The sequence below is a fragment of the Liolophura sinensis genome, chromosome 1 (genome assembly GCF_032854445.1).
Source record: "Liolophura sinensis isolate JHLJ2023 chromosome 1, CUHK_Ljap_v2, whole genome shotgun sequence".
In the NCBI taxonomy this organism is placed as follows: Eukaryota; Metazoa; Mollusca; class Polyplacophora; order Chitonida; family Chitonidae; genus Liolophura; species Liolophura sinensis.
In genome coordinates, this window is record NC_088295.1 from 78,826,500 (window position 1) to 78,970,678 (window position 144,179).

General features: G+C 38.6%; 6 protein-coding genes across 9 annotated transcripts; 3 read left to right on the forward strand and 3 right to left on the reverse strand.

Moving 5' to 3' along the window:
- Positions 1-5,748: 5,748 nt before the first annotated feature.
- Positions 5,749-20,671, reverse strand: LOC135474243 (uncharacterized). Of its 2 annotated transcripts, none has more exons than XM_064754164.1 (6): positions 20,547-20,671; positions 19,378-19,554; positions 17,188-17,276; positions 13,985-15,168; positions 8,442-8,561; positions 5,749-6,391 (listed from the first exon to the last, which is right to left on the reverse strand). In XM_064754164.1, exons 4-6 carry the CDS (start codon positions 15,137-15,139, stop codon positions 5,888-5,890), a joined length of 1,779 nt encoding a protein of 592 aa, XP_064610234.1. In that variant the 5' UTR covers positions 15,140-15,168; positions 17,188-17,276; positions 19,378-19,554; positions 20,547-20,671; the 3' UTR covers positions 5,749-5,887. The 2 variants fall into 2 exon arrangements, with proteins under 2 accessions (XP_064610234.1, XP_064610235.1); XM_064754165.1 differs by having other exon boundaries at positions 20,529-20,645.
- A 4,795-nt stretch (positions 20,672-25,466) lies between these two features.
- Positions 25,467-34,316, reverse strand: LOC135479864 (histone acetyltransferase type B catalytic subunit-like). 2 transcript variants are annotated; one of them, XM_064759772.1, is made up of 11 exons: positions 34,304-34,316; positions 32,097-32,168; positions 31,595-31,670; positions 31,087-31,210; positions 29,956-30,097; positions 29,458-29,611; positions 28,916-29,020; positions 27,906-28,012; positions 27,284-27,435; positions 26,347-26,463; positions 25,467-25,958 (listed from the first exon to the last, which is right to left on the reverse strand). In XM_064759772.1, the coding sequence occupies exons 1-11, from the start codon at positions 34,308-34,310 to the stop codon at positions 25,785-25,787; spliced, it is 1,230 nt and encodes a 409-aa protein (XP_064615842.1). In that variant the 5' UTR covers positions 34,311-34,316; the 3' UTR covers positions 25,467-25,784. The 2 variants fall into 2 exon arrangements, with proteins under 2 accessions (XP_064615842.1, XP_064615849.1); XM_064759779.1 differs by lacking the exon at positions 34,304-34,316 and adding an exon at positions 34,205-34,240.
- A 117-nt stretch (positions 34,317-34,433) lies between these two features.
- On the forward strand, positions 34,434-61,820 carry LOC135461644 (electrogenic aspartate/glutamate antiporter SLC25A13, mitochondrial-like). 2 transcript variants are annotated; one of them, XM_064738827.1, is made up of 19 exons: positions 34,434-34,475; positions 34,568-34,651; positions 35,795-35,848; positions 36,346-36,488; positions 37,063-37,178; positions 37,431-37,570; positions 38,085-38,231; positions 44,649-44,790; positions 45,799-45,892; positions 46,628-46,654; positions 48,121-48,205; positions 48,905-48,998; positions 50,121-50,329; positions 50,939-51,019; positions 52,232-52,372; positions 53,216-53,354; positions 53,821-53,979; positions 54,919-55,009; positions 57,870-61,820. In XM_064738827.1, exons 1-19 carry the CDS (start codon positions 34,455-34,457, stop codon positions 58,024-58,026), a joined length of 2,124 nt encoding a protein of 707 aa, XP_064594897.1. In that variant the 5' UTR covers positions 34,434-34,454; the 3' UTR covers positions 58,027-61,820. The 2 variants fall into 2 exon arrangements, with proteins under 2 accessions (XP_064594897.1, XP_064594898.1); XM_064738828.1 differs by lacking the exon at positions 46,628-46,654.
- Positions 61,821-63,063: 1,243 nt separating this feature from the next.
- On the forward strand, positions 63,064-69,083 carry LOC135461646 (uncharacterized). Its single transcript, XM_064738830.1, has 6 exons — positions 63,064-63,181; positions 64,345-64,525; positions 64,854-64,941; positions 65,371-65,517; positions 67,261-67,327; positions 67,696-69,083. Exons 2-6 carry the CDS (start codon positions 64,397-64,399, stop codon positions 67,826-67,828), a joined length of 564 nt encoding a protein of 187 aa, XP_064594900.1. The 5' UTR covers positions 63,064-63,181; positions 64,345-64,396; the 3' UTR covers positions 67,829-69,083.
- Positions 69,084-69,254: 171 nt separating this feature from the next.
- Positions 69,255-80,841, forward strand: LOC135461645 (uncharacterized). The gene is made up of 5 exons (XM_064738829.1): positions 69,255-76,633; positions 77,084-77,129; positions 78,212-78,378; positions 78,747-78,780; positions 79,174-80,841. Exons 1-5 carry the CDS (start codon positions 69,302-69,304, stop codon positions 79,632-79,634), a joined length of 8,040 nt encoding a protein of 2,679 aa, XP_064594899.1. The 5' UTR covers positions 69,255-69,301; the 3' UTR covers positions 79,635-80,841.
- Positions 80,842-83,732: 2,891 nt separating this feature from the next.
- LOC135462103 (uncharacterized) lies at positions 83,733-90,279 on the reverse strand. The gene is made up of 4 exons (XM_064739463.1): positions 90,037-90,279; positions 89,066-89,216; positions 84,888-85,005; positions 83,733-84,395 (listed from the first exon to the last, which is right to left on the reverse strand). The coding sequence occupies exons 2-4, from the start codon at positions 89,211-89,213 to the stop codon at positions 84,332-84,334; spliced, it is 330 nt and encodes a 109-aa protein (XP_064595533.1). The 5' UTR covers positions 89,214-89,216; positions 90,037-90,279; the 3' UTR covers positions 83,733-84,331.
- Positions 90,280-144,179: the final 53,900 nt, after the last annotated feature.

Here is a 144,179-nt window from a genome sequence, read left to right on the forward strand (position 1 = left end):
AGTAAATATCTGTGTCACATGTGAGGAAATCCTCGCCAGTCCGGCCAATCAGGTTTCCTTTGCCCATAAAACCGCGGTAACTATGTTGTGTAAACGTAAATAATACGGCGTTAAATCTGTTAATGGAAAGGGGCCGAAATCACAATACTGGTACTGATTTCTGATTCTCCAAGAATAAACAAAGCAAATATTCCTTAGCCGCTTGACCCTCATTATCGAACACTGATAGCTTATTTCCGAAACAACCAATTATAGGTTGCATTTTCACGAAATTTCTTGTGAATATTAATTGATTTACATGTATGTAGTTGTTGATATGTAATTAGCTTCAAGGTATCTACCGCTGGTCCGACGGATGGCCAGTATCATACAGCAACTGGGGGCGGGGCGAACCGAGTAGGTCAGTGGACGAGGGCTGTGTTGCATTGACCCCAGATGGCACGTGGAAGGATACAGTCTGTAATAACACCTACTCACATGTGTGCGAAATGACCTCAGGTGAGTGGAGAAGGTTTCAGGCGTGAAAGAGATGTTCGTGTGGGTGCACAAAAGAATTAATTTTTCTACTGGGAAATTCGTTTAATGTTACATTGCAACATTAACCATTCGTTCAGCTCTTCTGTGAGTTACAGCAAAATTACTGCAGTGTATCAAAGGTGGCGATGTCATTTATTATCTCCATTTGCCTCAGATAATAAAGAAAAAAATCCAAGCATTGTGAAAGTATTGATTTCGTAATACAAGCCCCCTCCCATTTCAAACCGTCTCAATAAAAGCTATGGGAAAGACCAAAAAAGGGCAAAAACGGTCATAATTGTGTCGAAAACAAGAACAAGACCGTCCTAAACTTGATCGCGCTTGATCTGTGACTTGTCACGCTGAAGCCATGTATAGGCGCCTGCATGCTCCTAGTTTCAACTTAAACCATTTTTTAACCATTTTAACCATTATAACAAACGTTTGGAAACTATTTATTTAGACGGACTGACAGATGGTCAGTAGTATGTACGAGTAATAGTATCATTCCGTCGATTCCCCACACAGTCAATCCTCCTCCATACACGACGCCAGTTCCCGGATACTGCCAAAATCCCACCTCGTCCCAGTTCGGGGGCTACTGTTACCAGGTCTCTACAGCGTATACCACATGGGCGGAATCTCACTTCATCTGCAGACAGATGGGCATGCGCCTGGCGACTGTTCACAACCAGAATGAGACGGATTTTATAATGAAACTGACCAGAGAGAAACGCCTCCGCTATGACGTTTGGATCGGGTTGGTAAATGCTCAGAAAGGTACAGGTCTATATGTCTTAACAAATAACAGCTGACAAAACACTGTCGCCGACACATCAGTGATACTGCACATAAACCCTACAGAGAAAATCGTCATTCCTTAGAATTCCATCATATTTTCTTATCCAATTCATAAGTGTACTGATCTGTATTTGGTAAATATATGGATTACATTCGTTTTTTCCATTAAAGTAATTGGCATTTTTTCGCATTCCAAGAATTTTTATGACAATGTATGGTTATAAACATCAACGTTTGCCTCAACCTTCATGTGCCTACAGATTTGCCACATAGGTACGTCGTGAGTGCGCACTATGAATGAATATGGCTAAAAGCCACTTCCGCAATTTTGCAACCATATTGTGTTGAAGCGCCTGATGATAAATTCCGTACAATACTCTCGTATAAATGAACATTATATCCAATTTCATCCCCATAGCAAACAGCACTTCATTAGCCTGCATGGCGTGGTCAGATTGCGAATATTGCCCGCCTAAAACAAGTTTGCCAAAACAGTGTACCGTTTTGTTCAGTTTCTTCATAGGCTACTTTGTAAATCAAAAGATCGAACTAGCTCACAAGCAATACAGTTGTGCACCCGGAACGGACTTGTTTAGGCGAAATATGTACTGTCCATTCTTGTGTATCTCTGCCCGTAAGCTTCATTGTTTCTACGACGAAGACACTTTTCTCCTTTTATGTCCTAAAACAGCCGGTTTCAAGTGGGATGACGGAACTCCGCTTAGTTACACGAATTGGGGCCACAATGAGCCGTCCAATCCTCGGAGTCGGACAGCCGAGGACTGTGTGCAGTTACTGAGGGCATCTGGACAGTGGGATGACCGGACCTGTTCTACCAGGCGGAACGCTGTCTGTATGACAGAGATGGGTAGGCTATATTCTTCTCTTTAGTTCGATATGACATCCCGGGGACTTTTTCTGTTCCCCTTTCCAACAGCGTCAGGAACATATAAAACGGCTGGCTGGTTTAACCGACTCCGATAAGATTTGATGTGAATATTAACGTCTTATGTAAGATGCGTTCGATACAAATATAGGCCTGTATTAGGCTAGATTTTTTTTTTTATGTAACAAAAGCTATATATCCTACCTGCTTGGATGCAAATTCACTTGTGTATTTCTTAGCCCAATAAAGAGAAGCATGTGTCTTGGATTCATTTTCACTGGTTTACCCGATAAGTACTTGCAGTGGTGCCAACAACATCGGTCGGTTCAACCACAGCAGGATTGACCACTCCTATGGCCACCACGGTAGTGTCATCTTTAGCATTTCTTACAACTGTTCAGACTACGGGATCCACAAGGAATAAAGGTACAACAACACCAACGGCAGTACGTGTACATCCCTCAACGACTTCTGCTGCCCCTTCCAAACCACCGACTATCGCAACAACTACGCCCTTGGCGGTGACAGCTCACACCATGTCGTCCAGTACACGAGGTGAAATCACCATACCAAACACTGTAACCCATGTGCTCATCACTACAAGTGCGTCAGGAGACTCGTCCTCTCGGTACCCTGATAAATCAGAGCTCAATCAGCCTCAGTCTCAAGGCGGTAAGGATCACCCACTTATGGAGACCACGACACCCAATAACCCAGTTACTCTATACAGAAGGTTTGGCACATTTTATATCGATTTTTCATTCCCCACATAATGCCCATGTAACAGCCGTTTAGACCCATTTCGTATTGATCACTTGGGTAATCTAAACATTTAACTCCACTTGGGCACAAGAACGAGGCTGTCCCAATGTTCTGACGAGACTCCCTTACAACTGGGGGTTGTGTCAGTCATGTACTTTAACGGTTGTTTACTGCAATATTTAAATATTACGCTAAGGACCCTTGTTTCTACAAAGCTTTTACTGAAAAGTCTGCAGAATTAAATGGTATTACTAACAAAACACACTTCTTCCGCAATGAGAGCCTTGAAATAAGGTACATTTTTCAGATTCTTCAGCGACACTTCAATAGCATCTTCCACATGTTGTCTCGATTCCAGGTGGCCTGGATGGAGGAGGTATAGCTGGCATTACTTTGGGTGTCATCCTGGCGATCTCCCTCACCGCTCTAATCGTTATATATTCAAGAAGAGGTCACTGCAAGACATTTCAAACTAGTCCCTCTTCTTTACGATTTGACAATGCCCTTTATGGCCTACCTGAAGAGGAGGGTCGAGTTCAGTAAGCCGGGACATCCCAGTTTAGCAGTCTGCCATTGCGACAAGAAGGGAGCAGTGGACGGAGCCTTCATAGGCTACTACGGTATCGCGTTCAAGAGCTCTGTGTGCTAAATGTTACTGATATCAAGAGTGTCTACGACCCAATAAATTCAAATGATATTCTGCTTTTGTGACTCAAGAAACGCATTAACATAAATGTGTTTAGCTCGGCTTTCAGAGAGGTTTGGTTTAAGTGAAACGTTGCGACATGCACGGTGCAATCAATGTTCTATATAAAATATACATACACTTCTGTAAATCAGATATCTCCACATGTGGGGTCCGTTCCATTCGCTCCCCGGTGGCCACTGTCGCCACCCAGTTATAGGTTGGTGGAGTCAGTGGCGTGTATTGTAGCGTCTTAACTCACGCGACTTCCGGAACATTGGGACGTCACGCTGTGTCTTCCGGCGGCCACTGAATGTGCCGATTGAAATACAATTATAGCCATGGCCAGACCTAGGGCATTGTCCAATGGGGGACCTGTCAGAGACAGGCAGCAGGACACTGACATAATTTCATTGACGTCAAATGTTCCTTTCCCCGCTGATCTTGACGCAACATTAAAGACAGTACGATGTTACAACAGAAACTGATACATCGTAACGGTGTTGACGTTACAATCTATTCTAGACGTAACAATGGCTCGAAGTTCTGCTTCACACCAGCCCGCCTCACGGGATTGAAAGATATGCCGCCTCCCCATTCAATTCCAGGAAAGCCACACAACTCCACATTTTCTACATCTCAAATCCTGTTTTCGCACGAAGACAAAGTAGCGTGCTTAAATGTGATGTTCACGCAAGTAGAAGTCTGATTTATTTATTTATCGGATTGGTGTTTTATGCCGTACTGACGTATATTTCACTCACACCACGGCGGCCAGCATTGTGGTGGGAGGAAATCGCGGACAGCCCGGGGTAAGAAGTCTGCTTGAAGTGAAAAAACAAAATGAGATTCAAGGTTTCAAAACCCCCCAATAATTACTTAGAAACATTTACAAGCTAGTAAGCGCTACTTCTGTAGTTGACATTTCGCCAAATAACTGGTGTCAAACAAGCTGCCACGCCCTGATGCGAAACACGAGGCTTTCTGCATGATTGCCATCCATGTTAATTATCATAATCTATTGTATCAACACCATTAAACAAGATTAAAAGTACTTCCATCACTCACTGAGTATTATGGATCCCTTAGAACGTTTCACATCACATCCTGTGATCCGGTAAACGAAACAAACAGCCACGAAGCACTTGGATAATTGGGAGTAAACAGAATGACCATGTCCTTTCACTTGTCAAAACACAAGCCTCGATTGTGCTGGGTAGAATCCCCTATTGGGAAAATCTCCTGCCTGAACAAGTTGGTTCCAAACTGTGTAACACATTTTCTGCTGTTAAGTTCTGCCCTTTCCTTCAACAGCACAATTGCTGACAGTGACCTATTACTGCACAGACCTAAAGACTATACTGCTTCCAGGCTTCTTCTAAGTGGGATATGTTCCCATTTCATGTCTGCCAGGCAAGATCTGGATTCAAATAACAATAACAAAGTAAAAAAACTTTCCAGGCCCCGGGATCACGATCTTGGACTAAAGTCATTGTTCGCTAAATCATGGTTCGCTTTCTTTGTTTTAGCTTACATTTGTTGTACAATAACTTACTCAGAATTTCCTTTGTCAATCAACATTAGACCCGGTTACATCCGAAATATCTATTTTAAAGTGATTTTAAATTTTGACTTAAAGTCAAGGGTCGCTCCGTGATCCCAGGGCCTCAAAGTGTATACCATGTATACTGGTAACATAGACAATTAGAATAACTGTTATATAATCTAACTGATCAACTTAATATTGTGTACTGAAAATAAGACAGACAAGTGCTGGTCTAGCAGATAATTATAGTCTGGTGTGGTTAATATGATTGACATCAGTATGCGATAGCAAACCACAATAATGAACTGCTGACGAACGATTTCAACGCCTGTTATGACAAACATGTTATACATTTAATTGTAACTGTTCAGTTCATGTACAGAACTAAAATCAAGGACTCTCAGAAAACTTTTCAAATTGACCACATATGTATTTATTCATTCACTATTATCTAGCACATTTCTACAAGTTCTCATATAAGACCAAAAAAAAAAAAAAAAAATTGTATAACAATTGTAAAGTGTAAATTTTGCAGTAGTTTCTACATGACCGACATACACACAAATACAGTATGTAATATGCACAGTAGACAAGTAGACATGGGACAGACATTCCATTGATAAAACTGCAAACTACAGCACGAGACCACTGACACAAACTTGAGAACGGACACTACAGTAAGGAGTGTGCCTCAGCACTCAGGCGGGGCCGGAGTGGGCGTAGGAGTGCTGGAGGAAGATGGATCGACGGGCGAAATAGCCGCCGAGGCAGGGGGACACGGGGACTTTGGTAAAAGGTATTGCCATACACCAATATCCTTCAGCTGCTGTTTGGCAATTTCATTCCAACCCTTGTTTGCTGCAGGGTTGATGGGACTGGGATGCATAATTGTCTCAATGCGAATCGTGCTCCACTCTTCTCCATTCAACACAGCTTTTGCACGTTCCTGTGCAAATTTCCCTACACCAACCAAAATCTTCACATCATACAAACGCATGGCTTCTTTCAAAGCCTGATCACAGGCTTCATTCAAAGCTTTCCTTACTCCAACAGGTAGCTTAGGTGGCGTGATATTCTTGCCAGTCACGGACATGAATGCCAGGGGACAGTGGTTATGGATAAAGCAGTGGTTGAAGAAATTTTCTGGCTCTCCGCAGATTTCCCTGAGCAGTCCCCAAAACCTGGCTCCACTAACCTACAACACAAAAACATTCAAAATGTCAAGTATAATACGCAGATACACACATTTTTTTTTGAAACACTGTCAATATTTTATTTGATACTTTATGCTTCACTAGACTGGTGTTTAACATACACTAAAGAATATTTCACTTAAAAGACAGTGGCCTGATAAATGACTTGGGGATACAACTGGCTATTCGTGTGCAAGATACCACATCTCCCTGGCTGGTTGACAAATCTCCTGACTTAAACCTGCGCTTAGACCACTGGTTGCGTCATCTTTTGGGACAACTGATCCATGGCTCCAAAAGCTAGGACTTTAATCAAATGCAGCTTTGTGGAATCAGGCCCAGGTCATGTAAGTATCCGAACATTCAACGTCATCACAACTGAGTCAGCAAATGTCCCAGATGCTGATTTATGATGGATTCTTGTGTAGGAGTTGACATTGTGTTAGTCAGCTTTGTCAGGAGTTTGTCCGAGTGAAAATCAGCCTATGCCCACGCTTCTCTAACAATGTGAAGAAAACCTATCAACAATGTCCTGCGGACAGAAAATCCAATATGTTCCTTCATGCAATATTTGCGTATATGTATGATTGTCCATGCCACAACATCACTCCCAAATTCTTCGCCAACATCAATGGAGACCAACATATTACACATTTGCGTATCAGAAAATATTGTATAATTTGCACACGAACTTCTGTAATTCCTTTGTTTTTTAGTTTCAAGAAAGTCAAGTGCATTATTTTACTGAACGTTAGAGAGACTACAAGAGATTGGTCGCCCATTGTTCTGTCAACTTGGTTCATCTTTTTAAAGAGTAGCAGTAACAACATTAAAGTACATGTATTTCATCTCTTTGACACACATATCATATGTTTATTATTTTTATTGATATATTCATGTAAATGTGACACTGACATAATGTGGTACCTTGAGCAACCAGCTGTCAAAACAAAATGGTGATACAAAATGTTCCTGACGAAGGAAGGCTGCCTTGGCTAGGCATTCAGTTATACGTAAGTATGCACCTGTAGAACATAAGCAGGCGCAAACACAGCAACCCTACAACACAGCTGTCTATGTATTACATAATAATTGACTTCCTAATATATCCTCTTATGCATCAAATCAGCTTTTTGGGCATGATAAACAAGAATTTACCCACATTTACCTTCATATAAAAGAAGTTAGACATGAATGTCACAAAAGTTATTTTCAATGTTATCTACATAAGGGTGAGACTTTCAGATTTCTACTGATACGTATCTTACTTTGGATGGTCAATCAAATGTTCAGTTTTATCCAGGGTTTAGGAACGACTATCAACTTGCTCAAGTTGCTATATTCGGAAACATGGAAAAAGACTGACTTTGATTAGGTTACCTCCCTTTGCAGTGTAAACAATGGGAGAGGTTCAGTGAACTTCAAATGTAGGTCATGGTATTGTATTGTAATTATGAACCCTACCATGTAACATCAGTTCTGCCATACAGATTGTTGGGAATTACAAATAATATCATATTGACAGAAAGCATGATCATACCAGGCTTACTAGGCTAACAATTCGCTTTCAATCTGTCATACTGTTTACATGTGCAATCCATTGCAGGAATCTTTGCACTGCCTCATTTGTCTGGCGGACAGTTTAAACCAGTAACAGATTTTCCTTCTAATTCTTTTAATTAATATTTTTCGGAAAATACAGGCCCAGGGCATTTAGTTGGGAGTCAAATGCAATTCACTTTTGTATTTAGCTGCACCAACTGAAGAATTCTGAACTTCTTTCAGCAATATATCACCTGTGGTTCACAAATGTAGATTTAAGTTGTTTCATTTAACCGTCACCGTGGTACAGTGTCACAGCCGTACAAGTATTCTGCTGTTATTGCCTCTCTAAAATTATCAATGAATGAATCCTTCACTGAAAAAAGTCATGACATTTATTTATTTGATTCTTTAACACCGTACTCAAACCGTCACATACATAAGTAAACAACTTGCACAAGCAGAACTGATGATACACTCATGCCAGAATTCAATGTGGTGGAGACTTACTTCACTTCTCTTGCATTCCATACCGAGCACAGGCCTCTGGGGATGTTCTCTGCGTGGCTTATACACATTACCACTGATTTTCAACCAGTCCTTCACAACTTCAACTTCTCCAAATGGAACCTGTGTACAATAGAACACACATTTAAAAGTGGTATTTAACATTTCAAAGTCACACGTCCTGGAAAATATATGCTTATATATTTGATTGTTGTGTAACGCCACACTCAAGAAATTTTCACTTTAAAACCATGGGGGGAGGGGGGGGGGGCGGCAGTTTTATATTTATTTATTTGATTGGTGTATTATGCCGTACTCAAGAATATTTCACTTATACTACGGCAGCATTATGATCGGAGAAAACTGGGCTCTCGGGAAACCCATGACCATTCACAGTTTGCTGGCAGAGCTTTTCATGTACAGTCAGAGAGGAAGCCAGCCTGGAATTGAACTCACAGCCACCACATTGGTTAGAGGCTCTCGGTTCATTGTGCCATACTGGCATGCTTATCACCTCAGCCCATTTGAAGTATAAAAAGCGAAAAGCCTGCTGCCCACATAAATCAATTAAAAGATAACTTAATTTTCATTCCAAACTATTATGTACAGGTTTAGTTCAATATCAGAAATAAACAAAATGGGCATGAAGGGAGACAAGGTTTGGTTGACTTGCAATCTTTAAATTTGACATCAGAAGTTGTTATAAATATAAATTTTACTTTCTTAACATTCTTCTGATTTCATGAAGATGTGAAGAGTTCACAAAAGATTTCAGCCAGAGTTATGCAGCAGGGCAAATAGGAGAGAAGCCAAACACTTGTTCCTTTACTGATTTGAATACCTAGGAAAAAGAGTGGGAGCTTTTGAAACCTCACCGTATAAAAACAAGAATTACATATTTTAATATTTCATTCTTGTTTCTTTAAAGCTAAACATAAAACAGAATATTCACAATTTTCCAATAAAAGTTCAAGGTGACCGAGGGTCAAAACATAAGGGTATCCAAATCTTGGGTATTCTAAGATAGACCAAGATACAAAATCAATACAAATATATATCTGCTTGATATGGTTTTGCATGCCCTGTGGTTAGGTTATCTTCTAGTACACTTACATATATGAACAGTACAGTTGCAACTCAATCTTGTTACACAATAGACTTACATGTACTACATGAAGTTCTAAAACAGTAGACATACTAGTTTGTAATGCTGGTGGCTGTCGCATAATTGAAATATTCCTCAATACAGGGTAAAACAATCTGATAAATTAAAAAAATTAAACTTTTCAATGGGCTTCCCTTTGGACCCAACAATGGGGTCAATTCAGGTCACTCACATCATTTTTTTGACGCCATAACATGAACTACTTACTGATTACCCTGGTAAAGATAGTTAAAAAAACATAAAACTGTGCTAACCAAAACTCCTCAGCTCAAACTAAAGATGAACTTATTACCCGAGAAGTGTAACAACATGAACAAACATCATACTCGCTGACCTCAATGTGACAAGATACAGGGCACCTACCTATGAATTCACATTTTGTTTATTTCACTGATTTTTAATCATATGCAAGAATCTTTCGTTTATATGATGGTGGGCAGCTCATGGGTGGAAAGAACTTGAAAGCGCCAGAAAACGAGAGTGGGGGAATCTAGAAAATGCTCTGCCTGTGAATGGGCAATACTGGCATGTTGTATGAACTAGCTTTCAAAGGACAAGCACCTTCCTGAGTCTGCCACAAAGATTTACTGCACTTCACTTAGGACATATGACAAATTACAAACAAAAAATGAACTCTGAGCAGAGAAAGTAGGTCCCATAAGTACATCGATGCGTGAAGTTTTTGGGGAAGCAAAGCCTCCTATGAGGGCATTTATGAGGTGGTGAAAATTCTCACCGCTTTACCGAAGTAGTTCCAGTTTATTAGTGTACTGTCACAGTGTATTTTAGTATCTCCGTTAAGTTTTCTTCTATTTGGGTATGTAAACTCGCATAGATCATTATTTTGAAGCACAATACTTAGTTTATAAAATATTGGCCCAATTATGCTTTTTTTTTCACAACAAAACTTTAGTGTTGCCTGTTTACATTCTTTAGCTGCATGATACAAACAGTTCAAATTTCCAGGGATTCGGCCAGGCCATAATTAAGAAAAATTTTTGTTGTGGGTAACATGACCGAATTGCTAATTTGGGAGGACTCAATTTTTTTTCGGAAATGTGAGAATTTCTACCCCTGGGAGGCAAACATTGCCGAACACAAACCACTACCGCTTCAATTTACCAAATTACGTTCAGTATTACAGGTTTGCTCTCGCCTGAGTCAGAAGAAAATTACCTACTACCTTATAATTCTGCAATTGCACGGCACAATAACCAGACTCATTTTAAACTCATGGGTTCTAGCTTCTTTGACAAGCCAAATATGAACTCTGAATTCAGAAAGCAGGTCAAAGGTCAGCAAAGCTGAGGGAGGAAGGATCTGTCCCAGATTTAATGGATGGAATTTCACTGCATATGGTTCATTAGTCTTGGAGATATGCTACAAAACAAATAAATAGTACAAATAAATAAATGTAGTACAAAGGTACTACATATTTTTATATATTTATTACATATTTAATTTTTTTAATTTTTTTTACATATTTATTTTTACAGAATAAAGTTATGCATGGACCTATTTTCCTAATTATTTTGAGTTATTCCCCTTACACTGGCACAGATAGGAATTTTTAAATTAAATAAATACTAAGTTTACACAACTTTTGGAATAAATTAGCTCAGATATATTGATGAAAACTCTTCTGTTAAGTTCAATTGTTATCAAAATACAAGAAGGCATAATTGTAAATGGAATTTTGTATATGTACTAGAAAATGTTATGGCAATTAGTGCAATACCAAACAGATAAAACCACTGTTTGGTTTGTTCATAATTTCTGCATTGAATTTTCTGCATACAATTCTATACGTACATTAATTTTCATCATACAAACTAGAACCATATTGCCTTGTGTCCATCATGATGCATGTACACAATCATGTTCAACCTACAGTTGCAGAATTAAAAAGTTCATTCTTCTAATTCTTGACTTTCCACACATGTATTCTAAATGTCTGAATTTACAGCAAGTTAACATCCACTGTGCACAAATTTGTTACGAACAATTATATTAGCACACGTTTCTCTCAGTGATCTGAGTGGCCAGTTTCAGAGGCTCATCCAGCTTCAATGTCTCAAGTTTTCAATCTCACAATCATATTAATTAGCTTTGAAACAAAATCCTTTTGTGATATGACTGATAAGGCTGAGATCATATACAAATATATGATGCTGAGACTGATGACATTTTATGGTACGAATTGGTTATACCTTGAACTTATTAAACTAAAAGGCAAACTGTGATTAAAAAAAAACATCCAAAAACTGAATATAACTTTGTTAGTAGTGAAAGTGTTACATAAAACGATACCAGTAACCAATACGATCAGTTCACCAACAGTACTGTATTAAGACAGAGAAAAACATTAACTGAAAACAACAATTTAAAGAAAAAAAAAAAAAAACACTGGAAATCTCATGTCCCCTTGGCTTCTGAACTGGCCTGGAAAACAAGGTTAACTCAACAACAGAGAAACAAGTGAACTCCTCCCACCCAACATAACTTACCAGTGTCTTATTTTCATCCCTGCAGAATTAATTTGCAGAAAGTCTGACATGTTTGTCTGAATTTAGGAAACCTAAGTCATTAGGGTTTTTTAAAATGAGTATGATCACCTGTGTATCATTCCAACTTGTCATCATTTTCTGTACCAACAGCCTCAGGTTAATCCAGTAATACATTATACTAAATGTATATGTACATGTAAGATCACCTTTCCATGTAATAAACCGTAAAGATGTAGGCAGAGATAACAGTTTCCAATCTCCATACTATTCAATCAAAAAAGTTGTTTCTGCTCAGAGCAATGTACAAAGTGATATATCAATGGGCACATTTCAATCAGGGATTCAGGTCATACACATGTAAAGAAAATATACCTTGTCACACACTTAGGCCACTGTCACCATAGGTATCTTGAATACACTGAGGAATTACTCTATTCACTTTCAACACACAATTTACACAGTATATGTGCAACTATTACTGCCATACAATTTATTGGGATGCAATCTGGATTCTACATGTATATATACTAGTATTCCATATCAGTGAAATTCTCCACCTTTTCGCATGTTTGCAAGGTTTTTTATTCAAGCATAATCTGAAAGAGTTTTATATGTTGAGTGTTAAAAATGTACTTTTTGTGAAGACCTGAAACTGGTCAACCAAAGCAACGTAGATTTGCCTCCAAAATCAAATTACAAATGCACATAAATTGCACTGAAAGTTGCTGTTTTATAAGCAAAAAGGTTGAGATATCAGGGTAATGAATAAGTGAATGATATTCTATCAAAGAAATCAAATATTCTTCCACTGCAATTTTATTTGTTTCTTGAGCTGATAAAACTGAAAACTATAATGAACCCCTCCAAATTAAAGCCAGGAGTGTGTTTTACCTTTTGTTATATACTTATTTCATTGCCTATGTTAGCGCTATTGATCACCTTATTTGCATTTTGCGAACATAAGGTCTGTTTTCGAAATTTTTTTCCCACATCATCTTGATGAAGTAAAATCATCCTGCCAAGTTACAAGAGTAACTTTCGCATCAGGCAAATTGTCCTTTTATTCAACATTGTGTCTGGACCTGGACTCCTGCACAGCGCATTAAGTTGAAAGTCTGTACTAGTGTTGGCATAGGCTTCCCATTCAAAAAAAAAAAAGTCTAGGAAAGGCATCAGGTTTGTGTGTGTTTGCATACGTATGTGTGTGTCAGAATTACTCCCCTTTACACCTGCGTCCCCATACATAGGTCTTTATACGGAAAAGTGGTACTAAAAGTAGTACCAGAGAGGAAGCCAGTCTGAGCTGGGGTAACTCACCTTGCATGCCACTTCACTTTTTGATTGATTAACTGCTTTGCTTGGAGTTTCTATTCGCAAGCTGTGAATTTTGTTGTGACTAGATGGTTGTCCAATTGACCAAAACATTTCTGACCAGATTAGCCACATTTGCAAAAAGGAAAAAAAAAAGGCTAAAGCTTTTGTGTATAATACATTTGTATTATTTAGTTATTTTCATGAATATTTCACTCCTAGGATTGAAGTCAGTTACGTGGACGACAAACCTACTGAAACAGTGGAATATGTACATATATGTATGTATGTATGTATGAGGTTTTGTGTCACACTTTTCTGATGTCGAGCCAGCTAGATATGGCTTTGAGCCTGTGATCTAATTTGTTGTGATAAAACTATGCTTAAGGTATATGATCCTGTGAAAAGTCGTGTAACATGTGCCCGGAACTGTGAATGCACTGTAGCATATATCAAAGCAGGTATACAGTGTACATGTAACTATAAGAACTTTGTGCAGGAGATCATTTTCTATTGCAGCTAAGGTGTTATTGCCAGCCTGGCAGTCATCAGAGAATACTTACTCCATTCTGAACCATTCCAAATGGCCCCGGGTTCATCCCCAGGAACATGACTGCTTTCCTGCCATTGTAGAACTTGCGCACATAATCAGCGTGCGGTTCAAATGCATGGTCGAGAGGGCAGTAGATGTGACTGACGGGCTCTGGGAAGAGCAGACTCCTCAGCCTGAAGCAGAGCTGCTGTTCTAACATGAGGTACTGGTCCGCCATCACGGGGGGATCACTACACACAAAGTTGTATATGGTTTTCCGGTCTGGGTTTTCATCATCATCCCCTTCCAACAAGCTGTGATAGACACAAGTTTCTGACATGTTGTTTGGGGATGGACTTGCATGAGGAGGTACCTGTCCATGGTGGTAGCCCATTGGCATCCGCTCCGTTTTTATGTTATGCATCTGCGGAGCCATGTGATACTGGTTCAACGGCGAATGCTGTGACATGGCATGCTGGGACATGGCATGTTGCGTAGGGCTGAAGGAAAATGATCCATTATCCTGAGGTCGGCCTCTGTCAGGCGGCATATTTGTACAATCTGATTCTCTCTTGATCATTTGGTCAAACATCGACCTTGCCACATATGGGTGACCAGTCTGTTGAAAATACATGTTCTGAGAGTCAGCATTAGGCATGTGCCCAATATTTCTGTAATCATACAGACTGTTTTGTCCATAGGCACATGCCACATTGCTTGTGTCACACCGCTGGGGGCCCCACTGCCCCCCGGCCCCATACATGGGCATACTGAACATTGGTGGGGAGTAGTTGGGGTCGCAGTAGCTTGTTCCGTTGAAGTTGTGCATGTTGTACATACACTGGTCGTAGGGCTTGGTCTCACTGGTGTTGGACAAAGGATTGACGAATGGCGTGCTGTGATGAGGTAACGGTGGGGTGTTCGCACTGGACAACACATTGCCCAAGTTATGATGAGGTAATGTAGTTGTTGAGGGACTGTTGGAGAACATGTTTGTCGGGGGTACAGGGGGAAACGGGACGTACTGTGGTGGGGCATCTGCAGGAAGCTCTGCGCCACTCCCCGGCCTCATCGGTAACCGCTCACCCTCATTCTGACCCAGCAGGTGGTTACTGGGTGGGCGTTCCCATTCATTTGTCGGTTCAATCTTACATCTTTTGGCATAGGGAAAATAGGTGTAATCCATGCTTCGTGTAAAAAGGGCCAAGGAAAAACCTGTAACATAAGACGAATATGTCAGATACATGTCATACTACTCAGTCATAGATGCTTTGGATAATATCTAATAATACCATATGGAGCTCAACATCATGCTTATATATACACTCCTGTGTAACTTCATGATGAATTATCTCCCTTGGGCCATGGTTTCCTAGCTCCAAACAAGGCTGAGAGTATAGCATGGTCATACCTGATATTTATTATTGCATGTACATGATGAACTTAACAAACCTAACATGTACATGGAGTCTGCTTTTTGTTTAACTCAATGAGTTACTAGAACATGTTTGTGTTCAAGGGATTTTAATCCTATGCACCCAACTTAAAAATTAAAATATTATATTTGAATGAGTTCTTCAAGTGGGTGATCTACTGCAGAATGGACAACAGAATTCAATAATATACCGAAAGGCAAACCATGACCAGATTCCACCTGATTTTTGCACATTTATGTTTTTTCTTAAAAGGACATACCGCCCAAAGAAAATCAGAACTTTTGAGTTGGTTCAGCTAAACACAAAAATTAGTTGCATTTGATTCCTAACTAAAGCTCCTGGCCTATATTTTCCAAAAAAATGTCAACTAAGACAATTATAGATAAAGGCGCAGACAATAGAGTGACGTCACAGCAAACGTTTAAGTATGGGAGAACAGAAGTTATATGGTCAGTCGCATAATTACAACACAATACCGTGTCTGGAATAGTCTGACATTTAAAGTTCATTGCACATCTACCATCATCTTGACACAGGGTGCTGGTGAATGGTTTCAACTAGGCCTGTACACTGTACCAACTATTTCTGATCTTCAAATACCAATGTTTTTAATTTTAAAAAACTGCGATACAATGTAAATGTGATCAAATATCTAATGAGTAGCCATTATCAATGGCCTGAAACTCACTAAAGCTCAAGGTAAATCAAACAGGTTGGGCCCAAATTATCAAAACAGGACACCAGGGGCTTGCACTATTGACAGGTAGAATGAACATTGGGGCAACTATGATGGACACAAACTTAGACCTGAACCAAACAAACAAGGAGGCGTCTACATTAGGATGTTATATACATGTATGAAGTTACTTCGAGAAATGATTAATCATTATGATAATATCACGTGTCTGAGAAGTTTTTTTTTTTCAAGAGAGAGAGGGGTAATGGGGGATTGCAAAGAGGCACCATCCTTTGTCTTTTCCTTTTTGTAAAATCAAAACATCTTTAACAAGAAGTAAGAGCATATTATTAAATAGGATCGAGAGAACTCTGTTCACTAAAATTGAGGCAATACCAGTAACCAAAATTGAGAGAATACTGTAAACCAAAAGTAAAAGAATACAGGTAATCACAAGTAAAAAGAATTCTTTTACTTAAAGAGGCCATGTTGAAGTTATTCAATTTCCCACATCATACACATATAATATTTCATGTGGTGTAGGTACATTTTATTTGGGTCAACAAAGCTTAGAGGATCGTGGGCAAAAGTATGCCCATGGTAAGTTCTTCTATACACAATAAATGCCATAAAAAATGATTTTTGGCGCAGAAACTTTTTTCCAGAACGGTATTATCCTATCTACGGAATACACCTTATAAAACTTTCTAATATCATTACAACTATCAGAATTCAGCAAAATAAGCAACTTGATATTCATGAGTGAACTTCCAGGCCATTAGAAGTTATCAACTTATACGTTGTTAAACGCCAAAGTGGTGGTTGTTGGTTTTATGGATAGAGGAAAGTGGAGAGCCCTGGGTAAACCACTGAGTTTTGGTAAGTTACTACGAGAAGTCCCAAACAGACCCACCACTGCAGATGTCTATTTATTACCACCAAACTTCCACTATCAATGAAAGGGAGAAATCGACAATTCTCAGTCCAAGGTCAGGATTGAACCTGCATCTCTTCTGCCAGCTGTCTGGAGTGACCATATAGCTCACACAATCTACTTGTTTAAGCATATTTGCATGTGATACCTAATTAAAGTGATTAGCCATGAACTGTGCAGTAACTTACCTCAGGTATCGTGCTGTTAAGATAAAAAAATTCTGTGCTTAATATTTGGCTTTGATGTCAGTAGATTATATGCAAGTGCTTCCAATACCCTGCAAAAAACAAAACCCATATAGTACACTTATTCATGAGGATAAGGTAACAATATCTCAAGGGTAAGAATAACAGTTATTTTAACTTGACCTCTTGTTACATTTCTTCATTCAACTGATAAAAGCATGACACATTTTTACATTAATAATAAAAAGTGGTTGGGTTTATCACCAGTGAATCCTTTGACATTAGGATTCTTCCAAATTGTTACGGATCTAATGGGCTGCAGCGAGAACACAAATGTTTCAGCCAAATAAGATCAGTATGTTAAAGGTTGGCCAAATTAAGACAAATCATATGCATAAAGAAATTTCATTATTCAAAATTCCACATGTTCATAAAGATATATGTCTTGACTGACAAAGGTGGACAAAAAAACTGTCTTTATCTCTTTGTCTTTAAACTGTTTTTTTTTTGTCTTTATCAAACAACAATTAACATACTCAACTTTATCCAAGCAGATAGTTCACTATTAAGAAATGAGCAACTTCAGCTGTACTAAATCAATCCCTTTCATTAACATAATAAGATAAACTGACTCAAGTACATGTGTGACTTTCTCTTATTTCCATGTAAATGTATTTCATGATTGTAACAGAGAGACATGTGAACATATCATAAATAATTGCCTATTCTAAGATGTGGACGTGGCATACTGAAAGGCGGTGAATTTTCTCAGAATTAACTACTTGTAATAACAATGTAATTAAGTCAACTGATGAGCAATCCAACTGGATCACAACTACCTTCTGGCATTGGAGTGAGTTAAATCGTTGCGCTTAATTTGGTGTGACCAGCATGAAATGCTTGGCCACCACCTGGATGAGAAACCCAATACATGTAGAGCTAATGTGACAGTGCCAACAAAGACAGGATAAATAAGAAAAGAAAAAAAAAAAAATACAATCCTGAGATTACTGAACATATAAGACTCCACTGGCAAACACAATGAATTTAGGCCAGGTTGTGATGCATTCCTCAGTTTCTACTATCTCTGAGTAGTGGCTGATTTGCAAATTTAGTCTTTCAATTTTGTTGGGAGATTTTGCTCAAAATTCCTGGTGTTTGATGCTTCAGAAAAACTTCTGAAACCAGAAGTTTCTGGTTTTATTTCAGGCCATTGCTGATATTACAGAACAGACAAGAATATGATGGCTAGCTGTTAGGATATTTTCATGTGCCGATAGCTTTTTGTAGCTCTAAGGTCTGGTCTGTATCTTGCTTTTGACTTTTTAAGACACCTATATTCCACACAATGATAGCGAGAATGCTTATTTTCATTTTTTACTACTTCCACATGTCCTGAACTATAGTATTAAAACACTACATTAAGAAACTGGCTTTCAGCAATATACAGATTTTCTCAGGACAGCACTTTATTACATAAACACACTGTTTCCAGTACATAGCTCCAGATTCCATAAAACCACATCTGTCCTGACATAAGGCCACATGAGGCACCGAACCAAGGAGAGCTGGATTTCTAAGTGGGATTTCACTTGCCAAGGCCTGTCGCCTACAATGAGTGCAACACCAATGAGCCTTCGCTCAACACAAAACATTACAAAAGAATCAAATTGTTGATCCCTTAAAAATTAAAACATAACATTCTAAATACTGGAAGTGTTGGAATGACCTAAAAAAATAAAAGAAATAATGGCACTGATTTGAGATGGTGCAAAGCCAAGTAATTTAGACAGTACCCAGCAGACGAGGCGATGTAAGACAATTTTGGGATGGGAAAAAAACTATAGATGATATTTTGAGAAACGGTATGCCTGATAATAACTGGAGGTTAATCTTGTATGATAGACAGAACATATTGCACAGAATATTTAAATTGTTAACATCGAGAAAGCATACCATAGTTTTGGTTTTGTACTCCAGTGAAGCTGAGATGTGTGACAACTTAAGTAATTTAGACAATACTTTCAAAAGCAGATGCCCGTCTGTCCAAAGTCACAAGTAACCTTATTTTATCTGCACTGAAGTCGATGCATACATCCTATTGACTACATAAATAGAAACATATTATTTGCTATACATGAAAACCTTATTCTTATCAATATAGTTGATAAAACTTGATCACAAAATACTCACCGTTTTACCAAAAATTCTGATATAATCCACTTGAAATTGCTTGAGGAATGCTTTCTAAAGCAAAGGAGTTGTTCTTTCAGAAATATATATAAAAAATTACTACAAAAAAAACACAACTACTATACAACATGAGATTCAACTCCACACACAAACAGCTGGGAATCTGTACAAGTCGATCTGAAAAACAAAAAAAAAAATTCATTTTCAGCAATTTTACCCTTTCCCTGCATGTATGTAAAATGTGAAAAAAAGGCACCAGCAAATAGTTATGAATGGCAATACCAGATCTATTTAAGAAGCTAAAAAGGACATAACTAAAGCAGAAACACATTAAATGGCAAAAACATACATTCCATATTTAAATATTCAAATATAAAATGAGAAAAGAAAATAATAAAAAAGAAAAATCTGCAACAAAGATAATAAAATAGGGTGAGAGGGTAAAATGTATGCTCAATAATCTATCCTTTTCGCATACACAGCACTTTTACACAAATGCAGACTTTGTTTTAATAATATTACATCAGTGTTGACGGTAAAATGTCTAAAACAGTGTAAAACAACGTTGTTTCACATAAAGAACAATGCCAGAGGCACGCCTGGCCTCCTTTAAAGCAAGGAGAATTGAGATGTGCAATGTTTGTTTAGTGGCAGTCGGGGATCAATTATCTCAACTTAGTTCGGTTTGGACCACAAACTACTCAAATACAAGATTTCTGTTTCAGAAGAGTGATCCTCGTCATGTTTTATGATAAAGCGCTCGCCAGAGGCAGCGGAAGAAGCAGAAACCTAAGTAAAGCCGAGAATCCGATCGGACATGAAAATCCCCAGGCAGTCGTCCCGCTTGGGGCGTCCATTTTATTAATCCATTAATAATCTCAAAAGATCCCCAAACCCTACTCTTCACATTTCACAAGAGTTTTGCCGAAAATACCATAGTGTTATAACACTTAGCATGGGTCTACACGATATAAAGTCTAACACGTGTTCCGCGAAGGCCCATTCCCAAAGCAATAAGTGAAAGTTCACAGATTGACAAAGCCGGAGCTCGGGGAATTTTATTTCAGTCAGTGGCCGATGCGGGACACGGGGAGTGCGCGCGCTTCAACACAAACAGAAATAAAACAAAATTCAAGCCACCAAAATATTACCACTGTTGACGTATTGACCTGGACAATCCTTTGAGACTACATTTATGCCGTCCATTCACCATCAGACCCGATTATGAGTGCATTTTTTTGCATCATGATTGGGCATTGTCGTCTGCCTTGCGCCCGCCATGTCTGTTTCATGTTTATGGTCACCTGCCACCATCTAGCGGGTGCAAAAGAAAGTAGGGGGAGGTAATCAAGAATTCCCACTTGACCACAGAGTTGCCCTCAGGGAATAAGCCTCTTGGGAATTTAATCTCCCTGGGTGGTGGATAAAAGCTATATTGTATAAATCTTTCAGCTCGTTTAGGAACGTGAAAGAGTCATCACTCTGTCCGTCCTCTCGAGTGGTCGAACAAAAGGTCTTAGGCAGTTACTTAGTTAGTAGGTTCATTAATTTTTTTCAACACATGCATGTTAGCATACAACGTGGGTGTTTTTCATACTGTACGAATGTGCAGCTATTGCTTCCCACAAAAATTAATTTAAATGATCTGCAAACAATAAATGCAAAATACAGAAAATTTGTTAAAATCATAGCTCTATCATATGGGCACATATCTTACCGGATACCAATTAGAGACACTCAAGTAGCCTAACCAAATTAAAAAGTCTCCAAGTTCATTTTCTCGTTACTATGGTTATGACGCCATAATTAATTTGGTCTAAGAGACAATTAAGGAAAACTATCATTAACGCGGAAGAGCCCCGTCCATACAGGTAAAGAAGGTCTACAATCTTCAAATGGGGTACTGGTATATACTAGTATACCGGGTCGTAACATGGACAAAATTGTTGGAAACTTGTCCTGTTGTACAGTTTTGCTAATGCTAGAAAAGGACTTGTTTCATGTTTAGAAGCAATTTTCACAGGATATTATACGTGGATGTATAACAGTTGAAAAAATTTCTTAGCTGAGCTGAACAATATATTAGTTCCAATACTGATCTTTATCCACCTTTTTCGTTGGTAGACTGCTATAGAACGTGTATATGTACTAGTACTTTAAAAGGGTTTGAATTCAAATATCTTACTTGGTATAGTGTATAGAGCGAAAATGCCGCGTGCGGAATTTTAATTGAGGAATGCTTCGACATTAGCATTAAAGCTAGTTCTCGGGGCACTTCAGGGGTGTTCACCGAGTTCCGAGCAAGATCAACGATGACATAATTTATATGTCTGAATAATTCCGACCGTTGACGGAAAATATGCATAATATAAAGGAGTAACTAACTAACTAACTAAGTTAGGTATAAAAAATAACCTGATTGTTTTTTAACAAAAATTCCGGGGAACAATTTTCTTTATTTGGCATAGAAACTATCTTTGTTTTAGAGTTCCTTTTCACGTATCATGTAAAGCCTCATCAACACATGCAAACGGGCCTATACATGCATTGGTTATAGGATTCTTTGGTTTGTGTTTTTCTTATTTTTGTTTCAGACTTCAAGTACGACGGAAGTTCATCGAAAGGGACCAAAAATTATGGAAAAGCACATGATCATAGGCAATATCATGGTCTCGAATATTCATGTATATCATTAAATTCAAAACGATGAAAAACATCTGGATGGAGCGTTTTGAATTGTATTAATCTGACTGACAGATTATTCAGTCTTTGAATAAGATTAATCCAAGTCATCCTTTATAGAAATATTATCTTATAGATATCCAATAACGCAACTGAATCTTCGTTCCCTGCGAATGACACAAATGAGAAATGCTGAGTTATAATCCCTGTGTAACTATACACTAACCATGCTCCATCTACGGGTGAAGTTGTAAAGAGCAAATCTGGTTTTTTTTTGTAGAAGACAGTCGAACGAGGTTCAGGAAACCAGAGGCCGCAGTCTGTTGAAACAGCTGTTGAAACAGATAGGGTGTATGTTTGGAAGTTTTTTCCTTTCAATCTGAAACTGAATTTTTTTTTGCAGACATTTTAAATAGGGTTATATTTTTTACCACCCTTTAGGAGGGATGATGGGGTCATTTTCAGTAGAAGCTACATGAAATAATATTTGTGGTAAAATTATTGAAGATGAGGTTTTGGTCTTTTTAAAATGTTGATACTTTTAAAACGTTTATAAGAACAAGAGGCAATATACCAATGTCACACTGTCGTTTCTGCCCTATAAGTCTTAATCCCCATGCTGTCGTCCTTTGTCTTGGTTCTGTGTTCTTCAAACGCACACAAACATCGCGAGTGTCGGTCCACCATGCATCCCACATATTTGTAATGTGGTTTATGCCATCCAGGACCAAGGTTTTTGTGCCAACAATAATGACAGGGTAGTCGCCTAGAACATTCACTGCGCCCTTCCATCATTAAAAACTGTTGACTGCTTCTCATGATTTCATCCTAATTTCATACTTCATTTACTTCATATAGTTCTTTGGTGGTATATGTTAAACATTCTTTTGGGAAATGGTCTTGCGATTATTAACTGGAACATTCATTTCGGTTGTCGGCGCATTGATTTTATTGAGCGACATATTCTCTTGTGACCAATTAGTATTTGCTCCAAGTAAAACCCCACGTTGATATACAATGATGTGTATATCGCTATGTTCATCATAAATAGTATAACACCCATGCTTGTATACACAGGAACTGATCAATATTCACTCTTAGTTAATATTAGTTAAAATGAGACTGATTTTTTCTCCAGACATCTTTTTCGCAGAAACACGTCAAGGATCAGCCCGTATCTTTATCAACTAAATACAGGCATGCATGCAATTTATGGTCATGCAGTGGTTTGTCCAGTTTTACGCATACATGTGTTAATTTAACAAGCGCACATTCGCCATAGCACGCTTATGACGCTATATGGACGTCCTGTTCCCAGTTAGTCATGGCATCCTTGGGAAATATATGATCAAAGTAATCCTAGAAGCGATCAATACATCAAGTGATTAATCGATACTATATTCAGTGTTATATATTTAGTCCTGCTCACAGGAGGTGTCTCGCGATCTGAGTATGCCACTGTATATATAGAGGCGATGGTGACGAGCCACACTACTGCTGACGATGCAGTGGTTTCTTCCACACTGACATCAAACATATCAAATTTAACAGCTACTAATGGGAAAGACGTCTCATGCAGTTTGTGGTAATATGTGTTAATTCTGTATTACGTTCCATTACCGGACATTCGGAGAACATTCATTATCCCCGTTTATAGCACTATGAGAGCACTTCACTGTGATCATTATAAAAATTTTGGTGACCAAGAAAAGACAACAAACTGATGTGGTTAAGTCACACTTAAAGTCCAAATGGGGAAGACAAGTCGCAAAACCCTTGGGAGAAAAAATTATCGATTGTTAAACTCGATAATTTTTGGGAAAAAAGTCCATTTTTTCAGCTGAACTTCATATATAACGTAACCATGTCTTTTTGGAGCCAATTAATAAGTGAGTTAATTCACAAGCTGTCGATCAATTGGTCATTAGACAGTACTGAACAAATAAACACGGAAACTTGGATATGGAGACACCACACATTGTACTCCTCGGCTTGTAGTGCGCAAACGTGTGCACTATCATATTTATACAGACATCTCGAGAAACAAAACGAAAAACAAAACATGGATCTTTGCTTTTCTCCTTGGGTGTGTTATCTTTGCGAAGAGGTCTCTGCTCCCTCGTGGGAGGTCACTCTGATACAACCGGTGCTTCCTGATGATCATTTATGTGTTCATATGCAATCACATGCAACATTATAATTTCATACGTTGTTTAGAACCAAACAATGCGACACCTTAAGTTATTTAAAATTTCACATTTATTATTAGTAAGCCAGCTTTCTTGGCAAACACTTAATTCTTGGTCACTCGTTCTTGATGAAGACAAGAATGCACTTTCTTGGTAAGTTGGACTACACTTTCTTGGTGACCCAAATTAGACTTCACAGCAACAGAGGTGTAATCCATGTTGCTCTGAAGTTTACTACATATATTCACCAATTTTAAGTGGGGACTGCTCGTTTACAGTAATTTACTATTGTGTCAGGTACAACACCAATGCTGCAGTTAAAAGTTCAAGCGGAACCTCCGTGGCTCAGTTGGTTAGAGCGCTAGAGCAGGGCAATAGCCCAGAAGCCTCTCACAGATGCAGTTCACTTTGAGTTCAAGTCCAGCTCTTGCTGGCTTCCTCTTTGGTACCTCTCTGGTAGTAAGTGGGGAAGGTCTGGCAGCAACCTGCAGATGGGTTTCCCCCGGGCTCTGCCCGATTTCCTCCTACCACAATGCTGGCCGCCGTCATAAAAGTGAAATATTCTTGAGTACAGCGTAAAACACCAACGAAATAAATAAAAAGTTCACCCCCAGCTTATATCCGTTAGAATCACATAAGAGCCAATAACAAGACGGTGCACAGTAATTAAACATACTTTAGTGTGTTGCGTTAAGAGGCATTTATAAATGGCAAGTAACACTGCCCAATTTTGCCAAAGAAAATATATCCTCTATTTCTTGTTTGCCCGGAGGAAATCACTGTGCCGTGACATAAAGCGACCTTTCCTGCCTAAATCAGCATTTGAGCCAACGGATGGGCTGCCTATGTAACTTAGAAAACTACCATTATTCTTCAACATTTTCTGCAACAAATACTTTGAAATACTCTGTATAAAGGGGCGTAGAGAAATAATTTACACAGTTTCACGAAGCCTGCTTCTTAAGTGATACAAACAAATCATTTTCATAAGAATTGCATGCATAAATTCCGGTGAAAAAAAGTGCTTTAGAGGTCAAAAAGGTTGACGATTTTGTGTACAATTTCTTGAGTCCTGTGACAACTCCAACAATGTACAGCAATAGGCCAACATTTACATATATACTCAATAATTAATTTGAGTTTTATTTGAGCATTTTTCATCTACATCGCTCTTTGTTGTGAAGCTCATTATTAGAAATAACTAATTATTTGCCGAAATTTTGAAACACTGTTTATTTTATAATAAATATGCATGTACATTTCAACTGTAGCACAATTACATGTACATTGTCAATGCTGAAACAGAAGCACTGACTGATCAGCACTTTCTCATATCATAGAAAACATGAAGTCAGTCTGTAGTTATGAAGATGGCGCAAATATCTGGAAAATCACTGACATGGTCATTTATCATAGTTCAGTCTCTACACAGATGGAGAATCCCTGACATGGTGGTTCATGCACTTTCAGCTGAATCTCTACAATAGTAACACAAGATTTCGAGTCTGATCCACTAGAGCATCCATCCCTGCCCCTCTATATGCTTGTGGCTGCTATTCTCTCCAGCACATGCCTGTACATGTCTATATGATCATTAAAGGTGTTTTCAAGGTAACCCAGTCTTTGTTCCCTTGTTAGGCTATTTACTGTGGCTGTGAGCTCGTCTGGCTGTAGAGCATTGTTTAACTTCTGAAAATCTCGGCCATTTTTCTGGAAACAAACAGAATAGATCTGATAAAAATTTGAATTCAATAACAGCATCAAAATCATAATAATGGTTTGCTGATTCTTGCGACAAGGAACTCAGGTGTAGAAGTAAATTTGCCATTGTAAATCCAGAGATCAACCATGTCAAGCATATTTTTACATAAAATCATTAAATTTGGCTGGCTACTATTATTAAATAGTGCCCCATATGAAGTATTTACCCCCCCCCCCCCAAAAAAAAAACCCACAGCTAAATTTCCAATTATTTCCACCAAAAAGTCGTAAATCACAGTTAATTAGGAAAAGCACATGTAACAACTCATACCAGGGTTCACCTAAAGCAATATGCATATGTTGAACAATCCACACCATGATTTCATAATACACAAACCTGAAATGGAGCATTCAGCCTCTTTTTAACATCAAGTCTGTATTTTTTGTATTCTTCCTTATTACTTGTATCTGTTGCTTTGAGTCGCAAGATTTCATACACCCGTCTGGCTTGTCTCTACAAAATAATTCCAGACAAAATCTTATTTTATTTGTATGTATGTATGCTTGGGGGTTTAACATCGTACTTAACAATTTTTCAGTCATGTGACGATGAGGAGTCATTACATACGTGCTAGTACATATATTGTGTCTTCTTGTGGCAGGTTGAGTCCATGCTGCCGCCACTGAAGTATCACGCCGAGGATACCAGATATGACACCTCACCCAGTCACATTCCTTGCACTAGCCTCTGAGTGTTCAGAGCTAAGCCAGGCAGCAGTAAGTAGCATTTTTAAAGTCTTTGGTATGACAACACTCGGATTTGATCCTGTGGCCTCCCAACTTTGAGGAGGCTGCTCTAACCACAATCACAAGTAAATACCACTGAAGTCTGTCTTACACTTACACGACAATGTGATATTAACACTGAAAATGCTTGAATCAATACTTTGACACATTTATCAGGTTACCATTACTTTTCAGATGACGCAGGTATAATAGTGGATATAAAAGCAACAGCTTACAAATGCATCCAAAACAAAACACAGATCTTTAGCTTATTTTTCTAATTTATGGGTCGCCTGCTCCGCTCATTTTAGCCAATATAAATGTATTTGCAACAGGAATATAGAGCTTCTGATTTCTCACATGGTTAGACCATCTATATGTAATGAACAACATACTCATGTCTTTACTTTTCCAAAAGGCAGGTAAAGAAATGTAATATTCTACTTTCAACATTAATGTCCCAAAAATTACAATTGCGGTACTTAAAAACCATACCAGCAAAATAACAACCCCTGACAGCAGTTTCTAACATTGCCCCATTGGAATACCTTTGTTAATTTTAATTTTTCTTGAGCTTCTTTTGCCATGCCATCACAGAATCCTCTCTGCACTGACTCTTTTTGAAAACTTTGTAATTTCAAACAATTTTTCACATCCACAAAATCCCTGAGCCTCTGGAAGTTTTCTGAGGGATCTTCCACTGAAAAAATAGACAGAGCAATTGATTAAAGCCAACATGGAGGGGGCATTTTGCATTAGATTGTAATATTATGTGTTGTCTTAACGCCAACCAAACTTGAAACAACTAGTCATTTTACAAAAAATGAATAAGAAAAACCAAAATTCCTAGTTATCTTAATGAAGTAGAGGGCAGTTCTTTTCCAGCATAAATATTTGACTATTTGAACAAGATAAACACACTGGCTGGTGTTTTAGATATATCCATGATTTCTCTCAAAGTCTTCACTAGCCATAGTAAAGGGGTTACCTTTCATTGTGCAATGGTAACTTTGCTCCAAGCTAATAAAGGTAGGAATAAAGAACAGGCTACACAGTTTAGGCAGGAAGGGTTCACCAGTGACCCCAGAATATACTGGAAACTCACAAGTGCTCATAGCAGAGTTGGCAGAATCTGGAGTGAAGTTCAACCTTTTAGACACAGTTAGTTACCTGTGATGTCCAACACTTCTTTCCTCTGGTAGCACTCATTGTAGAAAGTCTGTATTAGCTCAGCCCCATGACTTTGTCGTTGGAACGGAGGGAGGATCAGCACCTGACTGTTGTAATGAAAGGAGGACATTACAAGCTGTTATCAAGTATCATCAGGTTTTCTTACAGTGGACAATTGTCCACATGAGACAACACTCATGTCTTATATTGTTCGCTTTCACTGTTGGAATACATTTATCTTCTCATATTCGTCTGACTTGGAGTAGTGTAATATTTGTTGGGCTAGAAGGTTGGTGTGAATGATAGGAAGCCTAACAATCCCACTAAATCTGACCATTAACCAAACATTCGCTTCGTGTCAACATTTTCATTCTTTTCTTCTAGATCTAATTCATTTTGTAAAGTATTAAAATTCGTTTAGTAAATCCTACTTCACTGATAGCATCGCAAAGAACGGATTTCCTCAAAATAAGACCCATTTATGGAAGGCAGTACTTCACTAAAATCATTTTGAAAACACGGTAACAGGCAGATGGCTTAATTGATGGCAGTTAGCTATTTGTATTGGATCAAGGAAATACTGTTCCCATTGTGTAAGGTTTTCTGGTTAACAATTTTCAAATTTGGAGTGCTGACTGCACTATAAAGGTGGTGTTCCTAAGCTAAAGACAGCAGCCTTGTGACCTAGTTGGCCATCAGCTTTCCAGTTCTTATTCTGACATTACTCGTGTAACCTTTTCATCAGTGAACAATTGACTATGTTAGCCTTGCAAAAAGTCAACATTTATGCTGAAAATTTAACTCTTTTCCTGAAAAGTTGTGATTACATAAAAAGTTCATTATCAGCTCCATTTCGGATACAGTATTTATAATCCACTGTATCGTGTACTTTGTCTCCATGCCAAAAATCAAACACTAGAATATCTTCAGTTTGTTTACCCTGTTGTACATGGATCTACCGTATCATCATAATACATAAAGCCTCATTTTCACTTTGCTGAAGAGCGTACCTTATTCTTGGTCGGATTTTGGCTGGATATGCATAATATTCGTAAACTGTCATGTAGCCTGCTACAGCATACATGGGGTTACCATTCGTCAAGTACTTTTCATATCTGAAAGGAGATCATCAAAAAATGCATGCGTAACTTGGCAACACACTGTAAACTACACACATTATACAATATGAGAAGATGATACTTCATTAATAGATTAATACCACTTTGGTCATTGTTAATCATCGCTTTGAATATTATTCCAGCTGTATCTTGAAGGTGTTTCTTTGTAGTAAGCCAGTCACAATGCTGACATCTTTATAGTGCTACCTCACTGGAACGCTATGCCAAAGACATCATACAGAATAATCCAACCTAGCAACTTTCTACTACCAAATGGTCGGACAAGCCACAACAGTACAAAGAAAACTGATTTTTAAAGTCCTCGGTATAACCCAAACTGTTGACTTTGGTTTTAACACAGGTCTCCCATTGTGATCAGTCAATATAATTCATTGGTTGTCACGGCAGCTTTTATAACATTCTGAAATACTTACAGGACATAAAACTTCCACCTATCATCGTCGACATCTATGTAGGAAGCAGCATCAATGTAAAACAAGACGAATGTCTGCAGCCTTTCATGATACTCCAAAAACCCAGGTGTACTGATTTCTGCCTTGTATATTTCAAATACTCTGTTCTCACCACCTACAAAAAACAGTTCATTACAATATGTATTATAGTTAACTCAACATTCACTGCTAAATATAAAACACAGACAAAGAAACAAAATCAAATACCAGGGTTAACGGTGAGAGTATGTCGGAAGGCTAAAATTACTTCAGAAGACTGAATGATCATCAGCATTCCATGCATATGTAGGTAAAAGAAAATGCTTTCATAGAATACTTTTTCAAGTAGTAGATCACTTTTTTGGTGAAGTTTTCTTTTACAGCAAGTAATCATTATCAGTAACATCTGTAAGTTCTAAGGGCACATCAGAATCACACAACCACTAAAGTCACTTATGAGTGACCATACCTACAATTTACCTTTTGTGATGTCATATGAATGCAGCAGTTGTCCATGTGGTTTGAAGTTTGCTTCTTTGGGGAGTTTGGAGAGAAAATCATCCAGATTGGAAGTAAAATCTGATGGCATTTTGCTGGCTAAAACTTTGACAACATCATCAGGCTGTAATCAAATCAAAGCCCGCATGTTTGTTTGATCATGTTGCACAAATTCACTGTGATGGTGATAAACATAAATCAGGTTAAGTAGAGTAAGTGCTTGGGTTTTAATTTCATACGTAAGTCTTTTTTCAGTCATATGACGATGAAGGGATCCTTAGATTGCATGTTATGCGACTCCTTGTTGCAGGACGGATTTCCACCGCTCTTTTATCTAGGGCTGCTTCACTGAGACGGCTTATCGAAGGCAAGTAAGCCTTCCTCTTTTAAGGTCTTAGGTGTGACTCGAACCAGGATTGACCCTGATCTACCGCTCCCAAAGCGGACGCTCTACCAACTGTGCTATCCGGACCAGTTAATTTGAAGATTTGATCTTAGCATTCTTTTGTAAATCTGGTTATAAGACACATGAAAAGGTACCACAAAACAAAGAGTATGGTTTTATGGAACATGAAGAAATTTAAGCCAAAAAATGAGAATTTTTTTTTCATTTGATCTTGCCATTCTTTTCTATATCTGGCTAATCTGAAGATTTGATCTTGATGTTTTTCCCAACCCTGTTATTAAAACACCTAAGTTGAAAACAATATTATAAGGGGGCCTCCGTGGCTCAGTTGGTTAGCACGCTAGTGCAGTGTAATGATAGAGGAGTCTCTTATGAAATGCGGTCGCTGAGAGTTCAAGTCTAGCTCATGCTGGCTTCCTTTCCAGCAAGCTGTGGGAAGCTCTGCCAGCAACCTGCGGATGGTCGTGGGATTCCCCCATGCTCTACCCAGTTTCCTCCCCCCACAATGCTGGCTGCCTTCGTATAACTGAAATATTCTAAAGAATGGCGTAAAACACCAATCAAATAAATAAATAAATATTATAACCAATTTCCTGCGGGTTTACTAACACATACAAGTATTTATCAATGCAAAATATCCTTGAATTGAAATTTAAGTTTAGACAATTCATTATCAGCATAGATCAAATGGCAATAATCAATCATACCATAACACCATCAGTTGTGTCAGGCGATACTTTCTCAGAGTACTTCAACATGATATATGTTTCAAGTTTGGCTGCACTGTAGAACATCTGCACCTTCAGATCTTTAAAACCAAAAATGCTTTCACTGCAAAACCAAAAAATGAAAACATTTATTAATCCTTTCATTTATTTTACAGAAGCAACAGAAAAATGGCTGAAGAAACAGTATTGTTTCACACCAAACACTTCCAGTATTTAATTTTAACCTACCCGTAAAGACTGAGACGAGACAAAAAGTCTTTAGGCTGAAGTGTGACGCCAACAGCCCAATCAAGAAATGCCAGACGATCACATCTTAAATGTATTTTATTTCATCATCATCCATCCATCTTTCCAAATGAAACTGAACTAAGGCAAGTCAGTTTTAAGTCTTTAAAACTACGTTTGAACAAAAATCTCTACAGAAAATCACTCAGCAACAAGAAATCCATCACATCTTTTCGTTGTTAGCCTGCATAGTAATACTTACTTGTTACCAAACAATTGGTGGGTCATATCAGGTTTAAAACTTGTGTTCTCATCTTCAATGTCTGATTCCTGTCTCACTGCAAATACCATTATGGATCACAAATAAAAACTGACAAAATGTCAAGCATACCGTGAATGTAATCAATTTAAATATTCAACGAACCAGTTTAAATCTGAATGTGTTTTCTGTTGAAATGAAAAAACCTACATGTACTTTGAACTTTACTAAGCAGAAGGTTCTTACAGCTTTGATTAATGATCTAAGGTATCAACGGTTCAACATAAATATACTCACTGTGTATTGTTTACCATCTAACAATAAAATAATCTGTTTTGTTACATTATCAGTGGGAACAATAATATGTTACCAGTTAAAATATTATAATAAAAATTACCACTTTGTTTCTGCAGTCGTCTGTTATGTGACCATTATCGGCATATTAAAAAATCTGAGAACTTGATAAATCAAATGGCTGTAAGAGTGAGGGACTATGTCGTCTTACCAAGCTTGAACTCAATAGCTTCATTTGCACAGCACTTATATGCTTCCAGCTCATTCTTGATGATGGAACCACCTAAGAAGAAAATGCATAGTTATGACACTACACCCTCAAAACAAGACTAGATTATGTCTTTACATTCAACCTACATCTAGCCATACAATAAAAAACCATCAAAAATGTTCCCTTCATTTATGCAGTTCTCATACAATCACAAGTGCAGTTTTGCAAATTTTTGGTATGAACTGGCTCAAAATTGAGCTAAAAATAGTTAGTACAAAACTAGACACACTGTGCCATTAATAATGATTAACATCGTAAGTACTTAGCTTTAAAACCGTCCGATTTTCAAGAGAATCAATATCCTGTAGTGAGACAGGGTGATATACGTAGCTCTTCCAAGCCACTTGGAATGTATGATCTACAGCTATACAAGCTAAAGGTAATGTGATACTAAAATGATATTATTAGTTAACTTAAATGTTATACACAGCAGTCTCACTACATCCATAAGATTTTAGAGATGGTAGAAAACAAACTTATCTATGAGAATGTTATTCAAACACTATTACTATAGCTCAGGCTGATTTTTTAGTCTGTTCACAGACAAGCCCCACAGTTCTCAATTCCATTGTTTTTCCATGCTAAACCAGAAAAAACCTACTGATACACATACTTTTAATTACTTGGCTTTTCAACCCTGCAAAACAATTACTGATCAAAGCCTTCTTTGCCACATTAATTCACCCAAACCATCGTGTAAATGCATTGTACATGTCGTCTTCTGGGTAAATGTCTTGTTTTAAGTTAAAATTGCAGCAGTCGAAGTCAATTTCTCAAACTTCACTGCACAGCCATTGCTGCTGAAGCAGCTATTTAAATTTCACCACATTTATGGGTCTTGCCAAAGTTGTCGTTCCAAGCTGAAAAGAAGAGCCAAAGGGCCAATTTGTGTTGAAATAGTCCCAAAGGGCATTTCGAGAGTCTCGTTAGATCAAGTAGATACAGGCAAGACAAGGTTCAGGTTCTCGCAATCTATCACAAGTAACGTCATGACATTACAGTAGCTGCAAGATTAAATATACATCTGTCAGTCATCTATTCTTGCCTAAACCTGCTTGATCTCCCAAGGCCCTTGAAATACCGATGGGCTTATAGATTGCTTTTTCATGGATTTGGGTGTAGCAGGCCATAGCAGAGTGGAATATGTGTGCGGTGTTTGACATCTGTTTTGGATGGCAGACATCATTTAGACACGGCCACATGCTTTTACTGATTTTCATGGGTTAAAATTGAATGGGGAGATGTTCAATTTGCATACGAAGAGTAACAGTGTAAATAAGACGCTTATCATCCAAGTTTCTGTCACATGTCACTGGAATATATGAGATTGATGCCCGGTATTGTTCACAGTTCATACAATTTTGAAACGACTTCTGAGGTTTGTGGTGAAACGCCCTGGATTTGAACTTCCATCAGACAGCATGTCAGATCCATAGCCAGTTGCTTATACCACTACACCACTAAGTTGATGTGCCAGAACGCGGTTTTAATACACCGTTAAGACACTAGATGAACATGGTAAGGGTTGAATGCACATGTGCATATGTCACATGCTTTTGTCACATGTACATCTCAAAGCTGTCTCTTCCATATCTGGCCAGCCTTATTCAGGGAAGCATGAACGAACTGAAGTAAGTAGTGACGACGCAAGCTACATGTAAATATTACCCTAGTCTTTACAACTGCCGAGGAATCACTAGAAATAACCACCTGGGAATAGGTGTATTCAAGCTACTAGCTGGCAGTGACAATTGTGTAAACTTTCGCCCGATTTCTGCAAATAAAAGCATCGCATACATCGAGAAGATACGTTTCTTCGGCGACAACGACACATTTGAAACAGTTCCGCATTAAACCATCTTAACAGCGACGATCGGACCAGAGTTGCATGCTCGCAAATAGGTACATCTTATGTCAACATCAAATTGACACTCAAGTCTCAAATAACAATGAATGCGCAAATGTTGTTGTTGTATTATTCCCAGAGTAGTCACCTAGGCACGCAAAACAAGAGCATATAACACCAAACCTTTGGGATTAGCTCTTACCCATTCCCAGTAAAAATGACAGCTCACGACGAATGGTAGAATAGTTCAAAATACCAATTTTTCATCACTTTTACATTGTTTCATTCCTTAGCCACTTACCCGCCATTTTGTCTTCCCGCGGTAGAAATCAAGTATTACATCCGGGTCATAGTTGAATCGTGTTTAAGAATATGACCTTGAGGAAATTAGACCAATCAAAATAGAACATTCACGTGATACAATGATGATCATTAGGTTGAATGTGTGAAACATGGCATCAAGCCGGGCAAGTGTAAGTTCACAAGTTTACTATGTAATTTGAAGCATTTGCACATTTAACGAAATGAAAAACTGTGACAATACTGTGGAATTTTTTGTTTTTAGGAGTCCAAGTTTGAGACCTTGTCGAAATTCTGGCCGATTCCAAAGAAGGCAGTATGCGAAGCTCGACCGAGGACAAGGGCCCAGGTACCAGCATAGTGTAGTAATAGTTGAGTGTTTGGGTTAACACAGTAGCAGATAGCGCATTCACAGATGTCGGGTACTATCTACCGTACCTTCTGACACTTCTAGGAAGAATTCATGAATTTGCTCTACATATTGTGACCTACTTGCTATCATCTTAGCATCTCCGCCTTGCATAGGAACATATTGGCGATCCAAATGCAGTTATTAAATCATGAATGAAAAGACATGTAAATATAAATACAAATACATGGCATCTCATGCACTTCCAGGGTAATGTGTATTATTGATTTGGGCGCGAGAGGAGATGACTATGGTTACTGTCTAGCAACACTACGTGCACATATACTTTCAGTTTTAGTTGGGATCAGCACGAATGCCATGTTGATGATGTGCATATATATATGTGAAAAGTGTATGTGTGTCGACTCATGTACTGAATAGCTAACATATTTCTTCTAAATTTTTGGGGACACCCATTTTAGTCAATATGCATGCAGGTATAGGGGGAATATTTAGTTTCTTTTTTTTTATCACATGGTTAAACCATCTAATGAACAAGATACTCACATCTTTACTGTTTACTTTGTGAACATCTGTATTAATATGTGGCTATTACACCCCCTACCTCTAAACACAATCCTTCCTTGGTCGCCAGGTATAATTGCTACCAGTAATACGTGTAGGAGCTTACTTGACATAAACTTCAAGTCTATGACTCTTCATGTTAATGACACAAAATTTTAAAATAGTTGTAATAAGTTACATTGACATGGCTATCCTTACTATTTTGTTTTTTATATTTAGATTATACAGTGTTAAGTGTGATGATTGTGAATTTATTACATCTTAATTCAGAAAAGATTATAGTGTATTGTTCTTAATGAATTGAGATCTGTCGGATGACCTATTTCTAACAGGCAGGTTGATACATGTTTTGGTTTTTTTTTTGGTCTCTGTTTTTGTTTACAGTGAAGTTGTTTTGTTTGGTTTCATTTTGAAACTTACAACTTACAAACCTGGCGGTTATCATTCATCATAAAGATATCTAATCATATACTGTCAGTGATTCAAATGAATAAATATGCAGGTGAAACTAGAGTATACAATATTAATTTCAATACATACATGCATTTTTTCTTGTAGCTGGAGTATTTCCAAAGGGCAGACACAGAGAGTCTACATGAAATCTTCAATAAGGTTAGTTTTTAAGTACATTGTGTGGTTTTCTTTCTGCTGTTCTCAAGTAGTGCACCTGATTTAAATTTTATTATTGATCTAAAAAACAAAAGTTAAAAAGCAAAAAAATAATTGGTCAGGTTGGAAACTTATATCATTATCATCCTTTAAGTGATTAAATGTAAGTCTTGTGTTGAAAATAGGATTAATTAAGGACCCAGGCCTCCACTCACAAGATAACAAAGCGTATATTATGTTTTGGGTTAAAGCATTTCTGCAAAACATACTGGATCTTAAATTCACATCAGTTCTACACAGAAATATGGAAAGATGAGCTAATGTATCTATTATAATACACATCATATATCCTGAAATCTTATATTAACACTTTCAGTAAGGAATTTTTGGCATCTTTGGCATAGCTGATACATTGCAGTAAAAAACATGTTAGAGAACTACATGTATCAGAACAATGCAGAACTTAGACTGAGAATTGTTTACACTTGATATTAAAACAGTATGCAAGTAAAGAGGAAGGTGGGGAAAGGTTTATGACCTATCATGACTTCATCTTGAGATACTTGCGAGTTCTGGAAGAAGGAGATTACAATGAAGAGACACTTCACTTTTTCGGCAGTGCCATCGACACGTCCCGGGACAAGTAAGATTATATAGAACTACATGTACAATGCCAACTCTAAATACAAATATGCTTGGAGAGTAATACAAAGCAGCAACGACTTTGGTGATTATAGTTGGCATACAGTCATACGCATCCAGTGAAATCTGGCTTCTTTTTGAATTAATTCACTACAGCCAGCATTTTATTCTATTACTTTTCATGTAAATTTATGTTTAAAATAAACAGTAGCAACTTACACCCTCTTTGCACCATGGCTAAAGCAGAATTCTAAACGTAGAAAAAAGTGGAATGATGTTGAGAGCCTTTTCTTGGACATTACTGGTCTCGAATTAGTCAGAATGCTGTCCCATTGTCACGTGTAACAAGCTAAGTTACAATGAGGGTTATATGGTTCAAGTAAAATCTGAAAATTTAGTCTTTGTTAGACATTTGACAAGTTTGTGAGTAAAGTACAAATTCGATTATATTTCAGAGTTTACAACCTGAAGGTATTGTTTTATGAAATGTTTATGCATTGGTGCTTTGGCACTCATGTTGTGATGTGGTTGGATTTATATAATTAATGTATGTGCTGGTGATTTTCCCTCCCCAGGAAGATTTCCTTCCCTGAGTTCCAGGCGTTTGAGGCACTGTTATGTCTGCCAGATGCCATGTATGCTCTGGCCTTCCAGATATTTGATCGCGCTGGCAATGGATATATTACTTCTGGTGAGTATGCTGAAACTTAGTCAGGTCAACTGATCCTGGATAGGAGGGTTTGATTTTTAAATATTTAAAAATGACTTCTCTCCTATAAAACCTAATGTACTGTAAATGATGGAAAATTTGACACATGACTTACATAATATAGTAAACAATTTCACGTCAAACAATAAGCTTCTGGAACTTTCCTACTGTAAATCTTGAGGCCAGGATCTGGATGTATATTAATTGCCAAATCTCTGACTTATACTCTTTCAGATGAATTTGTAAAAATTATCAAACACACTGTCCTTCATGAAAAGATGCCATTCAACTTCGAGAGTGAGTTTCTTAGACTTCACTTTGGGAAAGACCTTCAGAGAAAAGTCACATATGCAGAATTTACTCAACTAATTCATGTAAGTGATTTGACTTTCAGCTCACTACAGATTTCTATTTCACTTTTAGCAGAATATAAAGTTAGATGCTCAGATTTGTTCACATAAAACAGTGAACCACTGACTCTGTTATGAGCCAGAAGAATAACTGATTTATGTAATGGAGAAAATACAACTAACAGCTGTTGCACCTTATCAATTCTATAAGGAGAAAGTTGATTTTGACTTCCCCGAATGCATTAAAACCATTTGAAGCATTGTTATAAGCACAAAAGAACAGATGAAAATGAAATAAAACTAGTTCTTATTTCTCAGCTGCAACACCCCTGCAGTAAATCATTTTACAGCATGTACATGAAATCTTGCACATGGTTCTTAGCCTCAGCTGTTAATTATAAAATTCAAAGGTTAACATTTATGTGATATTGCCTTCTTGTAAATGTACTGAGAAAAGAAAAGAACAAATTTTGCTGCTAACAATTGCTGTGAGAGCATATATTACCATATGTATACCTGATGTCCTTGGTTGTTTCAGGATTTCCATGATGAGCATGCACTGCAGGCATTTATGAGCTTGGATAAGGACAACAATGGTTACATCAATGCTGTGGACTTCCAGCGGATCATGTTGTCGTTGAAATCTCCTCTCCTCACAACTTTTGTGAAGGAGAATCTGGTCACAGTAAGTGCTCTATCATGTTATCCTGTCATTAAAATCTGCTCTCCCCACAAACTCTGTGAAGGAGACTCGGTGCCAGTAAGTCCTCTTTATCATATTAAGCTGTCCTTGAAATCTCTCTCTCCCAACTTTTGTCAGGGAGAATCTGGTCACAGTAAGTCATCTTTATCACATCATGCTGTCATTAAAATCTCCTCTGCTTACAAACTTTGTGAGGGAGAATCTGGTCACAGTAAGTCATCTTTATCACATCATGCTGTCATTAAAATCTCCTCTGCTTACAAACTTTGTGAGGGAGAATCTGGTCACAGTAAGTCATCTTTATCACATCATGCTGTCATTAAAATCTCCTCTGCTTACAAACTTTGTCAGGGAGAATCTGGTCACAGTAAGTCATCTTTATCACATCATGCTGTCATTAAAATCTCCTCTGCTTACAAACTTTGTCAGGGAGAATCTGGAGACAGTAAGTCCTCTTTATAATATCAAAGTTTCATTGAAATCTCCCTCTCTTCACAACATTTGTGAAGCAGAATATGGTCACAGCCTTCTGGCATATCATTCTGTCATTGAAATCTTCTCTCTTCACAACCTTTGTTAAGAAGTAATCTTGTCACTGTTCGGCCCCATTGTTGCAATACTGATAGGTAATAAACAAATATTTAGTGTGTATTACGGAGATAACAGAGAAATTAACTAAAACTGTACATGAAATGTGTGCTGTTCCAACAGTTACATTGAATTGTTATTAAAATGCACATTCTTATGGTTCACATGAGTTTTAGCCAGGGCTAATACACCAGTGTCTTCTTTAAGTTATTGACAGAGGCAATCTTCTGTCAGTTTGCCATCACTCTACCTTCAGAACTGTTTTTCCAATGAGTACAATTTTTGTTAGAGTAAATGTTAGAAGAAAAGACAACAAACAGTATGGCCTAAGTTATTTTGGAACAGAGGTGGAAACCTAAAGACCTAAACAGCCACAGACATTTTTTTCTGACGTGCTTGGCAATTCTTTAAATCAGTTTCTAATTCTTACAAGGCTCAGGGATGCACAATGTTAGAGCAACCACCATGTTGTGTCACACGTACCCCACTCTCATATGGTTAAAAACATAACAGGATAGGGGTGAAGTGAACGGAAACACCTGTGTCCTCAGGTTGTAGAAAATAACTCACGTCTGATTGTTTAAACTGATAACATGACTGTGTGGTTGATGTTACTTACTTTGAAAGTTTTGAAAGCTATGTTTTTTAAACTTCTTGTGGGAGACTTTATGGATCCACATATAAATTTTGTCTAGTTTTGCCCAGAAATATTATAAAATCAATAATTAATAAGGGATAAACGTTAATTCTTTTACATTGTGCATTGTTTGTTTGTTTCTTTTTTTCATTTCTTAATATAGATTTAGGCAAAACTGCACAAGTGGCTGATGCATGACTTTTGTTTTTAAAATAGTTCACGAAGGTTTGTTATTCTGTGATAATTATGCATGCCAGACACCCATGAGACTGGCATGGATGCAAGCATTGGTATATTAGACCACCATAATATTTATAGTGGGCCTTCTCACTAGTGACAAAAGACTTAGAATGGGTTATTTCTTTATATCATCACAATCTAAGACAAGTTTTAGTTGCAAAGAGTAGAACAGAAACATAACCTCCTTTGTCGTTAGCGTGCCAGCGCAGCACAGTGACCCAGGAGCCTCTCGCCTATGCAGTCAATCTGAGTTCAAGTCCAGCTCATGATGTAAAACCAATAACTAACTTAATAAATATATTACATGTGAAGAATAAGAAAATTGACTTTTGTGCACAAATCATTATGCACCTTTATTATGCTACAGTAATTCACCAGTCTAGTGAGTACATGTACTAATATCGACCCAGATTATTACTGATCTGAGTAAGGGGCTGTCTGTATTAGGGATGAGATTTTAGATGGAGATGGGCGAGATCTTTGGAGTTAATGGTTTCTGGTATATTTTGGTATAATTAAGACATTAATTGCTTAGTTGACTACATTAATGCCTGTAGCAAACGTGACTGTAATGTATAATAGGCCTTTTGTTAGATTAAAACAGCTCAGGATGACAATTTCACTATGGTAACCTAAGCCTTGATGTTTTCTCTCTTTCAGCTGGTGAGTATCAAGCCCAGAAAGTGTAAACTTCCTATTTATTGTTTGTCACAGTGTCACATTCTATACTCTTGTCTTGTCTCTGCTTTTACCTCTACACAGCTGTCTATCATCAGGGCTTTAGATTGTCGTTATCCTAGAGCTTGGCATACTTTGGAGCTGAAGATGCGACTCAGCTGACGTTAAAGAGCTGACAGCATCGGTTGGCAATGACCATGCAGCTTTCAGAGTTGATCAACATACTCCTTACAGGGCATGCGTTGCTATCTACCTTTGCTTTACATCACTGCCACCAATAAACAAGCTTGACCTTTGGAGCCTGTGTGACGCACGTAGGCTTGTTTAAACTTGGCCTCATCACTGATGTCCTTGCGCGGAACTACATGTGTTTAATCAGCATTCATCAATAAAATAGTTTTATTTGTTGGTTAGAACTATGTACACAATAGATAAAGAGAATAACTCTGTATAAAGTATAATTAGAAACATAGGCTGATGTTTTTGTACTTTCTGACATCACCTCCTGTCACATCACCATGACCTCAGTGACCTCGCTGTTGTTCAAGATTTCTGTACAGAATTTGCTACTGGTGGCAGTGCTGTAAGGAGTATGATCAGTTGATTGCAGTTGAATCGCGTTGTTATTTCACTTGCACAAGTGCTTAAAACCTGATACATCAGTCGAGTTGGGGTTTTAAATTCTGGTGTATGCAGAGCCTTGTAATGAGGCATGGTCGTTGTTTGTCACTAGTACATGTGGTCCAGGAAGATGTTGCATGATCATCCCAAGCTGACAAGGACTAAACATACCTCATTGTCTCGGTGAACATCCTGATGTTATGATCAGCGTATAGGACAAATCAGTTCATCTTCGTTTTGCATGTATAGGTGTATCAGGTCTTCACGTTTCACAGGTTTGTAATTCTGGTCACCATCGGTGACATATGTCTGTTCTTGAGAATGATGTAACAAAACTTTCAAATGCACATACATGTCAGTGAATAACATTTTGCAAGTAAATTACCATGTGACACCTTGAAGCTTATAGTACGAAAGCGTAGTGTGTACATGTATGTAATAATCTACAGATAATTGCACTCAGACTGAGAAAAAGGTCTGACGGCATTAATCAACTGTTGTGAGGAGAGTCCACAGAAGCTAACAATGTTCCTGGTGTTAGTAGACAGCTGTGTTCTGCCATCTTAACTTTGACTGCAGCTTCAATCACTGGTGGCTTTTGTAACATTTCCATTGTGAAAGTACAGGCAGCAGCCATTTTTCATTGTCCACCCTTTCCATTGACCTAGTTTTCTTTTTTTAATTGTGCTTCACTCTTATTCTGGTTAACCTAGTTTACTTGTACATGTATTTGCTCTTTCTGTAGTTGACGCCATATGTACGACGTTAAACCCCAAGCACTCACTCACTCACTCACTCTTTCTGTAGTTATAGGATATATAAAAGTAGAATGAAAACTTTAAGGTTAAAATAATTCGATACCAACATTTCCTCAGTGTAAATATATCATGAGAGGTATGTATATACACATAAAAATCAGCTGTAAATTTCAATTATCATTTGAGAAGAAATTTGCCCTTGATCAAAGAATGAATGTGTAACATAATTGTTCCATTGAAGTATAGCCGAAAAACATTTTTCTGGCTTAGTTCATGAAAAATTCTAAAATATGTAGTTAGATTTGAAAGAAGATTTATAATTGGCTGAGGATTTTTTAAAAATTAGATAAAAATAAGAATTTAATAAAGATTGTCATTTTTCGTGTGTTTCATAATATACTGTCCTAATCCTGTGTCATTTTCATACTTGTAATACTGTGCTTTGCTGCCTAAAAGTTTTATGTAACAGGTTGATAGGAGCCTCTCTGTTTACATTTGCTTTCTGGTTACAGTAAGACTTTTTTCGTGAATAACCATTTTTGAGAAGTTCACTAAATGCTCATCCAGGCCGTTAGGCTGCTGGCTTCAAAATTCAATGTTATGCCATTTGGAAAGCAAAGTTACATACTAAGCTATGTATTCAAGGGAAGCCTTTGTACATTTTGTAATTTTTGTTGTCAAGCAGTTGAATATTGTACAAGAGTCCTTTGGGGGTAAGAACTGAATATTGATATGACACAGGTAATGTATGCAAAAAGGCCCTTGTACTTATCTACCTGAAGATGTCAGAAAAATAAATCAGCCCCAAGACAGACACTAGCATTAAGCATTGAAATGTAGAAGAGTTGTGCTTCCCTTTGAGGCATACTTAATAAACTTGACTCTGCCACCACCTGATACCTGTTAGCACCAAGTCATTGTTATGGTCCATAAAACACAGACAGAACCTATCATACTGTAAGCTTACATGTAGGTGATCCACAATGAAAACGTTAAAACCCCTGCAAGCAATTAGTTTATTTTTGTCTGTCTGTTTGATATAAATGTAAATGTACATCTACAGTGTAAGGGAATTGTTATTGAAATGTGGTTAATTTGTTGTAATTACATGTAAATTAAGATGGAAATGTAACCTTTTCTCCAGAATACATGCACATGTACTTACTGTCTATGTTATGACAGCATTCTCTTCCAAGTCTTGCTCTGTCCTTCAAATGGACTTTTCCCCCCAAAACAGATAGAATTAAGTGATTTTGTTCCTTTAACTTTTGACTTTTGCATTTGATTGTTTTGCATTGAGAAATTTATTTCCTCTTTAAGAAAGCATTTATAAGTGACTTTACAGACTTCTTTGAAATTACTGTAATGTTTACAGTTGAATATGCTGTGCAGTGTCTGATTATTTTTTTTTCTCACAAAATGGATTGAGGCAAAATATGTTTAAGAGACCATAATACACAACTTCATTCCATAGTTTATTATGTTCGATTTTGTACATGTTGTACACCTTTGATGATTTGTTTTACTATCCCTCATGTATATGCATGTAGAACTCAGTTTGTCATTCTGTTGTAATGTGTTGGTGTAGCCGGTTAACGGTACTTCTGTGTGTGACAAGTGAATTGCTTACAGACTTTATTTAAGAAATCTCTTATCCCATACAGTTTGACACATTTGTTGTTGTTACAAATTTTGTAGAAGTGGGGAAAATAGAACTAAATTTTTTAATACATCAGTACTTTTTGATAGTATTTTCTTTTTGTTTAAAAGAATACGCACACAGATGCAAACACATGCAGCTACCTTAATTCCTTAACCTTTTTGTACACAAAAAAGCAATTTTCAGTGAGATTTATGCACCGTTTTAATTTGCTTTTAGAGACAAAACTACATTGGTTGGGTTGACGAATTCCAGGAATTTACAAAAAGTATAAATTTAACAGTCTACACAGAATAATGCTCTAATAATATGCTTAAATAAACATGTTGCAAACATGTGATAAGGTTGAAGAATTACAGTACATGTATTTCCTAGCCGAGACGACTGTGGTGAATGACCTAAAGTTATGCCCTTGGACTGAAAGTGTATAACTGTTGTCTGGCGTCTCATTCTGGATCTACATACATGTAGCATTAAACAGTACTTGGCTTCGAGTTTACAAGCTTGTAGCAGTACACTTTGGCCATGTTTGTTTTATCTATAGCTAGATGTAGTCGGTATTCAGTAATGCCGTCTACACAAAACTCTGATGTTGACAGGTTCATGCATACCCATATGTACAAATGCGTCTGTGATGTAAGGGAATGAATAATACGCCTGTATAGATCAGCTGAAGCTCTAGCTTTTATAGTAACACATAAGTGACAGATGCACGTGAGCATTTGTGTGTAGCACATACATCGTACAGGTAGACATTGACCTCTATCTGACTATTATGTTCAATGTTATAATGCAATGTTGCTGCACATATAAAGTGCAGGAACTTTATATGTAGTGATAAAGCGGGAAAACAAAAATACACATACATACTGAAATGAAGCCAATTGAAGCCTTATTGTTAGTTCTTGTTTGCATTTTAGAAAGCACCTTTCACAAATGTTTAATCTGTTTCAACTGTTTTACAGGTATTACAGTATTGCTATTCGAGTTGGGTTTGGTTTGGTTTATGTTTACTAGTGTGCCAGCTAACAACCATTTTCATATTTTAACACATTCTACTTGTACTTTATCGTACTAATTTATGTTTTAGTCAAATGTCTATGCACTAGTACATTTTACTCAGTAGTACGCACTATCTATGGCAACTGGGTCAGGTGTGTATTTCCGCCTGTGGTTGTACATATTTCTACTCATGGGTGACATCTCTCTGATTACAGGTGGCAGTGGGAGGGGAGAAGCAGAGACAAGTTAGCTATGCATACTTCATGGCCTTCATCTCACTCCTGACTAACGTGGAATTGATCAAAAAAATTTACCTGGTTGCATCAGAAAATAACCCAAAGAAAGAGATAACTAAAGGTAGGTTAATACCCAATCAGCAGGGCTGTATTCAGCTTCTTTGGCAGTGTGTAAAAGGGTGACAGATGGTAGGACAAACTGTAATAAAAATGCTAAATTTTTTCATTCTTTTGAAAGTAATTAAGTTTCTACACTCACATCTTTGATAAGCTTCAAGTATCAGCCTAGGCTGCCAGATGGTAGGACATATGTACATAGTAAAAGTCCTAGTTTTGTTTTAATCCCTTTGAAGATAAGTATAGTGTGACGTTCGTTTTTATGATATAAAGTAAGATTTGAAATGGTAATCAGCATACCAGTCCACAGGTGTGTTATAAACAAATGTGAACTAGTGATTAGACAGGTGAGTACTTACTATTACGTATAGAATATTTTTGTGTGATGATCATTCATCAGGTGTAATTTTAATTATTCCAGGTTGTAACTTTCGACTTCTTAAATCACAAAGCGTGAACAGTCAGGTGATTTGTGTCAAACCCTACAGAGTAAAATGAAAATAGACATGTTTTATTTTCAAAGCTGTCGTGTAATCTTTTATTTAATTTACAGGAAGGAACTACATCTTTTTAAAAATATATTTCCCCAGCCCGGTTTCCTCCCACCATAATGCCTGTCGCAGTCGTATATGTGAAATATTCTTGAGTACGGCGTAAAATACAAATCAAATAGATATATCAAATACGTAAATCAAAGAATGTGATTAATGTTTGACCTGGTCAATCTGTGGTCAGAATTGACCAGGTCAGGTGTCTTTTTTTTTTTTCTGGCATTTATGTGATAAAGTTTGAGGCAGAAGGAAACCTATGCAGACATAGTATAAAATGTTACTGTTACAGAACTGGGACCTTCCTTTAAATGGACCTGTGGCCATAGCAAAGTTGAAATAAAAGCATACCCAAGTGTTACAAGTTGAGGAGAACCCCAAAGATTACTCATAGGGAAAAAAATACATAGATTTAGGACTGGAGTTTAACTGTTTCTGACTGCGGTGTGCTCTTGTTGTTATAGAGGAGCTGCTATATGAAGCACAAGGCTTCGCTCAGATCACCCCAATGGAGGTAGATATACTGTTTCACCTTGTGGGCCTCCGTCACCAGACAGGGTAAGTTCTGTGCAGATCTGAAAGCTTGCCCTTAACCAGGGACAAATTTGACGTTTGACTTTTTAGTGAATAGTGAGATTATCTTTGAGTCAAGAATTCCATGTGTTTTCTGGAGCTAGTGTCCTGAGGCCATTTTCACAAAACTTAGTAAATCAAAACTTTTTCAAAACTTTTCTGGTAAATGACGTCTAGGTTATAGCTGTATAACCTAGACGTCTTTTACAGAGTAAGATACAAGAAATATGACTATGAGAAATGCAAGAAATATGAAGCATGAAGTTTTGTGAAAGTGGCCCAGACCAGTCTTTTATCATGTTTTGCTTAAAAATGCTATGGGCATCAGCTACTGAGCCATTTTCAGTTATTTTAATAGTCATGTGAAGTACATGTACTTCATTGGTTGTAAAGTTCCATTGAAACAGGCATGTGGATGTACATCACTGTAAGAATACAATATATCAAAACATTCATTGCCTATCTCTAATACCGTCCAATCAGAATGGATTCTGTATCCATTTTAGTTAGATTGGCTGACTTCCCTTTCCTTTTGCACTTCTGACCAGCGTACTTGGGAAGTCAGGGAAGGTACAGAGCCGATTGGATTACAGCTTTGACATTGTGGCGATGATTGATGGCAATATTGAATTTAATGTTATTGTTATAATTTTACAGTAAACATGTGTAAGGACATGATTTTAGCCTTTTTTGGTAACACTTTGATATTTGATATGTTAGAGTGCCCAGTGATTCACAATCTTTTGGGTAAGTCAGTCTGCATATGCTTGGCTTAAATACGTTATTATGCTGTTTCTGCTGCATCAGACGTTCTGACACAGGTACATGTACTTGTATGAATTCTAATAACAACTGTCTGGTCCAGGGCTCTTAGGTAGTAGGTGTAGTTGACTATAGATATGTGCACATGTAGTTCACCATTGGTTTATTTTTGATGAATTATAGAAACATAGTCACCAAGCTCATGAACAGAAGAAAAAGATACTTTTTAATAACATTCCTCATAAATATTAGCCTAGCTGTTATAAATTCAAGTAACTATATTTGAGAGAATCATGGAGAGAATGAGTATTGTTAGCTTTGCATTTTGATATTTTTCTTGATTTTTCTTCTGATCCACTGGTTTTATTGTTCTCAACTTTAGGCAGATAAAATGAAGGTGTTTTTACAACTCTGGTAACCACAGGTCCAACACTGGTCTCAAAGTACTTGTTTCCAATTTTGCCTTGTGTTACATGAAAACACTGTAGTATTATTGTAATTTATGTACTGACCTGTTCTGACATGTGACGTTGTTACATGTATACAATGATGGCAACATGTAACCATATGATATGAAGAGCAGTTTTTGGTTCTGATGTTAGCCTACTATTAATAAACTGATATAAAGTGGCTGAATCCTGTTGAAAACTTAGCTAACATGTTTCTAATTAACATTTCTGATTTAACAAACACATAGGTCTGTTTATTCTCTGCACATTTACTGACATTTTACCTGTGCATTATAGGTGCAAACTTAGCTATTTATATTCTAGCCAAGATACATTTCACTTTGCAAAACTGTAATTGTTGTTGTATATTTTTAGGACTTAGTTTTAGAGGGTTGCACTGATTCTGTTTTATTCAATCCAATGTTTAATGGACATCGATTCTTTAGCATTTTTTTATGTCACAAATGAACATCACTCCACTGTTTTTACGTTATACCAGGGATTAAGGATAACATTAAACTTCACTCATGTGGGTAAAACATCTAAACCATCAATAAGAACCAAAATGGAGCATGGTTTCCTGCTCTAGCTGGTACAGATATGCAATATAGGTTTATGATTTTGCTCTACCATCAATGTTCGTACGTACATATAGTTTTATGTAGTAATATGAATCAATGTTCATCATCAGTATCATCAATGTTCCTATATACATATAGTTTTATATAGTAATATGTATACAGTAAATAACCAACAAATTTCACCCATCACTAAGTTGCACATTTTGCCTGATTCTGATCTTAGAAAGGTGTTTTACAGTTTTTTCGGAAGTTAAGTATGTTGATATCCCACTGGAAAAGTGCACTTTTCAGAAGCAGAACTGATCACATATTTTTGCGTATATAAATGCACTTTTTTGTGAAGTTTTAGGTCACTTGCAGTAATAGGAGAATACTTTTCACTCTACTTAAGTGTTACATCTATTACTCAATGTCTTTCCAGGAGAGTAATGTATGATGACTTACTGGCAATTTCTCCGATGGAAGGAAAACAGACGCCATATTCTGTGAAAATGCAAGTAGCTGAGGTGAGTGTTCATTGCAGATATCCACTTGATGTTGGATCTGATCAACATTGGCTGTCAAAGGCAGTTTTTGTTGCTTTGTCTGTAAAATTTAAGTGTTTCTGCTGTAAAAGTTCAGCTTCATGTACATACATATATGTTTCTGGTAAAACTTCTGTATTACACACATTTGTTGTGCACAAGTGGATAAGTGCATTCACTTGTACTTTATCCTGAATAATTAAAAAGCTGGAAAAATTTGGAAGTGTAGTTTGGTTGACTTGTGTACAGTGTATTGCAATAAGCTGAACAGATGTAAATACTAACACTGCCGTGGGGTAGGGGGGCCGTCATGGCCATGTGGTTAGCGTGCCGGTTCGGTGCAGTAACTCGGGAGCTTTTCACCAATCTGTGAGCTCAAGTCCATCTCATGCTGGTATCCTCTCTGGTCATACATGGAAAGGTCTGCCAGCAACCTGTGAATGGCCAAAGATTTTGCCTGGGCTCTTCCAGGTATCTTCCCACCTTAAAGTGGCCGCCTTCGTATAAGTGGGAACATTATTGAGTATAAAAATATATAAATTAAGCAGCCATGCCTGGTTTCATCATCTGACGATAACTAAAAAGTTTCAGCTGTATTCTTTGTACAAAATCCAAACCAATTTAATAATCAAATGTACATATATATAATGAATGTTTGTGTTGATATACATGTATCTGTAGGAAAACATCCGTCTGGAGCAGCCTGTGGAGAGAGGTATTCTGATACAGGTGGCTGAGAGCATCTACAGGTTTGGTCTGGGAGCAATTGCCGGAGGTAAACACCTGTTGTACACTGATAAATGTGTAGGGGTCTATCTGGGATCAAATGTATGCTAGTTCTATGCTTGTGGAAATTGTGTAATATATGCATAAAAGCAGTGGGTTTTCTAGCAAAAAAAATCATAAAATTGAGTTTCTGGCAAATCAAAAAAAATGAAATATGATTTGAGTTTTTTTTTTTAAATATATGGTACTTGTGATTGTGAAGCCTGGTGGTCATCAGCCAGTATTTGTCATATAATAACTGTATGGTGCTCGTGGTTGTAGAGTCTGGTGGTTATCAGCATGTATTTGTCATATTACAACCTTATGGTGCTCTTGATTGCTGAGTGTGGTGGATATCAGCCTTTATTTTTCATATTACAACTGTATGGTGCTCTTGGTTGTTGAGTCTGGTGGTTATCGACCTTTATTGGTCATATTACAACTGTATGGTGCTCGTGGTTGTAGAGTCTGGTGGTTATCAGCATGTATTTGTCATATTACAACTGTATGATGCTCGTGGTTGTAGAGTCTGGTGGTTATCAGCATGTATTTGTCATATTACAACCTTATGGTGCTCTTGATTGCTGAGTGTGGTGGATATCAGCCTTTATTTTTCATATTACAACTGTATGGTGCTCTTGGTTGTTGAGTCTGGTGGTTATCAACCTTTATTGGTCATATTACAACTGTATGGTGCTCCTGGTTGTAGAGTCTGGTGGTTATCAACCTTTATTGGTCATATTACAACTGTATGATGCTCGTGGTTGTAGAGTCTGGTGGATATCGGCCTGTATTTGTCATATTACAACCTTATGGGTCTCTTGATTGCTGAGTGTGGTGGATATCAGCCTTTATTTTTCATATTACAACTGTATGGTGCTCTTGGTTGTTGAGTCTGGTGGTTATCAACCTTTATTGGTCATATTACAACTGTATGGTGCTCCTGGTTGTAGAGTCTGGTGGTTATCAACCTTTATTGGTCATATTACAACTGTATGATGCTCGTGGTTGTAGAGTCTGGTGGATATCGGCCTGTATTTGTGATAATAAAACTGTGTTGCTTGCGGTTGTAGAGTGTGGTGGATATCGGCCTGTATTTGTGATAATAAAACTATGTTGCCTGTGGTTATAGCTGTTGGAGCGACAGCAGTCTACCCCATTGATCTGGTGAAGACACGTCTCCAGAACCAGCGGACTGGCTCCATGGTGGGAGAACTCATGTATAAAAACAGCTTTGACTGCTTCAAGAAGGTGCTGAGGCACGAGGGACCTCTGGGGCTCTACCGCGGTTTACTGCCCCAGATTGTTGGCGTGGCTCCGGAGAAAGCCATCAAGCTTACCGTAGGTATTTTTACGAAAGTTTGGCATCAGGCACTATATGACACCCTAAATCATGACACAACCTTTATTCGCTAGCTGGGACGTTTTAGGTTGAACTTCTTATTTGCTAAAGGCAAAAAAGTCCTTATGTATCATGTGACCTCTTAAAAATGTTAGAAACCTTTTTTCATCACAATTACTATAACATGGGTTCTGAAGAGTTTAAAACATAGCAATTTTGAGTACCCTAATGATGGGGAAAGTTGAATAGCTGAATGGAAAGAGTTTGTGTTTATTCCCGTGGGACACCACAAGACAGGTGATTGGTGAGTGAATGTCAACAAAGGTTGTATAACATTTTTCACAAGTTACATGATACAGTAGGGCTGTTATTTCCTTTAATGACAAAAGAGTATGAACTAAAAGCTCTCCTATTATAAATAGCTATAAATTATACCCACCATTGGAAAATCAGTGCATTTCAGATGCTGCATGACTTCTGTTGCTGGACTACTTTGTCTGAACATAGTTACTCCCCTTGTGTTGGCCAAATGTATAGGTCAATCTGACATGGTATGAATGTTTCTCTTACTTGTGTTCTAATTTAAATGTGACATTGGCATTTCACAGATGAATGACTTAATGCGTGACAAGCTGACGAGGACTGATGGTTCTTTACCGCTATGGGCAGAGATGATATCTGGTGGTACGGTAAGTACATGTATAGCCATGTATAGCCATGTGTGATTGACTTCTGTTGTGCCGTCTCATAATTAAGTTGGGATAGACAACTTCAGGGGTCATGACCCTGGTGGGAAAACCTTAGCTCTCTGCTTCCATAGGCATGCCTACATGTAGATGGGATAGGATAGGCGTTATAAAGATGTCTAGATGTTTAGCTTTTGAGAACTCTTTTGACCAGTATACATTTGTAAACTGAATGATTCTCATTCAGTACCAATATATGGCCCAGAACACCAGTAACGTCATTTCCGTCACAATATATGGCCCAGAACACCAGTAACGTCATTTCCGTCACAATATATGGCCCAGAACACCAGTAACGTCATTTCCATCACAATATATGGCCCAGAACACCAGTAACGTCATTTCCATCACAATATATGGCCCAGAACACCAGTAACGTCATTTCCGTCACAATATATGGCCCAGAACACCAGTAACGTCATTTCCGTCACAATATATGGAGACAAACTAAATGATTATGGCATTGGGAGCCCTTTGATGTTTGTATCTCGTACAACTACCTTCCTGGAGTTTCTGGGGTTTAAACTATGACTTGCATGGCTTGATTTTACATTGTCTGTGCTTTCTTTTATGGACTCAGCTTCCATTAAGTAGTCTGTACTTCTGAAAAATACCATATCTGCTGGAGTGAGTGAGTGAGTGAGTGCTTGGGGTTTAACGTCGTACTCAACAATTTTTCAGTCATATGACGACGAAGGAATCATTAGGGTGCATGCACGTGTAATGTGCCTCCTTGTTGCAGGACGGATTTCCACCGCTCTTTTATTTAGTGCTGCATCACTGAGACGACTTACCGAAGGCAAGTAAGCCGCCCCGCCCGAGCCATTATACTGATACGGGTCAACCAGTCATTGCTCTATCCCCTTCACGCTGAACGCCAAGCGAGGAAGTCACAACTTCCTCTTTTAAAGTCTTAGGTGTGACTTGACCAAGGATTGATCCTGGATCTACCGGTCCCGAAGCGGACGCTCTACCAACTGTGCTATCCGGGCCGGTCTCCATATCTGCTGGATGCTGTTGTATAAATGAAATATTCTTGAGCACGGCGTAAAACACCTACCAAATAAATTAATAAATAAATTTGTTATAAAGCACTATGATAATGTTCGTATTTGCCCATTTCCCATTTAAGTGTACTTTTGTCATTTTTTACAGGCTGGTGCCTCCCAGGTTATCTTCACTAATCCTTTAGAAATTGTCAAGATCCGTCTTCAGGTAGCAGGAGAGATTGTGGGGAAAAGACAAGTCAGTGCTCTGGCAGTAGTGAGAGACCTGGGTCTGTTTGGACTGTACAAGGTCAGTATTAGTTTTAATACTCATCAGTCCAGTGTTTTTCAGTTTGATAAAACATTTCAGTTTAAAGGTCTGGTTCAGATGTCGCAATCATTGAATGTCTTGTCTTACTGTATGTCACTAACCATACTAGATTGTGTCAACATTGTTTGGCAAACAGTCAACTTTAAATTGCAAGGGAACCTGCAGGTGATCCTGGGATTCCCCCAAACTGTGCCTGTTTTCCTATTACCATAATACTGGTCGCTGTTGTATAAGTGAAATATTCATCAGAATGACATAAAACACCAATCAAATTAATAAATAAATTGCAAAGGCTTTTATTATATCTTTGAATAGAAGGCTACATTAAAAAATGTAGGCAGCTACCTGACTACATAAGTAAATAAAATAACATAGTAGCTTTGGTCAAAGTAGGCAAATGCTTGCTCAGTGTTTCACAAAAGTAGCAACAGAGGTTGTTGCAGGTAGCTCGTAATTACCTTCTAATGAATCCGTCTATTTTATTAAAATAATTTAAGGTTTGTGTTTGGAAGGTTATTCTGCTTACACTGTACTGCTGTACCTCAACAACTCAAATGCAAATTAGGGTTACATGAGGATTTACTTCCTCTCAAAAAAGTCATGAGCTAACTCACTCCCGGCGTCCACTGACCATGGAGCCGTGGTGGTAATAAGGGATTGGCATTGATCCCAGAAGCATTCAGGTAGTCTTGCATGAAGTTTATTACAGATCATTTGCGGTCTGCTGATATTGTTCCACCAGTATAAAACTAAGTACATATTAGTCTCACTCTGGAATTGGGCCTGTATTGATTGATGACATTGTCTTTCTCCTGGCTTCAGGGATCGCGGGCCTGTTTCTTGAGAGACATTTCCTTCTCAGCCATATACTTCCCAGCATACTCGCACGCCAAAAAGTTTTTCGCTGATGACAGTGGCTACAACGCTCCCCATACGTTGTTGCTGTCTGCTACAATGGCTGGTAGGTTTGTTTTCTACAGGAGGGTGATAGGGCAGCTTTTCTTGCAACATCGAAACAAACGTTTAAGATCTTCTTTGTGCAGCTGTGATAACAAGTACATGTATGTATATAGTATATGTATGGGAAGTGTTGTATGGACACTGGATTCACAAGACCAAATACTTTCTAAACGGATTTCTATGTAATTGTGTTTTTTTCTGTGCATTTTTTTTCAGATTACCTACACATAAATGTCAACAGAAATGATGGAATTCCTTTTCCAGCTACCATATGCCATCCCAACTGGCTGTTGTAGCCGTGAAAAATCACGAGAATTTCCACCAAACAAAACATGTGGTTTACATAATTTTGGGGTAATTTCATGTAATGTAATGTGTGAAGACTCATAAATTTCATATCAAATGTGGCAGTTTTTCATTGTTCTGAGGTGTATGGTATACATACATGTATTAGCGTGTGTTATCAGGTGTGCCAGCTGCTGCCCTACCCACCCCTTTTGATGTGATAAAGACACGACTGCAAGTTCAGGCACGGACTGGTCAGACCACCTACACAGGGGTCACAGATTGTATACGCAAGCTGTACAAGGAGGAGGGAGGCAGTGCCTTCTGGAAAGGCACCCCAGGTAACACAATTCTAGTGTGGTTGCGTGTCTGAAAAGCTTGATCTTTGACACACAAAAGTTTTTTTTTGTGGTAGATGTAGTATCCATAGTGTTTCTGGAAATTGTATTCATAAAACTTATAATTCATGTTCATTAACTTATAATATAGTTTGAGCAGTAACAAGCAATCTAATTGGTCATCTATTGGTGTTCATACGCCCCACCCCCCATGCAGACTACTTTTACTGAAATAGACAGTGTCATGCTTGGGTAAAACATGAATTTCCCAGCTGCTGTAGGCAGATTTTCAACACGTAAACATGCCTAATTTTTTTTTAAATCCTGCGCAAACCATCTGCATTTTGCATGGATTTTTAGTCAACATAACCGACGTTTTGTGCAAAATGTCATTTACAAAATGGTGTTCCATAATGGTATTGTTATTAGGATCAGACTTTCTAAGTATAGCTCACATTTCAGTGTTAAAAATTGACTGACAGCATAATGCACATTAACAATTATACAGGGAACACTGTCACAAAACTTTGAATGTCCTGTTTCTTGTAATTTTTTTTGAAAACACATCTAGGTTGTAGCCCCATAATTTGATGTTGTTTATGAGAAAGTGGCCTTATGTTATTTAAAACCACTTTGTATATAACGCCTACCAATATGATGTTCTCGGCTAAGGAAGACGTTTCTGATCATCAGAGGGAAAGTGCATATTCACCCCAAATTCTATTCATTTCATTCATTCAAATGGTCTAGACTTGTCTGACTCTGAAGTCGCTGGTTCGAAACCCCGAGTGGTCAACTGATTTTCATGACTGGATTCTGGGCTATATCTAGAAAGTGTAAACTCTTATAGCGGTAATACTGATCTACAAGAGATATCACCGACAGAAAAGTGTTGACAACAAGCTTTCATGTTGTAGCAGCCTGTTTGGTTTTACATTTCAGCCCGCGTCTTCCGGTCAGCTCCCCAGTTTGGTGTCACATTGCTGACCTATGAACTTCTGCAGAGGTTGTTGTATGTAGATTTTGGCGGCAGGTAAGTTCATCGTTTCCCAGGGATTATATTTGTGTGTGCTTCTGCTTCATGTCTTACCTGTTCATAGGTTATTATGTGTCTCATTGCTGCTTGGAGTTTTCTGCATGGATAATAGAGACATACAATCTCTGTTGACGAATGCTGTAAATGGATGAGTTAATTTCCATGATAGCTCTAATGCTGAAGTCGGACACTCAGGTGCATTGGACACCTAGGACTTCTGGAATTACTGTAATGAGATGTCATGAGCAAAATCAGTGTGTTTATTGATTTGTATTTTTATGTGTTTGGAGATTTGATTAGTGCAGCTAATTCTTCACTTTTGTGGACACTTGCGAGGGAGGGTTACAGTGATTTACTTCATACAACTGTCTGCTAAGTTTAGTGCAACCATAGTTCGAAGAAATGCTAATTTTAACTAAATTTCAGAATTTGTTCCAAGATTTTTTGTTCTACATGAAAACTGCTTGATAGGAAAATATGCTTATAAATGGTGCTTATGAAACGTTTGGCAAATATTTCAATGAAAGAGTGAGGGGTTGCTTCCTTTTTTAAGAATGCGTGATTTTCTGAGATGTGTTGTAGCATGCTTAGTTTGTTTACAGAAGAGATATTTTGGGTGTGTCATTGTTAACAAGAGAGAGTTTTCAGTGTGTCATTGTTTCTAAGGTCTTGTGAGATGAATTTAATAAGTTTTTGACAACATTTTGTTTGACTAGAACAAGCAAATTAGTACTACAACAAAGGGAAGGGAGGTAAGATGTAAAATTCATGTAATTCATGGTAATCTTTTTTCCAACCCTTACTACAAGAATCGTTCAGCTTGAGTGGCTTGCACAAAAGAGATTTTTTCCAGATGCCTTTTATGTTTTGGCATTGGAGCATATTTGGTTATTTTTGTTTTTGGCACACATGTACATGTAGGATGGGTAGCAAGTAAAATATCCGTGCAAATTTATACTGCCTTTTCATTTGTCCAGCATTTCAATAGTTGAACAAGAACACAGATAAGGTAATTGTGGGTAAAATGGTATTTGAAATAAAAGAACAGAGAAGCTGAATGTAAGCATTTTGGGTATATATGGCTCAGAGTGGTTAAAGCATTGGTGATGGAAAACCAGTTACTTTGTACCATGGAAGAGCTGGCATAATAGCGTCTGCTTGGTCTGTCATACTTTTTCTGTTGCATGGACATAACTCATGGATATACATCAGGTATTAATCCATGCGCAGAACTTCAGCAGAATTACACATACATGTACACCTAACAGACCACAACTTCAAAGGTAAGAGTTTGTGGGAAAATCACAGCAAGCAATCACAGCAATCTTTTTTGAGATTCTGTCACAGTACTTTATGTCACTGGTAACTGACTCATTACATTACCTTGAATTAGAACACACTGCAAAACCTTAAGAATTGTGTTAGGTGTATCTTAATTAGCATGCAGATTTTCTGTTATGATGCTTGAATCTGATGCCTTATTTCTTCCTCTTTTTCAGCTCTCTCAGACTTTTTAGTTTCAGGAACAGACTTTCTAGTACTTATAAATACATTCTAATGATCTTAATTTTGCATGTACATGTATTTTGTCTGTATTGATCCACTAGTTTTGATTTGTTATAGTTTCTTAAAATCTAGATATGTGTTATTTATACATGTGTGCTACCAATCACTAGTAATCTGATCCTGTAGGGGAGAAAGTTTAGCAGAACTGGCTAGTGATGATAGGAGATTTATCACTGATTATCTCCCCTGGCATCTGTAGTTCAACACAATGTCTGCTGTGTGATACAGTGTCCAGTTAGTCTTTGAATATTATACCATTTTGTCTGGAAAAATTCATGGGAATGTCACATATTGGAAGTAGTAATTTACAGTAGTGCATGTGTAAACTGTGGTCTTTTCAAGATGTGAATTGAAAATGATGAAAATCAATATTATATCTTTCAGGACCTGATTAAAATATTTCAAATGTTTGAGCTATTCTAGTAATTTGACAGTGCATAGGAACAACTTGAAACCTTCTATAACTGTATTGGGATATCATTGCTTTTATTGTATAGATTTATTTCCAGTTAGTAGTTCAGAGCCATTTGTGGAAGCATATATTTTGGCTAAGTCATATAAAAGCCTTTTAAAATATTATCCGGTAAATAGTCAGCCTTTAGGGGGAAGCTGAAAGATTAGTCAGGCTGGTTTCAGTATTGTGTGATCTGATTTTGTTTAAGCCCCTAGTGCATGGGAAGGTCTGGCAGCAACCTGCGGATGGTTTCCTCCTACAATAATGCTGGCCGCTGTCGTAGAAGTGAAATGTTCCTGAGTACTATGTAAAACGCCAATCAAATAAATAAATAAATCTAAACTCGCATAAAGTAGTGTCTGGTGTGGCAGCATTATGGACATGATGCTATTCTGATAATCTTGTAGTAAGGGGACACAACTGTAAAGTCATCAGAAAGTTAGACCAGCCAATAAATCTGTCAATCAAAGACACACAAGATCATTTATGTGAATATCAGTCATTATAATGGATTTAGGGTTTGATGAAATACTTCATGTAGATGTATTATGTTTAAGGGTTAACACTGCCACAGAAGTGTTTGTTGTGTAACCTGATGCCATTTAACCTGGTTTTGTACCAAGTCAAATCCTGAGAATGTGCAGCATTCAAAGCATTTGACCAAGTAGGAAACTGTGCTCAGTAGTATCGGGTTACACAAAAAACACCAAGATGACGGTGATTAAATCTATTCTACCCCAAAAGATGAAAATGTCATAGTGCAATGTGAAAAGTAGCATTTGCAAGCAGATTCAACATTAGGGAAGTTCTATTAATTTGGTTGTTTCAATATTGCAGGCGCCCAGAAGGATCAAGTGTGAGGAAGACAAGTTTGGATGACGTGATTTCCCGACACCCTGACCACATAGGCGGGTACCGGTTGGCCACAGCCACATTTGATGGCATGGATACGAAGTTTGGGCTGTGTCTTCCAAGAACCCGTGTGTCAGCGTGACGTAGTAGTCCATTAATTACCAATTGTTAGTTGTATGTAGTATGAGACAGGCACTGTGTTGTGCCTGGCCTACCTCGTACCCTTCAGGCTGGTGATTCGAGGGCTTGCTGTGATAGATGACATACTTAATAACAACAAAACGAACGCCAGATACTGTACCATCTGTTTTCCTGAGGTGGGGAGGGTGTGGTTTGGTTTGAGAGGGGAACTTGGGATATGGTTGATGTAGAGTAGAAAAATATTGAGTTACCTCAGTGCTTTTAGACCTAGAGAGAGTGTGGCTATAATGTATGAGAAGTTTTAATTAAATAATCATGAAATCATGTGGTGTAAATGCATAAAAAAAATCAACAGGTTGCATTGTACTGTATGCCAGGGTCCCATATGTCATGATATTAAATACCTAGGTTGAGGTGTGTGCATATTCATGTAATGAGTCGCCAGGTACTGGTTTTTGAGAAGTGTGCCACCTGCTCTTGTATCAGTATTACAACATGGTTGCTTGTACCTAATCAGACTTATTTACATGTATATTTAAGTATATACATTTATATACTAAGCCAAGCCAAGTCCGATTAGGTGGCAGCTTATTTGTGACTATCATTCAGCCATGTTGAAAATGAGGTAACTTTTTTAATGGATTAAGCTTAAACTTAAGTTTAATGACAATAAATTTCATGATACACATTTCAATGACTGGGCTCCTGTCCACTGATTTTGTTACTGACTATTTGCCATTAGATTGGGATTTGTTTTGCTGTTGTGGTTTTACAGATTATTCTGTGTTTTTTTGGAGTCAAAGTTAATGTGTCGTCATTTGTTTGAGAGGCGTCACCCCTCCCCAGTATATACTTATGTGACAATGTGAATGCGATGTATACACACAATGTTTTTATGAACATGTAAAGTTCAGAAGTGTTCTATCATCAGATATGTCAAACCTTATTATTTTGGTGTGTGCCCTAGAGACAAACTTAATGCTGTAAGATGTTTTGACTAGGTACTGCAAGTACATGTAAATACAGACCAAGAAATAGTTTGTCAGATATTTTATCACCTAAAGGCTGTGTCTTCAGTTGAGTTACTGTGCATTTTGTGATAAATTTTTACTGGTGTGTTTATGATTTTATTTCCCTGAAATGTACAAGTTAATTTCAGAGGATGGCATATTATTAAAACTGGCCTGAAAAGAGATTTCTGATCCTCTTCGTACACTTCTGACTAAACTGTGCAACATGTTGATTTTCTCTAGTGACATTTTGGATGCATGGAGCTTTATAGGAAAGATTCTTTAATGGCGGTATAATTAATCAAAAAAGTAATGAAATAGTTAGGACATTGTGTGTGATTTAATAGTGTAGATAGATAACATGTACATTGTTGAATGTTGTGTAAAACCATCACAATAGCTGTCTAAAAACAAATACATGTGTAGTATACTTTAACACTTCAATCAGTGCCTATCTAAGTGCATACATTAATCTCTGACAAAATCAGGCACTTGAAGCAGTTCTATCTTAAGTGATCACAAATGTCTCTGATAGATTTGGACAGAAGCAGCAATCTTCAATTAAGTGCACTCTGTAAGTGTTGATAGAATTGGACAGTAGCAGTTATCCTCACTTAAGTGCACACAGTAATTGTTGATAGAATTGGAAACTAGCAGCAGTTCTCACTGAAGTGCACACAGTAATCTTGATCAGAATTGGACACTAGCAGCATCCACACAGTAATTGTTGATAGAATTGGACATTAGCTGTAATCCTCACTTAAGTGCACACAGTGAAGTCGAATAGGATTGGACAGTAGCAGCAATCCTCACTTAAGTACTTACAGTAATTGTTGACAAAATTGGACATTAGCAGCAGTCCTCACTTTAGTGCACTCAGTAATCTTGTGAAGAATTGGACATTAGCAGCAATTCTTACATAACAGGTTTGTCAGCAGCAATCCTCACTAAGTGCGCAGTAATCTTATGTAGGATTTATCACCAGCAGCAATCCTCGCATGTACATGTAACTGCACACTGTAATCTCAAACAGAATTTGATACTACAGTATAGCAGCAGTCGAAACTTCAGTGGAACTCCACAGAAATCGTGTGTAGAATTGGACACTAGCAGCAGTCCTCACATGTACATGTAACTGCACACTGTAACCTCGAGCAGAATTTGGTACTACAGTTTTGCAGAAATCCAAATTTCAGTGAAATTTCACAGAAATCTTGTGTAGAATTGGACACAAGCAACAATCCTCCCATGCATATAAGTGCACACAGTAATCTCAAATAGAATTTAGGACTACAGTTTTGCAGCAATTCAAACTTCTGTGGAACTCCACAGAAATCTTGTGTAGATTTGGACACTAGCAGCATTTTTCACTTTACAGATTTTTTGATAGAATTGAACACTAGCAGCAATCTTGTATGTGCACAAAAATCTCGGACTGAACTGTACACCACCAGCAATCTTACGTGTGCACTAAAATCTCGGACAGAACTGTACGCCAGCAGCAGTCTTGCTCTACTTACAGGAACACACTGTGTCATCCATGGTGTTGCTGTATATGACAATATTTGTGTAGATGCATAAATATTAGAAGTTTATGGTGGTGTACCAAAAGCATAGTCATCCACAACTTTATATGGAAAACGGAAATAGAGTATTTGACATTGAGATACGGTGTGTCAGCCTTGTTGGTAGGGTATGTACACGTGTTGGGTTCTGCAATGCCATTGAAAGCCTGGACGTCTACGATTTCAATGATTGGATGCCAGTCAGTATTACAACATAAGGCTGTCTCACGGAACTGGAAAGCTTTCATTTTGTTTTCACTTCTAGTCGACCCTCAAATATTTGTTGATAGTGGGCATGCTATCTGCTATATGCATAAAAGTACATCTGTAGTAACGACTTCATGCATAATAGTCAATTTCGTCTCTCACGCCACCTGTTTTCCAGTTTTTGAGGGAGAATAATGTAATTTATGCATAATACTTTTGAAGTTTTCTGTTTTGAGGGAGAGTCTATTAAAAATCTGAAACTGTGTTTACCATGCATGCATGACACAATTTATTATTATTTTTTATATTAAATTGTCTAATGTTAAATTGATGACAAACAACTACAGGCTAATTCAAGTCAATGTCTGTTTTTAGTGCTGACGAATATGGACTTTTCGTCTCGTTAAGAGTGGAGTGACATACTTGGACGTTTGAGTGTTGTAGCACAACTCCGCGCAATAAATTTTTAGCTTTTGCACTGCTGTTATATTACATTCAGTCGTTGTCTGTTAAGAAAATTTTTTCCGGATTTCAGAATCTTTAAATGTAGGCCTATAACATCAAAGAATGTGGTAGAACAGGTAGAATAAGATGAAAGACTGTAGAATTTGCTCAAGCTATATACCGATATTAATACTTGCAAGCTTACCGGGTTATCGTTTTGTGTATATATATATACACAGGCAGATTGAGATAGCCTTGCAAAGTAATATATGCGGTAAATATAGAATCCTGTAATACGTAAACCGTTTTCTTGTAAAGCGTGAAATTATTTTTCAAAAAATCTGAGAAAAAAGATTTCATTCAAAGAAATTTATTTATTGTTCTTACGGAATCGTGATACCCAAGGGGATATTTTATTGAAAATAAAGAGTGGTTGAAGTCTTAATTGTGGATGTGCTTTTTCTTATTTTGTAATCATACTGATTATTATTTGCCTAATAAGTGGGTTCTTTTTAAAACATTCTTTCAGCTTTCCGAACGTTATATAACCATATCTTATCACCAATTTATTAAACTTCCCACAGAAAACCGTTGTTTTGTCAAATTATAATATCCTTGAGAGTCTTGTGCAAGTGCTTTAACAATAGTGATGTAATATGCTTCTCTCTGTTGTCATGGACATTACGCCACGCGCAAGTTATGACTCTAAAACCAGTATCCAGTCTATGTGTAGCATGAAATACTACAGATCTACATGGAGATCAGAGTTACTGATGCGTTAAGGTGCTTGGCCCTACGTAACAGGAGACTTGAATTCAATCCCCTTTTAGGCCGCTTTTCCCATGCTTCCAGTGTAGATTCCCTTTTCCCATGCGGCATAATTTATTTATTTATTTTATTGGTGTATTACGCAGTACTCAGGACTATTTTACTTATACGACAGCGACCAGCATTATGGTGGGAGGGAACCGGACAGAGCCTGAGTGAAACTCACGACCATCTGCGGGTTGCTGACAGACCTTCCCAAGTATCATGCTGCATTACTTATGCCATGGTACACGTGAGAAAGTTCGACAATAATTGACTTCCTGTAACCAGTGAAAACTTCTTGAGCATGACTCTAAACAACAAGCAAATACATGTAGGCCTAAATAAATGATTATTAAAGAAAACGTACATGAATAATTGAAGTACATGGTATTAATAGCAAAAGCTTATGTAATATTGACGGTGATTGGTTTATTCATTTGGCTTGTTTGGTAATTATATTCATGACTAGTGCAAAGAAATTAAACATGAAATGTACATGTGTATCGCGTCGGTCTAGGCCTATATCGCTGACATCCTTAAATGTACTGATGAAAACTGTAACAAATTCAGAGTAAATTCCCGATACAGGTAACATATAGGTATATAGAATAGAGCGTTAATTATACTTAAGTTGAAAATGTATGTATGTTCTCTAAATTAAATACGAGAGTTAAGTACAGATTGGACCATACGGTGACGGATTTGTTAAAAAGTGATTAAGGAGGCAGAGGTCGTCGCATTGCTGAGTTGAAATAAATAAAAGACCTACACACTAAAAAACCCAACAAACCGTTTGGCACATAATAAAATTTAGACCAGTTTAATTACCACTATAACTATACATGTACAAATAATAATCAATTGAATTAGAAGCAGGCAACCAAACAAAGTTTTGTCATTTTTTTAAATTTACCATTTCCCCCTTCTGCCTTTATCCAGCTGTGACATTAACTTTTAGGATTACCTCCCTTCGTCGAGCTCTCCAATTTAGTTCGCTCAGCGGGAGAATAGAACGCAGAGGTGTGTATATTTTTTAACGCGGAAATCATTTTTAGGAAGTTTAAATGAAGTTGGAAACGGGTGTGGCCAGTGACACATTTTCCGCTGTTGACATCAACATGTAAGTTAAGCGTACGAAGTAAGACAGTCCTGTACCCTGAAATTCAGAATAAGTTGTGTTAGATCACACTGATTCACATCCACTGACAGCGTATCGGATCGCTTGAAATCCATTGTTATGAGCACTGGAAACAAGTACGTTTACCAAACGGAGCTATTTTCACAACGACGTATTTGTTACATGTAGTCCTGTTTTATAGTTCCGACTTGACCCAGACTCCTATCTCGGTTCCTTTGTTCCTGGAGGGAAAACTACCTTCCTCCCAACAACAACAGCAAAGCATAGCCCAGGATATTCCCCAAACGGTACTGTGTTGAAGGCAGATAACTAGCCATCGACCCTAGTCAGCCTTTTCGATCACTACTTAAGTCAAGCTACCAAACTCAAAATTTGCTACATGTATTTTTACACACAGCAGTGTGTAATGGTGACGGGGAAATGTGTGAGAGATTCAATGATTTTTATTCAAGGTGCATACTTCATTACATAGAAGTTTCGATGTGCATTGTACATAGAATAAAACTTCGTGGATGTCGCAGTCGAAACTAATGATGATTGACACGTTCTATTCAAAGTCTAAAAATAATGTTGAATTGAAATACTACAACGTCAGTCTTACCAGATGCTGATGCAGATTCTACCGCTGGTTTCTTATAAAGTCAATGGGCCCAAAATGCGGTCAAATAAGAATGGAACGTCACTTTTTTTTCATATGTAAAATCACTTACATTATCCAGCCGTGAAAAGACAATAATCGGTTTATAGTATGAAAAAATGTAGCCCCCCCCCCCCACACACACACACAACCACTCATATAAAACCACTGGAGGTAATAGTATTTGTTTGCTTTAGTAGCGCCAAGTAGGAAAGTAGGAAAACTGGCAAATTTTGAAGATCTTCGGTACAGCCCGAAAGTGAACGCTGAATCTCCTGTTTACCCAGCCATCACAGTTCGGTCTGCATATTTCGGTTAAATGTTTCTCAGTACACACACAATCATACGCATATGTAAAATGATGGAGGCTTTATAAAGAAGTATTTGTCTCAGGGCGTGAATTTAAAAACTGAGATATAAAGCAGCCTGCATTGTAATAATATGACCACGAACATGATGTTTAAAGAATTGCCAGTTGGTGCTGAAGACTTGTTTTGTCTATTTACAGGGGAAGGCTCTGTTTAAGAATTGAAGACTTGAAGCATCAAGCCTAGTACAAAATGTCTAGTGACTTCACATTTAATCTCTTATACCTGAACAATAACCAGTTTGTCTGGTATGCTGTCGCTGGAGTCGTAGCAGTAATGGGACTTGTCTTCGTTCTTTCTGTTGCCTACAGCTCTGGTAAGGTAATGAAATTAGAACTTTCTGGGATGTTCTGGGACCTCCTCCTTAAGGCTGATGTAGAGAGTAATTACCATGTGGTCGAATTCCCTTCATATGTTTGGTGTCGGTGTACTCTTGGTTTGGTAGAAAGCAATACAGAAATATTATTTAAATTTATGAAACTATTTTGAACGACTCTTTCATCCCGTTTAACGAGAATCTGTTTTATACTGCAGACATCATAACAGACAGTCAACTTGAGATCTTTATTCTATATGATGAATGTCATGCAGCTGTCTTTTGTATGTACATTATATGTTGCACATTTTCTCCTTTTCATTTCTAAATCAGAACAAGGTTAAATTAATCAAGAACCCAAATCCCAATGGCTTCACATTACAACGGTACGCGCTGGCGTTCAAGACTTCATCTGCACCAGGTAAAACAAATTGCTTGGGATATTGTTCGTTCTAATGTAATAAAGCACTTCCTAAACACCTTGGTCTGGTTTTCTTAATGATGATTAGCCGTGTTTTAAGAATGCATTCATAAATGTATAAGTCTGATAGGTTATAACGAAAACAATGTCTGCTATCCCACCCTATAGTCCAAATGGTATAGTTATCAATTGGAATAGAGTGTAGTATATCTCTCCCTTTGTTAGACTTAAATGAAATTTCATGTGAAGAAAGAAAGCTGCGACTCACCATGGTGTTAGATAAAACCATGCAGTTTATTCAACACAATAAGACGCAAATGGCATTTTTTGTGCCTACCGAAGATTGTCACACAGCTTAATGGAACGCCAACATATTATATTTGCCTCCCTGCATGAAAAATACTTGGATGATGTATGATATTGTTTCAGGGTCAGGGTTGTCTGAAAGGGTGTCTGTTCGGGTGTCCATCACTGGACAAAAGGGCTCAACACGGTACGTGTCTTTATCACGGCCTCTCTACCCTAACGACACACTGAGCAGAGGAAATGATGATGTGTTTCTACTTCATTTTGAACGTAAGAGCCCTTTTGCTGACATTATTGTATTTGTTCTACATTCCAGGTTGAGATTTATTGTTTACTGTCGTTTATTTATTTATTTGGTTGGTGTTTTACGACTTACTCAAGAATATTTCACTTATAGGACAGCGGCCAACATTATAGTGGGAGGAAACTGGGCAGAGCCCGGGGGAAACCCATAGCCATCCAGAGATTGCTGGCAGACCTTCCCACTCTGTCGTTTTATTTATCTTTCTTTATTTCCCGGCACAATGGAACCAATTAACTTCGTATGGTATCATTGATTTTGCTACCTTGTAAATCTTTCATGTGTACAGTAATAAATTAGGCACTTTCACAAGCCTATCATGTTTTTTGGTCAATGCCTACTGAGATCGACTGTGTGACGATGCATTACTTGTGTACTTATTGACGGTAAAATCCACTTCACATTATATCGGCGCAAAATCAGGATAAAACATTATGGAAATGGCATTTTTGAGCATCGTACTGATTTTTTAAAATGAGTTCCACGTCACAGATTTCATAAAGATTTTTGTACCAATTTTTTGGTTCGCCTGTGTAAAGTGCAGGCGTAGCTTATGTCATATTCTGGGCGTCCGGGTCCAACAACTGCCAAAGTAATGTTAAGTCAGTCGCGGTATCTAAAAAAGTACCGCATATATTGAACTCAGGTTTTGTATACATGTAAAGCACAATAACATGAGGCGGATGTTACATCCTTGACATACTATGTACGTATTAAGTACACTTAATTACAAAATGAACGACTTTTCCTATTGATGTTAAGATAAATGTTAAGGATGGATTCTCGAAAAGCACTACATGGATATGTTGAGCTCAAGTTGTACATACATGTAGAGCACAATGACACGCTGAGGAAGTTCCATTGTTGGTACTTAATATGCATGTGAAATACCTTAAAATGTGAAATTCCTTACTTCACCTCTCTTTTCAGTATTAGAATCCTTGTTAAGCTAAATATTTAAGTACTTTGTATATTGCACCGTTGATTGCATCCATGTGCCTACTACAGGCGAGCTCTTTGGTAGACTAGCTTCCAACTTAAATTTTTCACATCTTATAATCTTCGTTTCAGTAACCTCTGTGTTCCACATTGAAATATTGTCGAGAAAAAAAGACGCGCCATTTTCAGACAATGAAAATGATGAAAAAGCAAATCATTTTCTTATTTTTGTTTTGTGTTTGCTACCTAACTGTGAACCTTGCTCACTCTGGTCATTTTATTATTGTATCAGTCTTACCACTCTTTATTTGCTGTATGTGCTGGAATGTTTATTTATCATTACACAACTTCCTGTGTGGTCATATTTATTTATTTATTTATTTATTTGTTTGGTGTTTATACGCTGTACTCAAGAATATTTCACTTATACGACGACGACCAGCATTATGGTGGGAGAAAACTGTGTTCTGATAGTTTTCTCTCCTAAAATGAACTATGTTTAAATTTATCATTAAAAATGTTAAATTACAATAAATGACGATTATGTTATGTCTTGCTCTCAATATACAATTGATGTTGTATGCTTTCAGTTTAAATCTTTTTTCATGGTACACAGTTATGTTAAACTTGCTAACGAATGTATATTTGAGAAACAAACTTTGCATTTATTTAGCTTTGGAGCCCCTCAACTGTGTAGAGTCTGTGAAGAGAAATAAAGTATATAAAAAAGAAATAAAGTAGATCATTAAGGGTCTAAGACGATTTGATTTCAGGAGGAGTGGGCGAAGTTCAACATGTTCATCTGTATATGGAAAACTATGACTTTCAGGACAATACATGGTAAGTACGCTGGACAATATCTGTTATCATTAAGTTACAGGTTTTGTTGTCACTTCAACATTGCGTGTACCTCACTTCAGCGTCAACATGTGATACCAAGTCATTACTATTAGATAAAAATAAATGAAATATGTTCGGCAAGTATGGAGTTTTGTTTCTTATTTGTCCTTATAGTTATTATTGGTTACGATTGATATATTTGGACAGAGCCGTGGACGAACTATGGTAAGAACAGTGGGGTGTGCTATATCTTTACGCATGTACAAGTTTATTTGCTATTTTTACATTTTGACCACTATGATGTGACAGCTGCATCTCACTTCAATAAATGAAATTTGTTGAATTTATTTAATGTTCATTGGCCACAGGTTTTTAAAGGAAGTGAACGTTTATGACCCACAAAAGCAGAAGAAATGGCACTTTCCCGTGAATGGTATATTGAAGATATCTGGTGGAAAAAGGGAGCAGCGGTTTCTGATCGATGGTAATACAAGTGTGTAAGTTCAGAAATAGCGGTAAGGGCTCTGGCCGGAATTGTTGATAAGCACAATGCTGACTGTGTCGTTAAGAACGATCCACTTAAGCCTCAGTCACATCAGAGTTACGACTACCTTCGACCTTTGCGATTCGTCGCGATCCTTACATCGTGATCAATTGGAGCCAATTTACCCGGACTGAGGCTTAAGAAACTGATTGCAGTCACACCTGAACTGAAACTTCGACTCTTGCAGGACTTGTAGTCATGTGATTGCATGAGATCAAAGGCACTCTGTGACCAAAAATGGATGCGATTCATGAAGATCGTTTGTGACTCTCGTACGTAGCTCGTACGTAGCTCGTACGACAAAGCTCGACCGTTTAACATTGGTCGGAGTTATGTAGATCATAGCTGACCGCAGACAAAAAAAACACCAACAACCACTCTTACCGGTTTGCGATGTCGATATCTTCAGAATTTTCAAGATTTGTCGCTTTTTAACCGTACGATGAGTCCAAGATTTACGAAGATTGCCTGCAATTTTGTCTCACAATTTGTCTTAACTAGTCGTAAGTCTAGATGTGACTAGGGCTTTACTTTAAAGCCCCTTTACTATGAAATCAGTGCATAAAGCTCCCTTTCTCATGTCAATTTATAGCCCCCCCCCCCCGTTAAGATTGTGAGGTATCTGGTTAGTCAACAACGGTTTCTTCTATCGAGAAGAATTATATATTCAGTTATAAAAATATTCTTGAATCGACCTGTAAACAACAATTAACACCATGAAACTAAAGGTCCTAATACATAATTACACAATGACAGAAGCCAGGTTTTTACCTGCTTATGAAAAGTGGATGGGAAAAAATACTTTATTTCGTTTAGTCTTGGAATGTTTACTGTTGAAAATAATTACACTGGGAGTTAAACTAAAATCTTATATACACATAGTTTACAGGGCTGATCTGACAAAGGAGAACAGGGTATTAAGTGAGTTTTTTTATATTGCATCAATACTGGCCTGAAGGTTGCCGTATAAAGCGACGGCCCACAGGCGAATACAGGAGCGCCATGCGAAAACGCTCGACTGTGTATGTTATGGTCCAAATATTGTCTGAATATTGCTACATTTCTGCCATAAATGAATAACACGCCCCGGACTCGACATTCTGCTGTCAAAGACGCTTGTAGCACGCTATTCTCATCTTTGGGGTCATGCTACCCGGCATACATGTTCATCGTTGCTCTCTCTGACTCGGCCATTAAGACTTTCAACTTGGTGAATACGTACTTATTGTGACATATTTGAATGCCTTTGCAGGTCGCGCAATACTTTTGGAAATTTTCTGGAAAAAGTCATAAATCTTCACAGTCTCATGAGAATCTTCGGGAAACCATTGGAAGTGGGTTTAATGGTGTTACCTTTGAAAGTAGGTCTCCTGGCCACAACGGTATCGTTACTTTACCTGTCCAATCTTCTGGTCTACATAGCATGTCACATGCTCACCACGTCGGTATCATTGGTGAATCTATTGTGCTTTTCAGTCATTGGACATGTTATTGTGTGGACGATATCATGTGTATTCGAGATTTTGGTGCGAAATATTCGACCTAAATGGGCCTTTTCTGAGAAGAGGCAAGATCTTTCAAGCCTGGTAAGGTCCCTTTATCCCGATTGCAACTGTGATCAGTGTCAAAAGTCAGGCGTCATTCACATCCCTGAATGTCCACTGTGGACTGGAAATGTCGAAGACAAAAAACCAGTGTCTACCCTCCTGACGCAGATTGTTCAGCCCGAGGACTTTGTGTCTCCATCAGTTCTTCAAGTTGGCTATGTCAAATCTTTCCATAAGGATAGTGGAAAATCTCTTCATAGGTTGAGTAAAATACAGCATACAGATAGCAATTCATCCAACGTGTGCACTAATCTGTTGAATTCTATCGTCGATCCGGACCGAGGAAAGCCTTATCTTGAACAGCTTATCGGAGAAATTGCTGACTGGGAAGAGCTTCTATCTCGATTTGGTACAAAGCAACCTCTTGATATTTTAGCTGACAGTGGTTTAGGCGAGAGAAAGGATGTCTCCCTCTACACGTCCGAGTTTATTGACGAGCTGGATTCACCAACAGACCAGAGGAACATGGACAGTGATGTTCTACTTCTGAAGCAGGTGAACCAAAACATAGATGGCGCCTTCAGTAAGCTGTGTGAAGAAATTGAAGAGTTTGATAAAATGCTTTCGGGGCATGAAGTTAAAATACCTTCAAACTCCTCTCTGTTTCAAGTTGATCGAGAAAATGCAAAGATGTCAGAAATTAGAAAAAAAAAGGAAGACACGATCGGAACTAAGTTTAGAGAAACAGCTACAGTAATTACCACTCTGAAATCAGGAGCGTCGGATGATCTTTCAGTGTTGAAAACTATCACAGACTTGCATAATCCCGAACCTTTACACTCTATAATGAGCGATATTCGAAAAGTTGACCAATTGCTCAAGCAAAGTAATGGCTTCCCAGATAATGATGAATGTAAGGATGCAGTGGAATCGACAGCAGGAGCTACCAATTTTATCCAGGAAGCTTATGAAAATACAGGAAAGACAAGATGTTCGTCGTCCACTTACCGTGGGAAGATAAAAGACAACGAAACGAAAAGAAAACCGCCGAAGAATATCTATGCAAGTACATCTAAGCACTCCATATCCAGGTACCTCCTTACACCTGATTACCAGAATTTTCAAGACTTTCCCTCTCTTGAGGATTTTGAAAGAGCATTTTTATCTGAGGCTGATGTACATGTAATACAACAACCCACGAACGGAAAGAACTTCGAACCCAAAGGTTTTAAAAGTCAAAGTAGTAAAACAACTGATGATGAAGTGAAGGTACAGGCTATTGGCGTTGGAAAAAAATATGGGAAACAACCTGAAAGCCAGGAGACAGTGGCATCAGAACCCGATGAAAATGACATAGAAGGTTTAGATGAGTTCACAGATGAATTAGTGGAACCTGACGCGAGCGTAGACTCGCTCCTTGGAGGCACATCATCAGTATCAAAGTATAGGACTCGTCTTAACAATATACTGGACGGGAAAACCGAGGTTGGGAGAAATTGTAGGGAACAGATGGACTGCAATGACATGCTAGAATCGGACGATGATATAACTGACCTGAAAGTTGCAGACAATTTTCTCATTAATAGGGCACTTGACACAAGTGCCTCCAAGTTCTCCATATCTGGGTACGTCCTTGCACCCGATTACCAGAATTTTCAAGACTTTTCCTCACAAGAATCCGAAGAGAATATCGAAAAGACTGATGCAAGACAACAACCCACAAAGGGAAAAATCATCCGGTCAAAGGGCAATAAGGGTCAAAGTAGAAAAACAGATGGATATGAAATGGAAGTACAAGTTGTTGGTCTTGGGAGAAAATACAGAAAACAGGAGAAGAGTCAGGAGAAAAAAGAATCAAAACCAGATAAAAATAGCCTGGATATTACAGAAGATATCCTCATAGATGAGCCACTGGAATCTGGCGTCAGCACCGACTCCCTTCTTGAAGGCACTACAACTGCCTCAAAGTATAGGACTCGTTTTCTCAAAATACTGGGTGAGGAAATTGTCAACGGAAAAGACATGAAGTCCCCGGATGGCCAAAAAATATATATATCTCAAGGTTTCACAAAGAGCAATATTTTAAGTGGAACAAAGGCAAAACAAAAGAAGAAAAAGAAAGTTTACGGGAAAAAGATGAAGTCGATATCTCCAAAATGTCAAAAACGGCAAATAACTCCAGATTCGGCAAGAACCAAGAATTACCAAACTTACTCTAAAGGTACAAAATCAGGAGGACAGTCTGAGGATGAAACACTACACCAGCTAGGGCCTAAGGACAGCAGTGAAGAAGAATTAGATGGACTTGGCAAAGGGAAGAAAACACAAAGGTGTAAAATGGAGCAAGGAAAAAACAAAGTCGGAAACGAGGAATGGGAAGGAGGTAAAGGTCAGATGAAACATACTATAAAATCACAACTTTCCGATGACAATTTGAACAAAACGATCCACTTTCAAACTAACAAAGCCTTAGACTACCAGTGGAATGATAACATTCACGGCAACTCACGACGGCAGAATAATAAAGATTACAACCCAGAACTGGGCGATATCTGTGAAGAACTTGAAGGGTTTCTGAAGCAAACACCCCCGAAACACAAAGAGGGTAAAGGGAGGGAATCAGGACAGAAAATGTATAAAGCAGATGACGATATAGATGATTCTAGATCGGGCATAACTAATGATACACTCTCATCAGATTTTGGCTACAAGAAGAACATTAAGAGAGACAAGGGCCCAGGTGAAGACTTTTCGGTTGATTTAGGGAAAAAACAAAAAACCGGCTTACAAACAATATGTGAAATGAAAGAACCGCATGGTATGAACAGAGCGCATAGCAAGGCTACAGGTAGAAAGAGCATGGATGTGTCCAAGACAGTTAAATATGACAAGAGTTTTATCAGACGATCTACCGAATACTTTCTGACAGACGAAGTCACAGATGATGTTGAAGATGATTTTCTAGGTGAAGGTCCTAGTAATCAGGCATGGGAAACAAACGATGATCTGCCGAATAATGAAGCAGTAACAGATTCGGCACAAAGGCTGAAGGGACTAAACAAACCGGCTAGTTTAAATTCTGATATTTATTCGGAGAGCAGTCTGCAGTTTGGTGGAGAATCATTAGGAAGGTTTAGGATTGGGGAAAGAGATAGTGGTACAGAGAGAAGCCCGTTATCCCATGGTGAGGATCAACACGCACTTCATAAATCCGAGGAAGTAGAATCTTCAGACACATATAACGAATATCCACTTGTCAGTAGAAAATCGAACACAAGGTATTATCTTTACGAGGGTTGCACAAAGTTTGACGAAAACATATACGACGAATTTGAGGCAACCTGTCAAAGGGAAGCCTCAAAGGCACTCAAGCAGTTCGGAGGAAGAAAAGTAATGAAGAGAGTTAGTGTAACTGAAGATAGGAAAATTCCGAAATTGCAAGATGGTCTCAGGAAAACTGGAAAAAGAGATCAGTTTAGTGAAACCGTTCCATCTGAAGAGGCAAAGATAATGGATAGCAATGCAAGTGATGAAGACGACGATACGGAATATAGCTCTGATAAAGAGGAAAGAACATCTAGGAAAATAGAAACAAGACGATCGGACATACTAAAAAACGTGTGTCGAACTGGTAAAAGGAGGTCAACATATTTACTTGTTGATGATTACACAGACATGGGAGAACTTTCGTTTGACGATTTTGATGAGACACATAAAAAGACAGAAATGCATGATTCTAACATATGTGAAGAGACCCCTATTCATAGCGTGTCAGATGCTTTTTCCGATGAAATTCCAGCAAAGAAACTTAAAGGTAGAGTGCGGAGGGTACAAAACACTGCACAAAGGAAATCAACATACATGCTTGTCACGGACAATGCCTCTGGAAAAAGGAAGAGAGATTGGAAAAATAAGACAAGCATGAAAGCAACTGCTAAATCTAAGAAAGTAGACAAAGAAAGCAAAATGTATTTTAAAACGACTTGCCGTGATAATATTAGAGAAAATGAAAACTCCGCCACTTTATTGAAAGAGATAAGTGTGGCTGATGATCCAAGTTCTCGACTGAGCAAACTGAGTCAAGATATTGCAGAATTTGATAATGCTCTCCATCTAGCGGGGGCTAAGTCAAGCTTCGTGGTCCAGAGGCTGATATCAAGCACCAGTGATATGCAGACAAAAGTTTTAGGACTCAGTGATGAACGAAGTCAAAATGGGGTAATATCTTCAAGGTTTCAGTCAAAGGAAAGCACTGTTGAAAAGCCAGAGCCTTCTCCAGTTAATGATTTGACTAGATGTGATGTGGATGTTTTGATGTCAATAGTTAAGCGACAAAATGACGGAGAAACAATGAGTGCGATACTCCATGATATTCATGAGTTCGACACCGCACTCAAGCTTGCCGGCGCTGAAAACAGCCCCGTCATCAAAGACTTACTGTCAAGTGCTTCTTTTCATAGAACTGCTTCGGCAAACTTATCTGATCCGTTAAGTCCTTTCGCTGAGAAATGCAAGGTGGACCAACAGGGTGTAGAAGCTCATAGAAGCGCAAATGCAGGCTCCAAAACAAAACACTTTTACCAAAAAAGTGAGGAATTGGGCGATTTATCTCCGAACGCTGACGAGGGATTAGGTGTTAACAAAACTGCTTCCAGGCCACATGACAAACAAAAAGTCCTTGATCTTATGAAGTTAATTGTGGAAGGAAATAAAAACCCAGACTTGCTTCAAAATATTTTGAGAGACATCCAAGCTCTTGATGATTTACTGTCAAAATCAGGCGTCGCAGAAAGCTCTGTAATGCAGACGCTGATGAAGGACAGCGCATTGTATGACGATAAAGATTGGAGTGAAGCAGACGTCTCTGCCGCATATCTACTTGCATCCAAAAGTCCACGTTCTGCAAAAAGTAGCAAATCAATTAAATTAACCTCGCCTTTACCCGAAAGTAAACTTGCAGGAATTGAAAATACTGAAGATTGTAATTTAATAAGGGACATATTAGGCCCAAAAACGACTTCCGAATCGCTGGAGGGTATTCTTAAGGATATTCAAGACTTTGATATTATGCTGTATGAAAGAGGTTTCGGACGGATATCTCGTAAACAAAAAATATGCTATGCAGTAAGGGGTGATAAAGTCAACAAATTAAACACAGTATCCAAACCTGAAGAACAACTTGAAAATAAAACTGAAAGCCCTAAACTATCCACCTTCCAAGGCTCAAGTTTTTCTCCGGCAGGGGTGGAATCATTCAATAAGGGAGAGGAAGTAGGATCTGAGGACAACGGACATGCCGTGCGAATGTTAAAATCAATTATCACAGACCGAAGGAAAGGACCTTTTCAAGAAATTTTACGGGATATAATGGATTTTGACAGTAATCTCAGTAAATCTGACTTAGGAAGTAACCCTTGTGTTCATAAGTTGCTTGATGTTGACAGGGTCGCAGTTTGGGAACAAGGTAAAGATAAAGATGATCTTATACGTCACTATTCCAGTCAGGAATGGAATGGCACAACTCCTAAAACATACCGTGAGCGTAAAGAGACTAAAGTGACAAAGAAAAAGAAAACTTCTACCCCAGTAAAGTTCTCAGCTACCAACACATATTCAAAAGCTGGAAAAGGACAGAACCTGAAGGACTTCAAGAAAAGAACGAAAGAAGAGGGAAGCACGACCGATTATCCGGAGACTGGAAGTGATCATGGTAGTGAAATTTCTACCAGGTCAAGTAAAGTACAACCTACAGGAACTGAGGCCAGCACGGGTAGTGAATCATCTGTTTCTGGGTCTTATGATGTGACTGGCAAACGAGATTATCTGATGAAAAAGATATTACGTACACTACATGGTTTCCATATCCTAGTTTCTTCTCTAAATGACATAGACTATGATCAGTTGGACATGTTGATTGACCTTCTTAGAAAAGGAGAGAACAAGGTCAATACTGATCTTTCTACAGAAATTGTTGAAATATTGGACAGAACCCAAGAACATTCTGAAAACAGACGATCTTTCTTAAAAACCTTCGCTGGAGTAAGCGACCAAATTGCTATGGAGTCTTCAACACAAGAAATGTCGTCAGGGATTCTTAGTAAATCTACTTCATCAGTGGAAACGACGGATAAGTCATGTGAAGCTGTGACGAGTCGTGATTACCTGAGCGATGATTCCCAACAAACAAGACCAAAACATACACGACAGCGATCAGCACAGAAGCCGACTAACGTTAAAAGTCGATACGTCAAATCTCCTCAAAGGAAGGCGAGGCTTCAGTCTGTGCATAACGCTGGAAACAACATAAGCAACGAGAACACGGATAACCAGTCACTTCAGGATAAGACAAGACACGCAGAGAAACTTACTGATTTGGATAATTTCCAGCTGAACGGTCAAGAATCAACTGAAACGTTGAAACCAGTCATTAACTCCAGTTTAGAAAACCAAAGACAACTGATCCGAGTTAGTTCGCAAGTCAATCTATCCGTGGCTTCTGTAGGCCCACAAGTCGATGGAAACGCTGTCGCTTCAACCAGTAATCATAAACCCCAAGTGTGTTATTGTATTATTGAAGTATTAGCCAAAGTGTTGGTTGAAAACACCATTGGCTTTGCTACGCAAGACTTGAACCATGAATTTGAATCAATAATCAGTGTTTTCCACAGATACCTGGTGATTGCATCTACCATGAGTTTGCTTAGGAAATGGCGAATCCCGGCTGATATAAACCTTCTTAATGAAGTTTTGCAAGAAGTGTTTTGGCATTTAGATTCTCAGGGGTTTGGGCGTATGAACCATCCAGATCTTTATCTTTCAAAAGCCTTACTTCTTCAGCGTATGTCACAAAAATCTAAACAGCGATATACACTGACTCTGTTTCCTAATAACCAAGCGGATGGGAATTCCATACTTAAGCTTGAAGATATCATTCATTTTGAAAATAGCCTGGCCCGTGCTTTAAGAAAGAAAGCAAAAGAGTGTGTAAAGACTGGGTTAAAAGTGTGCTTGAAAAACATCGACAGTCACGTGGTATACAGTAAGTCCTTCCGAAAACCGAACTCTTACCTGATCTCAGTATTTCTCGTCTACATAGACTCATTGACAGACAAGACCAAATCCTTTCCAATGGAAGTCTTCTCTGAGCTGTCTAAGAGTTGGACTCCCAGGAAGAAGCCTTTGTCACCAAATTTTGTGAACTCAAGTGATCGCTCAGTAGGTATCAGATGTCGGACACATCTAAGGTAGTGGTGTTTTGGTTTATTATACATTGATTTTGTGAAGGCAAGTTAATGCTTAAAAGTCTGGTGTTTTCTTATAGCTTTCATGTTTACAATATCTGAGTGTGTAGGAAAATGTTTCACGGCCATTTTTCCTAGAGTACGAATCGATTTGGCCGAGCTGTAGCAACTTTTATGTTTCACATCGTCAGCAGGAGACAAGCTTTTCAGTGGGCGTCATACCCAGGAGTTCCGAGTGTAAGAACTATCCTTGCTTTCCTAACTATGCGCTCAGCATCAGGGAATAGGCCAAATGCCTATCTTATTTTTCTAGTCTGAAGCCTGTTTAGACCTACTGTTTTAGCCATCTATAACAAAAGGAAGCATGGTACTCACAATATCCTGGACCATTTTTGTCATTTCACCGTTTGTCCATGTTCTACAGGTTTCAGGTCGAGATTCCAACTGGGCCAAAAGGACTGCTGGCAAAGGTATTAGACGTACCAATTAAATTAGTATATTTTCATAAGGGGAAATTATATATGTGGCCAGTAATATTAATGTATGAGTCTAACTAGGAATTGGAAATACTCTGATTTGGCCCGCCTTAGGATAATTATAAGTCTATTTTAATTTGAAAATTCTCTTTATCTAGAACTGTTGGTAGGTTTAATATTCTTTCCCAGAGCGGTTGTATGTGAGTATGTGAGTGTGGATGGGGAGGGAGGGGGGTTGGGCGATTGTCGCTGGCTACCATCAGCACACCAAAGAAGTCACCTGCTCGAATTCAGCTCTCGCTGTTTCGACCCATTAACCTGACCGCCATCATGTATAAGAAAAATTCTGAAGCACGGTTTTAAGTAAGTAAGTAAATAAAAAATAAATAAATAAATGAATAAATAATTTTTCTGATATAAATGGAAAGTTCTTGCCTAAGGCTTTAAACAACGAGCAAATAAATTAATAAATAACGTGTCGTTGCCGGGTGGTTAAGACGCTTGTCTTTCACAGGCTAAGACAAACGGAATGCGGGTTCAGTCCTGTCCGTGGAGAATTTTTGTAGATTCCACAGCTGTTGCTGTTCGTGGTTCCTTGGTCCAGGACACTCTTTTCGTTTTCTTTCACCAGTATGGTGTGCATATCAACGCGACATCTCGGATAGTTCGTCAGTAACTTAGCAGAGGTCGATGACTTACCCCGTCGCACACCGGTTTCCTCCATCTTATGATTGAACATATTTCGAGTGAAGCGTTAAACACCAATCAGGCAAACAACAACAACAACAACTAATAAATAAATATTTGATTTACTTTTAGCACCAAGGCATGACATTTACACACTCACATGTTGTTGATAAAAAGCACCAATGCACAATTTCTCCTTGTCCGGTATACGTCGCTCAGGCCTGACTAAACAGCGCAAAAGCAGGAGAAGATTTATTTATTTATTTATTTGATTAGTGTTTTATGCCGTTCTCAAGAATATTTCACTTTGACACAATAACATCTTAACTTGTGTCACATCGGACCAATGTATTAAGATCAGTTCGTCTAATTCGTTTCCTTTTTTTTAGGCATGGCATCTAAGTCTGTGAAGGAAACGCCAGCAACTCAGACGACAAAAGTAGGCGATTCAAGTTCTTCCAAGCATGTGAAGTTTTCGCCAAACCTTTCAGTCGCACCATCCGTGCATTCACATCCTACAGGTAGCAAAGAGATAGAGATGGGCAAAATAGCCATGGTGAGTGCGTCTCATGATTAAAACACTTCGATACCTTACTCTTTTGTGAGCAGTCATCCTAATATTCGGAAACAGACAGTCAGGATTTTGCCATCCTTTACTATGAATTTGTGTTTAGTGTTACCAGTATGGCCGGAGTTGTCTTTAGGAATCTTGGGTTGTTAAAATATAACTTGTTAAATATTGCAGTCGTTTAATGAAACATCTTTTGTCAGACTGTGGTATGAGCCATAACCTGTGTGGTAAAGTCATACTCATTCATTTGTATATATAAGCAACACAATTCCTAGATTTTAAACCAGTTACTTTAAAAAGTGTCAACGTTGTACTTTCTTACCATTTTTGATTTTATATTTTATGATTGACAGGGAAAAGGAGATGGTGTGGATTCACTGACAACAGGTAATGTATTGGTTTTATTACTTGGTTTCGTACTTTGGGCCGTCGGTGGGACATTTGGTCCCCTTTCCGGTTTCTGTCACTTAAAAAACTGCTATCACCATGGTATATGTGAAATATTCTTCACCACGGCGTTAAAATCCAATGAAATGAAAGATATTAACAAAGAGTATCTATCCATCATGCAGCCCCTCTTGTCCGTGTTTAAGAAACGCCACCATCATTAGACGTGTGTCTGCATCATTTCATTAATTTATTATGTAACCGTGGTATCTGATAATATTTCAGATTTTAAAATGCCGAAAAAGCATGTGCTGCACAAACTTTACTATCATTCCATATGTTGTCTGTAATCTTGTCATAATGTAGCCATCATGTTATTTGGTTTCGTTGCAGATTTTAAACTGTTGAACAAGTATGTACTACACGTTATCCGAGATGAACAAAATCGCCAAGAACTAGAGGTCTCGAATTACTGCCTATCTAACAAGGACAAGCTGGACAATTTTTTGATTGAAAATATTCAAAGGGCTGTTGATTTCCAACAGTCCCAACGGAAGGAACCAACACTGTCTGGTCCTATTTTAGAGGGTCTGAAGTATGAAGTGTGCGGTTGCGGCGATCTAAGGCTTCCATGGTGGGTCTTCCAGTGTTTAGTCGTCTTTTTGAGCCTGATAGTTGCAGGCTCTCTGTCCTATACAGGTATTAAGGGTCAGGATCTCACTCCGAACCAATCGTCGGAGTGGATAGTCTGTGTACTTTTCGGCGTAGTCGCAGAAATGATCTTCTTCCAGCCTCTGAAAGTGATACTGTGGGAGACTTGCCTGGCGTGGATTAAATTACGAAGTCCTGCTTAGAAGTCATCAGTGAGAGCCATACAAACACACTGTAACTAACATAAAACTAACTGTGTCTTGTTAAAGAACATGTAAGCAGTCCCACAACCAGAGTTCTCACACCCTTGTTCATGCAGGAAGGTTTATTGACTATGATCTCGAAACTGTCTTTGTATCTTGGGTGTAAAACTATCCTCTCTCTTTTTTCTTCAATATCAGCACACAAACTGTTTTTTTTTTGAAGTTTGTATGTATGGTTGTCGACCAAGATGGATGTTTGTATGACGTCATACGAAGTTATTTCCAATCTGGCGTTTTGTAGTTGTTTAAGTGTTAGAAGGAATCATTTCAGTTGGTCTGTGTATCTCACATCGGTGATCAAAGATGAACACGTCGCAGAGTGTAAGCCCTTGACTTATGGAGTTCCAACTTCAAATCCAGCTCTAGCTGACTCCGCTGCGGCTTACTAACGACAAATGCCGCGATACTGTCGTGTTTGCTTCTCGAGTTTGCCATCGAAGACGTAAAAAACTATTGAGTGAAACACCATCCAACAATATTAAGATTCTTGTAACATAACTGAGCAGTGGACGACAGTCCTTTTCAGAATAGCACAAGAAACTCGTAGCATGTAGTCGGTGACTCAGTATTCAATTTGATAAGCAGACATAGCTTATTATCTCGCAGTTACGAGGAAAGACGAGGTACTATGAAATAGGAGAAAAGTGTCGGTGTCGGTGTCGGAGTAAGCTTCTGGTCAGCTATTCATTTTGCATGAATAAAGGTTTATGTTTATTTAGCTTTCATTACATCTTCGTGATGAATATGCTCTGAAGATGTAGACTTCTTGATTAGACTGTCATTTTAAGTGAAACACTAATCGACGAGCTGCCGGGTTTCTCATAACCCATGTTTTAAATTTATTGACACTCATCTTATTATGAGCTACACTATCCCTGCGCGAGTCTTTTAATTTATTATCTTAAAGCTACATGTTCCGTTTTATTATCACGTCTTTTATTATTTTCCCATGAAGCTCTTAGACCATAAGCCAAAAAGATTGCTATAATTGATACATATTACAGTTGTTTGATATATCGATTCGGGATTCGCCGTTCACGACTGCATTTTGCTTGTACTTTCTATTTAGGTATTGGATGATACCAACTAATTACTCATGAAATAAAAACAGTCTGTAAAACAGATGATAAACATGCTTTTACAGCCATTTTTTGGATGTTTGAAGTAGACTTACCGATCAGTCAGTCAGTATCCGTCACTATGCCAGGTAACGTTTAAAGGTACTTGTATGTGGTGCATGGACTATAATTAACTTACATGTACTAAGGTAACTATTTATATATGGTCGATATCACTAAAAAAAATATGGAAATTGTAACAGAAAGTCTGTTGTGTGAGTGACGCTTTAGAATGTATCTATAATACATAATACTGTGAAATATTCAATTATTCGTTTAGTCTAACACAATCTTTATGATGAATTAATAGAATAGGCGTACCATATTTAACAGAATAATCTGCTGCCATAATAGAATACATTTTAGTATCGCACACACAACACACATTCTGTTAAACAAACGCAACGGTTAGAACATAACATTAAAAAAGGATTAAATTCTCCGATAAAGTGCCACAATCACATGGCTAACTGTTTCCCATGTAATGAATTCATAAATATCCATGATGTCCTTAATAGGCGGATCAGCTAAAGCCATAGCCGTGCAGTATTATAATGACGTTGTCACATCTCTGTTGACAATAGGGATATTGCATAGAGTGCCAGCGCGTGAATTCCGGTTTATATTTCTGGATAAAGGGTTACTCGCTGTAATTTGAACGCACATGCAAGTGCTAAATATCACCGGATTATCTACAGATTGGTTGGCATAAGTGTGTGCAAGTGACATTAACACATGCGGTTGCATCTCTCCGTTCTCTGACACACCTTCCCAGCCGCGACACGGACGAGCTATAAAGCCTCGTTATGTAGTTATTTCATCAGAGCCATATGCTGTGGCAGTTGCCAACTGAGTAAAAAATTAGGCTTTTGCAGACGTGAATTTGAGTTCGGAGTTTAGAAAGCCTAATGAGTTGACAAGTGAGAGGAAATGTGGTAGCTGGTGGTGTGACGTTGTGCAACACACTGGATTAGCGGAGGTGTTTCATTAGATTGACATGGCATGACGAAATTTGTCAACGCTTGGTTGGAGCTAAATATGGAAATGAGAAACTTGGTCGGCATCGTGTGATCGATGGCGTTTTGGCCTGCACTGACCATTGGACGAAGAGTCTGTGGGCATGTCTGCTGTTAGGCAAACGGCTGGACGAGCACACGACTCCTGAAGGACATCAGTCACCTCAGTGAACAGACTTCTCCCCACCCCACGTAACGTAACGGATTGTTGTGGCCGCTAAAAGCTGCGTCTTAGCTTGATGCTCGTATATTTGCCTAAATAGCCCCAATTAACGAACGCTTTATCCAAAAAGAAGGAAGATGGAATGAATGATTTACCCCTCCCATTGGAAATGTCAGTCTGCTTATCAGTCCGAAAACGTTAATGCAAGTTAAAGGAAAATAGCCATTTGACTGTTCTCACAGGCTTTACCAATGCCGACCAGGACAATGCTCACGCTAGGGCGCGTTAAGTGCTGGTTGCTTATAAATTTAAACCCTTTTGGCGTTTATATTAGCGACGTTGTCATTTGCTTTACTGCGCAGCATTAAGTCAAAGGTGGCTGTAAATGGCACTGTCAGATCTAATCAAGATATTAATATTTATTTGCCACTATTCAGACTGGACGTTGGTGAATTTCCCCAGACAGCGAGCTAACCTAAATTTAGAAACATTCGCACATAAGGTTCATTCTTTGCACTACAAATGACAAACACTATTATTGCCTGTGGCCGCCATTGCCTGGTGAATGTCGCCAATGTAGGGAAAGGATGCATAACTGATTTATAGACATATATCCTACAGGGCATTTTACATCGGTTAGTTTAATGTTGGTGCCTTATGCCCTATACTTTAAGTATCTTCCTTGGAGAAGAAATGACAGCATTTTATGTTCTTACTCCCAGTATAAAGGCCAATTTTATCCCCAACACATTCTCATGTTTCCTTCGACATCATTTGAAGATGCAGTCCAAACCATAAGACCTACCATTTAGTTGATTTGAAACTGGCGAAAAAATAAAATATAAATGGGAAGGTTGACATTTCACTTCTCTGTCTGGCAGATTGCTTTTTATTACGTGCGGTTTCGTATACAAATTGTAGGATTTGCATAATCTGACAGAAAAATGAAAATGTGGCGAAGTTTCTGAAATTAACACTGAAAATGTTGTTTTAGTTGACACTCAAACGTGACGTCACTTCACAGAGCTGTCTTCTAAAGATGAAAGCTATCTTTACTTTTACCCCGTATTGTTGTCATGTTTCTGTGCGATTTAACTCTTATGATCACTGAATTCATTGAATTGACAGGAAACAGAACTTGGAAGACTAAGTCAAACATGTTCTTCACGCTGAAGAATGAGATTGAAGTCAATGAAGCTGTGGTTTTGACAGTGAGTTATTGTTGTATAATCCGATCTCTGTCACTTCTCGTTCATATGGACGATTGTCGTACCGACTTGCAAAATTTTGCAAGCGTATGAACAAGTCGCTCGATTTCAGGAGATATCTACAAGTTGTGTCGGATATCATTTTGTAATGTTTTCAGTGAATTAGTCGAATTGTATACAAGTTGATACAACAAATCTTACCTTGTGAACGCGGCTGAATGCTTAGGGATATTCAAATCGTTATGATTCATCGACTCAAAACAGAAAACGTGCAGCGGGAAACTGCAAACTGGCGTCAAGCGACTGGTCCAAAATGCGGTATCAGCTGGAAATGGACATGCTTGCGCAAATGTCGTGATTTATTTGAGGTTTTTCTCTTTTCTCAAATAATAATAACTTAAAACACCTTCTCTACAAACAAAACCCCACGTCTTAAACTTTGACATGGTACATAGGATCCTTCAATCAACATTCACAACTGCTTGGATCTTTTGGAGACACTACTGAGAACACAATGACTCCAACCAAAGCTGTAAGTCAATCCATATTTTTCTTTAGCAGATAAAGGAGCTAAAGGTCAAGGCTATACTTTTTGTGAAATGGTTTTAATCTGTATTGAGTCATCAATTAAACGACGAAGCAGAGTGTTATCGGTGGTATATTCAGTCACTTGGGACAATGTTTCTAACTGGTATAACAACTTTTCTGTGCATTGTTAGAATGTGACAGGGAAAATTAAACCTTAAACATACGCTAAAATGTCAGAACTGTTTTGTAATTGACCGCGGTCCCAACGTCGGTTTCCCTGACAAGGTCGCAGACTATTCCCTGGCCTAAATTGTGACCGTTACAAGATGGACGTGATATGTTAACCACAGACTGAATATCTAATAGAGTAAACTTTGATGTAAGAGAAGGCTTGTCTCGTCTTTCCGTATTAGACGTCATTGATGTGATCACGGCACTCGGTTATGATGAAGGTTTGCAAAGAATACGGGAGGTATCACATTAGATTCGTTCAGAGCGTTAGTAAAGTCACAGATAGGCAAGTAACAAAGGAGGAGATCGTTCAGGCATTGATGTACACTTTAATGCATAATGTGCATTAAGGCTGTGTGCCAGTAGACTGGGATCACATTACTGTTGATCCGGGTGTGAGGATTCTACTGGTGGACGCTGACCTCGCTCGTCTTTGTCTGAAACATATTCAAAAATGTTAAACCTTAGAATAAATAAATATTTCACCTGGATTTTGATTTTAAAATAAACAACAGTTAAGCACGTTATAAAGATAGCATCTTGATTTTGTTAAACTAAACAACAATTAAGCCCGTTATAAAGATAGCATCTTAAAGGCTTTAATAAAAGACGTTCACATGTATTTCATGATAATACCGAAAGCAATACGATATACACAGTAAAAACTAAATTCCAACTTTAAACTGAGGTGCAATAAATCCAGCATTACTCTATGCACTCTTTAACACATTTGAAAATTGTCTGCATGTCATGAAAGTTTCACAAAACAGTTCTTTTTTCGACAGTGTGACTAGTTTAAGCGTCTATTTTGGCAATCGTCAGCTCGAGTTCAAACTCGAGTTTCCCATTTCCAATACGATCATTATCCTACGGACAACATACGTATTATTTGTTTTAATTAACAGAAGCAATCATCAGTATACGCCTACCTGAGACACCGCAGTTTGCCACCTGTTAAACGGAAGCATAAGCTACTTGGAAAGCCATCGAGCAGATTTTGAAGTAAATCTCTGGTTCTCTCGGTGTCTCCACTTGTGTTTTCATCATCTGAAAGAAAACTCGCAGGATCAAAATAGCTGAACACGGTAATTGCGGATTCACGACGTTAATAGCCACTTAAAAACGTTAATGTCTAATTAATTTAAGTAAAGTGTACTATTTTCTTCGCCAAGCCAATCGGCAGTGCATCGGATGCATTTGAATTAATAAAACATTGCGTCTTTGATCCTAATTAAACAGGAAGGCAAAGCAAAACGACCGAATTCACACACATTCACTTATGTTTTATAGGCATTTCCTTATTAAAGTTACCCAATAATGTTGGAAATAGTGTCCAGGCCGTCGCTTTTTACGGGGTAATCGAATCTCACAAAAATCACGTAGGCGGAAAGAAGAAAGAAACGGTAGCGTTCTAGGTGAACAATTTTCATTTTGTCGAAAGGAAAACATATCTTTTCAGGGAAAAACTATATTACCAGTGTCTGCTATGTGAATTTAAATGTGTCATTCATATATCACGCCCTCTAATTGAACCGCGGTGAATCAAAACATTTCATAACTGAGTCTTTCCTGTCTTGCCAAGGGAATTTCCTTACAATTGTACAGATGTATTTGTGCTCCGACATTTCACTCAACACCATTATGTGTTTTGCGAGTATAATATAATTTATTTGCCGTTTATCAATACAAATGATAAACTCCAATGAAAGTTATACAAATATCAGATCATCGAATACACATAAAAGATAGAGTACAATATGCTTCATTACAGAAAGGGAGCCAGCTTGACCTCCTTGATGACAGTAATATTTCAGGCCCGGAAAAACTTTTCAAACTCAGTATGGAAGTAATAACTTGTTGGGACTGTTTTCAGATTTGGAAATGAGGTCTCTAATACTTCGCATTTTCAGCCTCCCAAAATGGTTTCGAGGTTGTAGGACTCGTCTGTCAGTTCGTCGGTCCGTCGGTCCGTCCGTCCGTCCGTCTGTCCGCCCGTCCGTCCGTCCGTCCGTCCGTCCGTCTGTCCGTCCGTCTGTCAGATTGTCAACAAACAGTTTCCCGGCTTCTTTTCATACCGCTCCATCGTACTGAATATAAAGTTGGTACAAGGCCTCACCATGACAAGTTACAGATCCAGTTAAATTTCCAGGCTCTTTCGTCCATTTTTGACAAAGTTGTGGCGGATTTTGTTCTCGTTTGGAAAGTTTTTCGGACTTTCGCTCAGAACGGTTGACCAACACTCGTTACAGGTCTGGGAAGCAATACTCCAAGAGTGCTTGTCTGTGTAGGACTGCTGGTAGGTCAATCTGGTCGTGCACAATCTCTACAACGTCACAGCGAAAGCGATATTGTTATAGTCAGAGATGGAGGCTTTTGTGTTGCCCTTAGTTTACGTCACGCCTATTGTTGTAAAATAGTTTACAAGATAATGTTCCATAAGAGTCAAAAATGTTTTAACGCTACTTAAAGCAGAAAAAATTAACAGCTGCCATTCACAACAATTTGTTCTGTGGAAAAAAGCCATGGTCTAAAGATAATGGGACAATTAAGGTATTTGGGCATACAACGCGTTTGTTTAAACTGTGGAACTATGTTTTCAAAATGCAAGAGGAATCACTTACTACTCCTTTTCACTACTTAAGTACTCATCTATCAACTTAGTATTCATTGGTTTTATATGTACACAAGCAAGGGTCTGGTGTGTTGTATGCATTAATCTCATCTGACTACCAAGTTAAAAGCTTACTTTTGCTCCCGGCAAAAATATAAAAACTTAAACATGTCATAAACTAATAAATGCCTCGCGAAAAATGTCCTTCTGTAAAGGTGACAACGTCAATACACACTTTCCATCCTTTATTATTAAGTCTAAATGATTTATTTGTCATTGAAATGTTTTTGTACAGAATTTGGCTTTAAAACTATTTTAACGGCCATTCAATCCAGTTCGAACCTTTTAAAATTGAGCTTAAGCAATTCACAAGTAACCATTTCAAACAAGAGTTGTTAGCACATTGGGATGCTCCATGAACTGTATGTTTATCCAGATAACAGAATTACTGTGTGAATTTTTGATTTTGTATTAATATTATACAAACCATAATTATTGTAATATTCAACAGCAGCCATAGACTCTGAAATCGAATATTTTCCTGATAATTTTGCTTTTATCACTAAGAAAAGCAGGTCGCTTCTGCTTTCTCTTTGAGAAGAGCCCATCATGATTCATGTAAGGTCGTGGGGATGAGGTAATCGATGAAATGAGTTTGCCATTTTGCATTTTCCTTAATTGGATCATGTCAACCGCATCACTGTGGAACGCAATGCGGGAAAATCTATGCCCCAGTTGTTTGATTTCGGAAACACATTAAATATTTAAGATAGGTTTGAATTTCAACTCCATGCCTTAGTTGTAATCACTTTCCTGCGAGTCAACGATCAGTTTCAATCCATTTGATTGTCTTATTGTGCTTAACTTTCAACGTAAAAAAAGGAAACCAATAAGGATATTGAAAAACATCCGGGTTGTTCATCGGGTGAGCTAACGGTTGTTTTTATATGGAAGATGGAATTGTCGTGCGTATGGATATTAGTTCTGGCAATTTAGCACCGCCAAGTGTTATTTCTTGACATTTCATTGTAAGGTTTTTCCTCACATGGTCGTACACTCAATCTCAATTGTTTTCTCATCCTGTAAACATTGGCCAACTGCCGACGGAAGGTGGAGAAATAAAATTTATGGTCGTTGTAACGTTATAGTCCAGTGTTTCCGTTTATTTTTACAGTCCATTTTGCAAATACCAGTTGAATGAATGTGTACAAGTATTGGAAGTTTTCTGTAGCCGACAGTACCTAATAAAAGATTATTTTTTTAAATTTTAAAATATCGGCCAAGGCCCGCACTGAAATCTCTTCGTTTCTTGCCCTCACATAACTCATCCCGGATTCCGTCTTTGACTAGTCACGGCCACACAATTCTGATCATAACACTGCTCAGTTGGCCACATTAAAAATAATTGAAAATGGTGTTGCAAAACTTTAGTGTCAATTCTTTAAAAACCTTACACGAAAAACGCACGATAGTATGGCCACTGAGGAAAGCCCACAAATATGTGCTTTGCCACATTTTCCACTGAGTAACGTTTTCGACCGTCTAATGTAAAATGTTAAATATCATAGATATGGTTGGATTGCACCAATTTGAGCTTTTTGAATGCTGTTCTCTCAAAGTGTGCTAAACTTTGTCACTAAGTGTGTGAAACGTGTGCATTCCAACATGAGGAACAGTACTTAGGCTTCAGAGAAAACATGTAAAATATCCTCAATAAACTGCATGCGAATCCTGATCATCAAAGGTAGCCTTTACCTTAATTGGTGGCTTTGCTAAATCTGCGAAATATCATGATTTCGTTTTTTGTTGCCTGCATAAGGGTTTCTTGGCACTCATGTAATTGTCAATGCTTTTATGTCGAATCCAGAAGCACTCAACCATGTCACAATCTTGCGTGACGATCTCAGCTTTCGGATAATGCAATAACTTTGATGTAAGCAAAATTGTTCTTATCTCATTACAATTTTCTATTTCAGGCTAAAGGCTCACGACATTGATAACTTTTATAAGCCTTCTATGTATATGATAGAAACAGAATTCACAAAAAAGCTGTGATTTACATTGGGCATATTCTAAATTAATTCATATGATACACTTCTTCAGCAACTCGAAAACACGGTTGTCTACTTTACTGGTAGTAAAGGAAGCGAAAATTTGCATAAGCAGATTCGTGGCTAAATTACCAATAAGTGATCACACCTAGATTGTTACATGTCCCCTTCTTATCGAAGACATCACATAGGCTCCACTTCAAACACTATCTGCTATCAATAATTATATGTTAATTAAAACCGTATCAAGGTTATTAGATATATACAAAGAAAGAGTTTATTCTCAGGAAAACACCTTTAAGACTTTGAATGGCGGCTGGAATAGGAAAGTTCGCGTGTCAAGGGAAGCTTCAATTAACAGCCGACTCGGGCTGGTGTCAAAAATGTAACTGTGAGTTGTGATTTCATAGAGATAAGCCGAAAAGGCAAATAGATGTTGGCTTACCTGAATGTAGTTGTGCGAGGACGTCTAGTTCGGGATCTAGCCTCTTACCGAACCTTCCCTGAGGTCTCCACTGGGGAAGGGCCTGAACAGTGAAGATGTAGAGAGAGGCTAACGTAACGAGTACCGTTATCAGGCTGGACGGCCTCATGTTCTGCAAGAGAAGGGACAAGTGCGCGATCAGTCTACGTTTTACTTGGTGTTTTTTTTTTGTTAACAATATAAACATCACGATAGGGTTGTTACTCGTAATTTTCAACATTGGCCATAGATAATTTCACACGTGTTGTCCATAAAAACTTCATTAACTCTTGCACAATGGGTGTCACTTTAATTGTCAGTCAAGCTATATATCAAACAATGCTCTCAGTCTTAAACTGCAATACTGGAAGTACACGTTTTCTGTTGATAGTACATTTTGCTTTAAAATTTCTGCTTAAAAGCATTACACAAAATAATATGCAAGAATCTGCGTGATAGGATAAGCTAGATATGTGCAGTATCTTTATCCATTTGATAACGTTTCCCCAAATTTGTAAAAATTCTCCATCTGCCCTTTGACATTTACAGGCGCATTACAGAATGGCTTTTTTTTATTGCCCTCCAGGCGATATGCGTTTGTTTACCACAAAAGCCATTCTCTTATTGCGCAAAGCTAATAATTGACTGACTGATCGATGATATCAACGCGAGGTGAGGTAAATAATATTCGACTATAAAGCCTACATTAGCAACCACGTAACACCATAGAAAATAATGAAAATATTTAGCATATATTTTTGCCTCATATCTAATTATCAAAAAATGAAATAAAACATGCACTAATTTTACATGAATTACGCTTTATTCAGACCCATGAACAGTTATGCACTCTACTCATTACTTATTATGTATATATACATACGTCATTCCTTGAATGTGATGACCGCGGGAACTTTTTCACAACGTTACAGCCATATACAAGCATCACTCACCTTAGTGTATTGATACGTCTAGCAGCGATGAAGAGACTGTTTTAAAAACGAAGGTTTGTTCTTTTGCTTGTGAAAGAAAAACGGTCTTCGTCTGGTGTTCAGGATAGTTCCAGGATAAGTTTGGCGTTAGATCCGTGGACCTTCGCTGATCCAACTGGCCATTGGACACAGTACAATACAACCTCTTGATCTGTCGCTCGGCCTCGCCTTCTCTAGCCGATGGGAAGCTGTCGCTTTTAGGTAACCGTCTAATCTGCCCGGCTCGATCTCCTGCTGTTTACTTAATACGTGCTTCATAGATTAGAGACTGTAACCTGCGTGAGGCGACAGAGATGTGCGCGTGAGAAGCACACCCACGAGGAGTTCTGCCAAAGTTACCCCGCTGACGTCGATAAACAAACCGCATCAAGTCAAGCAAAACCAATCCAAGGGGAAATAGAAAACCTTTATTTTTGTTCGATTGCGATCATCTTCTGATTAAACCGGGCCGGGAAGTAATTTGTCGAGGCACACTGAATCCGACACTTCGAGAGGAAGAGTAGGAAGTTAAGTGGACAGACCCATTAGTGTTTCCTTGGTTGACCACTTAGAGCTGAATTAAGAATTTCTTGGACTTATTCGGTAGGCATCAGTATGATTCTAACAAAGATGGGGCTAGCCGGCGAATCTACGTTCGCAGGCTAAAAACGGTCGTCGGTTAAAGAGGAAAACAAGGCAGGCGTACAGCTTCCTACAGATGACAAAAGAGAACAGAGCACCTTACAGACTTGGCTTGAGATGAAATAGTCATAAGGTGGCAGTTTAGCGGCAGTAATTTCTAAATGCTAAATGTCACACCAAAACGAAGGAAAAAATTTGAGCTTATATTATATATATGTATAAGAATAGATGTATATAATATAAGCTCGAATTTCAGAAAATTATAGGAATTAGAAAGTTTTACTTCTTTTAAGGAAATAAAACTATCGAATGACGTATAAATACTTATATAAGTTATGGAAGATGTACGCTTACAAAGTATTTTTATGACAAATATTACAACGTTTAATTATCTCAAGTTCTATATGGTCGCTCATTTTATGATGATATTCTTCTTACGTCATATTACACCGATTCCCCATCCTTCCATGCAGCGGCTGTTCACGTTGGCTGTATGTTGTTTTCAGTGTGAGGCAGAACTGGTTTGATTGTGCCTACGTGTTGGAGAGTACCAGCCAATCAATGATAACCTACTCACAATTATAAAATGTCTGACCTGATGCCTTTCAAAAGCATGGCTTTTTATCACATCCCTCTCGCTTTTGACATACATGTATATCTAGCCGAAATTGGGATCATAGTCTATATCATACACACTAAAGGGTGCAACAACGGTTTCTTCCAGCCTTTCTCTTTAGTTTTAGGCAGCAGTGTTGAAAAACGAATTGAAAAGAGTTATATTAATGTATATTTTATACGTCGAGACAGACATTCGTACACCAACCGTCAGCCAATATCGATGTTCCAGGTAGATAATCACAAGGCCAATTCCTATCCGACGTTAAACACAAACCGCCACAGAACTAATAATGTACATAAAGTACGAAATGAGAACGCAATCATGCAAAGAAAAGCAGTCAACAGTTTTTCAGTGGTGTTAGGAAGACGCAAGGCGTGTTCTAGGCGAATGAAGGAAATCAGTATATAAGTTTTCTATAATAAAATATTTGGGCTTTGATATTCATATATCCAGCGCGGTGATCTAATTAAACAATATTGAAGACTGAAGATACATCCCCTAATCCCGGGTTAAGCGGAATTAAACACAATATTAAAACCAGGCAGAGTTGATCAAAATGATTGGGTGGAGGCTGACATTATGACGTTATGCCGTCATAACAAATAACCGTGAATGCTTGTCAAAAGACCTGACTGATAAGTGCAGTGTTCAAACACTCAAGGTAAACCGGTTTGAGTGGCTAAACTCGTGGGGGGTTTTCGTCAAATTTTCGTCTGATATACATGTACAGCGGATTTCCACAAGCGAATGGCCTCAAAGGAATCATTTTTCCAGCTTTTAGCAAGTTATAACAGAATTATGTTCTGTGTTCTACTTTAGATATCAAACTTCAAGTCGTGCGGTATTGTGAGAGACACACTGTGGCAAAAGTCGATGTCTGCTGGGACACATCCCGAGTGTGGTCATAAGGTTATGATCACAAGTGCAATGAATTGTTCCTTCATTCCTTTCATAATTTGAAGGATGCAGTAATGGTTACGTCAATTAACGGAGTTTGCTGCCGTGATATCATTTTGCGATGACTATCTATATAGAAATCTGAAACTAAGATTCATATCCGACATCCATATACCAATAGCGATGTCCTAAACACGAAGTGGAGCCCCATTTTAAGCTCTGAATGATTTACCCAAAGGCTAGAGGTAGCGCTAGGCTTGTGGGTTTTAGTGGCTCCATGTTGATAGATTTTCTATCTTCAGAGGTTGGACCGTTCAGACCATCAACCATATAGCAGTTTACATCCTGTTCAAACTTTTACAAAAATATAGAACGTCCGTTTGATTTGATACACTGTCCTTGGGTACTATAAAACACGGTTCTTTCGGTTCAAACCTGATATGGTTAAAAGTATGTAATTGTCGAGGTTGCTCTTCAAGAGAATACTTATTTGGTGATAGAGAATTAATGGCTCAAAGAAACCTGTTACTGTATTAATAAAGGCCGTAGGTTCGGTCCTAATTTGGATTTTTACTTTAGCGAAACATTTAGGAGTGATTAAATAAAGTAAAACACTGTATTAAGTACAGGGTGTGCAAAGTTCCATTCCCAAACTAAGAAGGCAATAAAAGGGACTTGCTCTTTGCGTGGTCCTCAACGCTGAGATCGGGAAACATTTATCGGCAAGAATTTATTGATTTATTTGATTTATTTACTTGATAAATTGATCGCTGTTTTACACTCAAGAATACTCTAGAGCTAACTGACATGGTAGTAGTATGTCGTCATTAACTTAGGTGTGACAAGCTTCATTTTTGCAACATCATGCATATAACGCTGCATATAATAATGACACACCTTAGTAGTACAACCCAAACAGTCATGAAAGCGGTGTTAATCCCTTTGAAAGTAAGCATATACTTTGTCAGTAAATTAAATGTCAAGACCTCTGCCTGCCCATAAAATAAGAATAATAACACGCTTTTAGAATACAAAAATGACAATATAAAGATGAAATGAGAGTGTTATGTAAGGTTTACATGAGGTATCCTTGATGGATACTGCAGACACTGGCCACTAAAGTGAGAATGACACATTTAATATTCAGAGCTGTGGTCTCCACACTTTCAGCCTCTAATCTGCTTTGCGTTATTTGCACGAGCTGTGTAATGGTAAAATATAATAGAATAAGGCAACGTAACGGTGTAAGCTCACATCTTCTGTCTTCTGTTTTCTTCATGAAATAGCAGTCGTGTGAAAGAAGGCCATGTAATATATAGGTTAAAAAATGAATCCAATACTCGTCTATTCAACCGTCTCCAACATGCTAATACATGTTTGTTGTACACAGCTTTTGGTTAAAGTCTCAGCCTGAACCGAGTAGGCTTCTGCCTTACTTATTTGTTGAAGTAATAACGAGCATAACCTGCTTCGAAACTTGCAAAATGCATCTCAGGGTATGCACATATGGGATATTTGGAAGAAAATGTGCGGATCTGAACATTAACTCTATCTTTGTCCCTCTTGTGCACAACACAACAACCAGCCCATAAACGTAATCCTCAGAATACATAGAATATACAAGACGTATCGAAACTATTCACAAATTAAATTCTCTCTTAATTTGCCGTGTTATTTTTGACTGGACAATGGCAAAGGCTCGAAACTTTTTAAAGTAGGCTTACAAATTAAACCAAACTAAGACCCAAAACAAGTCTCCCGTATTATTCTAGAGTACTTTAGCCACTCTTCCGAGAATTTCTAACAATATCAGTGTCAAATTATTGAATCATTCAGAGTTTATTGTTCATATCAGTTATGTATTTAACTGTTCAGTGGCATAAACTAAGACATTTTCAAAAAACAAAAAACAAAAAAAAAAAAAACAGTTCATTTCCTCTATTGCCCCAACGACAAGCAGCTGTATAAATCGCTTATTTCTGTTATCGGTCACTCTGTCGGTCAGTCCGTCGGCCAGTCTGTCGGTCAGTCTGTGAGTCAGTCTATCGGCCAGTTTATCGGCCAGTCTGTTGGCCAGTCTGTTGGCCAGTCTTTTGGTAAGTCTGTGAGTCAGTCTTTCGGTCAGTCTTTCGGTCAGTCTGTCGGCCAGTCTGACGATCAGTCTGTGAGTCAGTCTATCGGCCAGTCTGTGAATAATTCTATCGATCTAATGTTTGAAATCCTATCGTAAAACATGAATCAAATAAATAAATAAATAAATAAATAAATAAATAAACAGGGCAGAATAGACAGGTCTGTCGTGGAGAGAGTATGCTCTTAGCAGTCTCTAAAAGTATGTTCTTTACCCAAAGTTCTAAAAGCTCTCAGCTTTCTCGATGAATTTTAAAGTCGTCACTAGTCATTTAGTGTGACATGAGGCGTGAAGGGGGTGGTCGTCGGTTCCTTACATTTTCTCACTCTAAAAGTGCCTGGTCTTCCCTCGTTAGTGATAATGAAACATACGTTTACTTCTCAGTTCTTTCTGAATCAAAGTCACGCATCATTCAGTGAGCATAATCAACATAGGCAAACCAGAAAATTGGCCGTCAAAGAGAAAAAAAATCATAAATAAAGCGTCAAGCAATCAATAAATAAATATCAAGTCAATGACAACAAACTCGAAGATACCAACTCCACTTATCAACTCACCCACTCCATATATTTACAACAGCAGCATTAAGTAGAGAATGCTGCGGCAGAACGCAATAGCATATTATGAACTAAGCCGTTATTTCTGATTCATTTAGAAATGACCAGGGAAACATTACCGCTAACATAACCTGTCGGTTGACTGCCAGCGGTTTCCCGTGCAGGCATAATGGTTTTTTTTAATATATTTTTTGATTATTATTTTATTTTTGCGTTTTGGTATGTATATATAAAAAAAAAATACAAAATAACAAAAAATAAAAACCAATAACCAATAAAATAAAGCCCGATACGGTTTTAAAACCGAACAAAATAAAAAAAAATGAAGAAACAGCATGTATAGTTGATATGTCTTTATGTAACTGATTGTTGTTTAGCGTCGTGCTCAAGAAGTTTGGCCATATTAGTGGAGGTAAGTGGTCTGTCACGATAGTCAGATTTCGTAAACTGTGGGGCATCCGCAATTTCCCAGTTCAATGTATGAGGCGAAACAGGCATTCGTATAAACCAAAACCGTCAACCAAAATGGACATTCCAGGTCAATAATCGAAAGTCAATTGAAAAACCGACGCTTAACACAAACCACCAAATAAGTTAGAAAGCACGAAATAAGGACGAAATCATGGAAATAGAAGGAGTCAGCAGATTCCAAAGCCGGGATTGGACCCGCACCTTGTATGTCATAATGACTGAACAGAAAAAACTCGCTCAAGTACATTTTATTGCCGCTGCGTATATGTTGGCATTTTTTAAGCATTTACATGAACAGTTGAAAACAGTTGAGGTAAACTGACAGCAGATCGGATTTCAGTTGTATATTAATACGTCTGACCATCTATACCAACAATGACACGGTCGTTGCTCCGGTTTTACGCTTTAAGTTGTCATGTTTCTTACTGCGCATACCAGGTTATAAATGGTACAGATACCTATCCCTACGCTTTATAGTAAATACCTATTCACCAATCAGATCTGCTGTACTTGTGCTCAACTACTCAATTTCTAACAAACACCCGTCCTCCCGCAAAAGCCTCATACCATTCATCTATTCATCCAATTCCCAATACCAGTTGCATAGAAAAGCCAGCAAGTCAAGCTATCGACGCACGACAGCAACTCGTCCAGTGAACACACATATAGCAAATCACCCTATCAACTGGACAGGAAACAAACCAGTGTACACACTGACAACAAATCACCCTATCAACTGGACAGCGGACAAACCAGTGTACACAGACAACAAATCATCCTATCAACTGGACAGCAGACAAACCAATGTACACACAGACAACAAATCACCCTATCAACTGGACAGCAGACAAACAAGTATACACAGACAACAAATCACCCTATCAACTGGACAGAAGACAAACCAGTGTACACACAGACAACAAATTACCCTATCCACTGGACAGCAGACAAACCAGTGTACACAGACAACAAATCACCCTATCAACTGGACAGCAGACAAACCAGTGTACACACTGACAACAAATCATCCTATCAACTGGAGAGCAAACGAACCAGTGTACACAGACAACAAATCACCCTATCAACTGGACAGCAGACAAACCAGTGTACACACAGACAACAAATCACTCTATCAACTGGACAGCAGACAAACCAGTATACACACAGACAACAAACCACCCTATCAACTGGACAGCAGACAAACCAGTATACACACAGACAACAAACAACCCTATCAACGGGACAGCAGACAAACCAGTGTACACACTGACAACAAATCACCCTATCAACTGGACAGCGGACAAACCAGTGTACACAGACAACAAATCACCCTATCAACTGGACAGCGGACAAACCAGTGTACACACGGACAACAAATCATCCTATCAACTGGACAGCAGACAAACCAGTGTACACACTGACAACAAATCACCCTATCAACTGGACAGCAGACAAACCAGTGTACAGTCGAACAACAAATCACTCTATCAACTGGACAGCAGACAAACCAGTATACACACAGACAACAAACCACCCTATCAACTGGACAGCGGACAAACCAGTGTACACACAGACAACAAATCACCCTATCAACTGGACAGCAGACAAACCAGTATACAGACAGACAACAAACCACCCTATCAACGGGACAGCAGACAAACCAGTGTACACACTGACAACAAATCACCCTATCAACTGGACAGCGGACAAACCAGTGTACAGATGAACAACAAATCACCCTATCAACTGGACAGCAGACAAACGAGTTTACACAGACAACAAATCACCCTATCAACTGGACAGAAGACAAATCAGTGTACACACAGACAACAAATCACCCTATCCACTGGACAGCAAACAAACCAGTATACACACAGGCAACAAATCACCCTATCAACTGGACAGCAGACAAACCAGTGTACACAGACAACAAATCATCCTATCAACTGGACAGCAGACAAACCAGTCTACACACAGACAACAAATCACCCTATCAACTGGACAGCGGACAAACCAGTGTACACACTGACAACAAATCACCCTATCAACTGGACAGCAGACAAACCAGTATACACACAGACAACAAACAACCCTATCAACGGGACAGCAGACAAACCAGTGTACACACAGACAACAAACAACCCTATCAACTGGACAGCAGACAAACCAGTCTACACACAGACAGCAAATCACTCTATCAACTGGACAGCAGACAAACCAGTCTACACACAGACAACAAATCACCCTATCAACTGGACAGCGGACAAACCAGTGTACACACAGACAACAAATCATCCTATCAACTGGACAGCAGACAAACCAGGGTACACACGGACAACAAATCACCCTATCAACTGGACAGCGGACAAACCAGGGTACACACAGACAACAAATCACCCTATCAACTGGACAGCGGACAAACCAGTGTTCCAACAGACAACAAATCACCCTATCAACTGGACAGCAGAGAAACCAGTATACACACAGACAACAAATCATCCTATCAACTGGATAGCGGACAAACCAGTGTACACAGACAACAAATCACCCTATCAACTGGACAGCAGACAAACCAGTGTACACAGACAACAAATCACTCTATCAACTGGACAGCGGACAAACCAGTGTACACACAGACAACAAATCACCCTATCAACTGGACAGCAGAGAAACCAGTATACACACAGACAACAAATCATCCTATCAACTGGATAGCGGACAAACCAGTGTACACAGACAACAAATCACCCTATCCACTGGACAGCAGACAAACCAGTGTACACAGACAACAAATCATCCTATCAACTGGACAGCAGACAAACCAGTATACACACAGACAACAAACAACCCTATCAACGGGACAGCAGACAAACCAGTGTACACACAGACAACAAACAACCCTATCAACTGGACAGCAGACAAACCAGTCTACACACAGACAACAAATCACTCTATCAACTGGACAGCAGACAAACCAGTATACACACAGACAACAAACAACCCTATCAACGGGACAGCAGACAAACCAGTGTACACACAGACAACAAATCACCCTATCAACTGGACAGCGGACAAACCAGTGTACACACAGACAACAAATCACCCTATCAACTGGACAGCGTACAAACCAGTGTACACACAGACAACAAATCACCCTATCAACTGGACAGCAGACAAACGAGTTTACACAGACAACAAATCACCCTATCAACTGGACAGCAGACAAACCAGTCTACACACAGACAACAAATCACCCTATCAACTGGACAGCGGACAAACCAGTGTACACACAGACAACAAATCATCCTATCAACTGGACAGCAGACAAACCAGGGTACACACGGACAACAAATCACCCTATCAACTGGACAGCGGACAAACCAGGGTACACACAGACAACAAATCACCCTATCAACTGGACAGCGGACAAACCAGTGTTCCAACAGACAACAAATCACCCTATCAACTGGACAGCAGAGAAACCAGTATACACACAGACAACAAATCATCCTATCAACTGGATAGCGGACAAACCAGTGTACACAGACAACAAATCACCCTATCAACTGGACAGCAGACAAACCAGTGTACACAGACAACAAATCACTCTATCAACTGGACAGCGGACAAACCAGTGTACACACAGACAACAAATCACCCTATCAACTGGACAGCAGAGAAACCAGTATACACACAGACAACAAATCATCCTATCAACTGGATAGCGGACAAACCAGTGTACACAGACAACAAATCACCCTATCCACTGGACAGCAGACAAACCAGTGTACACAGACAACAAATCATCCTATCAACTGGACAGCAGACAAACCAGTATACACACAGACAACAAACAACCCTATCAACGGGACAGCAGACAAACCAGTGTACACACAGACAACAAACAACCCTATCAACTGGACAGCAGACAAACCAGTCTACACACAGACAACAAATCACTCTATCAACTGGACAGCAGACAAACCAGTATACACACAGACAACAAACAACCCTATCAACGGGACAGCAGACAAACCAGTGTACACACAGACAACAAATCACCCTATCAACTGGACAGCGGACAAACCAGTGTACACACAGACAACAAATCACCCTATCAACTGGACAGCGTACAAACCAGTGTACACACAGACAACAAATCACCCTATCAACTGGACAGCAGACAAACGAGTTTACACAGACAACAAATCACCCTATCAACTGGACAGCAGACAAACCAGTCTACACACAGACAACAAATCACCCTATCAACTGGACAGCGGACAAACCAGGGTACACACGGACAACAAATCACCCTATCAACTGGACAGCGGACAAACCAGTGTTCCAACAGACAACAAATCACCCTATCAACTGGACAGCAGAGAAACCAGTATACACACAGACAAGAAATCATCCTATCACCTGGATAGCGGACAAACCAGTGTACACAGACAACAAATCACCCTATCAACTGGACAGCAGACAAACCAGTGTACACAGACAACAAATCATCCTATCAACTGGACAGCAGACAAACCAGTCTACACACAGACAACAAATCACCCTATCAACTGGACAGCGGACAAACCAGTGTACACACAGACAACAAATCACCCTATCAACTGGACAGCAGACAAACCAGTATACACACAGACAACAAATCACCCTATCAACTGGACAGCGGACAAACCAGTGTACAGATGAACAACAAATCACCCTATCAACTGGACAGCAGACAAACGAGTTTACACAGACAACAAATCACCCTGTCAACTGGACAGCAGAGAAACCAGTATACACACAGACAAGAAATCATCCTATCACCTGGATAGCGGACAAACCAGTGTACACAGACAACAAATCACCCTATCAACTGGACAGCAGACAAACCAGTGTACACAGACAACAAATCATCCTATCAACTGGACAGCAGACAAACCAGTCTACACACAGACAACAAATCACCCTATCAACTGGACAGCGGACAAACCAGTGTACACACAGACAACAAATCACCCTATCAACTGGACAGCAGACAAACCAGTATACACACAGACAACAAATCACCCTATCAACTGGACAGCGGACAAACCAGTGTACAGATGAACAACAAATCACCCTATCAACTGGACAGCAGACAAACGAGTTTACACAGACAACAAATCACCCTATCAACTGGACAGCAGACAAACCAGTCTACACACAGACAACAAATCACCCTATCAACTGGACAGCGGACAAACCAGTCTACACACAGACAACAAATCATCCTATCAACTGGACAGCAGACAAACCAGTGTACACACAGACAACAAATCATCCTATCAACTGGACAGCAGACAAACCAGGGTACACACAGACAACAAACAACCCTATCAACTGGACAGCGGACAAACCAGTGTTCCAACAGACAACAAATCACCCTATCAACTGGACAGCAGAGAAACCAGTATACACACAGACAACAAATCATCCTATCAACTGGATAGCGGACAAACCAGTGTACACAGACAACAAATCACCCTATCAACTGGACAGCAGACAAACGAGTGTACACAGACAACAAATCACCGTATCAACTGAACAGCAGACAAACCAGCGTACACAGACAACAAATCATCCTATCAACGGGACAGCAGACAAACGAGTTTACACAGACAACAAATCACCCTATCAACTGGACAGCAGACAAACGAGTGTACACAGACAACAAATCATCCTATCAACTGGACAGTAGACAAACCAATGTGCTCACAGACAACCCATTCTATCTAATCAATAGCAAACAAACCATTCTATCAACTCGACAGCAAAGAAACTAGTCAATACACAGGCAATAAACCATTTTATCAACTCGGCATTAAACAAACCAGTCAACACACAGGGAACATATCATTCTTTCAGCTCTACAAACAAACCTGTCAACATACAGACGACAACCATTTTATCAATCGCCAAACAAACCAGTCTACACACAGACAACAAAGCATTATATCAACTCGACATCAAAGAAACCAGCCTACACACAGACAATAAACCCACCTATCATCTCGAGAGGAAACAAGCCACTCTGCAGGCAGACAATAAACCATTCTATCAACAACTCGACATCAAACAAACCAGTCTACAAATAGACAATAAACTATACTGCCAGCTCGACCACCAACAAACCAGTCCAGAAACAGACAACAAACCATTCTATCAACTCGGCATCAAAGGAACCAGTCAACACACATATAACAAACTATCCTGTAAACTTGACATCAAACAAGCCAGTCGACACACAGACAATAAGCTATCCTGTCAATTAGACATAAGAAAAAAAAAACAGTCAACACACAGACAAGAAACTATCCTGTCAGCTCGACATCAAACAAGCCAGTCAACACACAGACAACAAACCATCTTATCAACTCTACAGCAAACAAACCAGTCAATGACAGAGAAAACAAACCACACAGTTAACTGGACAGGAAACAAACGAGTCAACATACAGACAACTCATCCTATCAACTCTATAGCAAAACAACCGGTCAACACACAAAGAACAAACCATCCGGTCAACCATCTTATCAACTCTGCAGCAAACAAACCAGTCAGCGATATTGGCAACAAACCACGCTGGACAGGAAACAAACCAGTCAACACACAGACAACTCATCCTATCATCTCCACAGCAAACGAACCAGTCTACAAACAGACAACAAACCATCTTATCAACCCCAAAGAGAGCAAACACAGACACACAGACAATAGATCATCCTATCAACTCGAGAGGAAACAAGGCAGTCAACACAGACAACACAAACCATCTACAGACAGACAACAAACCATTCTATCAACTCGACAACAAACCAAACCATTCAACACATAGACAATAAACCATTCTATCAACTCGACATCAAAGAAACCACTCTACAGACAGACAATAAACCATTCTATCAACTGGAAAGGAAACAAAGCCATACATAAATCACAGACAGCAAACCAGCACGTCAACAGAGAGCATAGGCCTACCAACCGATCAACCAATCTATCAACAAGTAATTAACAGATTGTCCCATCCCTCGCAATCAAGCTGGCCACCCATCCGTCTTTCTAACTAGTGACTTAACTAAGCTTGTAACACACATACGGACCTATTGTTGTCCGAATTTTGCGTCGAAACAGATATTCCTATACCAGCTGTCCACCATAAAGGACGTTCCAGGTCATTAATCCGATGGAAATAAAAGTTTAGCCCACTCATTAAAATTAAAGCCTTTTAATCCCAATCAACATGTAGAATAGCTCGCGTATCGTTTGATAAGCTAGCCACACTTACTATGAAACAACAAAACCACGTAGAAAACCATCAAGAACGAAGGCAAACAGGCCTAAACCTACTAACTTGGAGAGTATTAGCTCTTTTATCATCGTTAACATGGAAAATATCCAACCGGACCGTTGGTTAACACGTGTAGTATCCCACTCGTAGCAATAATATGGTGATCTTTGTACATTACCCTCCTACTTAACAATTAATTTATCTGATATGAAACCTACACAGTTAACACCTACACTCAGGAAGACTAACAAATTAACTAACCTGTAAGCATCCAACTGCATATAGTCGACCATCAAGTAAAACAAAGAAATACAATCTCTGTGTACTTGATTGACCCATCAGCGTCAAGCACTTCTTCTGCGGAAGAAGTTTTAATGAAACCCGTTATTCTAATACACAAACAGGTAATGCTATCTGCCAGCAAAGATTTGGAGTAATATTAGCTTTATGTTATTGAGATTAACCCATATTTCTTCTTATGAGTGACAAGGGCGTGTTTTTTTTGTTTACTTATTCGTGGGGCGATACCACCAAATTTGATGGTTTTATTCGTTGTCATGGGTAACAGTGGATTGACTTTTGTCTTAGCGTCGGTGCCATGAGACACAAGGTAGATGACTCTTTAGGGCAAATCTGACACCGAGTGCGTTTGTCTAGGTTTATCTGCGCTGGCTTAAAATCTGTTTACACAGGGGGTATGTGATTGGATAAATATTGATTGAATGTTGTCACACCATATCTCTACGCGTTTGAAATCATTACACCCGTTTACGAGAATCGACCCTAAACTAAATTAATTGCAAATATGAGGTGTCGCGTACGATGTTGTCTCGGCGTGAACAGAGATTAATCTCCAGGAGTCGCCCCATAACGTCCTGTTGATCCCGCTGACAATATCTCGCACGTGGCCCATGACGCCAAAAACAATTTTTGCGTGTAGCTAATGGCAGGAGTCTCGGAGTGTTCGTTACCATGCTGCGTCCGTTGTAAGATAATAGCACCTTTAAATTAACATGATTCATAACTCTGGCAAGTCTCACCAGAAGGTCATACATCCTGGTTATTTGTGACATTTCAAATCATCCAAAGTTGTTGTTGTAAAGTATTACAGTTGCAGTAATTGATATACTGATGGAACTCTTGTATGTGTTATTGCTACCACATCACTTGAATACATTCAGAATACATCTAAATACGAATCGTGAACCAAGCTACTATATAAGTTGTCAATAATAAAATATGTATCTTTGGCGTGTGAGTGCAACGCAATGACCCAGGAACCTCTCATCAATGTGGTCGGTTTGAGTTCAAGCCCGGATCATAATGGCCTCCTGTCCATACGTGGGAAGGTCTGTCAGCAAATTGCAGATGGTGGTGGGTTTCCACCGGGCTCTGCGTGGTTTTCTCCCACCATAATGCTGGTTGCTTTCGTATAAGTGAAATATTCTTGAGCACGGCGTAAAACACCAAATAAATATGTATCTGAGTTGCGCTGTGATTGCAACTTGATATATCGAGGAATTCATAAAAGCGCGTGTGGTCACGTGACCCTGGAAGAAGAAACATGTCTTTTTACAAATGAATACCGCTTTTCTTTAGAGCTGTGAGAGGCATCGTATTACCTGACTGCATAGAAGAAGTGGGAGGGCGACAAAATGGCGACTGATAGATTAAATATGGATTAACTTGAAAGGTAAGCCTTCTTTACCCTGGTCGCAGCATTTTGTCTGGAGTTTATGGAAGCGTATGTTTGGTGTCAAAAGTTGACCGCTGCAGATTTCGTGACGTCGATAGTCCACTGAGTTTCGCATAAAGCTGAGAGCGCCAAAAACCTTTTAAGCTGATGGCTGCCGGAAGTACTGAGTTAGAACTATTTCCGGTTTGAGGGGACATCAAAGTATTGGTTTGCCTTTCTTTCCTCAACCAGGTTGTCCAGTGGATGGCAAGAAATTTCTAAATGTCAAGCTGGCATTCGAGAAGGCTATAGCTAAAGACCCAAGTGCTGTGCAGTCGGCTGCAAAGAGAGACACTCGACTGGTTACTGTCTGTGTACAAACAAGGTAGCTTAACACTGGGTACACAGTCTCAACCTCACAACACATTTATTGCGAAAACAGAAGCAGTTATATCAGAAATAGGGATTCGGCATTTTTCTTTTGCAAGCACAGCGCTTAGAACTGTTAGAACTGAGCTTCTGTTAGTTAAACAGAAATTTGGCACATTCCTCTCTAGGCTAAGACATAGCTGAGGACTCAGGCTAATAACTACACTTTGTTGAAATCATCAAAAAAGTGTCATGCTGTGGGGATTTGTGTTTTGTGAGGTGCTTGATCGTGAGATCTGAGCATGTTCCGGAAAATGCTAAGGTCAGAAAACACCAATAATATCTGCTCATAGAACCTCAATTCTTAACAATGTCTGCTTCATGGACACTAACATCATTCCCAGAATCGCTAAATACATGTTCCCCAAAGGAGAATAATCCATAAAACTGATAACTACTGTATTATAAGTGAACTATTCTTTAGAAGTTTTATACCACTTCAAGCTGAAGATTGTTTAAAACCATAGTTTGTGCTCAGCTGAGATGTAAATGCTGGTGATTTATAACCTGGAATCCTGAGCAAATCTCACCTGAGCATTACCCCAGGGACAGGAGACTGTATTTGAGTAAAGCACAGTGTATGTTATGTGACTTTTATTGCACGGATTGTGGCCTTGGTATTACTGGTAAATGACAACTGATAGTCTTTTATACATAGGCCCAACTATCCTTATTTTATTCGCCCGTTTCATGGCATGCAATTTGTGGTCAATAATTATAACTGAAATACGTCTCCAGCTCGTTGACATTTTTTTGGTAGATGGGTGCTATTCCACTATTGTATCTGATGCTTAGGTTTCTTGTCAAGAAGCAGACATCCAGAATTATATAAATTATAAGCACGTTATAGAAAACCGAAGTACTGACCTTTGACATGTTATACTGGTAAACTTCCTCCTGCGGCATATATTATAATGGTAGAATACAACTGGTCCCCTGTGAACTTCACGTAAGACTACATGAAAGAGTAACGACAGTCATAATTTTTGCATCAAGGCCCAGAGAGCAATGTAAGTATAGGAATTTTGAAATTTACCTGTCCAGGAAAAGGAACGAAACAACGTCTCAGGTGACCTACCGATTGAAACTATAACAGTAACATGTCCTTAAGAATATAACGGTCCCGTTTCTATGGATTTTCAGTGAATGTTAGCTATCAGTAGACATCTTTTGATAAATGTTAATAAATGGTAGTAAATGGTATTTCACTGTTAAGCTAAATGTTATGCTGTTTTAATGAATGCTACGGCGTAACAGTCATGTTTTAGCGAATATCACGTCCGTGCAGACTTGTAAAGGTGCGGTACGAGATAAAATATTTACACTTTGCATGGTAGGTGGGAATGCTTAATATTTTAAGTTAATCTAAAGTATTAGGCAAACGCTCAGTGAAACCCAATCGCTTAATAAATGTGATTTTATCATCTGTCGTGCTCATCTGGAAGAACGTAAAAAACTTTTATGTGAGATTAATCACCGCTAGCTATTTCAATGGCTATGCGGACAACTCGCAGATAATCTTTGTCGGTGGGCCAGCTGGTAATCGAACTTTTTGTAAATATCACTGGTATAAAGCGGTTTCTTTGTTTAAATAAACACGCAAGTTAAATTCCACAGGGAAATAAATCCGATGTTTTAGCCAAACACAGCTATTTAGATGAAGAAGCTGAGATTATTCACAAATGAATCAACCAGCTCATTAAAGGAGGACCGAGGTAGCTAAGTGTGCATATAGGTCGATGATCTTAACTAGAAGAATATTTTCCCTTCTGACACAAGCAAAAAACAGCTTTAGAAAGACCTGAATACACAGTAAAAAAACTTCTGCGTAAGATTCAGCAACGTATATACAGAAAATTTCCAAGAAAATGTAAACACTCAAATTTTAGCGCTAACCAGACGACTTGACATTCGATGTAGATGAGTGTGGATATAAGGGGAACAACTCAATGCGGTACATACATACTTGCATGGCACTGGATTATTCCCTCATACATTTGACATTCTTAAAGCGCAATCTCAGGCCTTAGTGCCAGGCGGACTGATGCGTTAGGGATTTACACCAGTATTAACGCACTTGACGCTACATGCATGTTTCATATGAACGGGAATTAGAGTCCACTATTAGCTTTCACAACGTATTACTGAGGTCCACATTATCAAAATCTTTTTCAGTTTGGTTAACTATAGTAAACGCTAATATGCAATAATTTGGCATTGGCAACAACGCCTAGATTCGTGTGTCGGGTCGAGGCACGGTAAAGTTTTTTAGATTCCACTCTGTTCTTGATGGTTGTAAGAAGTGCTGAAATAAAATATAATCGATAATCATTTCGGGAATTAATTATCGATATCCGAAATGAAATTGTGCTATCGACAAATGCATTATTAATATCGATGATTAGTTGTATTTATCCTTATTCATCAATATCGATGATTCAGCCTTTTTAGCTCTTTAATAATTACTGCTCCTTTGAAAAAATATTTTTTTCCAGAAATTTCAAAATTTTACAATAACTGGGTACAACAAACCAAAAATTCACAGGTTTTATACTACTACATTTGAAACCATGTCTATGTCGTAAGCACTGTACATTCACCTGCATAAAATCACAGATCTGTGTGAAAAGAACTCCGGCGCCTTGCTACTTTGACGGTTGACCTTGCTATGTTGAAGGTTGACCTTGCTACTTCGGTCACTGTATACAGACACGTCTGTAGCAAGTTAATTGAAGGAGCAATGATTTCCATTAAAACCTTACAGGAAAAATTTGTCGATATCGCTAATTCAATTATCGATATTGCTTATAAAATCTACTGATATCGATAAATCATTTTCTTACCTGCCAATCAAATACATACATAGATATACAATGTTTTAAAAGTATTTTATTTGGTTGGAATAATTCTAAACACGAATCAAGCTATCTTTCTGGACAGTATATAATGGTCTTTCATCTAGATATACTGGTATGCTTCAGTTTAGCGTTTTATTCTTTGAGTCAGAAAGGAACGGACAGTGTCCCACTGGTTTAGGTTATTCTATTTCAAGGAATTTCCAGGTTACGACACAATAGACTTAGGTTCCACCCCATTCTCGGAAAAGTTTCCGGAATTCTCCGATTTATTTGTTCTCGTGTCTTGGTGCTTATTAACCATCGTCGTTGTCCTTAAGTCTTGGTGGTTATTAACCATCGACGATGTTCTCTTGTTGTGGTGGTTTTTAAGCATGGACGATGTTCTCGTGTCTTGGTGGTTGTTAACCGTCGACAATGTTCTCATGTCTTGGTGGTTATTAACCATCGACGATGTTCTCGTGTCTTGGTGGTTAATAACCATCGACGATGTACTCGTGTCTGGGTGTTATTAACCATCGACGATGTTCTCGTGTCTTGGTGGTTAATAACCATTGACGATGTACTCGTGTCTGGGTGTTATTAACCATCGACGATGTTCTCGTGTCTTGGTGGTTAATAACCGTCGACGATGTTCTTATGTCTTGGTGGTTATTAACCGTCGACGATGTTCTTGTGTGGTCTTGCATGAAGTTCACCGGTGACCATGTGCATTTTACCATTATCAAATATGTCAGATTACGAGGGTTCGTCAGTAAAAGGTCAGTGATTTATTTAGGACACTACAATCCCCTACTTCCATGTAACAGACCGCCTGTACAGAATTTTGTGTATGGTATTAAACAACACCCAGTTAAAAACATATGATACATGTGATGTGATTTTTGAATTTTGAGTGATGTTTTGTTTAGTTTAGTTGGTTTAAAAGATGTCTGATTTTGAATAGTGTCATTCTTATGCCACCATTGTTTCCTGGTTCAATACTGCTGAGGTGCTGCTAATGTGGCGCTGAACCGTGATCATTCATTCTTTTATAAGATTTAATATGCATATGCATGTACTTACATGTTTAAAAATATTTATACGAATTTCAATTGATTTTGTTCTTTTGGTTTTTAACGGCGATTGTGTTTTTGATTTTGGATGTTTTCATTCTCATGTTCTCTCCACGATACAGTTGAAATATTGCCATTGTGACGTTACACCCGATTCATTACTTCATTCTTTCTTTCACTGAATTGAAGGTGTTGGATTTCTTTTGACATTTGTAAAAATATATTTAAAATATCTTTCATTCCCATGCCAGTATACACAACGAATTAAGTAGAAATTGCTGAAACTGTTCGTGCTTGTCGGGACGAGCTCCCAATTTTTCTTCATTCAGCGTCTTCGGAAGATCAAGCATATTCTGATTTATAGCAAAGTGTTTATACTTTATTGTATACACTAAACAAAAGATTCGTTTCTAATTTTTAACAGCGTATAATGGGCATCAACACTTCTTTGATCTGAGAAAGGGGAGACTATTCATGCGAAATCAACCTAATGACATTTGGACAGTGGTTAACGCCCTTACAATAGGTTACAGGGGTATAGGAAGCTGCTCCTCTTGTGCTCATTTCCACTTACATACTTCCTACATCGCCAGCGTCGCTCTTTACCGTTCGCTTCACATCACTGCCACCAATAGCAAATTTTGTACAGGAATCTCGAACAACGTAGAGGTCACTGGGGTCACGGTGGTGAGGCAGAAAGGGATGTCCGAAAACACAAACAAACCATCTCAACATTCGCCTTTAATAATACTTTGTACACATGCATTCTCTTTATCTAGAGCATGTGTAACATGATTCTAACCAACACCTAAAACAATTTTATTGATGAATGCTTATTAAATAGTTCTGCGGGAGGACACATGTGATGAGGTTAATCCTAAATAAGCCTTCGTGCGTCTCATATGCTCCAAAAGTGAAGCATGTCTATTGGTGGCAGTGAAGTAAAGCGAAAGGTAAAGAAGCACGCATGCGCTTTAAGGAGCATGTTCCACTTTGTGCCAATAGCGATAGAACAAGTATGAGTAAAGAGAATGGATAGCTCCGTACAATTACCTTTTTAGATGCGACAAGCACCTCTGTGACGCGCTCTGTATTCTCTGGGTCATAATTTGACATCATGTCTTCTAACATAGATTGTTCGCTTTATGGAATGTCCTGGGTGCTAGACGACACACATATTTTGCGGGAGGTCGGAACTCCCGAGAAGAATTTCCACTTGACTGGTTACCAGTCGTTGGACGAATCACGATCGCGGATAATATACCCAAAGCATGGAAGTTCGATAGTTAAAAACTAAGTTCCTTTTACAAAATATAACCAATATTGCTTACTGTGAAGTCGCATATATATGTTTGGTATATGCCTTTTAATGAGCACAGCTATTACATAGAACTACGGTACAGGTATAAAAATGCATCTATTGCTCTTATATGTTGCTTGTAGTTTATTGCAGTGATTTTAACTGCTTTTAACCATGTCGATCTGTTTTGTTTATTTTGAATGTTCGCATCATATCGGAAGCCATTCACTGTCTATGGTATAAACATGTTCTCGCCACAATATGGCTGAAGTATTGCCAACGTGGCGTTAAGCCATAATCATTCATTCATTATTATAGCAATGGACTTTAATGAACCAAAACAAAAGCACCGTGAAACATTCGACTAAGTAAACACGAACTTAGGAAAGGCTTCACATCATTTGATAAGTTCCTTCGGCTGGAGTAGAACTTTATCCAGTTGTGAATGTGGACGCCTTACTCGTGATCTGTTGAGCACGATGTCACTGGAAATGACTTGATATTAGGCCTGCACTTATCTTCAGAGCGACAAAAAAGTTGTCGATGGTTGCGGTGTCTAACGTTCGCTGAAGATTACTTGTCCTTCATTAATATGGTGTGACTGACTGTGCGTCATATGTAGGAAAGTGCATGGTCCTCCGTGCATGGTTTATCCTAGACACTCCGGTTTACTCGGGTTTAATAAATATCAGAGTCCTCACGTCAGGCATTAGGGTAAATGTGGTTGTCTCCTCTTGGTTGAGAACTTTTCATGTGCGATCCTGATTCTTGTGTTATTGTTGTCTAAAGCTGGTGCTTTGTTCATTACTTATTTTCTGTTTAATTGATACAATACTCAAGAATTTTGAATTTTTCACAAATACGATGACGGTCAGTTTTATGGGTGGAGGAAACCGTAGTGCCTGCAGTAAACCAGAGAACTTTTGTGAGTTCGCCTTACGACAAATAAATGTCATATTAGTGCCAGGGAAGTGTTCTCCAACGAACTGTACTGAAAGACCACACAGAATAGTTCCGTCTACCGCTTATGACCACCAAGAGCCCGGCAACAATGAAAGCTTCGCATTCTAAAAATTCCCTGCTCGAGAATGGGATTGAACTCATATCAGGAAGGGCAGGGATTGTGTTATTATTTGTGCATGGGTATGTTTGTCCATGTGTGTAAGAGTGTAGGCTCACTGGTCGGGCTTTTACGTTGTACTTAACAAATTTCCAGTCATATGACGACGGGGAGACATTAGATGTATTTTCGTGTGCTGTCGCAATTGAAGTATCACATGGAAGACACCAGGCATGACACCCCACCCAGTCACATTACACTGGCACCAGGAGAATCAGTTCCGTTTCCTTGCTGCAGGCGAGGCAGCAAAAAGTACATGTATCAAGTCTTTGGTATGATCCGACCGGGGTTGGATCCCAGATCTTCCGATATCGATGCAGACGCTCTGATTACTAGACCACCGATACGGTTCGGTGTATTCATGAATCTACCTGATACGTTCATGAACTTTATCACGGTCACAAAAATCAAACAAACGACCAACCCAATCAGCGACATTAATCTTCGGATATGGTGACAACATGTTCGGGGTCATTGACCAACGCAGGTCTCAACTCACTTATATACCTGAGCTAATGTCGAGCTAACCACGCAAAATACTAATAGTAAACTATAGGTGAAATTGTTGCAGCTAGGCTATGTATATGTCATTCGTCATCTCATCATGGTCATGATAATAAATCTTTATACCGGTATATATCCATACTTAATCAAGCTGAAATAATGTGGATATAATCGTAGAATTAACAAAAGCGATTTCATTATAAATCCTTTATGTCATAGATTAATAACCATACAAGAAAGCTTTGCCCAACTAGGTTCATATTGACGTTACCGTACCGTTATCATTTATGGACAATGACATGTGAGTTCATTGTTATATCTCTTCTATAAGCTCCCGGTTCAAATACATCTGAGAACAATGGGGACATTTAGGTACTTCGTAAATATCACATGCTGGTACTTTATACAACTAACATGATACACATCGACGGTATTACTGAATCCCTACGGAACAGATATGTAGAGCTCAAATATTACTGAATGACTACATACGATATCTCAAATACCCACCTAATTCCATTTATACGGGTCTGAATTATATCTGTTCACTCTATATTCATGAATATTGAATGGCGTGAGGCTACTACCATTGTCTGACCTTTTATGAAAATACGTGCATTTTGTAAACATAAGCCGTTCCGTCGAGTTCTCATTAAATGAGAATTAATGTATTAGCCATAGTTGGTTGAGTTTGTTTGCGTACTGCAGCCATCTGGCCAAAACGGTATTACGACAGGCCCGGCATTTACCCTATTACTGACTTTAGTGTAATTTGTTTTGCACTATAAGAGGAGACTGACACTGAGATTTAAGCCTGACTTAACTTTTAATCTGCTTTTGAACAACCGGCCCATGGGGGTATCAGGGTGAGTGTTATATCTTCACCATACAATCAATCAGACTGTGGCGTTAATCATACATGATAAGGCCTTTCTGAAATCTTATCTGAGCACAAGATGATTATAGCGAGACAAAAGTTCAATCACAAACATGGATTTAAGATGCGTGCCAGCGGGATGAGCTGGGAACCATGAGCTAAGATAGAGATAGTGGCCCCATGTGGTACAGGCACAGCTTTGCAGACGTATCAGTCAGCTCAATCACTAGTTGGATCGTTGTAACCCGCGACACTAGGGAATGTTTACCGTGTTCCGTTTTAAAACACTGTGGGGTTAGGAGGACATCAATCGCTGTTAATGTTGTTAATGCCAGCAGTTGATGTCTGATTTGACCTATAGGAACCAAATGACTCCGAAGGGAAACATTTAAATTTGGAAAGGTATAATTTAATTGCGATTGAACGTACAGTGTTAGTCAATAAAACTGATCGACTAAAGGCCACGTCGTCCATCACTGTAATGTTTTCCCGATACACCGGCCATTATTATTAGAGAAAAGACATAACACGCAGTACATCTCTCACGTTATTCCGAAATTATGTCATTATGTCAGAGAGTGTGACGTCACCAATCCACTCACACCCTATTACGGTGGCCTCCGTTCGCAGAGATGCCCCATCAATAACTCAGTTCTGTTTCTGTTTTCAAACTGTCATTAATATACCTTCAGAGAGAAGCCAGACTTGAAACTCAGCGACTTAGTCACGTTTCAGAAGGTTTATTGCCCGAGACTTGTAAAAGTAGCAAACTAGTTTCGTTGATTAGCTAGGATTTATAGTGGGAGTACCGAGGCAGGCGTGACGCCTGTTCTGATAAAACACTCTGTGTGGTACGATGAGCGCGCACAGATACAGAGGTCTGAGTACTATGTCTGGGTTGTTAGCCTTTCATTTCCATTTATTTCACCATAGATATCGAATGGTGAGTACCACGTCAAACTGCCTGCTATAGATCCCCCGCTCTCACAATGCAACTAACAATAATGTGGCGCTGATTGTTGGCGTCGTTCCGGAACAGATTCTTTAACTTTTAAGACAACCGCCTTGTACGCGTTGAAAACAGCTCCTTTGTCTCCAATCGCATGATAAGGTCTGTCGGGAAATAGTGATAGTACCCCTGTCTGCCGACACTGGCGTGATAAACACGAACCTTTGACACACAAGCGTGTATACTTTCTTAGTGGAACACAAGGCCGACTGGATTTCCCGATGTATGGTCAGCTTGACAAGAAACGTTTCTGGTGCGCCTGTATAGTTAAGACCCCGCCGAAGAACCATCATATAGCTTTCAAATTACTCTCTACCAATGGTAATGCTTCGCTCACTAAATAGTTGTAAAACTGAAACCAAAAGCCAACCAATCAAAAAAACAAACAAACAAAAAAACAAAAAACAAAAAAAATAAGGGAATATATGACTTTCACTTATGAATCCTGATGATTTGTAGAACCTTTCAACAATAATCATTAAGATTCTCACCGTACAGACGGAGTTTTATTCACGTACGGAGTGAACAGATGCAAACACGTGCATATGCCAGTAGAACAAAAAGCTGGTCCATGGAAACCTTGTCGTGGGCTTTCCCCTGGCTCTGCCCGGTGTCCTCTTACCGTATCGCCGTGATATAAGTGAAATATTCTTGAGCACGGCTTAAAACCTCAATCAAGTAAATAAAATAGATAAATCCTCCATGGAGTTTAGAATAGTGAAAGGGAGAGGCGCTAAACAAGGTTTATGCTCTTTGATCCTTTTTTACAACGCTCGTTTCAACTCAGTTTATTCTCGGAGAATTTCACAACCAGACCATTGAAGAGAAGAAGAAGAAGCAAAGATAGAATGAGTTAGACATGCACAAGCCTTCAATAGATTAACAACAGGGACCCAGTCTGCTCGAGTGAGTGTGTGAGTGCTTGGTATTTAAGTCTAAGGTTTAAGGTTTAAGCATTTTTTCAATCATATGACGACGAAGGACTCCTCAGAGTGCATGCAATGTGTCTCCTTGTTGCAGGACGGATTTCCACCGCTCTTTTATCTAGTGCTGTTTCACTGAGATGACTCACCCAAGGCAGGTAAGTCGCCCCAGCCGAACCATAATACTGATACGGGTCAACCAGTCGTTGCACTATCCCCTTAATGCTGAACGCCCTGGTGAGGAAGCTACAGCTTCTTCTTTCAAGGTCTTAGGTGTGACCCGACCCAGGACTGACCCTGGATCTAAAGCCTCCCTAAGCGGGCAGTCTCCCAACTTACTGGACAAATGGTCAGTACTCACACACAATTTTATACACAAACGGTCAGTAAGTACTCACAAACACAGATTTTTACATAAACGGTAAATACTCGATCACAGATGTATACAAAAACGGACAGTATTCAAATACAGATTTATACACAAACGGCTAGTCAGTATTCACACACAGATTTATACACAAAACAATCAATCAGTACTCACACACAAATCTATACAGAAACGGTCAGTACTCACACACAGATTTCTACACAAACAAGTCAGTACTGACACAGAGATTAACACAAAATGGTCAGTACTGACACAGAGATTTATACACAAATGGCCAGTACTTATACACAACTTAATACACAAATGGGCAGTACTCACAAAGAGATTTATACGCAGATGGTCAATCAGTACTCACAGAGTTTTACACACAAATGGTCAGTACTCACACAGATTTTTACACAAACAAGCAGTTAGTACTCACAGAGATTTACACAAAAGTGGTCAGTACTCACACACAGATTTATACAAATGGTCAGTACTCACACACAGATTTATACATAAACAATCAGTCAGTACTCACAGATATTTATACACAAACGATGAGTACTCACACACAGATTTATGCACAAACGGCAAGAACTCACACACAGATTTATACACAAACGGCGAGCACTCACACACAAATTTATACACAAATGGTTAGTACTCAGACAGAGTTTTACACACAAATGGTCAGTACTCACACATAGATTTATACACAAATGGTCAATCAGTAATCACGCAGAGATTTATACACAATATGGTCAGTACTCACACAGAGCTTTACACCTAAATGGTCAGAACTCACACATTTATACACAAACGGTGAGTACTCACAAAGAGATTTACACACAAATGGTCAGCACTCACATAGAGATTTATACACAGAGATTTACACACAAACGCTCAGTACTCACACAAAGATTTATGCACAAACAAGCAGTCAGTACTCACACACAGATTTGTACACGAACGGTCAGTACTGAAGTATTCACAAAAAAGTGAAATAGGTGCTGGAGAACCGAACGGAGGGAAATAGGTCTCGGTATGTAAAGATACACTAATAAGGGCATAGACTTCTGCCAAAATCTATGTGAAAGTAAAACTGATTTAACAAGCATACACTTTAATGCAAGTAAGAATCAGGCGGGCAAAAGACTGGGCATTGCCAGTAGTCCTGACAGTCTTAAAAACAGACGAACAGACTTTAATACACGAAACACACCACCACACTTACTCTTTACAGCGTGTGTGCCGCTCTCCATGTTTGCTTAACATCACTGAAATTTGTGTAAAAAAATATTGAACAACGCCCAGGTCACTGGTGTCACGGTGATAAGGCAGGGAGTGAGGTGAAAAACCAAATACATTGCGTCCCAGTCATTGTTTATAATAGTACATTCATTCTCCTTTTCTTAAGTATGCACAACATGATTCTCACTAACACCTGAAACAATTTTATTTATAAAAGTTGATTAAATAGTTCAGCGCGAGCACACCAGTAGTGAGGCTAAGTCTAAACAAGCCTTCGTGCGTGACGGAGGCTCCAAAGGTCAAGCTTGTCTAGTGATGACAGGGATGTAAAACGAGCGTAGAAAGCCGCACGCGCTCTGAAAGGAGTACTTTGATACGAAAGCCACGTGATTGTTTTTCACCTATAGTCGATACTCTGCACTTTAGTACGTGGCCTTGACGCCTGAAAGGCCCTTAGTTTGTGTACATCTCAGGTTAAGTCGGTAACACTGGGTGGAATAATCCTCCACCGTCCTATGTCCATTTTGTTGATCGTCCAAATCTACTACCCGCACAGATGGATGTGTCATTTAAGCGCATCCTACATACTGTAGATCAATCACACTGAAGCTCTTAGAAAGGTATGGCAATAATCCCTAGGTAATAGCTAAGTGACCACTGAAGCACTTTGGATAGAATATCTAATTTTGTTCCAGGCCTGCTTTTAGGGCGAACTGTCTCTTAAGCAGTAGTCAAAGTGCTCAACTTCGATGACCCCACGAGATTTCCCGTAAAGCATGCTAGGGCATTTGTGGACAGAAAAAGTGACGTTAGCAGAACAGATATCGTGTTTTCAGTTCTTTCCCTCCATGTTGCAATATCATCTCGACCATCAATAGGTTGCTGGCAGATTTTCTCACGTACGGCCGGAAAGGAAGTCAGTATCAGCTGAACTTGAACTCACAGCGACTGTATTGGCGAGGGGCTCCTGGGTCATTACGCCGCGCTGGCGTGCTAACTCCGTCGGCCATGGAGGACACTGACCACTGTTATACACAAAAGACTGAAGCGACGATAATGAGACATCAAACACTAGCGGGGTTTAGATGTGGCTTTTCGACTGTTGACAATATTTAACCATAGAGTATACGAATGTATAGAAAAACATTTATGCAAAACGTAAGTGTGCCCACACATATATTAGGGACGTACGGATATCTAATAATTTAGGAGCGTGTATATCTGGCAAGGGAATGCCTTGTGTTGTTTTCATGTAATTCGTTGTTTCTCATGGAAATAATAATGTTGTTGTTAATGTATAAACGTACCAAATTAAATAAGGACATATGTGACTTATCATTAGAAATGTAATACACTGCATTTCTGTGAGGCAGAAAGCACAAGTAACGGTACTACTTACCTTATCGTACTGAACAGAGACGAAGAAGAGAGATAACTCTGTACTGGCTAAACTTCATATGGCGTTTAATCACACTGTTTATGGATAAAACAGCACTTTAAATTGTTCATCATGTACGAGAATGCACCAAAACCATTCCTGTGTCAGTGTTTGCCCATAAGGAATGTCTTACAAGTTAAATCTGACAAGGTTAACAGTTCAAATAAAAACACTTCCCCAAACACAAACCCACAAGCCCACAAACCGGATCCTCTGCATCCATGCAGGATTGACCACATTCCTGCTATACCAGAGGTCTTATCCCGTCAATTCTTCAGGTTCTACGGTGGCGTCATAATTCGAATTCAGTTCAAATGCATACAGCACGTTTCTTCCAATGAAGCGTCAGAGCGAAGGAACCGCTGTGTCCAATCATATCATCTGACTTAAGTGTGCAACACTGACTTGAGATCATAAGATCATGCAACTTCGATTTCTACAGGAACAACATGTGTTTGAGGATATGTGCTGAGACATTCTACTGAATGATCTAGTGAAAACTGACCTATAACTGGGCGAAACTGCCGGCAGTGTCCAATTCAGTCAAATATACTATTGCAAGGAAGGGAAAGAGCGAAAGAGCGAAAGCGTTGATATATCATCAGATTATAAAAATCCCTCAAATGCAACAAATCTTCAAGAACATTAGCAGTAAAATGTGTGTGCCTGGATTATGCAGATCACACTAGTTGTGTGTTCCTAACTCTTACCAAGTAAACGAAAAATCAATCGTCGCCATCAATAGATCATAAAAGTCCCTTAAATACAACAAATCTTCAAGGACGTTAGGAGTATTGTGCGTGTATGGATTATGCAAATCACATTTGTCGTGAGTTCGTAACTCTTACCAAGTAAATGAATAGAAAAAAAAAACACAACTGGAAACTGAAAGGAGTGACTCTTTTATATAATGTTCAGTAAAATATATGCTTGACAAAGCCGTAAACTGTAGTCTGTAGTACTCACGGACTTCGATACTTTGACGTTATGGCCAAAATAATACAGTAAAACAACGCCCATACTTGTGGTGCCTCGCCTTTCCGCTCTGGAAGTTCTCCAAGGGTGTGGCATTATGCTTCTTTTATCCTTCATATGTGACGCTGTTCGACTTGCTCACTGAAGGCCACAGATAATTAGTACACGAAAGTTATTAATTAGAACAGGAATTTGCTTCTGTCATATCGAGTTTCTAAGACGAGGGATTGACAGGAGAGCTCTTGTTAACAGTGGAACTTCCGTCCAGAATGACCGGCCCCGATAGCACAGTTGGCAGGGTGTAAGGTCGAGGGTCAATTCTGGGTCGAGTCACACATAAGGCTTTAAAAGAGGAAGTTTTGACGTTCAGCATGAAGGGAATAGTGCAACGACTTGTTGACCTGTATCAGTACAGTGGCTCGGGCGGGGCGGCTTACTTGCCTTCGGTAAGACGTCTCAATGAAGCACCACTAAATGAAAGAGAGATGGAAATCCATCCTGCAAGGAGGAGGCACATTACATGCACTCAAAGGATTCCTTCATCGTCATATGGCTGAAAAAAATGTTAACTACAACGTTAAACCCCAAGCACTCACTGACTCACTCCTTCCGGCATGAAAACACTCAAGCCATACAAAGCAAACCATTTATCTTGAAAATTTTACTTGAACTTGAACAACTCCTCTAGGACGACTGAAATAATAAAGGAATTACCAAATAAATATCTCATCGTCGAGTGTCTAACTATGGAGTAAAGAAAGGTAAAAGGGGTTTTGGTTTTTAACATGAAAGGGCTGAAGGATTCATATCATCATTTGACAAATTTACCGACAAATACGCCTTTATCCGTCACTTCCTTGCTTTCTTCTTAAGTAAGACTATAAACCAGGTTCATTTTCATAAATAGTCTAGGTTCAATATGTTGAAAAAGTTATGCACAGTAATAGAAAATGTGTCATTAAGGATATAATGGATTGCGGGGAGGGATGGCGTGGTGGAGTGTCGGGCTATTTTTTTATACCTGATAGAGTGATTCTTGGTCTCCTTTGGTCAGTACACCGTCACCGTGTCATACTTTCAGTATGCACTATTTGTAAAATATATGCTTGTTACAAATTTTACGTGTTTCTTTGCATAGTTACCTCCTTCACAGTACTAACAAACTGTTCGCCAATTGCCTGAACGTCAATGTGATACAACGGCCTTGTATGTATGGCCTCAGTTCCAAATAAAACAGCCAAACAAAACAACCCAACCAGCCTTAATAATGAAAGAAACAGAATACAAAAGATTTTTATACACTAGGTATTGCCTACTTCAAGCCTTATTGACTGTTGCTGTTGCTAGGGAAATGTAATGTAAGTTGTAAATTGGCTTGGCGACAAACTCATGGTAACATCTCTAAACAAAAGATGAATATTTACGGTTTTTTCATCTGATGGCATCTGAAGGGATTTTCACATTCCGAGGACGCCAAGAGAACAATTACCTGTCCCAGTCATCGACATCTTGCTTTCTAAGTGGTATGGTGAATAACAGGAAGTTTCAGCAGGACTGAACAGCCATGGGTTCCAGGTTCTCACAGCAAGCTTTGGCTAGAAATGACTACATAAGCCCGTCACTGATATGGTACCTCAGGTTTTCCTTACTCCATTTGTGAACCTAATTTCCGTTGTCTAGCAAAGAAAATAAAAGGAAATTGCCTCTCACATACCAGTCCATGGTGAGTACTACAACTGAACTTTAAAGTAGAAATAATACTAATGGTGAGACGAGATATGGTATTTTCATGATTGGTGTTGGTGTTCTGCTAAAGCAGTCAGAAATAAATAATATAAATAGGGTAACAGTGTATCTGATGGCTATGTTGTTACTTGTTTTGTACGGTTTGGCTGGAAGGGGCCTCCGTGGCTCAGTCGGTTAGCGCGCTAGCGCAGCGTAATGACCCAGGAGCCTCTCACCAATGCGGTCACTGTGAGTTCAAGTCCAGCTTATGCTGGCTTCCTCTCCGGCCGTAAGTGGGAAGGTCTGTCAGCAACCTGCGGATGGTCGTGGGTTTCCACCTGGCTCTGCCCAGTTTCCACCCACCATAATGCTGGCCGCCGTCGTATAAGTGAAATATTCTTGAGTACGGCGTAAAACACCAATCAAAAAAAAAAAAACAAAAAAAAAACAAAAAACGGTTTGGCTGGAACCGCAAGACTTGGTTAAACTAGACACAGACGATAGGATTCCGTAAACTATACTCAGTAATTGATCTGTGACTGTTGAAATCACGTAACAGGTTAAAAAGAAAGTGTTTTCCAAATGTTTTGTTGACTTTCGTGCATTGAAATAAAGTGCATGAAAATGCCAAACGCCATACAACAAACGATAGTATTGTTCCAGTGAATGGTAGAAGGCAACCACGTCGGTTATCGTATTTCCCTTTTAGGATATTCGGGGTAATGAATCTGTAATGTTGCATTATTTACATGAATCTAAACAGTTTTTGTCGGAGTAAGACAACATATTGATAGAGTCAAAGTAAGTGTAGCAAACCAAGTAATGAATAAGAAATATTTTACAACAGGAAAACTGTTGTTCGACCGTAAAAATGGAAAATAAACATAAAAAAGAACAGAAATTAAGTCAAACATTTTTATAATTATGTGTCCGAGGGCGAGGGGACACGTGGGTCATACTGTAAGGATAGCTCACTTGGTGAGGCTCGTTATAAAGTATAAAGACAATGGTTAGTATAAACGCGTTACAGTATCGAATTTCTGACGGTCCAGTTGATTGTTCAACAAATGGGAACTGAAAGGATGCGTTAAAAGTGAATGGGACAAGTGACGAAGTTTAAACGAGATATAACTGAAGCTAATGCGCTGAATCAGTCTTTCATCCAAAATAGCTCTATTTCAGAAGTAGTGGAGAAACACAATGACATCTGCCCCAGACTAAAGTGCTATCCCAGACATGCAAACAGCGTAATATATCTACAGTAGTGACGACTGTGCTGTGGTTTTAGTGGAAAAGTTGAATGGCCACAATCGTCATAGGACAAAAGTTAAAAGCTTCGGAAATTGGTGATCTTGACGCATTGTGAACATGTACAATCTTCCTCAATATGGAAGGATTACGACTGGACGAACAAATATCGGGTATAGCAAGGTCATAAACATTAGCACCATTCTTAATCGAACTGGACACTTCAATCTCCAAGGATATTTAGCCCAGATACCGGTAGGTCATGTACGTAACACAAACCATGTTATCTAAGAGGGATAGGTCTGTTCAGGGAAAGGAATAAGCTGGTTTAGTGCATTTTTTTTGCTTTATACGAAGAAACCGTGTGGGATTATTGACGTGTTTCGTGTTTAACCCTTACATTGATTGATGTCACTGGCTTATTTTATTGGTAATTAAGATGGTATTCAAAAACTTTGCACGTGTATGATTACACTTTGCATGTATTGATTAACTGTATACCAGTTAAGTGTGCTAAATCTTGTGATGAGAGGTGTATATAATATAGCATTACAGCTGTGAAGTTATCCATGCGCAGTAATGGGATGTTTGATCTGATCGGACATTGGGAGGAGTCTAACAGACTACACTTGTAACTGATAGTTGTACAACAGGTGAGCAACAGAATGAACGACTGGATTAGGCTGACTTAACCCATCCAGACACAGGCTGTTCTGTACTGCTGGGAAGGGGGTAGCAGCTCAGGGTACATTAGCGGACAGAGGAGTGGCTAATATGCCACACTAGTCAGACAAGAACTCCCAACTAGAAGGCCGGGTACTTCGTAACCTATGTCAAGAGTGATTTCCCCGGAACCTTGAGATGGATCTCAACGGGAATCTGGACCCATTGAGAACAAAAGTGTATTCGATGTTTCACGTATCTCCATACGTCAACGGGGACTGTGCAGTTTGAGTTTTGTATGTTTTTCAGTTGGCAACCGTTACGACCTCTGTTTTCTTAAATTCAAAAGCTATACATTGTTTAGCAGTAGACGCAGTCATGCTATGGATAATATCACAAAATGGGGAAGTTCCAGGGGGGGGGGGGGGCTAAATGTCAAGGACCTCAACTAGTATAGTTATATCATTTCTGAAAATTCTTACAAAACAGAGATCTCATTTCCTGCACAGAGCTATTAGAATAAAAAACTTTTCCCGTAAAAGAGTTTTAATTTCTGTAGTTATAGCAACCGACTGGCGACTGTGAGATTCTGTATGAGGAGCCCTCACCACCAGGAAGCTCTTTGTTAATGTATTTTTTCCCGGTAATTGTTGTGTAGACAACTGGGGTGTCAATTGTTGTCTGATAAAGGGAATTCTCTCCCGAAGGTTTTGAAAATCGCACATGTACGTCTTTGGGCTCTTTGCGTTAAATCGCACAAATGTATTGATTACTTGAATGGTGTTGAACATCGTATTCATATTTACTCATTTAAACAAAAGAGACCATGACAGACGGAGGACATTGTCAGTTGAAATATGGCACACTGAGTCAAATCTTCCAAACACTGTAATCACTACACCCACTATTAGAAATATTCTTCGCACGCTTAAAAATGTAAGTTATTTTTTTTAAAGCGATTGAGAGTTCTCTGTGTAGGATAAACAGTATGAATGTATGTATGATTGAAGGAAACTGTACAGACTCCCATTGTAACCACCGACCTCGTTAAATCCAATTTGCCCTCTAGTTAGGCCTGGAATCAAGACTAGCGACTTTACCTGTTAAACGCGATAGAACTTCCAGACCCAGTCCCTACAGCCCTTGGCATTAAGCAGAAACATGGGATTTTTTAAAGTCTCTTTGCCAACGAAATCTGTGACAAAAAACGTCTATCAGGAGAGCACTAGATCATGGAGCATTCCTCATTCTGACAAGAGGTAGAATAACATCGTAAACTCGTCTGAACAAATATAAATTATCGCATAAAAATGGGCTGTACTTTGACACTCAATATCTCAGAAACCCTCTTACGTCATCTTCTAAAAATTTACACCCTCAAAAGTCATTATTTCCTAAGTATACAGACCAAATTTCAAATTCATCCTTTAAAATTTCTATTCATGGCGCCAAAATCAAATTAGAATCAAAAACGCATGTTCCAGGCATTTCAAAACGATGTTCTACCTTGTTTTACTTGAAAAGGTGATCAGTTGGTCCTCCATCTTCTCGGAGCGCAAACGTTTCTGCCATGAACTGATTCAGTCCCGAATCTCCTTAAGAGTAATTTTTTTCCAGCAGTCCATGGTGCGTGCTTTTAATTCATCATCACTGAATTTTTCCGTGAGACCCTCATAAACCTTCTCGCTCAGAGAATTCCACACAGAGTAGTTCATTACACTGCAGTGGCCACTCGTCCTTAGCTGTGAATGAAAGAGTCACTTCCTCAAGATGCTGCTGTGTTGCACGGCTTGCATGGGATGGCGCGCTGTCTTGCCGGAAGACAAAGTCATTTTCTGGGTACAACAGGCGAAAATCAGGGAGAAGGCAACGATCGAGAAGTTTTCGGAATTCACCTTAGTCATTTCGGTATCAATAAAATGTATGCGGGTTTTCCCGCGCCAAAAAACTCCGGCAGAAACCATCAACTTCTTTGTAAACCGACTTGATTCATGGTACAGCCTCTTAACATGAATGTCCCGCTTTCGTTTACCATAAACGCTATCGTTCTGTGCAAACTCAAATGGAAAGTCTTTTTCATCGGTGAAGCCTATAATCTTCACCTCCGTCGAAAACTTATCATCAAGATTTCTGCAGCACGTTTTTCTTTTCGAACCGATTCACCCCTTCTTGAAGTCCGTATTCGCATGTACGATTTTAATCCCAGTTCTTTTGTCATATTTCTCACAGAAGTCCGAGGTACTCCAAGGTTCCTTTCAATCTGTCTCTGCGATTTATGAGTGCCGGGATTGTCTTCCTGGGAACAAAAAGCCTCTTCCATATACTGAAGATTTTCTTCCCAGCAAACAGTTTTTGGTCGTCCACTGCCTGACTTCCTTTCTAGAGAACCTGTCCTTTCTAACTTTCTGATCACGTTTTTTCAAATACGGAACTTTTATTCCAGTTTTTCATCGGGAATTCTTTCACAATTTTTGCCCCTCTTCAACCCTTTTCAGTGAAACCTGTTGCGATCAATTCCTTGCCCGCCGCAGAGAAAACCATCTTGATTCAGCAAATCTTGTGCCCATCTGGGCGAAGGGTTTCTCTGACACTAGAACCAGATAATTTTTCCAGACGACACTTGATTGACGCCTGTCACACAGGTGCAGCGCGCTTTACTCATGACACCTGACAGGTGATTCAGTGTGGGTCACCGGAACGTGCGTTTTTAAGGCTATGTTTTCATTTTAAACTTGTGTACAGACTACTCAAGCTTGAAAATTGGTCATTTTATTAACAAAATCATGCCATTTGAATGTCTATATTTTGAAAGGGTTTGAACAAAGGTTAATGGAGCAATGCAGCATCAACTTTTATGCCCACCCGGATATATCATACGGCGCCCCATGGGTATAGCGATATATGCACAGGTACCATTATGCCTTGGTGACCATATTGGTGAGATTTTCCATACGTTTGACATCATAGCGTGAACGCAACTTTCCACAGAGTATTCTATACTTCAGTAATACATATTAGAGGGTCACGGTTTCATTTTGAAATATCGTATGATCTCTTAATTATATCTTAAAGTCAATTAATTGGACAGAAATGAGTATAAATATGAATTTGTATATTAATGGTCCGTTCCAATCGATATTTGAGGGAATAATATGAAGACGAAATTCAACTGGAAAATTTAGTATAACGTGAAATACATGTATAAACTACTGTCAGCTTTACTGTTGTAAAAGTTCTTCATCGCCAAGTGACTAAACACAAGGCACGATTGCTGTCCGAATTATTGATTATCCTTTTTGAAGGTCCAACAATGAAAATGACAATGGACAAGACAATGCCCAACGTCGGTCCGTTTATGGCACGGAGTGAAGATTCTTGCTGAGCATCATTGCAATCAATGGAAATATACTTCAGCTGAATCCGTCGACTTTCACAAACGTAATAGATACGATATCCGTTACAGTGGTGGGTGGATGGTGCGAGCGTCACTCTCGTTGATATACGTCCCACCTCCCCGTCTGCAGATATTACTCTACACAAACAGTCATTGTATCACCCTCGGCACCTTGTCTTTGAGGCAACTGTTAAGGCAAAATCCATTCACCACGTTTGATTTATACTCATATAAAGCATGACTGAACGATCTAAGATAACTTATATTTCTATTCTTCATAACAGTTTGCTCATAAATATACTGAAGATAATTTTATTGTTTGAAAAATGGTTGTTTTGTTTCCAAGGGTCAGTGTCTCTTTCATTATATTTATTCTTCATAGAGTATTTGCCACTTGAGTAGATATTACACGCAAGTTAACTAAAAAGCGTTCAGTTTCGCCTGCAGCAGAGGTATTGCATTTTTAACTGACAAAAGTCACAAATAAAATCCTTCCACTAATTAATATGCAGGGTAGGCGTCAATGAGGGTAAACTGGTTTGACATAAATCTATTTCACTATAACTGCAAATCAAACTATGAATGAATGAATGATTATGGCTTAACGCCACATCGGCAATATTTCAGCCATATCGTGGCGAGATATAATCTGAAGGCATCATCAGTAAATACAGTGGTTTCTATGTCGGTAACTGTGCACAATCTTTCAGGACGTAGCAATTCTGCTCACCATGGATGTAATGGCACAGTTTATGGTAACAATCACTGGTCTGTGTTGGAGAAATTGAATTCAATAATTCGTTATAAAGAACATTAAAATGTAATTCGCCATAATCCACTGGTAGGAATGAAGTAATGCACCAGTCGTGTAACGTAATATTTCAGCATTTTATTATGCCATCATCAGGAGTAATATGAAATGGGCAGCCTGCACTTCCTAGCCCTATATATATATGGTTAGGAAGTGTAGGCTTAACATATATAAATAGACATTTATCAGTAAAATCATAACGTACTTGTAGTGCACAGTGTACAGAAGATCATAAAAGCAAGAACAACATAACATCAATGGCCTAGACTGGGTATGAAACCCCATCATGACCGATACATGTAGGAACAAAACAAAATAAGACCAGTTAACATGACGAAGATTATAAAATATATGTCACATGATATGGCATATGCATATGGGTTTAGCAACAGAACAACTACAGGGATTAAGTAAGAAATTTGAACAAACAGGGAAAAGGGGATAGGGGTGTTCTTTGAAAAACACAAGTTCTTTACGTGCTTTTAACCCTTGGTTCAGCTTACATCTACAAATACAAAGGGTCTCCTTAAACAAAATGTCGGACCAGGGGTAGGAATGATCTGTAATAGTTGTGCTGCATGGAATAATATCAGAAAGGCTCGGTGGATTAGTATTGTTAAGGCTATCTGGTAGACTGGTGAGATACTGAAATTCATTACAATGGAAACATGATTGCATATTTCACTCTATCTAGAAACATTTCTGTGTTCCTTTGTTTTCAAATGCGAGACCTAAATTGGTTACTCAAGCTTTGAGGATATGTCTTGATATGACTTGTATCATGTGCATAAGGCCACTCTTAATACCGGCTTGGTTGAAAACTTACTTGGCATTTTTCTCAGCAATGTCGACGCTGGCGGAAATTGAGAAATTGAGAACTGAGGCGTTTTTCTTTGCAGCGGCTTGAACTAACGGGGTAATTTGGTAGGACTTGCTGATGGCACCAGGACTCAGAGCGATTACACAGCCGACTTGATCCATTGCGTGCTAATCAGCGGACGTGTATACTGGACGGGCAGCTAGACATAAATACCGAAGATCTATTGTAGCCAATAAGCCTTATTATTTTACAAAACAAAACTCCCCATTCTCGACACTCTGAAAAACTCTACATGGCGCAATTCAACGACAGCAAATTAGATCCGAGTGAAGGGATCAGTAATACTTTTGAGGAACACCTTTAGGCTGATCCCCGTGAAAGGGCTTTTCCCTGAAGGTTACAGACACATTTGGGGAATCCGGACAAAGACACTTCCTGTGCGATGCATACCACAAAAAAGACACACAGTGAATGTTTTGTGTAAAATTTCCATCATGGTTTTGTATTTCTGAAATCATGTCGCAAACACTTTAAACGCACCTAATGCTCTTGGAACAGACAACTATATGTGGCCATTAACTACAAAAGATTTCAGATATTTCCTTTGTTGATAGACTTAATGAGTGAAAACCCTTTCAAATAAGAGAGATATATTTGTTCAGTTCACTAATGACATTTTACATATAATCTGAAACAGAAATAGGCACAGTACTTTTAACACACTTGAATGGCGGTAATTCGTTCTCTTCTTACATTTTCGTCTTTTTGTATCACTTATCGCCCAGACAAAGAAAAGAGATGAAACAGATTACATGATCAGTCCAATGGGCAGGGTATATATGGGGATATGGGTATGCGTCCTCGCGGTCTTCCCCGAAAAGCCTCCCAACAGCACGGTTCACGGTTTGTTACAGTAATAGAAATCAATTTGTGCACAAGAAAGAAACTACCTCTTTTATATTGTGCATATGTTGTCCTATAATATAGTATGGTCATCATTATTTGTCTAGTGGTCTAGACACTGCCATTGTGGACCTTAATACCGTAGTCACTGACGCGGACTCTCTTATTGGGAACTGTTTGAACTGATGTTGCTAGCTTGTTAATAATCGTCATTTGCCATGTATGCAGAGATAAAGTTTATTGGGAAGTCACTAAGCCGATATTGCTTTTTCATACATTCTCTAATTAAGAATCCGACAAAATGGAAGAAATACAAAAAAAAAGATTTCCGGGATTACCGAAACTACCATACATTTTTTTTATAGTACACTGATCTAAATAAGTAGGAAGTTTTACATCTACTTTGTAAAGTGCAGTATTCTATTTGTTTTTTTCTAAATTCAGAACAAGGTACGTATATGGTGCTTTTCAAACTAAATTCAGAGGATGAAGGCAATTCCTCTTCATGGGTTATCAAAAGTATGTGTTCAGCTGGTGTTGAATTAAATGTTTGGGCCGCAAGTGTCCTAAATATTAGTTTATATTTTAATATTAAACTATAAGAACAGCCCGACCGAGTGAAACACGGTCCAAAAGACTTTCACAGATCAGGTCTTGCTGACAATTATACTAATGTTTAGGAACCAACATTAAAAGGTACAGTAATGTCAGTTGTAAATTGGGTTATCAACGAAGCTGAACAAAAAATATTTATTTGAATGGTGTTTTACGCCGTACTTAACAATATTTCACTACTAAGGCGGCGGCCAGAATTATGGTCGGAGGAAACTGGGCAGAGCCCGGGGAAATCCATGACCATCGGGATGGACTGGAATTGCAACACTTTGTTAAATTTGCCACAGATGGCATATGCGATTGTGTTAATTATACTTTGTGAATGGTCTGTGATAGCTGGAACCATATATTTGGTTAAAAGTACTTTTTAGCCAGTTGCACGAAATAACTCACAGTGCAACATTGCAAGTTAGGAAAAGACGCAAAAGGGCAGAACCCGCTGCCAGAATCCGTCATCTCGGATCTTGCGTCAAGACTGATTTTCTCTGCGTGATTACGGAACCATGAGGTGGGCTTCGATGGTAATCCGTAACTTATAGATCATTGAGAACAAAATGAAGTTTCATGTATCTTCATACGTCGGCACAGAAAGTGCAGTTTGAGTTTTGTACTTCTTTCTGCTGTCAGCCGATACGGGTTCCGTTTTCATCGAGATCTAATTAGAATATAAACACCGTTTTACTTTCCTTGGTTTTAAGGAAATACTTGTAAGGTCTTTAAGTTCAACAATTTTTACACTGATTTCTGAGCAAAGTTATTTCTGAACGGCGTCCTAAAATTCAGTAGACTTGAGGCACCACTTTTCCACACAAAAACATAGAAACTGGCAGCCCAAAGCAAAAGATGTTTTTGGGTTGTTAGTATGTCGAAACAGCTTACATAACGGTCCATTATCATGTGTAAATGGAGGCCTTCTTATCTGTTAGCCGCAATACTGGGGACAAGACACAAGTTGTCAAAGCACGGCTTATGTCATTTTGTCTTATATATCACTTATTAAAATTGTCAGTGACCGATGTTCAGGGAAAAGTCATGGGTTGTTAAGTAAATCCGTGCTATCGATGGCGGTTGTTCTATTGTCTCTTCTTTATGCTCCGGATTTACTGAAGGTCGTTTTTAAATGTCTATGCTGCTTTCCCCCAGGTATTAACAGCAATGTTTTAAATGATACAGTTTAACTGAGACATAATTATCGACTTGAGCGATATCTTCCGGAGTTATAGGTATGTAGACAAGTGAGATGTCGACTGTCTTCTGATAAGCAAATTCTTGCACAAGGTTTTTGAGAATCGTAAATATACGTTTTACGAACTTTTCGTTGAAGAAATGGAATAGTGCACTGACTAAGTTAAATAGTGTTGAACGGCTCAATCATAATTGTCGACTTAACAGATTACATCCGTTATGACAAACTGAATCCACAGATTTAAGACCACAATATATTGTGGTGATATTTCTTCACCAGTGAACCACTTCTGATTAAAATCTCTGAAACGCGTTATTTCCTTTACAGTGGATTCGCCATCCAAATCAACTTATGTAGGTATGTGTGATTGTAGGAGACTGTACAGAATCCCATTGAAACGATCGCCCTCGTTAAGCCGTGACAAATCCCCGGGCCTAAATCCACAGTCCTGCCCTCGAGATCTGGATTTAAACAAGCGACTTCACCGGTTAAACGCCAAAGAACTTCCAGATACGGTCCCTACGGCCCTACTCATTAACAAGAAAAATGGGATTTTTTGTATTTGTTCGTTGCCAATTAAACCTGTAAAAAATATTCCTTGATCTAGAACTTTCCTGATTCTGACACGAGGAAGACTGACAAACTTGTATTAGTAGATATAGATATTTACAAGCATGTGATGAGATCACTATATGTCCAGCATCCAGGGCCAGATGAAGATACCTATAGACGTGGAGGTAGCGTTATGTTTTGGTAAACGTATTGGTGAGATTTTCGGTACGTTTGATATCCAAACTTGGACATGTTTTTAAACAGGACATTCTATATCTTCCATTCTGCGCTAGATAAAGAGAGTTGACAACTGGTTTACGGATTTTTGACGTACAGATTCTTATACCTGATCTGGTCTCGTTGTATATGGGAACATGTTTTGAGAATGGCGTTAAACACCAGCCATATAATTAAATACACATGCATGTATTATTCTTAATATTACATAAGAAATAGAGACAAGAGAGTCTCGTGGTGATGTTCAAAGCACTCCGGATGTAGAAGTCACGAACGATTACATTTTGAAATGTCATAGGCTCTTTTGATTTCATTTTATAGTCAATCGATATGAAAGAAATGTTCTTTATATATAAAACTACGAATTTAAACATAAATGTTTAAATCCATTTGATATTTAGCATTACATTAAAAAGGCGAAGTTCATCTAAAAATTTACTACAGAATAATTACTATGAAATAAACACCACTGTGATGTTTAGTTCAGAATGAATTCTCCACAGCTAGGGGGTAATGCCACAGTTCATTGAAATAACCACGCACTGGTGTGTGTTGGAGATATTTAAAATCAATAATACGTTATAACGAGCCGAAAAATCTAATTCAGCATATCCTTATTAAAATTGAATGTGGGTTATAGGGTTTTATGTAACGATTCCTGTGGATATTACATAATTGTCTCACACAGACATATTTATGTAGGAGGGGTCATGACATTTGCCGATGGTTCGGGCTAATTGGTCTCCCAGAAGCACTGAGCGTTTCGGATCTCAAATTATTATTGCAGGAGGGATCACTGACGCAGATGGCCTTTTCAAGTGTACAATCACCTCGTGCTCAAGGAAACTTGAACAAGTGGTAATCAGAGGCCTTAAAACAACGACCTGTCTTCTATCTTATCAATACGGCCAATTTCGATACCAGCTTAATTAAAAAGACACTTTTGTCTTTCTCAATAAAATCGACGTCAGCGGAGACAGAGAAAAAGGACAAGAGTTGTCCATCCTCTGAAAAGATACAGTCAGCCTGTTACTGCATGGGAGTGAGCTATTTTTTTCCATCGGCTTTCGTAGGTGCTGCCGATGAACAAAACAAAACAAAAAAAAACTAAGAAAATAAAAAAAAACGATTTCTTGACACTCTGAAGAACCTTACACTGCGCAGTTCAACGAATGCAAGTTAGATCCGAGTGAAAGGATCTGTAATACTTTCGAGGAAACCTCTAGGCGGATCCCGGTGAAAGGGCTTTTCCCTGGAGGTTACAGACTCATTTCAGGAATCCTGACACTTCCTTTGCGATGGATGTTTGGGTAATGAGGATTACATTGTCACAACTGTTGACGTGAAAGAGAAACACAAAAAGAGATATGGAGTCAAAGTATTGAACGTATGAAGAGCATTGACTTTGTACTTCTGCCCACGAGATTCACGGAGAGGTCAACGGCATCATACATAGGGATTTACACAGGACTACTATAAGCACCAGACAAGCTATATCTATTATGAGCATTTTGTATAAATGAAAAGCGCATAATAAGAACAAAACGCACGATTAAGGATTCGCCAGAAGCTAGAACAGAATATGTCTTTAGATAGACATAAACAGTGTGACATATATCATCTTATATAATACCACGTCCGCAGTGTTCAATGTGACTCTGCCACTCCAATCATTTCAAATATATTTTTGTCCACATCGATCAAATTTCACACCAAACGATGATATGTACTGAGAATCCATCGTTTCAGACGTTTTAATCTTATATCAGAATATGATGATGTATAGTGTTTATAAAGTCCACCATTCGTAAAAAAGGATTACATCAACAAAATGAAGCATTGCTTAGAAATAATCTCCTGGAAAAATGCCCAAGGTATTAATTAATTTGACCTAGATTCAAATTTTACCCCGAAATTTTCCCATGAATGAACTATATCATATACTCTAATAGAACAGGAACATTAGCTGTCATTATCGGAAGCGGAACAACAAGCACTCGAACCAAATCCTCATGTTATTTCTCATTTGTTCATGTGTTACGTCGATGATTTTTACGCCTTTTAAAGGCAAAGACAGCACTCACATGAAGAATCATTAAACTCTGTCCACAAATATAGTTGGAATATGTCAAGCAAAATATAGATGTGACTGCAATCCGTCGGCTCATTAAACTTGAAATTACTGACCTGGAACGTCCGTTAGAACTGACAATGATGAATTAGTATACGAACGTCTATTGCGACGGGGGCCTCCGTGGCTCAGTTGGTTAGCGCGCTAGTACAGCGTAATGACCCAGGAGTCTCTCACCAATGAGCTCACTGTGAGTTCAAGTCCAGCTCATGGTGGTTTCCTATCCGGCCGTAAGTGGGAAGGTCTGCTAGCAACCTGCTGATGGTCGTGGGTTTCCCCGGGCTCTCCCCGGTTCCCTCCCACCATAATGCTGGCCGCCGTCGTTCTTGAGTACTGCGTAAAACACCAATCAAATAAATAAATCTATTGCGACGGGCCCGTACTCAGAACACAGCTAAAGTCAGCTAAAGTTTTATGAGGGCAGTGTTTAATTTGCAACGTCATGCCAACGACTGAAATGATAGGCACAGAATATGGTCACACTCTCCGAATTAATATGAGTTCAGCGGATTGGTAGTGGAAATTTCCCCGCATAACTTTTTGTTTATTTGATTGGTGTTTTACACAGTACTCAAGAATATTTTGCTTACAGGACGGCGGCCAGGATTTTAGTGGGAGGAAACCGGACAGAGCATTGAGGAACATAACTTTTTATGACAGGAAAAGCGTGAATTTACATTTGGGTGAAATTTTGATTCAATGGATTGCCCTTAGATTAAGAACGAACAACCGCACAGGACTCGATGTTTTGTTTTCAGGTTATTCCTAATGTGATTTTCAAACGGGGCAATTCACCATCAACCAAGCCGTCCCTTGGAAAAACAGCCAGCATCAGTCATGTACTTCTTTGTTGTTTGGATCTTTTTTTAATCTTCACAAAAATATTATAATGGAAAAGTTGTTATACATTTTGAGTCATGCCAGTTCTATTATTTTTGTCACAAAGAACTGGAAATATAAACGCGAACCTTGTTTCGTTCATAAAACTAATGACAAAAGAAATATAAAACCAAATGCTTGATGTTAATGAGGATGTGTATGCCTATAATCTGTATGTCTATAGTCTGTATGTCTGTAATCTGTATGTCTGTAATCTGTGTGTCTATAATCTGTATGTCTGTAATCTGTATGTGTATAATCTGTATGTGTATAATCTGTATGTCTGTAAACTAGTAAAGTTATATTGTTGACAGTGTACCTTTTGTCGGTAATCCATGTTAGAATGTATAGGATTCTATGTAACGATTCTTGTGAATATTACATTATTGAATCACGCACAGTTCATTGTAATAATCACTTATATGTGTTTGAGATATAAAAATCAATAATCCGTTATAAAGAATAGAAAATTGTAATTCGCCGTGTCTTTATTTAAGTTCAATATGGGTAAAGCTGAGATTCCAAAAGCTCCTCGGTTCCATGTAGCGATGACATTACGTTATTGGAGCAGACAGACGTAGGGGGCACACACTTTTGTCTGGCTGCTGCTTTGGGAATCTCAAATTATCATTGCACCACTGATCACTCCCGACACAATTGGCCTTTTCAGATGTACAATTACATGTTGCTCAAGAAAACTTGACCTGGTGGTAATCAGAGGCCTTAGAACAACGACCTTTGTAGGATCTGGTGCGTAAGACCAGTTTAGGCACCACCATGCTTAAAACGTTTTTTATGTCTAAGTAATATTGATTGAGAGAAAAGACAGGAGGTGTCCGTCCCTTGAACCGATACAGCGATCCTGACATGGAACTCAGCTTTTTTTTTTCTTTTTGAGCGGCTTGAACTAACGGGATAATTTCGTAGGACTTGATGATGGCACCCAGGTTCAGAGCGATTACACAGCCGACTGGGTCCATTGGTCGCTAATCAGAGGAGATGTAAACTGGGATGGCCGCTGGGCACAAATAGCCAACATCTATTATAGTCAATAAGTCTTGTTATTTTACAATACAAAAAGCCCATTTCGCGGCGACCGGAAGAACCCTACATGACACAATTCAACGACAACGAATTAGATCCGAGTGAAGAGAACAGTAATACTTTTAATAATCCTTGGCTGATCCACAAAGGGCTTTTGTCTGGAAGTTACAGGCACATTTGAGGAATCTGAGCAAATTACATTTTAAATATAATAGTATTAAAAGTGTAATCTCATACCAAAACTAAATACCTACCTAAGCACCGCACTTTCATCACTGGTTGGATGTATTGACACCCCAATTTCTCACTTAGAAACTAAAGTTTCAAATTTTTGCACTTCCTCATCAATCAATCGACATCAAGAAGTGCACATGTTTCAAAAAGTCTCATCTGTTATGCTTCTTGATTTCCTTACCTAATACAAATAGTCAACAGGTCTGTGATCCAAGATGTTCCAAGAATACTTTGTGTTTTCGGCCTTAAATGTGAGCAAATTAGGGCCAGTGTTTCTACATCGCGCGGTAGGGTGTTATGAATGCTCACAAGCAGGGTTTTGAACATGTTCTCAGTTCTCGTGAGTCATTTGGGAGCTTCACAGAATTTCTTCACGCTCAAATTGTGTCAGGAAGAAAAATTTTCCTGACAGACGCCATTTCTCATCATTTTATGATCATTTGCCAAAGAACAGATCCTAAATTCATATTTTCCTGTTGATGACAAGGATCATTGACGTCAGTAATGACTGGTCCTGGAAGGTATTTCACGTTTGGCAAAAGTCGGGTGTTTGAATCCAGCAGAGAGTTTACAACAAGATGTTTCTTTGGAAAGGCATTGGTTTCCTCCAGATTAAGCCGGTTTCCTCCGAACATTAGCATGGCCTCCGTCATCTAAACGAACCATTCTGAATGTGACGTCAAACACCGTTCACATCAACTGATGCACGATCATTTCCGTTAAGAAAGGATGATAAAGCGTATAAACTTTTTTTTAGACAAAATAAGTTTTTTTTATTATTGAGGCATTTTACACTGGCTGGCACAATTGTTGCAGGATTTGTGTTTCTTATTTCATGGGTTGATACCTCACCTTTGACTCTTTCCACATGCCATTTTACTCAGACAACTATTGAGATAAATAAAGAGCAATAGTTGCCCATTGATAGCCAGAAATAATCCTGCCGTGATAAAGGTATTAACCCTAGTGACTATCTTTCAAATCTCATTCAATTACTTATGGTTTTGTCACGGCACCACTTATTCCCCATCACGCAATAAACCATTATAATCCAGGTAGATAAACCAGTTGAAACTGTAGTCGTCGTAACTACCTTAGATAGAAAGTACCTTTATACTGTCAATATTTATGATTTTAAATACCATATCGCATATCACCATTAGTATTATTTGTACAGTAAAGTTAAATAGGTATTGGAATGACAATTTCCTTTTATTTTCTTTGCAAGACAAGGAAAATTATGTTAACGTGAGATGGAGAAACGTGTATAAAAGTTTGCTGTTCTTATAGTTATTTATAGTGTCTCAGGGAGATGGATTTGGAGTGAGAGAGTCAGTGTATAGAGTAAAAGCAAACGAAAGGAATGTGAAGGAAAGGAAATAATGAAAGTATATTTGCCGGTTTTCTCCCAAGCAGCGGAATACCAAGATGACTTCTTCAGTCCTACATTCTTGAACCCTTGATGATCTCTTTCGCATACATCGAAGTCAATAAAACAAGGGATTTTTATTTGGTGTTATGTTTACTACTCCAGCCGTTTCACATATAGTATGTTAACCAGGTCATGGCCTAATTTCTGCCTTATTTTTGGCGGAATATAGGTTTTCACTAACAGTTCTGTCATTTTCTTGGTTTGGAAAAACTACACGAGAAAATCGGCCAAAATTCCAGTCCTTATTGATCATATGTAGTGACTGGTTTATAACTAATTCTTTGTGATCTGAGTAAACAAACCGAACTGCTTCACACATGGAGAAAAAAACGTTCAAAAAGTGTCCTGATGTGTCCAAATGTGTGTCCTGGCGGATGAAAGTACAGAAAAGCTGCTAAACTTTTCTGATGAGGCTGAATGTGTTTAACGCACAGTTTTCCTAAAGTTCAAGCAGTCTGTTCGGAAATTAAGCAAACACTTTATATGAATATGGGAATTCATATATATATATATATATATATATATATATATATATATATATATATATATATATATATATATATATATATAAGATCTGACATTGGGGGAGGATAAGCTGTTCCCGCGTTTCCAGCAAGTTCATCGATCACTTTGGAAAATGCCCAAGCATAAAAACGAAACATTCTCTATTTTCTGATACAACTTTCTATATTTCTCCTAAATCCATAATATTTGTTCTAAAGTTCCTTTTCATGTATCATTTAATTTTATCTTAAATATTCACGGCTATTCGATTACTTGACCAGGGGTATGGACACACGAGAAATTTGACGTTCATAATCCAGAAACACATGCGTACACTTAACGTTCTCAGAGTGTTGTAGTTCTGCACAGTGAAGGGCGTTACATGTATATGCAAGTGGGTATGCCAGGTCTCTGACACCATTGTGAGTAGGCCGATAGGCTGCATTTTGAATATTTGGTTTGTTGTAGATAGAGTGTCAGGTTGGAACACATTTAAAACAGGCCAGCACTTGCACGGGAATGGTGCTTTCTGGTAGAATGAACAATTTAACATTTAGATTTCCAGAGAAAGGAAGACATTTATTTGGCCCTCTATGTGATCTAGTCTTGATACAAGAACACAGAGAATCTTGGTATGTCTAATGCTGTTGTTGAGATGGAAAGGACTGCATCGATCATTTCACAAGATCTGAACTTTTGCACACTTCGATGGCTGCTCTCATGGCTTCTTTTAGAATGACGTTTAAAACGGCGTCACTATTTGTCGATAGAATACCCTCCAATTTGTCATTTATCAATAACCCCCCACCCCCAAAATTCCTCCCAATCCAACGCCATTTAAAGCAGTTCCCAGGTATAAATATCCTTTCCTTTCCGTGGCCGGTACTGTAAAAGGATTACTTGTAAATGACCAGTCTTTACGAAATGTGTCCCCGATAATTTTAATATGACCATTCTGAGAATTAAAGAACAAGCGACAAAACACAGACAGACGCGGTTTTATTTTGAATGTTCTGAGAACAAAACAGCGGTTCCTGTTCGGGTGTTTTTACTTAATCTGAAGTCTTTGTAATGCCAACTAATGTTAACTTTACATACCTTTTTTTCATAAGAAGTTATGTGGGATACGTGTAGCAGAGTTCGATGACCTTACTAGCACATACCTTAAAGCATAAAGAGGAAAATGAAAAACATGTACGTAAGAAGTGTTATGAAAGCAACGTTTTTTTCTTTATTAGTGGATGTTTGATGCATGTGTGGCTACATTTTATTGATTATTAGAGTATTTAACAAAACTATCTTTTCGTATTTAAAACCCATCACTTGAGCTTCTACGTGTTACTTAGGTATAACACTTATAGGTCAAGTGCATCGTACATTCATTAATCATGTTTATGAAACTCTGATATGTCTGCACCACAGCGGTAATTAAAAAGGTATCATCTCAATAAATCTGCCGACAAGGTAAATATCTTAAAAGTCTCTGTAGTTAACACCCTAAAATAGCGATTTTGGAAATGATTTCAGAAATATAGAAACATGACGGAAATTCTATACAATTACATGCACTTCGTGTCTCTTTTTTGTTTCTCTTCCACATCGACAGCTATAACTATGGAATCCGTACTCCCCCAGCATGGATCGCATAGGGAGTCACTTTGTCCAGATTCCTCAAATGTGTATGTAACCTCCAGGGAAAAGCCCTTTAACGTGGATCAGCCTAGCGGTGTTCTTTAAAAGTAACACTTCACTCAGATCTAATTTGCTGTCGTTGAAGTGCGTCATGTAGGGTTCTTCACATCGCCGAGAAATGGGCTTTTTGTATTGTAAAATAATAAGGCTTATTGACTACAATAGATGTTTAAATCTTCTCTGATTAGCGAGCAATGGATCCAATCGGCTGTGCAATCGCTTTGAGCCTGGATGCCATCACCAGGTCCTACCAAATTACTCCGCTAACTCAAGCCGCTGCGAAAGAAAAAATAGCTCGGTTCTGTGTAGTAACAGGCTGACTCTATCTGTTCAGATGACGGACAACTCTTGTCTTCTCCCTTAGCTTCCTTGGGCGACTATATTACTGAGAAAAAAGTAACTTTTCAATCAAACTGGTATCGACATGGGCCAGATATCAGACAGGTCGTTGGTATAGGGCCTCTGATTACCACCAGTTCAAGTTTTCTTGAAGAAGAGGTGATTACACGTCTGTAAAGACCATTTGAGATTCCAAAGCTCAGTGATTGTGGGAAGCCAATTAATACGAACCATCGGCAAACGTTATGACCAGCAGTCAGAAAGAAGCAAGAGTCCCTCCTATATGTCAGCCTGCAAGAATGATGTAATATTCAAAAGAATCGTCATTTGGGGCCCTATAACCCACACCCCTACATGGATTATCCAAATATAATCTCAACAAATTTTTCCACATTTTCTAACAGATTACAATATTAACACAATGTTAAGACGTATAATATGCGGGATTCAAGAATTTGTGACTTATTTGAAAGGGAATAAGTTTTTAGGACAAGGAAACCCGAGAACTAAAGAATTTACTTATTAATTTGTTTGTTTGATGGATGTTTATTGGCGTATCATAGAATATCTGACGCAGGGCGCCATTGCTAAGTGAGAAAAGAACTACTGAAATTACACTATACGGAAGTATGAAAATACATCAAACTTTAACCAAGGAAGAAAATTTATTTTTTTACTATTTCCATATTTCCACCGAGGCCACTTGTAACATACATTTTGCGAATCTGGACTTTGTGAACTCAAGGTTCCCGAAAAAAGCAGAAAAATCACGCTTGACACAGATTACGAAGTGTCCAGTCTTCTGGATCTCGGTTCATGTATAACCAGTGTGGTACATTAGCTACTCCTCTGTCCCCTAATGCACCCTGAGCCGTTGCCCCACTCCCATCAGTATAGATCAGCCAGTGTATGACTGGGTCAAGTTATCCTAATCTAGTCAGTCACTTTGCCTGCCTTGTCTGATCGATCTGATCAGAGAACTGATTGGCCTCTATCCTGACGGCCAAGAAGTGGTAATAGATTACATGAGGAGGTTAAGCCAAATTTCCGATTTACTCACCTATTGTACAGCTATCGATTAAAAGTACTGTCATTGAGATTCCTCCAAATGTCCGATCAGACCGATCAGTTGTGTGTTCTGTACACGGATAACTGGTAAGGTTTAATGTAAGGGTCATGGAAATAGAAAGCATATTATCATCACGGAGTATAATACAGCCAACCCGTATACAGTTAATGATTTGATCAATGAATTGATTAAGGGATTAATGAATCAATTTGTCAGTGAGTTAATCAATGGTGCCTTCCAGCTTAAGCTTGTTGTCCACCATATAAACAAATCTGAAAGTCGTCAGAAACGTGCGATGTTCTTGAATAAGATGTTAATTACCGGTAGAGCACATGAGGCAGATCAATCAACAGTTAAATATGAAAACATCCAATGATCCCACAGTTTCAAACCAGATAAGGACACACTAAGCACCATTATTCTTAGTTGTGGGATAAACTGGCTTGTTTCAAGAATATGGTATGCCAGTATCTGGAGTACATGTAAATGACCAGGGTTACGAATGCTCTGAAAGTCTATAATTTTGCTGTACAAGGAAATTTCCAGGTATCTGATTTCCAGAGGAATTTTCACAATATTGCGAAAGGTTGTTTGTGGTAGACGATCATATACGTCCATGATTTGCCACGATGATAATCTACCGATGCTTTTAGCCTTGTCCTTTGACGAGGATGGTCATTAAACTTTTTTTCACAAGGGACATAAAGACCGTCATGATGTTAGATATATAAAGCTGTCTGTATGCCTGGGGTAACACCTTTTCTGGGCCAAGTGTGATTGTGTTTCTACTTTGCTCCTGAAAGCAGCGAGAGTTATTTTGCATGACAGACAATGATTAGGGAACATTAGCATGTGTTTAGACTTAATAACATGTTACAATTCATTTCTTCAGTTCTCGTTAGTTGCGCCATTAACTGAACCATCTGAAGGTGAGTCCTGTCGTTGTAAAAGTATTTACCCTTGTGACCTTCTTACAATTCTCATTCGAAGATTAAGTTTGGTTTTGTAATGATAATAATAATTTCTGATATACGAAATCTTTTTTGTTCGAGTCATTATATATCATTTACGTAGAGTATAGCTTATGAACACTGTATATATGTATTTTGTGATCTATAATCCCCGGGTATTCTTCCCTACCAAGCGATAAACCATTCCAATCTAGGTGGATAAACCAAGTGAAACTGTAGTGGTCATACAAAGGAATTATGGAGGTATATTTGTTGTTGTTACCTATGACATTTTCAGTCCTACATTCTAGAAACGAACGATCCTTGAAGCCCTCTTAAACATATATAGTTCCTTTACTGCTTCAGTCGTTTCACGCACTATAGCACTTGCTCATCCTCATATAAGGTAACCAGGTCATGGTTTGATTCATGGCTTGTTTTTTTTTTCATGCGGAAAGATTGATTTTCACTGACTGTACAGCTCTGTCATTTTGTTATCTTGGTTTGGAAAGACTACATGAAAAGACAGAGGGCAATTCGAGTCTTAAACGACCATATGTTGTAACTAGTGTGTACCAATTCTACGCGATCTTCACTAAACAAACCGAACTGCGTCACGAATGGAGAGAAAAAAAAACGTGCAAAAAGCAGGAGTGCCTGGAGAAATTTTAGCGAAGTTACACATTGATTTAATGACTGCACGGTGAAAACACCTCTGGGAAATACGGTAAAGGGAAGAATCAAGGAAATATGGAATAGAACCTGCCGAAGTCACCCGGCCAGCAAAAGTAAACCGTACAAAAAATAACATTTCCTGAGTAAACGTCGTTACGGAAGGAGTAACAGATCATTTTTTAAATTAATGTTAAATTTCCCCCTAAGCCTTGCAAACTAATTTTTAGCCTAATTTCACCGTGTGAGAAAGTACCAATTATTGGCAGTCAACCGTATGTGGAATATTTTTGACATTTCTGTGCACAAATTGTGCAGCGGTGCCATCAACAGTGTTACTGTGGAGATGTTGGAAAATGGTGATAATGTACAGATACTGTTTACAGTTGTTTTGTTGCATTGTTACACGTGATTTGTTTTAAACATTAGCCGTAACGTCACTCTTTTCTAGCCGTTAAAGGATACATGAAGCGATTGGTTTTATTTTTACAGTTTAGGATGTGTCCTGACGTATTGAAGAACACAAAAAGAGGCTTCTCAGCTTTTCTGTTGAGCGTGAAAATGGCTTTAAGCCACTGTTTTCCTAAGCTCCAGCACAGAAATTAATCAGAATACACTAGTGGTGTCAGCAATGATAGGTGTCGAAACAACTAAGTGGGAAGAGCTGCCCTCATGGGAAAGGATAAGCTATTCCCGCGTTCCCAGTAAGTAAATTCCTGACCATTGACATAAAATATGCACAAAACAGAGGAGTCATTAAGAGATATAAAATAGGCATCAAAACCAAACATTCTAAAAAAAAAGTACAATTTTCTTTATTTCTCTTAAAAACATAATATTTGTTTTAAAGTTCCTTTCCGTGTATCCTTTAAATTTAATTTACATATTCACGGCTGTTCACTTACTTGAAAGAGGTTGGAATATAAGTGAAATTTGACCTTCATAATCCAGAAACGCATACATACTCTTGACGTCCTTACAAAGTTGTTGTTGTTCTGCACAGTGAAGGACGTTACATTGTTTGGGTTTTACAAGACTAGGCCGGTAGGCCGGTTGAATGTTCGGATTAGTATAGATAAAGGCATCTGGTTGGGACACATTTAAAACAGGCCAACACTCGCACAGGAATGGTGTTAGTGCGTTTTCGTAGGATGAACACTTTAATATTTAATTTAAATAAAATGCGATCTAATCTAAATACAAGTACACACAGAGAATCATTATCTGTCTGATACTATTTTTGAGAGTATCAATACAACTTCCAAAATTCTGCATCGCTTCATCAATTTATCGCCATTCAGCAAATTAGCGCTAGTGTGTTGTAGCATGTTCTGGTGTCAACTTTCAAAAAATGTAAAAGGAATAGGAGTAAATGAGCAGTCATAACGAAATGTGTTCCCGATAATTTCATTGTGACCATTTCTTTCTTTCATAAGAAATTATGTGGGATGGGTGCTAGCAAGGTCCGATGACCTTACCGCTTCAGGAAGAACATTCGTGTGTATGGTACAGTGTTTCCTGTGGTGGTTGTCGTGGTATAAGTGAAATAGGCTCTGTTTATACGTTGGACATTGAACAGGCTGGGACGTATGTTTAGCCTGTCACCTTTGTCTGATGGATACGGGACAATGAAAGACTAAAAAGTATAGTGAAGTACATGGTGAAAAGTGTGGTGAAAGCAACCTGTTTATCAGTTTATTAGTACATATTTGATGAACATCTGGCTATATTTTAACTGTTATTAGAGAATTAAACAAAACTATCGTATTTAAAACCCTCCATGTGAGTTTCTAATGATACTTAGGTATAATCAGTACAGGTCAACTACATTGTAAATTCTTGAATCATAGTCATGGAGCTGTGGCATGACTGCACCACATCAGTAATTAAAAGGGTATCTTTTCACTGAGTTTGTCAACAAGGTAAATATCTTAAAGTTTCTGTAGTTAACATCAGCATATAACGATTTCAGAAATGCACGAACATGATGAAAATTTTGTACAATATATTCACCTCATGTCTCTTTTTGAGTTTCTCTTCTACGTCGACAGCTATGAATCCCCATTTCTACAAACATTGACCGCACAAGAAGTGTCTTTGTCGGGATTCCTCAAATGTGTCTGTAACCTCCAGACAAAAGCCCTATGTGGATCAGCCTAGAGGTGTTCTTCAAAAGTATTACAGATCCCTTCACTCGGGACTAATTTGCTGTCGTTGAATTGCGCCATGTAGGGTTCTTCAAAGTGCTAAGAAATGTGCTTTTTGTGTTATAAAATAGTAAGACTTAATGACTACAACGGATGTAAGATATTCATGTTCAACAGCCAACCCAATTTACATCTCCTCTGCTTAGCGAGCAAGGAATCCAGTCGGTTGTGTAATCATTCTGGGTACGGGCGCCACCAGCACTTCCTTCTAAAGTACCCCGTTACATCAAGCTGCTGCAAAACCAAAAATAAGCCCTTTCCATGCAGCAAAAGGTCGACTGTATCTGTTCAGAGGACGGTCAACTGCTGTCTTCTCTTTTTCAGTTTCCACCGGCGTCAAAATTACTGAGAAAGATGCCGACGTTTTAGGTAAGCCCTGATGTAAATTGG

What these genes read in the sequence shown, in the direction of transcription:
- LOC135474243 (XM_064754164.1), bottom strand. Translation starts at nt 15,139, where the DNA reads ATGGATTACACCTATTTTCCCTATGCCAAAAGATGTAAGATTGAACCG. An exon ending in TTGGAATGGTTCAGAATGGA is followed by an intron (nt 8,562 to 13,984) that starts GTAAGTATTCTC and finishes TATTGTACACAG; the next exon opens with GTTCCATTTGGAGAAGTTGA. An exon ending in TGGAATGCAAGAGAAGTGAA is followed by an intron (nt 6,392 to 8,441) that starts GTAAGTCTCCAC and finishes TTTGTGTTGTAG; the next exon opens with GTTAGTGGAGCCAGGTTTTG.
- LOC135479864 (XM_064759772.1), bottom strand. An exon ending in AGCTATTGAGTTCAAGCTTG is followed by an intron (nt 31,671 to 32,096) that starts GTAAGACGACAT and finishes TGGTATTTGCAG; the next exon opens with TGAGACAGGAATCAGACATT. An exon ending in GGCTGAATGCTCCATTTCAG is followed by an intron (nt 25,959 to 26,346) that starts GTTTGTGTATTA and finishes GTTTGTTTCCAG; the next exon opens with AAAAATGGCCGAGATTTTCA.
- LOC135461644 (XM_064738827.1), top strand. Translation starts at nt 34,455, where the DNA reads ATGGCATCAAGCCGGGCAAGT. An exon ending in CAATGGATATATTACTTCTG is followed by an intron (nt 37,179 to 37,430) that starts GTGAGTATGCTG and finishes ATACTCTTTCAG; the next exon opens with ATGAATTTGTAAAAATTATC. An exon ending in AATTTACTCAACTAATTCAT is followed by an intron (nt 37,571 to 38,084) that starts GTAAGTGATTTG and finishes TGGTTGTTTCAG; the next exon opens with GATTTCCATGATGAGCATGC.
- LOC135461646 (XM_064738830.1), top strand. Translation starts at nt 64,397, where the DNA reads ATGTCTAGTGACTTCACATTTAATCTCTTATACCTGAACAATAACCAG. An exon ending in TTGCCTACAGCTCTGGTAAG is followed by an intron (nt 64,526 to 64,853) that starts GTAATGAAATTA and finishes TTTCTAAATCAG; the next exon opens with AACAAGGTTAAATTAATCAA. An exon ending in CAAGACTTCATCTGCACCAG is followed by an intron (nt 64,942 to 65,370) that starts GTAAAACAAATT and finishes ATATTGTTTCAG; the next exon opens with GGTCAGGGTTGTCTGAAAGG.
- LOC135461645 (XM_064738829.1), top strand. Translation starts at nt 69,302, where the DNA reads ATGCTCACCACGTCGGTATCATTGGTGAATCTATTGTGCTTTTCAGTC. An exon ending in CAAAAGGACTGCTGGCAAAG is followed by an intron (nt 77,130 to 78,211) that starts GTATTAGACGTA and finishes CCTTTTTTTTAG; the next exon opens with GCATGGCATCTAAGTCTGTG. An exon ending in AGATGGGCAAAATAGCCATG is followed by an intron (nt 78,379 to 78,746) that starts GTGAGTGCGTCT and finishes TATGATTGACAG; the next exon opens with GGAAAAGGAGATGGTGTGGA.
- LOC135462103 (XM_064739463.1), bottom strand. Translation starts at nt 89,213, where the DNA reads ATGAGGCCGTCCAGCCTGATAACGGTACTCGTTACGTTAGCCTCTCTC. An exon ending in CCTCGCACAACTACATTCAG is followed by an intron (nt 85,006 to 89,065) that starts GTAAGCCAACAT and finishes GTTTTCTTTCAG; the next exon opens with ATGATGAAAACACAAGTGGA. An exon ending in GGCAAACTGCGGTGTCTCAG is followed by an intron (nt 84,396 to 84,887) that starts GTAGGCGTATAC and finishes AATATGTTTCAG; the next exon opens with ACAAAGACGAGCGAGGTCAG.